Below are 144179 nucleotides of genomic sequence, written 5' to 3'. Positions count from 1 at the left end.
TAGGACAAAAAAATTTAAATGTAAATATGAAGCAATGAAATGAAGGAGAAAAAGATTTATAAGATATATTTAACAATTAGAAATATGCTAATAGCAGGTGAAAAAGATTAATGTCTTTTTGCTGATGACACCTCCTTATATACTATTGTAGAAAAGGAAGCCACAATTGTAGCACAATCACTTACTAGTGATCTAAATCTTATTGATAAATAGTCAAAAATATGGCTTGTTGATTTTAATCCAAACAAAGCTGTAAATGTTGATTTCACCCGAAAATACATATAAAATATCCACCCATTACATTTGGTGAACATGGCCCATCCATTACTCAAAATGCATCTCATAACCACCTAGGATTACACTTTCAAAGTGATGATACCTGGACATCGCATATACAATTAATTCATGAAAAATTACTAAAAAGATTAAATATCCTCAGAATGCTTAAGTATAAATTGAAAAGGAAAATACTTGTTAAGATATATTTTGCATTTATTAGACCTGTCTTAGAATATTCCGACGTTGTCTGGGACAATTGTTCTGTAAAAGATACAAAACTTTTAGAAGATATCCAAGTAGAAGCAGATAGAATCATTACTGAATTAAGATCAAATTCCTCTAGTTCAAAATTGTATGACGAAATAGGATGGGATCTTTTACAAAGAAGGAGGAATATTAATAAATTGCAACTTTTTTTATAAAATTATAAATGGCTATTCACCTAAATATTTAAATGACTTGATTGAACCTTTTCGTCCTACAAACCACCCCTATAATCTAAGAAATAATGATGCAGAATTCAAAATTCCTTCTATTAGAACTACATAATATATGGAAAGTTTCTTTCCATCAACTGTTCAACTGTGGAATAACTTACCTGATTATATCATAAATGCTCCAGGAATATCTTCATTCAAAGGTCTTTTAAATTCTTATTTTGTAAAAAATGTAAAGAAATTTATCATTTTGGAATAAGAAAGTACAATATAATATGTGATAATTTTCTTTAATTTCGTTGCTTTTCCGAATAAATGAGGATATACTGTAGAACATTTCCTGTCTGAGATATCAAGAACTTCTAAACTGGGAGTATCAAGCCCAAAAATGCATCTTATAGGAGATTTGTGTGAGGAAAATTTTTAACGGATATATTTATGTGCAGTAGAAAAGGGTCCTTAATTTTAGCATCATAGATATAGTTATTAGAATACTTTATAACTTGCAATTCTTTCGAAGCAGGAAAGGTAAGCATAGCAATTTTTTTCGAACTATTTTGCATTTGAAGTGAAATGTTACAGAAACTCATAATCCAAATGCGGTTGTTGAAACTAACATCGAGAAATTTAAGTGAAAATTTTGCAAGAAGTCTATCCGTATGGGAAGGCCTACTGCTTTTATTTCATTTCTGGCTGCATTGAATAATTCAATGCAATATACCATACTAGTTCCATGCGGGTTCACAATAATGCCTGAAATGTGATTATTGACGAAAATAACATTCTTGACACAGATGCTGTAGAGGTATACCGAGTTACTTTTATTCAAATAGAAGGGTTTTATATAAACGTCCGGAAAATTTTCATTCGCATTAATTTTATCCATTGTCCGATTTTGTAAGCGTTTTAAAGGTACTTGGACACAGATTTGAAGTTATTATTTTCTCTATAATATTACGACTTATTTATTTTAATAGCATTTCACACAAAAATTAATTAAAAATCTTATTTCGTTTAAAAGATATTGAAATTACAGATTTTTCGGCGGGTTTGATTGACATATCCTTGCACTCTCACAAATTTAATTTTATTCTTAATCCTTAGGAAAAGTGGCAATCTCGTTTTGTATAAATGAAAAATATTAATACTATAATCCAGAAAAATTCAGAGTAAACACGTTCGAAAGCAAAACAAACACACAATATATTGTCAGTCCGTGCAGTTGTGGTAAGCAGACTGTGACGATTGAACGCACCCGGTGAATTCTAAATATAAACAATAACAGAACTCGAGCCCTGTTTACAAAAACTGTGTACATAACACGAGTGTGCTCGATTTGCTAAACTCTGTACGCATCTCTTAGTTCGGAATGACGATACTTGTGAAAGTGTTTTGCTTTCTAACATTTCTACTCTGAATAAAATTATTTTTCTTGATAAAAGTTTTAATATTTCTCATTAAAACACATCAAAATTGCCACTTTTCCTAAGGATTAAGAATAAAGTTAAAATTTGTGAAAGTGCAAGGATGTGTCAATCAAACCCGCCAAAAAATTTGAAGTTTTAATAACTTTTAAATGAAATAAGATTTTTAATTAATTTTTGTGTGAAATGCTATTAAAATATATAATTCGTGATATTATACAGAAAAAATGAGAAAATATTAACTTCAAATCTGTGTCCAAGTACCTTTAAACTTATCATAACCTCATTCATGTCACACAAGCCCCCAAAGTACATTTCTACACCCTTTAGATATGGAAAAGAACAAAATATGTCTTCACTGATGTCGAAAAGTACATGTCCTTCAAAATACATTGCCAAATATTTGATTGGGGATTCTGATAATCCACTAAAGCTATCGTTGTTTATATGAAAATGGGATGTTGAAAATAATTTCACTTCTTTTAATTCTTTCTAACGTTTGAAAGATTCTTTAAATATAAAGGTATTAAAAACATCGATATGTAATATTTCTAAAGATAAAACACTAGATAATTCACCTTCAGAATACATGTTACTTGTATATGCATTTCCATTAAGGGTCAAAATTCTCAATTTCCTTAGGGTATAGACAAAGGAATATCTTCGAACGACCAATTTTGGAGATTACAAGATGAAAATTGAAGAACAATTGTTTTAAAGAGTTTTTTGTCGTACGAAATTCAGCCTATTATTATTGAAATGCAGGGCTGTTATTCTACTTAGATTAAAATGAATCCCTTGAAATGTTTTTTGGAGATAAGGAGTTAAAATTATTATACGAAAGATCAAGCAAAAGCGTATTATTGTTTAATTTGTCTGTGAATTCAATAGGTACATGTATCTTATCTACGTTGAGCTGTGTACAATTCCACAACAAGCACTTTGTGAGATACTACTCTGCATTGTCTATCGCTAGTGCAGTCTACAACTAGAAAAAAAACTGATTTACAAACATTAAATTAATTAATTATATATTTGTACCATTAAATTTTCAGTAATAAATGAAAATTCTCATATAACCTGCATAAATCATTTTTAAAAGTTCTAGCATTGCAATACCTAGTATGTAAAAGAACATGCCCAATAATATCTATCCCAGCTTGTTTTGTTCAAGGATATAATTTATGTTGATTATTTTTTTCTTTACTCGATGAAATTGTAATTTAGACAACATAGACAACATAAAGTAATAAAAAATGTTTGTTTTTCAGTAAATTTCCTGAATTACTTATAATGTTTTTGTACCTTTTGAAATGGAAGCTTAGTTCAGGATGAAGAAGATGGGTCGATAGGGTGGACGAAGTACCTATAGTGCCATTTTTTGAATGATAATCCTAACGTTTGCAATAAGATAAACATTTTTTTCGCTTACAAAAACATGGAGTAAAGACTGAGTAAAGACCAACTTTATCGTTAAAGTATACTTTCATGACAAAACATTCATATCTTTCCGAGAAATATTTTCAAGTCAATTAAGTCAAGGGCCACTTCACATACATAATTTAAATACCCACATTCATCATGAGCAATTGTATAGGACAAGGTTTACTCCAGACAAAACCATTAAATCAGTGTCAAACTAATCAGCATCTCTGATGCCAGTTTCTGGTTCATACAGAATTGGGGTTTACCCGTCATTTATATCACAATATCTGAACAGGACAGCAGTTATTCAGAGCACATAGACCTTGTAATTTTTTCTCTATTTGATGGAGATGACTTTGATGTTGATATAATTCCTACACAGGAGTTATTTTTTTAAAAAGAGAACAGAAACATAGATATGCTGCACCAATATCTGGAGAAGATTTGCAGAAGAAATCCATGGAAAGTGTTTCTAAAAAACTACAGAAAAAAATAGATTGGCTGTTAAACTTTGAAAGGACTGGGCACTGCAGAGAAATACATTGCCTGAAACCTACACAGAAAATCCATCTTTTTTTCCAATACCTGCTGAAATTTCAACAGCAACTATTGAAGAACTTCAGTTCTGGATGTCGTGTTTCATCAATGAAATCAGAAGAAAAGATGGTACTAACTACTCACCAAATACCCTTAAGAATATTGCAGCAGGGATTCAGCCTTATTTAAGAGAGGAATGCAAACGTTCTACTGTTAATTTTCTGATGATCCCACCTTTGATTTGTTAAGGAATAGTTTGGATTCAAGGATGAAAGAATGAACCAACATGGGTATGGAAACAAAAGAGAACCAGGCAGATCCTGTTTTACTACAAAATGAAGAACATCTATAGAATTCTTGGGTTCTGAACCAAAACACCACTCAAGGGCTCTCTAACAGTGTATTTTTCTACAATTGCAAACTTTTTGCTTTGAGAGCAAATGATGAACACCGAAATTTGGATGTCTCTGTGTTTTCAATAAATTATGACAATGAATCTGGTTTGGAATACTTTACGGTCAGACGACACGTTCCTCAAAAAATAGATATTTTTTCCCAAGAATTTGTCCTTGAAGTCTAGGTACTTAAGCAAGTTTCCTCATAAAAAATTAGGGTACCTTACCAGGCATTTGGACAAGATACAACATGGTGATATTTCTTATATAACCCTTTTGGATAATCTTCTGAATGGCCTGTCTGATAATATTTGGTGAACTTATCTTCAAAAACATATTGAAAAATCTTATTTGTTTGTCAGGTCAATCTGTAGATCTGACAGTCTCTCAGACTGCCCGTATGTCACAAAAAACTTTAATTCTTTTTCAATTAAAAGAGAAAGGACTCTCATATTAGATGTATGTTTTACCTGTTACAAGACCGTTCTAAGTGCATTATGATTTTGACCCCGTGACCTTGACCTTGGAGTTAACCTACTTTTCAAAAAAAATTTACCTGACACTAAAGTAGCAAAAAAATTTTTGAATCGGAAGAAATTGGGCTTTCATACTAAATATGTGTATTTCCTGCGATAAGACCTCTCTAAATACAGTATAATTTTGACCCCTTGAACTTGACGTCTGACCTATTTCTCAAATACTTTATCCTTGATAATAACTTTAGATTGAGCAGATTAAGGGCTTTCACCTTTCACGTGTATTTAATCACAAGACCTTTCTTGTTACACTAATATTTTTTTACCCCTTGACCTTTGACCTACTTTTCAAAAATGTTATTTTTTTAATACCTTTTGATATGGAGGAGATAAGACTTTCATATTTGACATGTGTGTTATCTGTGACAATATAGTTCTGAGCGTGCTATGATATTTGAACCTTTGACCTTTACCTTCATGTTTGACCTAATTTGAAAAATAAAACCAAATGTTCGAAAGCAAAACATACACAAAGTATATTGTTAGTCCGTGCAGTTGTGGTGGGCAGACTTTAACTATTGAACACACTCAGTGAATCGTAAACATCAACAATAACAGAGTTCGTGCCCTGTTTTAAAAAACTGCGTACGTTTCACAGGTGTGATCAATTCGCTAAACTTTGTACACACTTAGCGCGGAATAACGATACTTGTGAAGGGGTTTTGCTTTTTAACATTTGTACTCTTAAAATAATTATTTTTCTGTATTAGAGTTTTAATATTTTTCATGATTACACAACAAGATTTCTACTTTCCATAAGTATTAAGAATAAAAATAAAATTTGTGAGATTGCAAGGATTTATCAATCAAACCCATCCAAAAAATTGAAGTTTCGATAACTTTAAAATGAAATAAAATTTTTGATATATTTATGTGTGAAATGTTATTAAAATATATACCCCGGTAAGGTGTGATATTATACAGAAAAAATTAACTCAAATTTGTGTAACTAAACAATTTAAATCAATTTCTTTTCAAAGATAACACAAAACAAAACAAAAACAAAAATAATTTTAAAAAAAAAAGCCATTTATTTACCGACTACACATTAAAATAACAAAGATTAAAGTCAATATAACAATTAAACATTAAGTTGTTGAAGTTCAAAATTTGTGATTTTTTTTTTTTTTTTTGAACGTTAATAACATGCATCATGTATCTGTACACTGAATTTCCTCTTGAAATTCAAACATTGACGACTGTTAAATATAAAGTGATTGTTTTTTTTTATTTTTTGATATACATTGTAAGTTTCAGAAATCTAATAATAAGTATAATAATAATTAATAATAATGAAAGTTCATTTGATAAATATGTCCTCATGTTAGTGTCTCTAAACAATAAATTGCTCATTTTCGTTGAATTTGCTTCAAAGAAGACATATTTTTTGTTTTCTTTTTAATGATATCAGGTGTATTTCTCAACGACTTTCCTAATTTTGCAATCATTTGGGCCGGATGTTTCCATGCATTGGTCAAAGCCACCTTTAGTTTAGCAATCATCTTGATTTTTTCCCAAGTTGACAAATTAGAGACTATAGCATAGCAAATTTTCATCAGAGCTATACTGCTACCTGTACCTAGGGACTTCAGCAGATTAAAAACCAGTTTTCCCTTGTCGTTGAAAGTAGCTGCGTTTGGCCATGCCTCAACAAACTCCTCAACCCGTTGTTGAATGTTATCATTAAGTAGCCCGTTGACCTGGTCGATGACAGAATCCATTTCCTCGTCAGAATATTTAATCTTTAAGCCGACGGAGGCCATTACCAGCATAATGAGCTCCACGAGTATGCTGGCTATTTGGTTCGACACTGCTGTTTGAAGTCCAGCAGATGTAGAAAGATCGATGTCTTGTAAGACTTTCCTTACGAAAGTTATGTATTATAATAAAGGATCCCTATTTAGACCGCATCCCCCGCGTTACGCCGTTGCGTGTTTTCATTGCGGTACTAACCAAAGAAATTGGGTAATTGTAAGGCACTATCAGGACTGCGTCCTGATCATTATCAAGTTATGATGACCTTCAATTGATTTCTCTTTGGCGGGGGCCTCTGATTCGCTTAAAATCATTGTCTACATTTTCATTTCATTGTTAAATTATATCAATGATATGTATAAAGAGGGTAGATTTAAATTTTGAGTTGGTTTTTTGAAAGGATCGATTTTAATGTTATTACGAAAGAAAAGAATTACATCCAGAGGTTTAAACTTTATATTTCACATTGTTTTGGACATGTTGACCTTTGATGAAAACTCAATAGACTTGAGTTTGAATACTTTTCGTTATATCTATACATGTATATTGTAAACCAACTTTCATTCGCGACGACTTTATTTCGCCATTTACCAGGGGTTAATTAGTTCGCGACGATTAATTTTAGCGATCAAACGTTTTTGAATATAATTTTAATAGACCCAGACACTTGAAGGATCAGTTCGCGGCGAGAAAGATTCGCGACGACGAAACTCTCGCAAACTTCGCGAAAATTTCTCGCACGCGAATTAAAGTTGGTTTACAGTATTTGATAAAAATATTGAATTTACAATTTAAACTGTTTCCATGGCAATTATCTTTCATATTTTAAATTTGGATGGAATTCTTTTCTTTCTTAATAATATAAATATGGATCATTTAAACTTAGAAAGAAGATGGGAAACAACGCGTTTAGAGTGCCCATAGCTTCATATATGAAATAAAAGAACTGAGAAAGTCATGAAAAATGGGATCAAAATAATTAATCTTCATGCAAGATTTCACAAACATGATTTCTTTAATAGTTTTAATAGCAACTCAATTTTTTTTTCATCAACATACTAAACATAAAACTGCGAATAGCATATTTTTACGTTTTCATTAATTTCTAAGTAGAAAATAATTGCAATAATTGGAAGCCCTTTGAATTGCCCGAGTTTTACCGGATATTTTTTTACGGTAGAGAATAATGTATGATGCGTACGCAGACATTACACTACGCAGGAGATTACTTTGTTAACTAGTGAGATTTACAATTAATATTTTCAGGTTTAAATTTTCGAAATGCTTCATTGATTTGAATTATAATAAAAGTTCATATCACTTTTTTAATTTCTTCAAGTTGATACAAATGTTTGTATTTTGATCAAAACAATTTCTGCACTCTTTCATATAACGTAGATTTAATTCATGTGTTCTCCCCACAGCTTCCGTTTTGAGACCTAAAAGATAGGGTCACGTGACCCCGTCTAAAAATCATATTCAATTTGTGAAAAGAGTATCAAAATTAAGTTTTCATGATTGAAATTCAAGAAATTTTGAGAAATTTTCAAACCTTTCTGAGAGAAAAAAAAATCTCGGAAAAATGATTCCTAAAGTTTATAAAAAGTTTAAGGTGGAACATGTAGTCGTGTGTATTCGAACTCTAGCAACAAAAATCGCTATAGTATCATTCTTCTTTGAGACTAACACCATGGGCGTCGGAAGCAAATTAAAAGTGGGGGGGGGCTAATCGAATCGAAAGGAGGAGAGCTTAACTTACAAAAAAAGGTAAATCCCGATTTTCAATGCCTATATAATGTATATTTGTGCAAAAAGGGGGGATAACCACCACCCCAACCCCCTAGCCCCCTTCCCGGGTCCGACGCCTATGAACACACTAACAACGACGCTACAAGGCTGATAAAAAGGTAAGGCATTAAAATCATGTTTGGGATATGATCCTTGACTTAAAGGACAGAGTATTTCTCGGAAAGATACGAATGTTATGTAATAAAAGTGATGCGTAAGGTATGGTGGCTCTTTGCTCCATGTTTTTGTGAACCAAAAAATGTATACTTATAAAACTTATTGCCAACTTTTAGGATTATCTTTCAAAAAGTAGAGCAAAGACCCGCTCATATTGAAAAATTTTGTTAAAATGTGAGAAAATGATTTTTTTTTCCCTTTATTAGTACGTGTATGCTTTTTCATATTAAACAAATAATTTCAGTCATTCTGAGGTTTTTTAAATGATGATGATGATGATGATGATGATGATGATTATCATCATCATTATTATATTAATTTAAGCATACTTTAATGTTAGATGAATTAACAAAGAAAATTTGGATATAATTGAGATTTTTAATTTTTTCACGTCCACCTTATTCCCCAATCTTCTTTTTAAAAACCCACAAATCTTAACAGTGTTACTCAGAGGGATGCGGTCTTAATAGGGATCCTGTTCTGTACATAACTGGGGAATATGAATCCGGCAGTTGTTTACTGTCTCATAGGTATATATTTGCATTTCCAAATGAATTTTATGCGCCTGCATCGATAGATCTGGACGTATATTGTTTTGGTCCTGTCTATCTGTCTGTCTGTTTGTCTGCAAACTTGAACCTTTGCCATAACTTTTGATCCATGAAAGATAAAGACTTCATATTTAGTATGCATACTCCACTAATAAAGGTCTTTCAAATGACACCAAGTTCAATGACCTTGTGACCTTGACTGAAACCTATTTGTTATGTACTAGGTATTGGTATTTTTGTTTTGATTAAAAAAAAGCGAAAAAACTTTTTTTTCATAATTGACATTTGAAGCTTTATCATGTACTAAGGTACAGACTTCATAACAGATAAGATAACCTTTATAGTCATTATAGGAATAGTGTTAGTAGTACTAACATGTGAAATCCGGGAGTTGAGGCTAGTTACATTGTTAAATTTAATAAATTGTGAATGCATTTTTTTTTTTACATATTTATAAAATAAGTTAGATATAAGCTTTTAATAAATAATGACATCTTTATCCAACATCTCACTGTAATTCCATGTTACTTTAGAATTAATAAAAATAATTATTTATTCCGAATAAATGTTCTTAAAATTAGACTCATCCGTGCCTTATACTCTTGCGCAAAATGTTATACTATACAGAGCGAATCTAAGAAGTCTTATTTTATCAGATTGTGCTTTTGTTGTGTGCATCAATTCTATAATCTTTCTTTTCACAAAATATATAAAAGAAAAATTCAAATAAACACATAACAATTTTCACACTGACAATTAACCCCGATCAAATAGCATTATTAAGATCCACTCCCCAAAAACCTTCGAGATATCAGATAAGGAGTGCCTCTCGCTTAGTTGGCCAATTTCAGTGTCAGGATAACCTTGTTATTCTTGCTGGGCAGAGTATATAGCTGCAGCTTATCTAGGTCAAAATTTGAATTCAACTGATGGACAAGAAGTGCGCGTCTCCTTGCTGTTCATATTTAATGTGTTTTCAAGCTACATACACAAGGATTAATGCTGGAATATCAACTTCTGCCCAGTAAGAATTATTTCCTTTTCATGAATTTAAGAAAATAAGTTTATTTAGTATCTGTACATTTAATTCTTCTTTTATAAGTATATTTGAAATCTACGTGAAATGCACATCCTTGGTTCGTGTATTATGTGTATTGTTGATATTCATTTGTTTATGAAATATAAGTATACTAATATATTATACAATTTAATAAATTGTAGCTCATCGTACGGTTCAATCAACCAGTGGTGCAGGGAATTGATTGTATATAGTCAGCCTTGATTGCATTAGGTTCTTCGCCCGTGAAAATTATAGTTACAAAGGAATGCAACAATTTGTAAGTACACTATGTCTATGTATGCCTATAACATTTTCTTTAGTAATGATTATTTATAAGCATACTAATACGAATTTTAATATGAAGTTAACTATAATTCTTTCTAATCATGTTAATTATTAAATCCAAGTACCGGAAAATAGTCCTTTGTCTGATTTTTTAAATTATTCATGTATATCTATTTTTTGAAATAACGTGTTACGTACATTGTATCGAACAAATTTCTTTCACATCTTTATTTCTTTTATTTATAGGCTTTTGCTCTAGAGGATGGATTCTCCTGTTCATTTCTTTCATTCGTGGGACTTAACTACAGATGTATATGCGTGATTAAAATCAATGGATCCGCCACTTTGTGGAACTTAGTAGTGTAAGACAGACGCGTACTTTGAAGAACTTTGATGTGATAACTGGACCCCCTTTTCACTAGGAATATAAATTGTGTCAAGCAGTGATTTTTGAGATTCGGTGATTGAATCCAAATTTGTGTTTGTCTTTAAAATACAAACTAAAATGAATTCTCTCACAATCGTAATACTGGATTATAGCTTATGTAAATATTACGCAACTTGAATAGAAAAATATTAGAATTTGAAATGTATTTGTTTATAAAGTAAAACTTAATATGAATTAAACGTGATTTCAACCAAATATCAACGTTTGTACAACCAAAAAATTTCAACCAAATCTCAACCTAATTACAACCAATGTTCACTTTTGTTCAATGTTGATATTTGATGTTGAAACTACGTTGAAGCTTCAAAGTTGCATCAACTTTCATTTGCAACCAAAAATCAACCATAAATCAACCAAAAATTCAACCTATTTTCAACGTTTATTCAACGTTGAAAATTGACGTTGAAACAACGTTATGTTTCAACGTTGCCTCAACTTTCATATTATGCAACCAAAATTCAACGTTGATTCAACGTTGAATTGCCTGCTGGGGTTTATAATGCTGGTAAACCCTGTCCTTTTTCCCCAGATGCAGGTATAACCACATGTTTAGCCAGTGCGGAGGAAAACACCCTCAAGTTAAGTGCTCAAAACAATCGCTCAGTTTACTCACTACAGACACCTGTAAAAACTAGCTCATTGGCAAAACATTTGGAACGCTATAAACATGCCAGATGTTATACATGAATTTATATGAAAATTTGTCAATAGCTGAAAATAAAATCAGTAAAGAGGTAGCGCTACAACGAGTAGCAGGACCATTTCCAAACCCTCATTTTGTTTGTTTACAAGTTTCCCCATTAGGTTTAGTCCCCAAGAAGGACGGTGATATGCGTTTAATTCATCACCTCTCGTATCCAGAAGGAAGTTCTATCAATGATTTTATTGACCCTGTGGCCTGCTCTGTTAACAATGCAAGCATTGATGAGGCGGCAGATATTACAGCTTCTTTACGAACTGGCACAATATTGGCTAAATCTGACATAAAATCCGCCTTCCGCCTTATCCCCATATCACCAGCTGATTTTGACCTCATGGGTTTAAATTTCAAGGTCAATATTATTTCGACAATATGCTACTCTTTGGGTATTCCATAAGTTGTTCATTGTGGGAGAAATTTGCATCATTTTTACATTGTCTTACAAAACAACATTCGGGCAATGCTCATATTATTCACTACTTAGATGATTTCCTTTTCTGTGGCCCCAAGTCTTCCGCGGTTTGCGCAAATACATTGCAACATTTTAGAACCCTTTGCTCAGATTTAGGCATACTGATAGCTGAGGACAAGACTGTAGAAGCAACCAATGACTTAGTTTTCCTAGGCATTAGATTTAACACTTGCAACATGACCATATCAATACCTACAGATAAGACAGTAATATTACAAGAAAACATCAATACAGTGTTGCAGGCCAAAAAGGTCACACTTAAACAAATGCAGACACTATTGGGACTTCTTAACTTTGCTTGCAGAGTGGTAGCACAAGGGCGCGCATTCTGTAGACGCCTCATTAATTCTACCATTGGCATCAAAAAACACCACCACAAAATCAGAATAACACAAAATATCAAACTTGACCTACTCGTATGGAAAACTTTTTTGAAAGACTACAATGGAGTATCAGTTATTAACACCCCTTTGGTTGACAGCCACACCGTTCAATTGTTCACAGACAGTGCTGAGGGAGAGTGGGGTGGATTTGGGATATATTTTGGTGGCAAGTGGGCTGGGGGTCAATGGCCACAACACTGGGGCTCAGAGGGTACTCTTAGAGATATGACATTTTTGGAACTGTTCCCTGCGCTGGTGGCTCTTACGCTTTATAACAAGTACCTACAAAACACTAGACTTCTTTTTCACATTGACAACATGTCAGTGGTACACATTATTAACAACTCTACCAGCAAATCAGATAGAGTCATGAACATTGTCCGCAAACTTACACTACAATACAACATACAAATTAAAGCTTCATATATTCCTACTAAAGCAAACTCAATTGCTGACGCAATATCTCGTTCACAGTGGGCCCGGTTCCGACATTTCGCACCAGAAGCAGATTTCTTCCCCACACCAGTTCCAAACCATGTATGGGATATCTAGAAGAAGAGGCATCAAGGCTTTTAAACGACTCTCGATCTGCCAAAACACAAAAAGCATACAACACAGCACTAGTGCGATTTCAAGGTTGTCGTACACAATATGGGTTAGATCAATCCTGGCCAGTCTCGGTAGATCAGCTTTTACACTACATAGCCTTTTTGTCCCTCCATAAGTATTCATACCGAACAGTTTGTTTGTACTCAAGTGCCATTTCTCATCATCACAAAATCAACGGTCACAACGACAAAACTAAAGTATATGTAGTATCAAAAACACTTGAAGGCCTACGTCGATCAGCCAGAGTAAACAAAGATTTACGCATTCCCATCTCTAAACATTTTCATAAAAATTATTCAGACCCTTCCATTTGTGTGTCGATCTCCTTATGAAGCTTCACTTTTTTGCTGAACCCTTCTGTTTAGCTTATCTGGTTTATTGAGAGTAAGCGAAGTTCTGTGCATTCAACTCTCTGATTTACATTTTGTTTCAACAGATCATCTCACAGGTAAAATCCAAAAGTCCAAAACTGATCACATCGGTCTCTCAACTTTAGTGAAATTAACCAATCAACCTGACTATAAGATCCGCCCTGTGAATCAGATCAGAGAATATATCAAATCTAGGACAAGCAACTGCAACTTGCTGCTTGTGCATGTGAAAAACAAACCCATTGCACGTTTTCTATTTCAATCAGTTTTGCAAAAAGCACTCAATTTCTTGCAAGTCCAGGGTCATTATAGGTCACATAGGTATGGCCACCGAATTGACAAAACAAGGGGTATCATTCAACCAGATCAAAGCACAAGGGAGATGGAATTCAAATGCTTATCAAACCTACATTCGTACAGATTTTCAACGTCTCAGCTGGGAACAACTTTAAAATCATTAATTAACAATTGTAGAATTATATTTCAGAATGTTACAATTTTTGATATGCTTTAACACTTTAATCAGTTAGTCCTTTCTAATTTCAACAAAGCTGTCCTGGTGTGTCCATCTGGATAATTGTATCCTCAATACCATACTGGGCAGGAGTAGCAGCAGAACATAGGCCTGGGGGTACTAATTTGAACTTGCCAGCTTCAATAACTTGGAATGGTGTAAGGGGACTTCAGTGGCATCAGGTTGAACAAACCATAGCAACTATGTCTGTTAAATTTTCTCCCCCTGATTGGTTAATTTTTCATGTCGGATCAAATGATCTGACTTCTGGTGATATTACCTCGAAATCTTTCTCACATATGGCACAATGCACATTATACAGATACAATGCACTGTGGCCTAACACTAAGCTAGTCTGGTCATGTTACTACCAAGGCGTTATTGGCATCATGCACCTCTTGGGGACGGGTCAAAAATCAATAAGAAAAGGGTTAAAATAAACAAGCTAATGAAAAAAAATCATGGTTTAGGAAGTACAGGGATGTGTTATTGAACATGATCATAATATCAAAGCAACAGATATTGACCTCTATCGTACTGATGGCACACACTTATCTAATGTAGGCAACCAAATATTTTTTAATAATCTTCAAGCAGCAATGCAGTTTTTTTGCAGAACAACCAAAGAATATTTCCTGCCACAAGCCAGTGAAACAGAGCCTATTCATTCCCTATGTGCAAACAGTAGTAAACACATCGATGGTTAGAGCATAGACATTTATATTCATAGGTAGATAATATACTTTTTATGTTAAACACAGAACATTGTTATAATTTTGTGGGGGACATTGTTAAAGTCTATGGCGGGATGGGGAGTGCGTTGCGGTAGCTGATCACTAATTCTGCTCCAAAACCTGTTGTCTCCTCCCACATGCTACTAAAGCAGGGGGCATGTGTTATATTTACTATCAAGTTGGTTAAAAAAGTTAGTAACAAAAGGCAGTACTTAAAGGTTAATTGTAATAGAAAGGCTCACAGCTAGTCCATTGCTGGTGCCTCATCAACCTCCCTACCTAGGGAGGGGATGCTACAGGCTGGGGCATGTTCTTTGGGGGCAACTGTAGGGCAGTCTACTGGGTCCTCCCTTTCATGCATTATACCAGGTAGCTCTCAGGAGACGTGCAAGAAGGACAGGCATCACTACCCACCTCAGAACGCGGTGATTCGTTCAGGCTCTGAGCACCTATGTTCACATAGGGCTCCCAGTGGGTCCCCTACATTGGGTAGTTAAATTGGAACACTGGCCGCCTCCCCAGTTTCCCAAAATTTTTATATGCGACCTTTTCCACCATATTTTGATTTATTGTCTGTTTCTTTGTCTGCATATTAAAAGTTATAAATGTGCAAGTTTTCTTGTGTTGTGAATTCTGCTAACAGACAGCTCCAGGGAGTCATAGTGTACTATCTCAATTAATACAGTTTTGTATTTTAAAGTAATTGTTTGGTGGTTTAAAGACAGTGAGACAGTAACTAACTGAGTAATGTATATTTTGAAAAAGATTGATCAGTTTATTAATGTTGTATCATTTTAAGGTGTAGTAAAGATAATGGTAAATCCAAGCACAGGGATGAAAACAAGTTTCAGTCATGGTCAAGGCTTCCTATCTAAGTGCACAGTAGTCAGCTAGTAAGGTCATCTTAAAAAAGTAGCCAAGTCTATAATTAAAGGACCAACGACTAGTGTGAAAAACGCCAGTCAGCATTTAACTCAATTGTAAATTGTATTCGCTGACAAGGGCATTGTATCTACCATAGAACTTACGAAATGATGCCTTTTACCGAGACTGATAATATTCTTGTTTCTTCAACTTGTTTGTAAATAATATACCTCGTTTTAGAAATTGTTCATACATAAAGTATGCTCCTGCATTTCGAATCAACTGAGATAAATAAACTCCGTATGCAGGTGATGAATGTATATTGCTGTATAAGTAAGGGGATTTGACGGTTGAAAAGTTAAAGTCATCATGTGTATCATAAAGCTTGGTTGTTAGATTACCATTAACTCTTTTTTTCAAATAAAATATCCAAATATGTTACAAATGGGCCAGACTCCGTGGTATCTTTTATCTCAAGCTCACCAGGGTATATCGTATCGACATAAGAATGAAAATTACAATTGTTATTAATTGACAATACGTAGTCGATATAACTAAATGTCGAGTTGAAGGCCACAGCAGGTGTTTTTTTTTTCTTTTCACGTATAAGATTTTTTGACAAATTTTGCTTCATATGAATGCAAAATTGGTCTCCTAATAACGGGGCGAAAGTGGAACCCATTCGAATTCTAATGGACCGTGGGAAGATCTGGTTTCCAAAAACAACATATATATTGTCAAACTCAAGTATCTTTTTTATATCAACTTCAGAGTACTTGTGTGTACAATCAGATTGTTTTTTAACAAAATAATTTTGCAACTGACTAATGACAATGTAAGCAAATTTACGACTTCTACGTATATAAATGTCAAATTTGAAAAAAAAAATTTAAAAACAAAAATAAATTAAATCTACTTTTCATCCTCATTTCTTTTTTGATGATTCCATAAAAATTTGTTTTGCAAATGTTAACATATGGTTATGTTTTTTACTTTTATTGAATAAAGTATGTTCCTGCAATAAATGGACTTTTGTGAGAAGCACTTCTACAGTTGACGGTTTACTTTGACATTTAAACCTGAATCCTGTACGGAGGTACAGAATTGACAAAAGATGAGAAAATCTTTCTAGTTGTCATAGGTATGGTGTTAGCGGCACTAACATATGAGGGCCGGGAGTTGATGCTTGGATGGTAGTCTTTTTTTTTCAACTGTTCAAGGACAACTTGTTTGTGTATTGAAATAACCCGTTATTTTCGTTAAATTCAATTTTGAGCTAAGTAATTAAACCGAAAAAGAGCTTCCATATATTGCCCTAGCGTAAAAGTAAGCCGTCAACTCTGCTCCTCGCAAAAGTCCTTTACCAATATAATGATGTTCAATTTTTCATATTTGCTGTTGTAAATGAAAGTAACCATTTAGTTTGGGAAAAAGCCACAAAATGATTTATAAAAATGGTCTGTAGCTATTCGAAATCAGAATTGCGTTACAAGAAATGTCTTTGGTTTTTTTCCTCGTCATATTGCATATTACTATTACGGCCGCGACTGACCTCAGTCGATAATTAATAGTTAGGAAGTAAATGCTCTTTCGCCGAGCTGCTCGACATTGAATTTAAAAATGCGGTTCCTTCGGAAAATACCTTAAAAACTGCGGCCCCGTGTCACGGTAGGCTTTGGCACAATAAAGAACCTACTTAATGGCCCTGGGTGACAAGTAAGGTCTTAATTTAAAGCCCTTCAACGGTATATGGTGATTTATATATGTTGAAAAACTCTTTGTATTCAACCCTGGTTTGTCATATTTACAATCATGACCGTTTCAAGATTTCAAATCTGAATTTCATATCACATACTTTCAAGCAGTGATTTAAAACAAACTTTCCGTCAAGGTATCTCGGTCGGTAGAGCGCTTGCTCCGTGATCGGAAGGTCGTGAGATCGAATCTCGGCCGTGCCTGACCTATTTCGATAAAAAAAATTATGCAACTGTTCCTTCGCCATGCGCTTGGTACCTTGAAGTTTGTTTTAAGTACTTGTTGTTCTCTTATGTTGACTCTTTTATTTTCTTTGTGTGTTGCTCAAATGTTTTGTCTTTTATTTCTTTCTTTTCTTTTTTTGTCTGTTTATCAATGTCTTTGGTTACACTTGTGTGTTTATATGAACTTCTGTCTTTGTGAAACTTTAATGTGATATTTGTGCTCTTATGTGTATATATGTACATTTTATTATAAATATGTTTTTATTTTTTTAGTCGGCAAAAGAGCTTTATAGCTCATGTTTTTTGTTATGTGTATGTAATCCGACTATAAATAGAATTTACTTACTTACTTACTTAAGTGAAAGTTGTGGGTTTTTCGGATGAGACTTTACAAACCGAGACCCCATGTCACAATAGGTGTTGCCACGATAAAGATTCCTCACTGCTCAATGGCCGTAAATGCCGAGTAAAGGTCAAAATTTGAGGACATTCACCGGTATACATGGTGAATTTTGAAGACCTTCACTGGTACATATGGTGACGTTTCTACATGAGTGAAATATTATTGTTTTACAAACAGCGTGACAGTTTGCTTGATAGGGCGTGCTGAAATTTCGTATGCCTGATTATCATTTTACTCATCGATTGGATGTTTGATTTCAATGAAATCAATAATACTTTGCATATGACACACAGAACACAGCAATACCCCTGACAATACTAACCAATCGCATTGAATAAACAACAATAACACGTGAACGGACAAAGCAAGTTTTACTTCCTATAATGATGATATTGATAGAGCAACGTACATATATAGTACAACAGAAACAGAGTAGCCTTACTAATTCCATACTTTAAATTTTCTTATACATATCTAAAAACCCATCCGGTCAAATCACAACAAATATAATACATGTATGCTTTTTTGAAGACAGAAAATGGGCTTTGACTGACCACGTGTTGCTGCTGACTACAAATGCTGTACTGGTAAACAATCATTCAATGTGATTGGTCAGTATTATCAGGCTATTGTTGTATTCCGAGTTTCATATGCAAATTAGTATTGATTTCATTGATCCAATCGATGAGCAAAATGATAACCAGCACACAAAATTTTAGCACGCCCCATCAAGCAAACTGTCACGCTGTTTGTAAAACAATAATATTCTCGAATGAGGCGTTAGATAACATACAATTAATCAATTAATCAAACAAACAAACTTCACTGAGTTATTATTTTAATCCTCAGTATCATTTTCTTTTAGGACCAGTGAGCACGCTAACCACTGCATAACAGCCCTGATGGATATCGGCATTTAAAAATCATGTTTGTGACAATTGTTCAAATGGACATCTAGTATTTCTCAAATAGATGCGAATGTTATGTCATTAAAGTGTATAAAAAATATGGTGGGTCTTCGCTCCATAATTTTGAAAACCAAAAAATATTTATATTTATGCAAACTTTGAGGATTGACTTTCAAAAAAATGGAACGAAGATCCACTCATTTAGAAAAATAGAGTACTATCATAGTGTGAAAAATTATTTAGTGTGTGTATATACTATTTCTCTGAAAAATAATCTTTGTAAGATTTTTGCAAATGGAAGAAATTCCACATAAATTATATACACTGTATAAGTGTTAGATGAAATATCAAAGGAAAATTTGAGATTTTTTTCACCTTCAGGTTTGTAATGCTATAGGCTTTTTGCTCGTCGTATTCATTCATCTCCTTTCAAATAATTTGTTTTACATGTACCGGTATTTGCAGTAAGTTGTTAATAGAAATAAGGGAAACTTTTAAAATGGTAGGTCTGGCTGGTTAAAACAATTTAATTGAAACATTTGCTTATGTTTTTCTTTCTATCATCACCTTTCGATCTCCAGTTCTATCATCACCTTTCGATTTCCAGTTTGTGATTTCAAAACTTTCGTACAAAAATTATTTTGTCTACTTTTTGTTGAAATCAAGCATTCATCTACACATCTGCACATGTATGTTTGTCAAGCATTGAATTATAAATTTTTTAACACACGTGTAATGAACTACCTTATGATTGAGCCAGAATTAATAAATATGATTTATTTGCATTTTTACTATCACAACTTTGAACGAAAATGGTATTAAATCAAATTCTAGTACTGGTTTATCAGTCTAGTAATTTATATACCGGTAGTAGTCATAAATCTTATTTCCAAAATCAGTAAGTCAACATGTTTCGAGCTGTTGCAGTATTTATTTCAAATTTTGATACAATATAAAACGAAATTGATTTAAAATTTTTGTTAGAATAATAAAGCAAGGCAATATTTTCTTTTTAGAATGCATTTCAAGAGTTCTGTATTTCTTTTTTGCATTGTTTATGGCTTCTTCGTTGCTGTTGGTATGGCTAGTTTTACAACAATTGTTTTGAAACAATGTCGACGTTTTCTCAGATTTGTATAATTTTGAATAATCTGACCTGTTTAACTTAAGTACTGCATTTTGCAGGGTTTGATGGGACTATGTGTAGTTATCCGTGGATAGAATTCAATGGACATTGTTATATGTTTGGGATGGACAAAAAAAGTTGGTTTGAAAGCAAAGTACGTATACATGTATCTTTAAGCAATGTATTTGCCTTTAAGAATTACTAGTTTATTGTAATTTTACACGATATTCTTATTAACAACTTGATTTTGTTCCAATTTGATTTTTCTTTTCATTAGAATGTAAATATGTTATATTTTACATTTTCTGTTACATTATTTAATTTTTTTTAGGTTGCATGCAACACAAGAAATGCCTATCTTGCTAAAGTGGAAACACCTAGGGAAAATGACTAGATTATCCAGCAACTCTTTGCTTTAAGTAATTAAAGAATATTAAATTAATTGCAAATCAAGATATTGGGATGTTACGTGAGCACTGTAAGCGTTTAACATTTATCTGTGTATTTGTTGTGTCGCCTTTCGCGGAAAGCAATATTCGCTAATTCAAGTACCACGCTATCTGTTTTGCAAATGTAGATAAAACTAGTTACATACGTAAATGCACTAAATAAGATCTGCGCTTACTTGATCAAAAATCAATTTCCGCAATGTTTTAATTATAATTAAAAAAAAGAAATCATTGTTTACAAGTATTTTTGCATAACAAGGATTTTGTCCAAGTACCATAAGTATAATTAAGTTAATCAGTTCTGTAGAAACTGTTGACTTTTCGTACGTATATTTCGTGTAAAATAATTGCAATAAATGCATGTGTATGTTTGTAAAATTTAAGGGAAAATTTAAGGGGAAAACATTAGACATAAAATGAATCATATTTTAGTATAACTCATATGGTAAGCTTTCCCAAAAAGCAAGATCAAGCCAACTAATTTTTTAAAGAATATTCTCTTTTTAGAACTTGAACAATTATTGTATGGTTGATCAAATATTTTTAGTTCATATTTCTTAAATAAATCAATTGACATTTTTCATAACTTTCTTTGATTTACATAATTTATGTTGCAGATAACCTATGGTATTGGTGGATTGGTGGAAACACTTTGAGAAAAGTTGGTGATTGGAAATGGGAATCAACCAATGAAAAAATTGGATACACCTTCTTTTATCCATCGGAGCCTAATCGTCCCACAATAGAAAGATGTCTGTGTTTCTTTAATCATGATAAAAAGGCATTTTATTGGGGAGATGCTACATGCAGCGGAAAACTGGGATACATTTGTGAAAAAGATAATTGAAACTGTAAACCCTCACTCCTTTATAATGCATACACAATAAAAAATTTGTCTGCAGATGTCTAATTAGGTATCCATGATATGATTTAAGACTTGATTAAGCAATTAAATATAGCTTAACTGGGTCAGAAAAAATATACATATGTGTAAAATATGCTGAACAAACAGAAATATACTAACGGCAGGTGAAGGTTATTAACACCGTTGTTAGGTGTCACTCGCTACCATGCTATGCTTATGACTTTTACACCGAATTGATTTTTATTAGCCTCAGAAAAGTTGAAAGCATATACATGTATATTGTTAAGTGATACTTAATATATAAGTGCGTGATTGCAAGTATTATGTGAAAAATTCCGTTTTTTATTCTGTCAAATTCATATCAATTAACAATGGCAATTTCCATTCCTACGTCGATACGATATGTACTGGTGAGCTTGAGATAAAAGATACCACAGAGTCTGACACATCTGTTATATACTTGGATATATTTTACTTGAAAAAGACGTTAATGGTAATCTAACAACCAAGCTATATCATAAACGTGATGACTTACTTTTCTATTGTCAACTTCCCTTACTTATATGCAGCAATATACCCCCATCACCTGCATACAGAGTATATATCTCTCAGATGATTCCGCAAGAACATGCTCTACGTATGAACAATTTCTAAAACGAGGTCAATTATTTATATAGAGGAAAATAAAACAAACATGATTTTATACACGTTTATTTTGATATTGGCGTTTGTTGGTCGTGGCATATTTAAAGCAGCAGGGGGTCGCCAAGCGTAAAAGGGCGACCCCAAATAACAACAAGCAGCAGCAGCAGCAAGCAACATGAAAGCATAATATTACATGTACATATAATAAGCATAATAATGGCCGTTCCGGGTATACCGCGAACGGTAATTAACCTTACAATTTAATTTTATGTACATGTGTATTTTAAATAAACTTTACAAGTTTACATGTATGTTGTAGTTATCGTTCCGGTTTATCAAACCGCGAACGTTACAAAGGATATTTTAGCAAGCAAAGCACTGTGCATGAAATTTGTTGAAAGCAGTACACATTTTGCACAGCAACTGAGTTTGTTTCAAGTAAGCAAAGCAGACCAATTCATGAATTTGTTGAAAGCAGCACACATTTTCACAGTAAATGAGATTGTTTTAAGCAGCAGCAGCACAATGAATTATAGCATCAGTTGAATGGCTCGACGCAAACGCCACATGGCCGAAACCTTTGGAATCCATAAGTTTCGGTCACCCCATAAAATGGGGAAGCCGCATTCAACAGACCCACGACCAACCGCCCTAATTTTAACCTATTTACATGGGAAACTGTAATAATCCCCTTGAAAATAACTCGAGACCCCCATCCCTCCTAAATTTAATACTTCTGTATAATGAGTACACAGAAAATTTTAATTCAATTGATGTTTTTTAAATGTGTAAAGTTATGAGAACTTAAGCAAAAATTCATATATTAGCTTACATTGGATTATTTTATAGCAAAATAATATATATTAAAGATGAAGAAAAAATTTATGTGGAGACAAAATATTGTCCAATCACAAAAAAAGCAGATCCTGATTATGCAACCCCTCTCATTTCAACAGGAGCATGTACGAATTTATTCTGGCTGGTTTCAAGCAACACTGTACTAGATAAAACCTACTGTACTTACCGTGCAAGATTTCTTTGGGAATAAATCATGTTAATTGTATTATTATAGGTTAGCTTTTAAGAAAATTACCTCTCCAGGCTTATAGTGCTCACATGTAATATGCAACCCCCAACAATGACCCCAAATGAATTATATTAGAAATGGAAAAAACAAACCACTCATTTTGTCTAGAAAAAAACAAAATCTGTAACATTTCAAATTAAAATTAAAAGATTCTATAAGAATTCCAGTTTGTTATACCAAAATTTTTGTGATAGATAATTGTGTCTATTTTTCTTATTATAATCATTGACAAGCAGTCACCTACGCATGTACATCTGTCAAGCATCGAATTACAGATTTACTTAAAACGAGTGTTATAAATTGCATTTATTTTTCGAGCCATTACTAATCAATAGTATTGATTTGCATTTTAACTATCGCAACTGTTTGTTTGTATGTTGTTTAACGTCCATCCGGAGACCTTTTCACGCATGTGGGGACGCCACCACTTGCCGGTGGTGTACTTGTCCTGTGTACTCTTTATATTCAACACCCACGACTGTACTCGTGCCTACTATCAACATCAACGGCTGTTTACATCAGTATAACTCTAGTACTATTTTATCAGTCAAGTACTTCAATTAGAAATCAATAACTCTATTTTCGAAATCATTAGTTGAAATATCCTTTCAAGCTGTTGTAGTATTTATTGTAATTTCTGATACAGTTAAAAGCTATTTAAAAGCTCGATTGGAATAATAAAATCAAGGCTTTTCAATGATGCATTTCAAAACTCCTGTACTTGATTTTTGCATTGTGTTTAGCTTCGTTGCTGTTGGTAGGTGTATGTATATCTTGATATTTGATTATAGCAATTGTTTTAATACTTTTTAAATTTTCTTAGCTTTGTTAAATATTAAAGAATATTAAGGATTTTACCTGATTAATCTGTGTTTTATAAGAAAATAATTATAAATTTGAATGACATAGAGTTTGTCGATTACAATACAATAATGAATATTTTTAACAATGTCAATTAACTTTGCATAATAAACTTGAGAATATTGCTTGCAGAGTGTTGACTAATTTTGTGTTTACTTTCTTAATTCTGGAAATTTTTAGTCAAACTCTATACATACATGTAATTAAATGTCATTGAATCATCAATTTATCTAAACAAAATATTCCTTTAGACGTACAGACAGTATACATGTAATTTATGTGTTTCTCTAATTACAGTTCTTCTTTTTATTCAGAAAAATATTTGACTCAGCATAAAATGTTGATATGATACATAGGAGATTTTCTATAAACGGTCGAAGTATACCTAATTAATAGGATTACAGTCATTTAAATGTTTGTCGAATTATCTTTGTTTCTTTTTTTCCCTAATCCTAACCCTGCCATAACGATGAAGAGATGGTGAGATGACGATGGAGCTGTAGTCCGATAGCGCGATAACGATGATGCGATGGCGCGATGATAAGATGGCGATGGTGCAATAGAACGATAGAGTAAAAGTGAAAATCGCTTCAACGTTATCGTATCATTGCGCCATCGCCATCGCGTCATCGCTATCACGTTATCGCGCCATTGCTTCATTGTAATCGTACTATCGCATCGTCGCTTCATCATCATCGTATTATCGTGTCATTGCATTATCAAACCAAATTTCGATGGCGCGATGATGCGATAGTGAACTGCGTGATCCTATCCGAATGCCACACGAGTGCCATAACGATGAAGCGTTGCAAAGAGAGAGGGCAATATCATGACACAATAAGGTATTGACATTGATGAGATGGACAATGAAGCGAGTATGACTATAGCTTCATGGTCTTTGTGCTATCAGATCATTGCTATCGCTCCGCATTTTCACGCCGCTATCGATCCTTTAATCGATCCTCTTCAGTGCAAATTGAAATATGCATAGTACTTCCCGAATTCATTTCTAGCCAAAACAAAAAAATACCATCTAATGTAAAAAGCTATCATATTCAGCATATGTCAGGTTTTACAAAACATAGTAACATACACGTTGCGCACGGTGTTGGTGTCAATTTCGGTTAGGTCAAAATGACGTTATTTTACGTGACGTTAGAAAAGAATTAATTTGACGTTACTTTTTTTACTTACATTTACTTACATTTACGATAAAGGAAAAATTAAAACTCGTCAATTATACAATGCAGTTCATTGAAAACACGTTTTTTTTCTCCCTTCATATTTACACACCAGGTTGACATTCGGAACTTGTATACAAATGAAGGGCCGAGTCCCCTTACAAGGGGAGATAACAAGAAAAGACAAAAATAGGATGGGGTCATTAAAAATCTTCCTTTCAGGAACCACTGGACCAGAAAAGTTCAAACTTATGTGGACGCATCCTGGACTAGTGTAGATTTTAAATTGTTCAAATCATGACCCCCGGGGTTAGGCGGGGCCATAATAGGCAATCAAAGTTCTACATACATGTAAAAATAGGGCCTATATAGAAAAAAGAGTTTTCCACCTTTCCTATTACACAGAACCATTCTATCGTTAAACCGGTCCTTAGGACATTTATCATTTTAAAGATAGAAAATTTTATCTCGCATGTCACTATAAAATTTCCAAGCAAGTTTCAAATCAATAATTTATATCATGACAATATATATATATATATATATATATATATATATATATATATATATATATATATATATATATATATATATATATATATATATATATATATATATATATATATATATATATATATATATATATATATATATATATATATATATATATATATATCGGTTGTAACATTAATTTTGTGAAGCACGAACACGTTAAAAACCATATGACCACCATAAAAACCACACGAATCCGTCAAAAATCTATGAAGCGGAACGGAATGCAATTTTAGTCTGAAACTTATCAAGATACACTCACATATCAAAATTCAGCTCAATGTTGCAAGCGTTTAGAAAAAAAGTATGGAAACCAAGTGGGGCATAATAACAGGCATAAGAAGGGACATATATATGTATAGTCCCCATCGGTTTCACCGGTAAAGGACTAATAACAGGTTTTTAGGTCACCTTAGTAAACTCAGGTGACCTATTGCTATCCGCTTTCGTCCGTCGTCTTGCGTCGTCCTTCATGCGTCGTGCGTCGTCCGTCGTGTGTTAACATTTGAATATTTTCAGCTTCTTCTCTGCAACCACTCAAGCAATTTCAACCAAATTTGGCATAAAGCATCTATGGATGAAGGGAAACAAAAATTGTGATTTTCATGCCCCCTGCCCCCCTGGGGCCTGACGGGTGGGGCCAAAATCTTTAAAATTAATGCAATCTTTAAAAATCTTCTTCTTTACTCCTGGACATCAAGCAGTCAAACTGTTTGCATGATTGTATTTAGCATTGAGTCCTCTACCAAAATTTGAAATTCATGGCCCTGTGGTCAGGGGTTCTAGTGCTAGGGTGGGGCTATATAGATTATGTAGTGAAAATGTATTATTTCTTTGAAAATCTTCTTCTCTGCTCCTGGGCATAAGATAAACAAACCAAGTACATAGTTTTGTTGAATAAGGCAGCCTTTTTCAAAATTGTGAATTTCATGGCCCTGGGGTCATGGGTTTTTAGGTGCTAGGGTGGAACTATATAGATTATATAGTAAAAATGCATTATTTCTTTGAAAACTTCTTCTCTGCTAATGGGTATTTAATAAACAAACCAAATACATAGTTATGTTGAATAATGCTGTCTCTTCCAAATTTGTGAATTTCATGGCCCCTGCCCCCCTGGGGCCTGAGGGGTGGGGCCAAAATCACTAGACTTAAATGCAATCTTTAAAAATCTACTTCTTTACTCTTGAACATCAAGCAGTCAAACTGTTTGCATGATTGTAATCAGCATTGAGTCCTCTAACAAATTTGTGAAATTCATGGCCCTGGGGTCAGGGGTTCTTAGGTGCTAGGGCGGGGCTACATAGATTATATAGTGAAAATGCATTATTTCTTTGGAAATCTTCTTCTCTGCTCCTGGGTATTGAATAAACAAGCCAAATACATAATTATGTTGAATAATGCTACCTCTTCCAAATTTGTGAATTTCATGGCCCCTGCCCCCCTGGGGCCTGAGGGGTGGGGCCAAAACCACTAAAATTAATGCAATCTTTAAAACGCTTCTTCTTTACTCCTGAACATCAAGCAGTTAAACTGTTTGCATAATTGTAATCAGCATTGAGTCCTCTACCAAAATTGTAAAATTCATGGCCCTGGGGTTAGGAGTTCTAATAGGTGCTAGGGCGGGGCTATATAGTGAAAAAGCATTATTTCTTTGAAAATCTTCTTCTCTGCTCTGGGTATTTAATTCAGTATGAAAGTTGTTACGTGATACTCAGGTGACCTATAAGGCCCTTGGGCCTCTTGTTAAAATACCGTGCTTGTTTCGAGTTAGAAATAAGTGTAATTTAAACCGTTATAAACGTTAAAGGTCTGCAATTTTCAGGTTTTGCTGAATCTATGTGTAATTATCCGTGGATAAAATTCAGTGGACATTGCTATATGTTTGGGGTTGACAAAAAAACTTGGTTTGAAAGCAAAGTATGTATACGTGTACCTTAAAACAATGCATTTCATTTAAAGTATTATTTCAACGAGATATTTTTATAAACATATTGAGATTTTTTTCAATTATTAGAATGTTATTGTTAGATATTTTACCTTGGCTAATACATTATATTTTTCAGGTTGCATGCAACACGAAAAACGCTTATCTTGCTACAGTGGAAACACCCAAGGAAAATGACTGGATTATTCAACAGCTCTTTGCTTTAAGTAATTAAAGAATATTAAAATTATTGCGTAATAAGATATTGGCAATTTACGCGCATATTTATACGAGAAAATGCGATACTTATCATATATTATAGTAATTACAACTCAACACTTATAACCTATCGATTCCTCTCTGTGATTTTGGCATGGATTTCTTTTGTTTTTGTATTTTATTAAAAGATCCATTTTTATAAGTGTAAAACAAGGACATTGGTCCTAGTCCCTTTAGTGTAATTCACTTACATGTAATTTAAAAGAAGTGAATGGTTTTGTAGAAAATAGTGCTTTAAATTTGAATTTTTGATGAAAGTCTATTTAATATAACAAACTTGCAATTTCTATAAATTTTATGGGGATAAAATAGACAGCAATTGAATACTTCGCCAGAATATTTCATGTGGAAAGCTAGAATAAAATAAAAACTATTTCAGACCAAATATAAAAATATATCTATATTCTTTTGTAACCTTAAACGAATTATATTATGATTATTGTATATGTAAACCGACATTTTGAGCTTCCTTCTTAGATAAATCAAGTGACACTGAATTGTTATAAGTGTTTTGATATATAATTTATGTTGCAGGCAAAGAATCGTATTTTTGGATTGGCGGGAACACTTTAAGAAAAGTCGGTGATTGGATATGGGAATCCACCAATGAAAAAATCGGTTACACCTTCTTTCATCCAACAGAACCCAATGACCCAACAAAAGAAAGGTGTCTGTTTTATTTTTTACATGATAAAAAGGCGTATTATTGGGGAGATGGTGCATGCCGCGGAAAACTAGGATACATTTGCGAAAAAATAAAATGAAACTGTAAAAATGTGCTCTAGTGTTATCCATATAAAGTAAAGGTTGTGTTGCAGATTCCTGGTAAAGGTTAAGTGTTTTGAATAAAAACTCTAATAACAACTAAGCAATCAAGAGAAGACTATATCTTTATTAAGTGATAATATACTAATGGTAGATGAAATAGTGGTGTTACCAGCACTTCTATTTGCAACAATCCAATACTGAACTGATTTTTTTGTCAGCTTAGAATAGCTTTACGGAATATACACAGGAGTTTAAGCACCATCTTAAAAAATTCGATTGATTGATTTTTTATACTGTGTAACGCCCTCTCCAAATATTTCACTGATATAATTTAAAAAATGCCAGTGAAATTCAATTATACTATGCTTGGAACTTCTTTGGTCAAATAAACAATGTGAAAATATATTGGGGAATTTATTTATGAATTAGCAACAAGATTATTTATTGAACTTTTGACAAATCAAACATTAAATAAAAAATACGCTCATCCCGAAATAAACAATCAAAATCTATTTGTATTTTCAAAAACAGCTTAAAAATTTACTTCTTTGAAGACTTTAATGCTTTATTTAAATTATTACTTGCCATGTATCCATTTATATTAGTATATATTGATTATCATATGTAAATACCTTTTACAGCATTACATTGCTACGCCCTTGAATACGTTCATGTAATAATAAGGGTTTAAGATTTGAAAAATCAGTTTCAATTTCAGACTTAACAAAGTTCAACTTGATACACAACAAATGGAATTTCGAGTGTTGCAGGAAGAATTAAAACAAATAGCAAGATTCTACTTTATTTTCAACAGAAAAATGATTTAAGATTCAAGAGTGCTAATTTATAAGCGAAATCCACTGAAGGTTACCAGTGGGGCATCACTGTGTGTAGCGTAAGCACCTCCATTATGTCTCCTAACCCAAACTCTGTCTCCAACACTTAAATGTAATATAGCAAGATTTGTCCCTGTTTGATACGAGTGTGAACCGGAAGTGGAATAGGACATCGTTCTCACTTTACTGACACCGTTTAACACAATATCTAAATATAGATCAACGTTCGAATCTGAAATCACAGCAACATAGAAGACAAAAGTCCCTGTCACGGGGGAGGTAAACACGCCGGAGTAAGTGCTGTAGCCGCCCCCGTTAGAGTAAATCAATCTGTTGAAAACTAAGGTAGATCCTGACCACACATTGCTAGTGGTTGCACCTGCTGTAAAACCGACATGGTTTCGAATTTCTGAAATGAAAATAATGAAATGATAAGAATTGCAACTGAAAGTAATGAACTTTGTTAGCCGAAATTAAATTTTTAACGAAAATATTTTTTCTGACATGAATACCTTTTGAAATCATTCACTCTTCAATACTTTGTTAAGGAATGTCAAGAGAGCTAATACTTATTTCCTTTTACTGTATAAATAGATATCACCTACCTCGGATATTTGATTCCAAATTGCTGATAGAATTTACAATGTTGTGTGTTACTAAGTTTCCGTTACGAATGTCTGATATTAGATTGTTGATTCTCGTGTTGGTATTTTTGTCTTGATCTTGAAAGAAACACGAACAAAAAAGGTTATAAAATTATATCAGAAATACTGTAGAAAATATACTACTCACTTTGTATAGGGGAAAAAAAACCTGCAACATTTTAAAGTAAAACTATAAAATTGAAACTGTATATGAAAAACGCCATAAACTATGAAAAAAAAAACGGAAACAAACAAGACCTAAAACTTTTAGAGAAACCATCAGAAAAGAATTATAAAATATTATATCAAATAAACATTCAAAATAGATATTTCAATCAAACAAACCTGCAACTTTCTGTATTTTCAAGTTATTTTCATTTTTAAACATCTCAAATGATGAATTGATTTTCTCTAAAACGCTGTTGTCCTCCATGACGGATAGATTAACCCTAAGAAGATCGTCCTGTAGCACTGATACAAGGATGTCCAGTTGCGAAGTCTCATTTCGATCCTTTTCACTGTTAACAACTAAGGTCCAAACTAACAACACAGTACCATTTACATCATGTTCCAATTTGTTCAACCTGCTGTTCTGGGTAGCCATTTTCTCAGTAGTAATAGCGGAATAAATACAGGTATTTTCAAGACTGATCAGTCTTTGAGAAAGTTCCTGGTTATGCCGCGCAAGGTCAGTCATCTTTTTGTCGTTGTTGGATTGGTTCTTTTTTAGATTTGTCACTTCATCAGTAAGCAAACGGACATTGTTTTCCAAGGCTGACATCTGTTTTGTGAGAAGTTGGTGTATAATTGCCGATTCTATAGAATTGACATCGGTAACAGCTTTGGTCGTATGGTCATGTGCCAAGAGGCAACCGCAAAATTTTATCTTTGAAAGACATATAAAACTTACTAACAGGAACCAAGAAAATGAGATATATGTACACTTCATCTTCTGTTGTAAACTCTGTTTGGAGAAGGTACGCCAACTCTTAAATATTGCATGAATCTACATTTTAAGGTTAAATGATCCTTTGATAAGAGAAATAACTCTTACTAATGGTTTAGTTACTATAATTTCTTATAGAATTGTCAAGTAACGAGGTCTTTATTTTGAACACAGGGATGAAGATCCTTAAAATCAGGTCAAGTAACTTAACCTTGCAAATCTATTTCTTTTAAAGTAAGACGCATTACTATTTAGCAATTAACTTCAATATAAAATATTTACGTTGAGGCACAACTTAATGTGCAGTGCAGTCTAACAAATGTTCTTATCAATTATCAGTAAAAAGATTTGCTCTACAGAAGTATTTAGATCTTTTCAACAACACACTCCTGCTATTTTAATCGTGTTCCATAAAAATACGCCCTTGCTTGTTTCGAATTGTGATTATATATTACTCCATTCTAAAACTGTTTGTTTGCAATTTCAGATCAGCATTTTCCTTCGTCAAGACACTTTCAAATATTTCCTAATCGATATGACATATTTCTACCCATTATTATTCAAAGTATTTCTTCTACAGAATATGTCGAAATACGATATGATTATGTCAACATGAAACATAAATATGTCATTATACAACAATGCAAGATATCTATGGTGAGATTCAAGAAAAATGTGATCAAATGTATAAATCAGAAACTATTCGTAATTTAGTCATCAAACGTTGCCAACATGCGACTTTTGACACATAGATGCAACTTATTTATGTCGGTATGCAACTTATTAACATGTATATCAATATGCAAATTATTTATGTCGCCATGCAACTTTTGAAATAGCCATCTGAATTTTAAACTTACCTCGCATGTCAACTAAAGAAAATTGCATGTCAACATAGAGAAGTTGCATGTCAACATAATTATCTCGCATGTCAACATAAATTATTTGCACGTTAATATAAATACGAACTTTTTTAAAATAAGTGAATTGCATACTAATATAAAATAAATTCCTCTAGCATAGCGATAATTCATAGTGTTTGAAAATTCTTAGATTTCTCATTAATCGCATTTTCTCGCATGTTATCATAGTGGTGATTATATATATTGCAAGTTGAAATGATTAGCTCTTATGTTGACATAATCCATAGAAAAATAATTTGCATATATAGGGTGCAGAAATATCCCACCATAATGACAAAAGAATATAGTTTTTTTTCAATGTGCATATTTATGATGATATTGAAACACTGATCCCCCGTATGGCAACAAAGCAAAGATTAAACTCATCTTAAATGCAAATTCAATATATTGGTACCAAAAGTAGGGTAATTTCACTGGACATACCATCGTGAAATATGAAAGTAGGCCAATGATAAAGTTATTCCATAAATACAAAAATCTTCATTTCACATTCGTTTATAGGGGCATAAAAATACACATTTTATATGAACACATGATCTGAAAAATACCATGGAAAATTCGTATTTTTTTTTATTTTACCATGTGTGAAAATTTCACATTTCTTTCTAAATATTTTTATTAGATATTCAACGACAATCTCTGTATAGATATCTAACATAATAGAATCTCAATGGTTTGATTTTTACTGTGCAGTATATAATTAGCTGCAGAACTGTAGCTCTCTGCTGGAGAAAATTCGGACAGATAAAGCAGAGAGCTACAGATCCAAGCGTTGTAAAAACCTTCGATTTACGCCCACGATTTTTTTGTCGGTGCTTTAGGTATTTATTTTGTGTAGTTTAAGCTTTCTCTGAATTTTAGAATGGTATTTGATATTAATACATGTATTTAACTCTGATTTTTGATACTTTCTTTACCTTTTAACCGTCCGAAACAGTCCTGTAAATAGTTCTGTAATGTCGGTTTAAAAGAGTTCCCTTTCGACGTCCGTAACCACAGACAGCCATTTCTTAGCGTTTAGAGGTAAGTAAATTATCAGGAATTGAAGTTGAATGTATGATTAATTATCAAATATCATTTAAAATTAATTTCAAAGCTAGAAAAAGTATAAAATACAAGAAAAAATACCCGAAGAAAACGACAAAAAAATCGTTGGCGTAAATCGAAAGTTTCTACAACGCTTGGATCTGTAGCTCTCTGCTTTATCTGTCCGAATTTTCTCAAGCATAGAGCTACAGTTCTATGCAGCTTGTATATAATGTGACATAGATTTTCGTGTTAAATTTTAAATTGAGGGGTTAATAACTTAAAATCAATCAATCTTTGAATGCAAATACAGAACCGTCAAAACACATTGTATTGGAAACACTTAAATTATCCTGTGAAAAAGTTTCCTGGTCACATGTTTTTATAAAAGAATTTAAATGGTAAATCTAGCTTTTGTTTTTCATTTTATAAACATAAAGATTCTAAAATGATAATTTGACAAAATAATAGCTTCCTGGTCACAACTGAAAAAGCATGGCGACAGGTGGGGACGAAACATGGTAAGGATGTATCAATAAGATAACTAAACCAACCTACTCTTAAATTTATATTGAATGGTAACTAAATCATGTCGAGCTTTATCTTCGGTAAATTAGAATATTTGGATATGTCGTCTACCTCAGATAATTTTTCCTCGAGTATAAAATAACTAGATCTTGATCTTCGTAAATACAAAATTACATATTTGAGGAAATAATAAAGGATCGATGAGGATGTATATATCGGTGTTTCTTCACAATGAGTCATTAAGTTCTTCATGCACGTCATAAAAGATCTTTCTCTTCGGGCCTACATGTACATATTTATCACAGGCACCCGACGTTACTTTGTTTTCTTTTAATGAAAAATTATACCCCTACCTAAAAGGGATACTTTTTTCTTAAAAGAAAAATAAGTAACGTCAGGTGCGTGTGATACTTATCATCAACGCATGATAATACTGCATGCATTTTGAGATCATATATTGTTATCCAAGCATTATAAACCTTCTAGTTGTAAACCTCGCGACGGAGTGAGAGGGTAATCTAGTAACGCAACTCTGGTTGAGTGAGTTAGTGCTGTAGAGAACTGAAGTGGCGTAATTTGCATCAGGAACGACATGCTCTTTGCGAGGGCAGGGGTGCTCCGCCTGGTTTTTTGTAAAACAAATCGTTGTACATTTTATGTTGGTCTCTGTTGATTGGTGGTGATTTAATTTACAAAGTTATTCCTCAATAGCATTTGAACCCACCTGCGGTATTTCTGTCCAGCTCTAAAATTTTGTATTGTTTTATGTGATTTTGAGATTGATCACTGGTCATTACTTCGCGATTCATTTATTTTACTCGAAAAATATTTCCTCATGGAGTTCTAAGGAGAATAAATCACACCAATATTAATGGAGTAAAATTTACATTTCAAAATATGTTTTCCTTAAGAGTCTACGCAATTTATTAAGTTCACGGTTCTCGTGAACTACCTAGGAATGAATAGAATACTTTCACTGTGACGCAATACAGTAAAAAAAAAATACTGCACCTTTTTTATTACAAGAAATGGGGGAAAATAATTTAAAATCTCTTGATAGATTAGACAGGAAAATATTTACTATTTATATCAAAAGTGATTATTGAAAGAGAAAAATTCTTTTGATAATCCATGAGGTATATTAACTACGACGCTCCATGTATGCATATTCAGAAATTCTTCTCATACTTATTGTATTTAAACATTAATGACGCTTTCACAGATTGAGGAAGAAGATATACCAAGTGAAATTATAACTAAGATTGAACTTGAACGTTTTAATAAATATCCTAATTAAGATAAATAATTCAACTAAAAGAGATTTTTGCTGACCCGATTTTCCTCTAGTTTTTTCACATTTGTAGGAAAATTAATTTATTTTGATAAAAGTAATACATGTATAATTAATTTTTTTTTTTGTTTTCACAAATGGTGAGGTAGTCATTTCAAGATACAAAATGATGCAAAAACAGAAAATTTTGACAATTTAGTATGAGAAGTAAAACAATTTCTTATGATATGATCATATTTCTTCTTATTTTGGAAGCTTTCAAAACCTACTAAGATTGTAGTTTGTCTAAAAAGAATTTATACGTCTAAAAACTTACGTCAAAAGTTATTTATTTGAGCCATTTCAGATTTTTTTATCTTTCATTGCTTAAACATTTTAAACAAGCGTTGTAAAGTAATATTTCCTTCCGAAATGAACCATTTCTAATGGGTATTTTTTTTTCCTTGAAGGTGTCCCATAATTGTGCATATAAATATAAAGGATTTTTTTATCAATATGGAATTAGAACCAGGAAATTTGGGCTTATTAAGGAAATCAGTTTACTATGCTAAATGAAAATAGATTAAATATTTTTGGGAAATTGCTCTCAATGTGAAAGAAAAGTCGTCAACATTTAATCCTTGTTTAAAAATCTATGTTTGTAAAACTTAGGATCATTCATGTGTCTTGCCTTCGAATATCTTGTACTTGTGTCCGATATTTAATAAAAAGATTCACATTTTTATTAAATGAAACTATGGAGATAACAACGGAAGCCCATTTAGGACCTATCAAAAATATTTTTGAATTCGTTATAACGATTTTTAGAATTCGTTATAACGAATTCAATTAGTTATAACAGATTTATTGAATTCGTTATAACGAATTTAATTTGTTATAATAGATTCATTGAATTCGTTATAACGAATTTAATTCGTTAAAACAGATTCATTAAATTTGTTAAAATGAATTTAATTTGTTATAACAGATTCACTAATTTGTTATAACGAATTTAATTTGTTAAAAATTAAAATTAAAAAATAAATATAATAAAAATGAAAATAATTAATTTAAAAAAAGGAAAATCTGATGGCGATCGGAAAGGCAAAAGACCATTTTCCCATCCATTTCGTTAATGAAAAGCATTTTTAAATTCTAAATTATTTTTACGCTCAGAATTACAAAGAATTCAGTTGTTAAAATAAAATAAACGATTTTTTTCTGCAAAAAGTCATACTGCAAAGCGATTTGCTACTATATTGATTCCTTTGTTGTACTATCGGTGAATACAATTGTGAGGTGGACTCCATGGCCAAAATACGTGGTCACGAGTATAGTTATGTAAAAAAAATGATTTGTTCATTTCATAAGAGATGCTGCTCGTTTTCCTTACCTTTGAAGCGCTCGTGTTCTGAAATTGACTCAAACTACATTTTATTAATTTAACAACAAATCAAAAACAACACCCGTGCCATCTTCCCTTTCATAGTTTCTGATCTTTGTATTTTGTTCATAAGAACATTTTTCTTTAAACTTGCACTCCATTGACATGATCATAGATTGACCTGAACCACGCGTTAGAAGTAAATTGTAACCATGTACATGTGTATTTGGCGTAAAGGTTGCTATTCATTTAACGGTTGGACAGTTGCTCGTGATAAGATCCTCTGTACGCATTAATAAAATAACCATGTTAGGCAAACAAGTATTTGTCTGTGTAGTGAAAATTACAAATTTTTTTAACCAGCGTGGTAAGTTCTAATTTTCTCCGTAAATCGTGACAAGATATATTGTTATTTACCCCTCCCCCTTTTAAGTCACCCTTTTCTGTTGAAAACATGAAAGTCTTTCAGAAAGGTATGGAACAACATTTTTCAAAGGACAAGTTTTCAAAAGAAACAGACTACATTTGTATAGCAATTTCCTGTTTATTGCCAATTTTATTTATAAAACCGGTCCTACCCTAAAACCTTTGAATAGGTCAACCTAAACCACATGATTTGAAATTAAATCACAATAACAATAGTAGGGGTGATAAGAGATGGAATCAGGTGCCATGGATGAGTGAGCATCCTCTGCCGACCGATCACACACCCTTGTCATGATCATTCAATTCATTGTAGAAATAATGGAATGACGATTAGTATGAAAAACGTTAGTCAGCATTCGACTCAATGATAAATACACATGTAGTGGTTGCTGAAAATGCCATTGTATTGACCATAGAACTTACCAAATGATGACTTTAAACGAGACTGCTGATATTCTTGTTTCATCAAATTTGTTTGTCAATAATTTACCTCGTTTAAGAAATTGTTCATACGTAGGGCATGCTCTTGTGTATATGTGTAAAGTCCGTATGCAAGAGATGAAGGAAAATTGCTGCATAATTATGGGAAGTTGACGATTGAAAAGTTAACGTCATCCTAATGATTCTTTGTCTGTCATAGGTATTTAAGGTCGTCAAATTAAAGAATTGTTTGAAAGGTTCTCTATGAGTCTTGATAATGAAATAAATGTGAAAATTGTTATCTTAAAATGAATTAAAAATCATTTTATTTTTAATTAACCAAACCCCATATCACGAAAAACTGCATCATATGATGTTGGACATTTTCATTCTTAAACGCCAGACCTTTTTCAACAGCTGTGAGCAGGATGTTGAGAAGTACACAAGATGTCCATGTTGTTTGACGGTTTATGACCACCCTTGTTATCTTCAGTGTGGACACACAATGAACAAAAAGTGCATTTGTCGAAAAGCGACCATTGTGAGATGTTTTATATGCAATGAATCCTTTCACTGTGAATCAAGTACCGTTGGCAAAAATCGATAATCCAAAATGCTCTTTGGGTCAACATACGGGTGAAAATGCAATACGTTACTGTGATAGATGTGAAATGAGAATGTGCAATATTTGTAATCAATTTCATGGTATGAATCCTACGACGAAAAAGCACCATGTCTATGAAGTCGGCGAAATGATAGCAAAAAACTGTCAAGGCGACATCAATATAAAAAAAAAAGACTTGCATTGTGAAATCCATGAAAATGAAATCATTCAAAACTGGTGTTTGGATTGTAAACTTCTCGCTTGTGAAGAAACTTGTTCCGAGCACCATTTACAGCCAATATCAACACAGGCAAAAGACGCAGAAGCTAAAATCAAAACATTGAAAAGGAAGTCAGACGAAGGATTATCAGAAGTGAGGTTGCGTTTTGCAGAGGTGAAAGCTGTAATAAGTCAACTAAAGGCAGATGGACACTGTGACGATATGGATGTTTCAAAATTGGATTGGGCTAAGCAGAAATGTAAAACAGTGATTAAACTGTATGAAGTCTTACTAAGGGAGGTGACTTTACTATTAAACAAAGGAAACGAGCTTCATAAGTGTTACACCTCATCATTTTTATCACTCCAACAGCAGTCTATCCAGGATTCGACAGAAAGCATTGCAAGTGGAAGTCAAAGTGGTAGTGCAAGGTCATCTGCATCGACTGAAAGCGATGTAAATTTGCGCACCCAGGCATACATGAACATAAATCCAAGACAATCAATGATGTTAAATATTTTACCTGAAAGATCAACATATATGAATGTTAAAAGGCGGAGTAATGGATTGTATGCAAATGATGTAAGACGAAGAGATTCCAGTGTGAAATCTTAAGAAAAAATAGTTTAGTACTACTTGTAGTATTCTCTTTACTGTTTAGCATGACTAGAATTGTAACAAAAAATAAATATGAAAACTAATATGTAATAATACATTGAAAATAGTCAAGTGGAGAAAAAAAATTAAAAAATCAATCAGTTTGTCGTTTCTACCTTTCAGCTAAAATATGCTGACATCAGTCAGCTAAATTCAATCATCACAGAAACATTGTCTCAGAGAAGAAGCGCGGGAATCAGCCAGGAAATTCTGGAAAGAGTTGATTATTTCGACACGGAAACCAGAATTACAGGTCAAAATATACATGTGAAAATATGCAAAGTACTAGTACAATTTATCTGAGTAATATCTTAGGCGATTAACTTGAACAAAGTTTTTTATGGATCATATTCCAAAATATTACCACTCTTCTACACTTTAAAACCATTCCTCAAGATATCTTAAGACCAAGTTTCTTCATTACTGAGTATCATGGACAACTGCTTCGTCAATTGAAGTGAAACACGATAACTTTCATCTCTTTTGATTGCTAAAATAGAACATTCTTATAAAAAAAACGATTCTACACAAACTTAGATATGTCTACCATAACTACGGAAATATAGTCTTTCGAGACCAGGTCTTTCAACAACCTGTTTTTATCTTCTTAAGAAGGAGGCAACTTGATGTAGCCTATAACTTGATATCTAGATGTTGACGACTTCTCTTCAATTCACTATAGTTTAAACAACTTGTACTAGCCAACGATGCGTTGTATTTCATAACTACTACAGAATTTGCAAAATATTGAATTGAAATTCTTTACAACCATCAGGTTCATCCATCAAAACTTTGTTCAAATAAATTGCGAATGATTACTCGGATAAAATATACTAGTACTTTCAAGTTTCCAATCCAGGAAAAGAAACTTCAGAAGAGAGCAGTTCAAAAGGATTTATTCCATGTGCTTGAGGACAAAATATGGCTCACATCTAGAACTTAGTGGTAGTCCATTCAAGGATGTTTGTTCAAGATAGTATTGCGGATATTATAATGGACAAACTTCCACTTTACTTAGCGCAAAACTTCACCAAGTATCTGGAATTGAGTACATCTATTTAAATATTTCATTTTTAGTTTCCCTTACATCTGTTTTTTCAGGAATGGTGCTTGTGAACGACACCATTATAGTTGCCAGTCGTTCTGGAGGATTCTGTATGGGTTACGACATCCACGGAAAAATTAGATGGACCATCACAGAACACTTATGTGGACCCTTCGATATTGCTGCATATAAGACGGATGACCAAAAGCAATTTCTATTTATCACAGATCCTTGGAGGCGACATAGTAATCTTAGTTACATGTATAGAATGACTCAACTGCTTTGTGTGGGTAAAATTATCTTTGTAATGATACTAGTATTTCATAATTATTTGTTAATACTTTGTCATTATATCCCGATATTTCAACATTAGAAGAAAATTGTAAAAAGCCTCTGCATGAACGAATTCTAAGTTCTTTCCTCTGTATCACCATAATTTACTTTTTCTCTACTATGTTATATTTAGAGTACGAGTTTCCAATTGTATCGGAGATACAAGGCGGGGCTTGAATCGAGAGCGACTGCATTATGTAAAATATGACAAAACTATAACTGGTTAAATATTCAATTAAATGTGAATGACATGTTTAACATGATTATAGAATTTAAATCATTTTATTATCGAATAGAAATGAAAAAAGTTATCGAATAGGAATCACATATTTTTGAATAGAATAACAACTTATAGGTGATGAATTCTCGAACAGAAACAACTTTTTTGCACAAGAATAACAACTAATATAATAGAAATAATATTTTATCGAACAGGAATGAGATGATTTAGAAAAAAAAACAATTTTTTGAATAAGAATGACAAAAAAGTATAATAATGCAACGTTTTACACGCCATACCATAAACAGGTGATAGCGGAATATTACTTTACAAATACGGAAATTTCACTTTGGAAAAGATGATCAAGAAATCATTTCTTTTCTTATTCAGTATAGTTTCAGTTGGCGTTCATCTTCCATATAGTCCGTAAATATGATTTCTTTCGTTTGAGGAACGAATTAGACGAAAATCAAATTCAACTGTACTTGGTGTGATAATGAATTACTTTTTTCGGAATTACAAGGTTTTCATTTGAATACCTGGTGAATATCACATGTTTTTTTAGAACCGGTCTCGTTAGCATTGTTATATAAGAGGTGAATAGTGGTTTAAATGCCAGTTTAGGACGACACGTAGAGTACGATAAGTTTAAATTTTATCATGATTTATTCAATCCAACATAAACTTGTATATACAAATTGATTTTCACATTTTGCATATCTTATGTACATTGTACAAATAAAGCTGCTGCTTGTCGTTGCTATGTCCAAATGGTGTGTTGTTGTTTATTGTACTCTCATTTGAAAGTAATGAATGGATTTAGAGTAGAGATCTTCCAAACATGAAACAGTTGTGGAACATTTAGTGGTGACTTTCATTTAAAGTTCACTGGGATATACTGAGTCGACATATGAACTAAAGTAACTCTTGTTACTTGATCATACGTCATCGGTGTATTCAGCAAGTTGGACCTAAAGTGGGGCTTCTATCAATTAGAGCTAGCCGAAGAATCTAGCGACATCACCACTTTCATCACTCATGTTGGACTATTTCGTTATAAAAGACTAAGTTTTGGCGTCATTTCCGCACCAGAAATTTATCAGCACACCGTCCAGCAAAAAATACTATAATGTTGAAGTGTAGTCAAAGAAATATGCAGGCATTCTTAGTGTAGATTCAAGCATTCAAGTTTGTTCAAATCATAGTCCCCTCTCTTTTATTAGTAGATTGGGACCATTAATGGGTTTAAACTTGTAATACTGGACTGATTTCTGCTTTTTTCTTAGCCATAGTGCTCAGGAAGCGATGTGGCTCATTAGACTCTTGGTTTTTTTTTCTCGTCATATTGCACATTTATTATCACGGCCGCGACTGACCCAAGTCGATAAAAATAGAAAGGTAGTAAATGTTCGTTCGTCAAGCGCTCAACATTGAAGTGAAAGTTGCAGATCCTTCGAATGAGACTTTAAAAACCGAGGCCCCGTGTCACGGTATGTTAGCAAAATAAAGAACCCTTACTACTTAACTCCTTAGTTTTATAAGTACTTCACTGGTATATGGTGATTTTATATACCTGGTATCGTTGAATTTTTTTTTAATTCAACATCTTGAAGTGAAAGATGCAGGTCCTCGGATGAGACCTAAAGAAAAATAAGAGACTCCGTGTCACAGTAGGCGTTACCATGATAACAATCGTTCACTGTTCAATGGCCGTAAAGATAAAGGTCAAAAGTTGAAGACCTTCACCGGTATATGGTGACATCTCTACATGAGTGAAATATTCTCGAACGAGACGTTAAACAACCTACAATCAATCACTGAAACAAACTTCACTGAGTTTTACTATTATTTTAAGTCATTTTTTTTACAAAAACTAAAATACTTTGTCATCTTGGTGTTATTTTATATAAACACATACATGTATGTTCCTAAAGCTTTCATGGATTGAATTGCCTAAAAGTAGAATGAATTTATCTTATCACCGATTCTTATAGTGTTTTGAAGCTGTTTCCGGTGAAGTTAAACACACACATATTTTAACGCTTGAGAGATAAAAATTTCTAATAAACTGTATATTTGTAATAATTTGTTATTAGAAATAATTAGGTAAACCTGAATGCTAGATCTGGCTAGTTAAACAATTTAATTGAAATTTTGTTTATGATCGTTTTTATTCTATCATCACCTTTCAAATTCCAATTTGAAATTTCAAAATTATTGTAGAAAAATTGTTTTGTCTATTTCTTTCAAGTAATTACATATGCATGTACATCTGTCAAGCATTGAATTACAGATTTACTTAATTAAAGAGACACCGTGACGCACAAATGGGAAAATTTACAAATGTAGAAGTGTTTTGCATGACCTGTGTTAATTACTAAAACTATTAGGTTTCAGAAAATAACAGGTTTCAGAACCTAAAAATTCTATTTTTATGAAGAAAAATAAAAGTAAAAATAATTTCAGTATGCCCCATAACGAAAATATTGCTCAATACTTCTTCCTCCCTATTGTACGCGTGCGCAGAAAAATTGAATAAGTTTCCATAGTTACCATGGTCTCAAGTACCCAGGAATGAATGTAAGTAGACCAAAAATTTTGATGCAATCTTTTTAAAACGTTGTTAGAACATTTTTCTCACATTTGCATGCTCCAGTTGAATGTTGTTTACAAGTTTGAGCTAAAAATAAAAGTGGCGTGGCCTTGACATACACGAAAACAACGAAACGGTAGATACAACCTTTGTTTTTTTTTCGGCACTTATATTGTGCATTTTTTCTTGCAGTTTAATTCTCATATCTTAGCTATATACTCAAAATTTTCATAAGTCTTTCTGTGTATGCTACAGATATCGTTAAAAACACATGATTTTGACTCATTGTGTTACTGTAACACGAGAGTAATAAAACATCTTTGTTTTCAAGTAAGTACTAACCAATCAAATCAGTCAAGTACTTCATTTAGTATTCATAAATTTTACTTTCAAAATCAGTAATCCAATATGTTTCAAGCTGTTGCGGCATTGATTTCAATTTCTGACACACTATAAAGCAATTTAAAACTCCTGTGGGAATAGTAAAGCAAGGCATAGCATTCTCTTCAAGATGCATTTGAAAAGTCCTGTATTTATTTTTTGCGTTGTGTATGGCTTCTTCGTTGCTATTGGTATGCCAGTGTTTATTGTGATATTTTTATAGCAAGTGTTATAATCATAACTTAACAATGAAGTGTTTTAATTTAGATTTGTATAATTTCAAATAATCCTACCTGTTGAACTTAAGGATTGCCTTTTGCAGGTTTTGCTGAGACTATGTGTAGCTATCCGTGGATAGAATTCAATGGACATTGTTATATGTTTGGAATGGACAATAAAAGTTGGTTTGAAAGCAAAGTACGTATACATGTATTTTTAGGCAATGCATTTGCCTTTAAAATTTACTAGCAGTTTTACGCGATATTCTTATAACCAACTTTATTTTGTTCTAAATTGATTTTTCTTTTCATTAAAATGTTAATGTATTATATTTTATTTCGTTTAGCTGTTACATTATTTGATTTTTTCAGGTTGCATGCAACACAAAAAATGCTTATCTTGCTAAAGTGGAAACACCCAAGGAAAATGACTGGATTATCCAACAACTCTTTGCTTTAAGTAATTAAAGAATATTAAAATTGAACAAATTGTACTTTGATCATCGTATGTTTGATCAAATATATTTAATTCTTATTTCTTAAATAAATCAATTGACAAAATTGTTTTTATAACTTTCCTTGATTTACATACTTTATGCTGCAGATAGCCTATGGTATTGGTGGATTGGTGGAAATACTTTGAGAAAAGTCGGTGATTGGAAATGGGAATCCACCAATGAAAAAATTGGATACACCTTCTTTTATCCATCGGAGCCCAATCGTCCGACAATAGAAAGATGCCTGTGTTACTTTAATCATGATAAAAAGGCGTTTTATTGGGGAGATGCTACATGCAGCACAAAACGGGGTTACATTTGCGAAAAAGATCATTGAAATTGTAAAACTTCACTTCTGTGTATCGCATACAAAATAAAGAATTTGTTTGCAGATGTCTAATTACGTATCTATGTTAAGAATCAAGACTTTTAAAACTAACGGACAGAAATAAACAAACGGTAGGTAAAGGTGATTAAGACCGTTGTTAATCGCTACCATGCAATGCTTTTACACCGAATTGATTTTATACCCTCAGAAAAATTGCAATGGAATTTATAGTTAATTGATACTTGTAAGTGCGTGCTTGCATGCATTTTCGAAAACGCCCATATTTTAGTTCTGTTCAATTAAATGTATAATAATTTTTATCCTTTGGAGATAAATTTTCGGGTTATAACGAAGAAAGAGTTTAATTGTGATCTTTAACGCGTTAACGAAGCCCGACCGTTTAATCAATACTAGCATACGGCATAAAAACGAGATTCAACTTTATTTTTTGAAAGGAAAACAAACTGACTTCGAGTTTACAACTACTAATTTATAAGCGAAATCCACTAAAAGTTACCAGTGGAGCATCACTGTGTGTAGCATAAGCACCTCCACCATTTTTTCTAACCCACACTCTGTCTCCAACACTTAAATGTAATATAGCAAGATTTGTCCCTGTTTGATACGAGTGTGATTCGGAAGTGGAATAGGACATATGCATGGTTCTCACTTTACTGACACCGTTTAACACAATATCTGAATATAGATCAATGTTCGAATCAGAAATCACAGCAACATAGAAGACAAAAGTTCCTGTGACGTGGGAGGTAAAAACACCGGAGTGAGTGCTGTAGCCGCCCCCGTTAGAGTAGATCAATTTGTTGAACACTAGCGTGGATCCTGACCACAAATTGCTAGACGTTGAACCTACTGTAAAACCGACATGATTTCGAATTTCTGAAAAACAAAATGATGACTGAATGATGAATATTTTTGAAATTGAAAGTAATAAAATTTTTTGACTAAAACTATCCATTGCCTCTTTTTAACGAAATTAAATAATATGTATTTGGAAGACACGAATTCCTTTTAAAAATCTTTGATTATTGCTACACACCAGTAATATGTTTAAAAATCAAGAAAAATAAGTTTCTTTGAAGATTTGATTAACGTTTCAATTTACTTGTATTTCTGACATTTGCTCATATTATTTGATATATGTTATTATGACAATTGTATTTACTGCATTAACTTTACTATAAACCAGGAGAGGAACTTGTAAGCTGTAAAAATTTGTTCTGATCCTTTTGTGTTACCAATAAAATACATGTATGTTCAAATCAATCAAGACAAATTAAAACACAATTTTTCTTCTACGATGAATTGAAAATAAAAACACATACCTCGGACATTCGATTCCAAATTGCTGATGGAATTTACAATGCTGTGAGTTACTAGGTTTCCGTTACGAATGTCTGATATTATATTGTTGATTCTCGTATTGGTATTTTTGTCTTGATCTTGAAAAACAAACAGAAGTCTGCTCTAAAATTCTGTTAGAAACAGAAAGTACACAAACAACTCATTCTTTTTAGAACCTGTTACATTTTAAGTAAAAACTAAGATTATAATTGTACATGCAAAACACCATAAACAATGACACAAAACGTACAAGCCACAAGAATTTTAAAAGAATCAGCAGAAAAGAATGATAAAGAAGAAATCAGAAGAAAATTCAAAATGAATACTGAGTATATCAATCGAACAAACCTGAAAATTTCTGTATTTTCAAGTTATTTTCATTTTTGAACATCTCAAATGACGAATTGATTTTCTCTATAATTTTGTTGGTATCTATGACGGATAGATTAACCCTCTGAAGATTGTCCTGTAGCATCGAAACAAGCTTTTCCAGTTGCGAAGTTTCATTTCGATCTTTGTCACTGTTAACAACTAAGGTCCGGAACAAAAACACAGTGCCATTTACATCATTTTCCAATTTGCTTAGCTTGCTTTCCTGGGTAGCTATTTTTTCGGTAGTTATAGCAGAACAATTACAGGTATTTTCAAGACTGGTCAGTCTATGAGAACGTTCCTGGTTATCAACTGATATATATACACTCCGTATGCAGGTGATGAAGGTATATTGCTGCATAAGTAAGGAAAGTAGACGATAGAAAAGTTAAAGTCGTAATGCTTATCATATAGCTTGGTTGTTAGGTTACCATTAACGTCTTTTTCAAGTAAATTATCCAAGTATGAAACAGATGTGTCAGACTTTGTGGTATCTTTTATCTCAAGCTCACCAGGATATATCGTATCGACATAGAAATGGAAATTACCATCGTTAATTGACAATACGTCGTCGATATATCTAAATGTTTGAGATGAAGGCCACAGCAAGTGTTTTTTTTTCCTTTCACGCATAAGATTATGCTCAAATTCTGGTTCATACGAATACAATAATAAGTCTGCTAATAACTGAGCGCAATTGGTTCCCATGGGAATTCCAATAGATAGAAGAAATGCTTTATATATATATTGGGTAGCATTATTCAACCATTTGACATAGAAAAGGCAATATTTCTACATATATTTAAAAGTGGCCTGTCTAAGAAAAAAGGTGAATTGAAATTACAGACCAGCAGTATCAGGATGGAGCAATAGAAGATCAAAAGTTGACACAAGAAAGGGCGTATCTTTATTACGCAAGATTAAATAGAATGAGTGTGTTGTTGAAAAGCTCTAAATACTTACGTAGTGCAAATCCTTTTACTGATATTTGATAAGAACGTTTTATAGACTGCACTGCAGACTAAGTTGTGCCTCAACGTAGATATTTTATATTGAAGATAATTGCTAAATGGTAATGTAGGTTACTGTAAACGAGCACTCTAAGATTACATGTGCAAGGTTAAGTAACTTGAAATGAATTTTTAAGGTTCATCATCCTCTGTCTAAAATAAGGACCTCGTTACTAGGCAATGCTTTAAGAAATAGTAGTAAAGTAACCAAATGAGAGTTACCTCTCTTATCGAAAGATCATTAAGAGCCAGTCCGCGAGAAAACCATGCAAAATTCAAAAAATCGTCCAAATGGAAGGTTGCAACTTGGGAATTTTTAGTGGCTTAAAATTTTCTACATAAAGGTAGAAGTAAGAATATCCACAAAAAAATGTCAAACCCTGCATCTATTTTTAGTAACAGCTCATTTGCATATTTGTCGAAAATCACACAAAATTTAATGGAAAATGTATACAAATTGATCAAGTCAAAAAGTTACCTTTTGTCATCAGTTTATTTTCAAATTTGGTTTATTTGTCAAAGTCATTGTCCAATTAACACAATTAATGAGGAAAAACTTAAATCAAATGAATATTTTATTTTTTACACATCTATTTATAGATCCTAAGTAAATGAGTATGATTTTTTAGCCATTTTTAGACGCTCGTTTCTCTCAAGACCAAGGTTGAAATAAAATAAAATTAATTGTTACTTTAAGAATGATCTAAGGTCTACTCTGTATTAAAATATTGAGCTTGGGAAATAATATCTACATGCTGTAAATTAACTTTGAAATACCATATTTTGCTACAATTTCACATATTTTAAATAACAGTCTTTTACCATATTTTTGGCTTATTTCTATGATATTTTAAGAAAAAGAGAAGATTCTTAATCTAATATATTTTTAAGAAGAGGAATAACTGATTTGGACACTTCATATAACTTTCTTTTGCTTATTTTACCCTCTAGTTACCAATTTGCTGGAGTTAAATTGTTATCTCCCCTTGCTGGAACTCTTTTGTATTATTGGGTAAAAAGTGACAGGTATGTCAATATGGAAAGAAAAAAGTCATGTATGATCATTTTTTCTTCACCTAGGGAGTTGTTGTGGAGTATTATTGCACTATGAAAGAGGGAAAACTTATTTTAAGATACTTGAATGTAAAAAATAACAATTTAGCTTGAATAAACAAATACATGTAACAGGCCCATAGGAAGCAATTTCAGTGTGGGGGAGGGGGGACAACCTACATTATCAACTATAAAAAAAATACCAAGAATTCCATAGAAACTATTAGAAAGTAATAAAAAAAATAAAAGTTCATCAGATGTTTTTTTTTTTATTTTGGGCATATACATGTAGTAGGTATATTTTCTACAGGGTTCTGTCCTCGGGGAATCTACATGTATTTCATGGTAATTAACAGATACAAAATTTTTCCTAACAAGTACAATTGAATAGGAAATTAAATCAAATAATAACATATTTTTAATCAAAATATACATTTGATATTTTGTTTAAGGCACCTGGCCCCGTTCAAGTTCAAGATCATTTTATTCACTCAAACCATTTCAGGTACATGAGGACAATGAAGAATATTTACAACATAATATACATTCAGGTCAGAGGACAAGTATATGATATACATAATCAGAATATGAAAAGGAAGAGAAAAACACATATGAAACATGTAATAATGAAATAAGCGAGGGATCAAAAAATCATGGAGGAATGACTAACTAAAATCATATATTTTCAATATAAGCGCACATAGTTTTCTTAGTGTCTTAGCAACTTGTTTTGTCATCATTTGAGAAAATATAAGAATACAAACAGGTATTTGATTGCATACTCTCAGCAAATTCAAAAATAATTTGTAATTTCAATCTACATGTAAATTGTTTAGGTTTCATAAATTTAGTGTGTTTTTGAGTTAACCAAACACCGAAATTCCTAGGAATATTTTTAATTTTACATTACATATTTTAAACTACTGTGTTACGTAACATTCATATATTGATAAAGTCAGACCTCACATTAAAAATCATCAGCTCAAAAGGAGATGCCACCATCTAGGCTAAGACTAGGACTTTGTGTCCAGGTACGGACTTCGTGTCCGGGAACGGCATTGGTTGCTGTAGCTGAAGAGGCCCAAATACTCAGAGAGAACTCATGCTAAGCTTAGGATCGAAGCTTCCCTGAGCGGGTGAAGTGTAGCGGACAGTACATAGGGAACTTATACTGTCTCGCCAGTGAGCTAGCTTTTCTGGTGATGCGGTAGAGTCTCCCTCTATTTCAGGCAAGTTAAGCAACGGCGAGCCTGTTTAACCCTCGGATGGGTGGGCTTCACGTTACAACTTGATTTATATTTCTTCAAATTGGGGGGAGGGGGGCTATCAAATTTTGCCAAAATTATTTTCAAAACATTATTAATAAAATTGTTTAAGGCTGTGTAAATTAATATTTGATACTTTTTCTGAATAACCATAGTGGTGTTAATACATGTACCATTGCAGACAGAGATAAATTGTTTTTTTTTAATGTTATATGTATCCACTGAAAACAGTTGGGGGAGGGGGCGTGTCAGTCAATCAAGGTCAGGATATTAAATATACGAGTGTATCTAGTACCCAATCGTTTAAACCCATCCACCTCTCCACAATTAACATACTAATATTGAAATGGATAAAATAATGAAAATTGATAAGGGTTCTAATTGCTAAAACGAGGAAAGGAAAAGGGAACGGAAAACGTATTTTATTATTTTATTTTAGATTAAATCATCTTAAATAAACAAATTTATAAACAATATATATTTTAGAGATTCAATCCCCCATTATTTAAATAAATTTGATTTATTCATGTTCATAAAATCTCTTATTCACAAAAATTGCAGTCATAGCAGTGACGTAGAAACGATTTTGAAAGGGTCGGGGGGGGGGGGGGTAAAATTAAACTTACCTGAAAAGAATTTGCCAAGCGAAAAAAGAAGACAATTGTTTGCCTCGGGAGGTGGGATAAGAGTAAACTCCAGCATCTTTCATTTTCTTAACCTCCTTTATGGAGCTTTTTGTATAATATCCCCTGTCAGTATTTTTATAAGATTGTACCAATTTAAAATTGACAGAAAGCAAACAACTAGCTGCAGAACTTTAGCTCTCCAAAAAAACATATATTGATAGACCGGAGAGCTACAGTGCCACCCATTGAAAAAACTATATTTATTGCGCACCAAAAAAAAAAAATGCGCTGTTTCTCTATTTATTTCTCCTTGTTCTTAAAACTGTCATCTCAAAATTTTACCAACTGTGTGTTCCTAACATATTCTTTCACCGTTTCCACAACAAAACATTCCTTATAATTGTTTCTAATAGCCCTCCTGGACCTGGAATTGAGAAGATATTTCGGTCTAACGCGCTTCGTACAGAAGATGTAAACCACAGGTGCTTGAGGACAGCCCCCCCCCCCTCGATATTCCCCATTTTCAAAAGTGAGTTATCTCCCCTCAAAATCGGAACTCTTCTACACTAGCATAACTTCCGCGGACTACCATTACAATAATCAACCAAAATAGTGATCAACTTACACGCTGCATTTAACAATTTTTAAAAGAAAGAAACTGTTTTCAATTTTTTTTTAGATAATAAGCGATTTTATAAAGGGTCTTTTACCCACCCCTTCCTAGAGAGCTATACGAATTAGCCAGGCACGTAGCATCGTCTTTAAAAGGGGGGGGGGGAGCCAAAGAAATATTTTTTTCTTACCTGGAAAAGTTGACAAGCAAAGAAAAACCTTGCCCAAAGTCGAAAAAATACTACATTCCCCTTATATAACTTTACCGTAGTATAAACTGTGTGTGTGTGTGTGGCGGGGGGGGGGTGGCAACCTGTCTTTCAATGAACATTTTCAACAGAAAAAGTAATGTTGGGAAAAAAGTTGGGGTGGGACTAGGCCCCTCCACCCCCCCCCCCCACCCACCCACCCCCGTTGCTACATGCCTGTTAGCTGGTAAACAACTTCATCAGAAATTTGCAAATTTATGTTACGTTATTGTAATTTTTTTCTTAAAATCTTACATGTATAATATAGAGTCTACGGGACACATCTTATTTATGTCTTTAAAAAGCGTTGTGGTGAAACCGGGAAGATGAATTTCGCTGGAAGTCAGTTGAGTTTGTTACACACTTGAACTCAGAACTGACCATAAGAATGTTTCAAATCAACTTTCATGCGAATTTGATTGACACTGAGGTGACGCAGGAGGGTTTCGTGAGTGGAAATTAAAAATTATTAGAATTATTAATTGTGAATTCAATATGATTACGGTACATATATATTTTCACAGATGTACATGTATGTCAGTTACACAGAGTTTCATGAGTCTCTCTCTCTCTCTCTCCCTCCCCCCCTCTCTCTCTCTCTCTGATATTGTTTTTTACACACTTTGCAAAAAAGAATGACATAAAAATGAATACATGTACTAAATTGCTATTTTAATTAGTCTTTCTTCGTAACATGAGCACATGAGATTAAATTATTCATTTAGAATTCCATTCAAAGTTTTAAAACTATACAGTGAATCAATTATTTTACAAATAAAAAAATTCTGGAAACACGGTTAATTCAAATGAAATAGGCCTTTAATTGTCACCAAATGTGTTCTTGTAAAAGTAAAAGTTCTATGTTATGACATACAATCGAGCAAAAACGCAGTTTCTTGGTATCGGTCGCGGAAGACGAACTACTGCTGTATACGCAGCAATTTCAAAGGTAAAACTGTAGAAAGATATGTCATCAGTCTCCAAAAAATTCTTAGAGATGCAGAGAAGAAAATATGGCTGCAGTAGGTGAGATTAATTCGTAAAAACTTTATAACTAAAAATTCTTATATTTGTTCTGCACATTTTGTAAATAATGATGATCCGTCTGCAGAACATCCACTACCGAAAATTAACATTTTGTTTTTTGCTTTCTTTTTTTAAAATAGGCCTATTCGAATATGTATCAGCATTTTATCAGTAATTTGTTTCTTTTTTTAGTAAGGGGGGGGGGGGGGGGGCTCACACAGCGCCTTATTATACTACTATACAGATTAATACAAATCCAGAAAGAGACTATGAGTGGACAATTTAAAAAAAAATACGAATCAGGTAAGATTTCTTTTTATTCACAAACACAATAACATTTTTCCATATAACAGAGGCATTATTCCATGAACATGTTTACATCAAGAACGTCCGCGGAAGTGACTTTATTTTTAGCGCATGCGTATTAAATACAGTAAAAGAGTTCCTTTCAGGGGAAATAACTCACCTTTTGAAAATGGGGAATAGACCCCTAGGCTTTTTCCAATTTTTTCTCATAAAATATCTTTCATATTTGTGATAAGATCTATACCAGTAAATCGAAAAATTACCTAAAACAAACGTTCTATTAAATCTACCTAACATTCTCTATATAAAAATCATATAGAGAGGGTAGATATTTTTATAAAATGTAACTTTAAACAAATTTTCTAAATTGATAGGATAGATTATATCACATTGTATTGTATTGGGGGGGGGGGGGGGTGCGAGGGGGGGGGTGGGTCCTGTCCTCCAGCACCTGTGATGTAAACCATGCCGTTAATTGATAAAGAGTAAGGACTTTATTGAAATCTAGCTGTTTTTGCAATTGAGGTAAGAATTTGGAAGAATTAATCTAGAACCAAGCGCATTTTTTATGCGCAATAAAAATACAGGTGGCACTGTAGCCCTCCGATATATCAATATATATTTTTTCGGAGAGCTACAGTTCTGCAGCTAGCAAACAACTTACTGAAGGCTCAAATTTTATACGTTCAAGTCTCAAAATTTATATGAATGATACTGAGTCCGTTTGAATTTAAATACTTGTAATTTCCCTTTTATTGATTATAAAGAAACAAACTTACAAAATGTAAGGAACATATATATTCATATGATTGTTGAAAAATTGCAAGTAAGCCAATACAATTTATTATGTTTTTTTTCCATTCTAAACAATTGGCAAAATGCTAATCCTGATATTAGGGGTAATTTCTGACAATATAGTTTTATTTAATTTTTAATTTTAATATTTTTCACTCTTAATTTTATTTCAAAGAAAATTTTTTACATGTTTCAATATCTAACAACAATTATTTATAATTTAAAGTACTATATTTGACTTTGTAACCCACTTGAGTTTGAGCATTTATTTCGAAAATTGGCAATTTGTAAATCCCCATATCTCAATTATTTATTATTTCCCAAGCTCAATATTTGGCAAAGATAATGTTTAGAATTAAATTTGTACAATAAAATAAAAAATAATAATTTCAAAGATTGGTCTTGGAAGATTTTGGGCATTAAATTTGTAATACTTTTGGCAATTCTTGAAAATTGGCATCATGCCAATTTTCAAGAGTTGTCTGCCCTTTAATATATTGCATATTTGATTATGATAAATGTCAATTTTGAAAGAACATAGTCTTATGTTATTCAAAATACCTTAATGGAAATGCAAGTTTAATTTTGAGTAAAATAAATCAAATGTGAATTTTACCATTTTTCTTGAATTTTTTAAGTGCATTTGCACTTAAATGTGCAAAAAGGAGGTGGCGCTGCCTACGGCTGCCATGTTGAATGATTGGAATTTTTTTGGTCATTTTAAATAACATATTATAAAGTCTAACTACCCACCAAATTTCATTAAGATATGACAACCTTCGATTTGGACAGTTCTGCATGGTTTTCTCGCGGACTGGCTCTTAAAATGCAGATTCATGCGATATTTAAGAGTTTCATAGGGTCTCAAAACAGAGTTAACAACGGAAGATAAGGAGTACATATATCTCATTTGCTTGGTTCCTGGTATTAAGTTTTATATGTCTTTCAAAGATAAAATTTTGCGGATGCCTCTTGGATCATGACCATACGACCAAAGCCATTACAGATGTCAATACTATAGAATCGGCGATTATACACCAACTCCTCACAAAACAGATGTCAGCCTTGGAAAATGATGTCCGTTTACTAACTGAAGAAGTGAAAATCTAAAAAAGAACCAATCTAACAACGATAAAAAGATGACTGACCTTGCGCGGATGTGTTACACTCCGTCGTGTCGTTTATCTCAAGCTATCCTGGATATATCGTATCGACGTAGGAATGGAATTTACCATTGTTAATTGACAATACGTCATCGATATATCTGAAAGTCAAGTTGAAGGCCACAGCAAGCGTTTTCTTCTTTTCGCACATAAGATTTTGCATAAATTCTGCTTCATATGAATACAAAAATAGGTCTGCTAATAACGGAGCGCAATTGGTACCCATGGGAATTCCAATAGATTGTTGGAAGACCTGGTATTCGAAATCACTTAGATATTGTCAATCAGAAACTCATGCATCTTCTTGATGTCAACTCCAGAGTACTTGTGTGTGCAATCAGAATCTGTTTTACCAAAATAATTTTGCAAATGACCAATGACCAGTAAATTTACGAGTTCCTTTTTTATTGAAGAAGCAGCTGTCAATGATATCAAAAAGCCTGGATTTTAATTTGTCGTGGGGAATTGTTGTGTATAAAGTTGAAAAGTCGTACGTTTTTAAGCTGTTGATTTTTGTACAATCTTGTGATTTCAAACTGTCCAAAAGTTTTTTAGAATTTTTTAGTATCCACACTTCTTGAATATATGATTGATAATGGTAACTTTTTATTCATAATGTCCAGGGGAAAGGTAATGACCTTGATCTGACCTTTCCTCTAATATAAAACGGTCAAATTTAATCTTACTGATCACATCAATTATTGATAGTGTCTTAATTCTTGATTCTGTGAAAAATTGAGTAATTTTCAAATATAAGAAATAAGATGTATGAACATTTATGGTCCAAAAAAACATAGAAAGCTCGTATAATTCTATTTTAACCATGTGTAAAAATTTTCTCACTTCTTTCTGAATAAATATTTTGATATTCAGTCACAAATCTGTGTAGCATTGTTGTAGTATCTCATATGAGTAAACCATAATGGTTTAATGTTTACTACACAATATTTAATGTGACCTAAATTTTAAATGGAGGATTTATGTATGATAATATTAATTTTTGAATACAAATCCAGAACAGTCAAAATACATTGTGTTGGAAACACTTAATTATCTTTTGACGAAATAAAAAGTTTCCTGGTCACATGCTATAATAAAACAATTTAAATGGTAGAATTAGCCTTTCTTCTTCATTTTTGTAACATATAGATTCTTCAATGATAATTGGACGAAAAATAGCTTCCTGGTCACAAATGAAAAAAAGTATGGCGACAGGTGGGGGAGACACAGGGTAAGATTTTATCAATTAGATAGCTAAACCAACTTAGTCTAATATCTATATTGAATGGTAATTAGATCATATTCATCCTAATCTTTGGTAATTTTAGAATATCTAAATTTGCCATTTAATGTAAATAATTTTTTTCTGGGATATAAAATAACCAGCTCTTGACCTATGTAAATTCGAAAAGCAACGTTGATATCGTTTTAATAAATTCTACACCTAATCTGAGGAAGTAAAAGCATAATAATGAAGGATCGATGATGATGTATATATCGGTTTTTCTTCACAATGAGCCATTATAGTTTTATGTCATAAAAGTTTTATTCTCTTTGGACCCACAAGTAAATCTATAACCAAAGCATGATAATACTGCATGCATTTTGAGTTAATAAAAGTTGTAAACTACTTTATTATCACCTTGCAACGGAATTTTTTAACGCAATTTTCGGTGAGGGTGTTAGTGCTGTACGAAACAGGTATGCTCTTTGCGAGGGAATTATACGCCTTGCGAGGACCTCGAAGATGGAATTTTTAAAACATAAATTATTGTACATTTTACATGTATGTTTAACTCTCTAGATTGGTGATTATCGAAATTATATACTTTCGAATAAGTTTCTCATAAGCATTTGACCCTACCTCTTGTGTTTTAAGTCTGCTCTAAAATTTTGGATTTTTAAGATTTGAGATTAATTCCTGAGAATATCTTGGCAATTCATTCATTTAACATGAAAAATGTTACTCCATGTAGTCCTAAGGGAAAAAAATTATAACTTTACTTATGTAATGATAATACATTTTCAAAAAGAAATCCTTAAGATTCTTTGAAAATTGGAAAAAAAAAAGTTCTCATTTTATATGTTGTAGTGAGTAAATTTTTTTCATTTGTGACATAATTTAGTAAAAAAAATAGTTTTTTTTCAAAAATGAGAACATTATGTGGAAAGTTATCAGAAAAAAATAATGTAGATAAGATGAATTTTATTTTGGGAATTTATGAGGTGCATGCACTATGACGCTTCAACCATGCATATTCAGGGAATCTTCATACTTATTACTCGTATATTAAACGATTATTGACGGTTTCATAGATTGAAGAAGACGATATCACTAAGTGATATTTATGCCCTCGTAATCGAAGATTCGGGGGTAAATAGTTTTTGTCGTGTCCGTCTGTCTGTCTGTCTAGCTGTCTGTTTGTCCGCAAATACTTTAACTTTGTCCATTACTTTTGATTTAATGGGCTATGATTTTCTTTGGGTACTACCACTTTGACTTTTTGACCTTGACCTTGGAGTTTGACCCTCTTCTACACAAAAATTCCAAACTTTTACTTTGGCCATAACTTTTGAACGGTAGATACTAAGATTTTGATACTTCATATATGAATTCTGTGTGGCAAGACCTTTCATTAGATACCAAGAATTTGACATTTTGACCTTGACCTTGGAGATTTCCGTACTTATATGAAAAAAATCTCTACCTTGGTCATAACTTTTGAATGGTAAAGGCTAGGACTTTCATACTTCACGTATGTAATCCTTGGAAGAAGACCTATCATTTGATATCAAGAACTTTGACCTTGACCTTGGAGTGTGACTTACTTTTTAAAAAAATTTAGAGATATTTTCACCAGCTTTTTCGCCAAAAATACCTGCTAGACTTCAAACCCAGTTTACCATTTCTATTTAAAGATGTTTAGTTAAAAGAAGGGAAAATTATCGTTTTTAATCATGTGAGTTAAAATATATACGAAATATATTAAAATACACTTAGAATATTTCATTTAGTCAGAAACCAGAGAAGATTCTCTTCTAAACATTTTTTTTTATTTCATCTACTGAAAAGCATTCTTCCAAAACAAATTTTTCAATTAGGAATGAATTTATATTTATTTAAGTTTTTTGTACAAACTTATGATCTTACAGGATGATGGAAATACCTTAAAAAATTTCCGGGTTCCGCATTGGGTTTAATAGTCGACAGATGACAAGAGTTGTAAAGTAATATTTCCTTCCGAAATGAACCATTTCTAATGGATTTATTTTTTCTTGAAGATGTCACATATTTGTGAATAAAAATAAAAAGGTTTTTTCGATCAATATGGAAATACAACCCGGAAAATTTAAGCTAAGTTAAGGAAACCCGTAAGCAGTTTACTATGTAAATTGAGAATAGATTAACTCATTTAGAAAATTGCTTTCCACGCCAAAGAATAGTCGTCAACATGCATTAAATCCTTATTTCAAAATCCATGTTTGTAAAACTTAAGATCAATCATTTGTCTCGGCCTCAAATATCTTGTACTTATGTCCCGTCTTTCATAAATAGAGGTATATTTGTATTAATTGATTCTTTGTCTGCATTGTTACGAGGGTTCTTCAAAACGTGCGTGGACTTCTGTCATATGTTTTTTTTTATTTGACGTCATATGTTATCCAAAATTGGTATAAATATTTAAATAATAAATCCAAATGATTTGTATTAATATTTTTTAAAAAATATAACGATTTATTCAAAACTTATCCAGAGTTAAAAAATGCAAAAATCGGATCGCGGAGCAGATCAAAATTTATTAAGTTACAAACAATACACTAAGTAATGTCTGTAGTTATATTCTATGTTAAATGGAGCAAAAACGAAAAACAACCTAGAAATTCAAATTAAGAAATGTTACATCGATTCATAATCCAGATTGTGTTTTAATATTTTGCTTTGTTGAAAGGAAATCAACTTGAGAAGATAGGTAGTCCTCATTGAAAACGACTTAAACGATTACGTTTTAGAAAGCAAAGCAACAGATAATGATGCAATTTTGTGTTTTAAACAGGAAAAATCCTGAATAAACTCTAAAAATGGTGATGGAATCAAAAAATTGTCACAAGTGAGTTGTACATATGTGTACAAATAGTACAGGTAGTATTTTAGTGACAGACACTCTGTATATCGTACCTCAATGGTCATAATTTGAATAATTTAGAATCTACACTACCCCAGGATGATTCCACATAAGTTTCAGCTTTTCTGGCCAAGAAGTTCTTGAGAAGCAGATTTTTAAAGTTTTTTTCCTATATATTTCTATCAAAAACCTTGATTCCCTTTAAGTTTTTGATTCCCTTTTGTGGCCCCGCCTAACTCCTGGGTGTCATGAGTTGAACAATTTAAAATTTACATTACCCCAAGATGTTTCCACCTTAGTTTCAGCTTTTCTGGCTCAGTGGTTCTTGAGATGAAGATTTTAAAAGATTTTTCCTTTATATTCCTATGTAAAATTTTGATTCCCCACTGTGGCTCAACAACAATTTAGAATCTACACCACCCCAGAATGCTTCCACATAAGTTTCAGCTTTTCTGGCCAATTAGTTCTTGAGGAGAAGATTTTTAAAGTTTTTTTCCTATATATTTCTATAAAAATCTGATTCCCCATTTTGGCCCCGCCCAACCCTCGGGGGTCATGATTTGAACAATTTAAAATTTACACTACCCCGGGATGCTTCCACATACGTTTCAGCTTTTTTGGCCCAGTGGTTTTTGAGAAGATTTTTTAATGATCCCACCCTATTTTTGTCTTTTCTTGATTTTTTCCCCTTGTGAGAGTATCTAGTCCTTCATTTTAATAATTTAAATTTCCCTTTACCCAAGGATGCTATGTATCAAGCTTGGTTAAAATTGGCTGAGTGGTTCTTGAAAAGAAGTCAAAAATGTGAAAAGTTTACAGACGGACGGACGACGGACAAAATGTGATCAGAAAAGCTCACTTGAGCCTTCGGCTCAGGTGACCTAAGAAGTTTGAACGTCAAGAAAAGACATAGGCGCTTAAAGACCCAATTTTTTTACCGTACGGTTACCTGAGGAGGGGAGTGGTCCAAGTTACAGTGGTGTTATTTACCTGGAGACCGCAAATACCCAAGATGTCAAAAATCTATATACACGTAGCATTACACAGGAAGTCTGTGTCTGGTGATCAGGGTCAACATTCCGTGTTTCGTGTCTAAATTTGAGTGAAATTACTTGAATTAATTGAAATATTTCAATATAATAAAATTTATTGATTTATACTTTCAGCGATAACTAATGAAGAAAAAAAAGTTATAAAGAAATATCGTTTTTATATTTAAAAAAAATGTAAAATTAAAGAAATGAACACAGAGTAAAACTACAAAGTAAATATCTTTTTTAATTAAACTTGTGTACATATCTAAATTAAAAAATAATAAAATATTCCATTCATAGGCCTATCCGTCATGTGAACATATACATTTGCATGTACCGCGATATAGGAATATATTCACCATTTCCGGGTGTTCGTGTGTTTAAATTTTTTTATTGTTTGCAAGATTTCTTTTATACTTTTAAGAATTGATCTTTGGTTTTATATATTCACTTTTTAAATATTGGGTATTGACAGACGTAAGGAAATTCGAACTAAAAGTTACAACTGACATTTCATTTACAACGGAACACGGTGTAGATTGTATTTCTATATACATAGATAAAACAAGGGATAAAGGAATTATCCATCCATGCCGTTTGTGCTAAACATCTTTTCTTATTTATCATACTCCAATTTTAATCGGCAAATGGCGTTTCTGTGCACGGACCGGTCTAAATACTCTAAATTCTACAGCAGATATCTTGGACGACATATCGCCTAAAATACAATATAGCCGTTGAGATTGAAAGCAAATATTTATGAAGTCATGTTTTAATTATTTACTCTCAATTGTTTTTGCAATAAAATTTTACCAAGATTCTTTTTTTAACCCCCGTGTATACAAGGCGGCTACATGAAAGTGTTTGACCCGTGACCAGGCAATCGTTTTCAAAACACGCAAACTCAGACTATCAGGTAGCACGGGTAGCTGGCCTGTCAATCAAATCAGAAGCTATTGTTTTTTTAATGATTGACAGGCGGTAAATTATTGATCTTAAATCAGGTAGATTTTGGGGGCGTTAACATAAAATTGGGTGTTTAAGAGTTGCTTATCCTATGAAAATAGAGTTAAGTACTAAAAGACATTAAAACGTTAACAAAGGAAAAAAGAATTGTGGTCCCCGGCTTTCGGTGTCTTTGTGGGTGAGATGTTATTTTTTATGACATATTGTGTCTAATATGAACATCCTATCATATGTCATTTATTTAGAAATTATCATTGAAGTTGATTGTTTTGAAGGATGAAAACCCTAATCCTGACCGTTAAAAAAGTTATGGCCAAGGTTAAAGTTTTTTAAAAGTAGGTCAACTCCAAGGTCAAGATCAAAGGGTCAAAGTTGTTGGTATCCAATGAAAGGTCTGCTCACAAGGATTACATATGTGAAGTATGAAATCCCTAGCCCTTACCGTTCAAAAGTTATGGTCAAGGTTAAAGTTTTTACATAGGTACGTAAATATTTAAGGTCAAGGTCAAAAGTTCAAAGTAGTTGATATCCAATGAAAGGTCTTGCCACAAAAAATACATATGTGAGACATAAAAGTCCTAGTATCTACCGTTCAAAAGTTGTGACCAAAGTTAAAGTTTTTAAAAAGTAGTTTAAACTCCAAGGTCAAAGGGTAAAAGTTCTTGGTATCCAATGAAAGGTCTTTTCACAAGAATTACATATTCGAAGTACAAAAGCCTTAGACCTCACCGTTCAAAAGTTATGGTCAAGGTTAAACATTTTTCATAAGTACGTAAATCTCCATGGTCAAGGTCAAAAGGTCAAGTCTGTTGGTATCCAATGAAAGGTCTTGCCATAAAGAATACATATGGGAAATATGAAAGTCCTAATACCTGCCATTCAAAAGTTATGGCCAAAGTAAAAGTTTGGAATTTTTATGTAAAAGTGGGTCAAACCCCAAGGTCAAGGTCAAAAGGTCAAATTTGGTGGTACCCAAAGAAAGGTCTTGTCACAAGAAATACACATGTGAAATATGAAAGTCATAGTTCCACTAAATCAAAAGTTATGGGCAAGGTTAAAGTTTTTGTGACTGACGGACAGACTGACTGACAGACGAATGAGATTTAATGTCCCCTCGCTTTCGCGAAAGCGGGGTACAATTAATGATGTATATTATATAGATAAAAAAAAAGATGATGCCTCTTAAAACGTTAAAAAAACATTGATGTATTGGTGTAAGTGGTTTTAATTTTATGGCGCTAGTCCACGAACTTTTCGAACAACCCTCGTACTGTGTGAAATGTATAGGGATAGTATTTTTAGACATTCTTGACGCTATGTTTTGACGTCATATTGCCGTTAAGAGTGCTCCACGGGTACAAAACATGTTGATTTTAAAATGAAGCTTATTAATTTCTGTTAAATTGAATGGAATGAAACTTCACAAATCAACTATTTTCACATCCCTTACCAAAATACTCACCTTCTAGCAACATATTCTGGCATTATTGCCGCAATATTGAAGCAACATTCTGGTAATACATTGCAGCAATATTGCGGTAATATCGTTTTTCGTATGTAAATTAGACTTGCGGCAATATTGCCAGAAAAGTGTTGCAGCAATATTGTAGCAACATTCTGGCAGTATATTGCAGAAATATTGCGGCAATATCGTTTTTCGTATGTGAATATATTTGCGGCAATATTGCCAGAAAGGTGTTGCGGCAGTGTTGCTACAAAGCAATTGCACTACATGTATTATCTCAGGTTGTGCTGCAGCAATATTGGGGCAACACTGCAGTACTACCTATATAAATTGGTAATTAATAGAAATAATGATCTATCAATCTAATAATTAACAAATTGTGATTAAGAACATAAAAATCAATGGCATAATAAGCCACAGGGTCAGTAAGAAATAGCTTCTTCGTGCTACTCTTTGAAAAGATAGAAAAATTTTGTTGATCATCATAGAAAAGAAACAAGATGTGTTTTTGAAACACTATGCCCCCCCGAGGCAACAAAGTTTGAAAAAATCTATTTTTAGCATATAGGTAACAGTCAAGATCACAAGGTCATTGATCTTGGTGTCATTTGAAAAAAACTTAATTAGTGGAATATGCATACTAAATAAGAGGTCTCCATCTCTTATGGTTCAAAAGTTATGGTGATCGATGTTAAAAAAGGCTATTTTTAGCATATAAACCACAGTAAAGGTCACAAGGTAACTGACCTTGGTGTCATTTGAAAGAGCATAATTAGTGGAGAATGCATACCAAATATGAGGTCTCTATCTTGCATGGTTCAAAAGTTATGTTGAAGGTTCAAAAAAATCTATTTTAAGAATATGGGTCACAGCCAAGGTTACAAGGTCAAAGGCCTTGGTGTCATTTGAAACACCTTAATTAGTGGAGTACGCATACTAAATATATGGTCTCTATCTTTCATGGTTTTAAGATTATGGTGAATATTCTAAAAAGCTATTTTTAGCATATAGGTCACAGTCAAAGTCACCAGGTCATTGACCTTGGTGTCATTTGAAAGGACTTAATTAGTGGAGTATGCATGCATACCAAATATGAAGTCTCTATCTTTCATTGGTTCCAAAGTTATGGCGAAGTTTAAAGTTTACAAACAAATAGACAAACAGACAGAACAAAAACAATATGCGCACCCAATCTATCATCTGGGCACATAAAAAATGTGTATAGAAACAATATTAATATGCCACTGTAAAATTGTCCAACAACTCTGCATTACTTTTCAAATAACTTTTATAAGCTGCCCTTCACATATACCCAAATGCCAATCAGTATAATGTATAATATAGCTTGTTTGTAATTTCCAACATATATATATATAAAAATAGAATCATAATTTTCTTGCAGGTATTTAAATTATACAATCAGTTAATCATATATGTTCATACATTTAATTGATTACATGCATTCTTTTCCTGCTAAACTGGTAGGATACATAGACATACAAGTCTAGTATACATGCTTCACATGCACTAGTTGAAATACATATAATTTTTCCTATTTTATCTCCATAGAATCATCCACCACAAAAAAGAATATGGTTTTGACTTACCAAGTCTGATATATATACCATGAAAACAGAGTAGAAATATTCCTTTAATTCTTTCAAAAGGCCATGCCAAGGAAACTGCTGAAATTTTTTTCTGGCCATTCCACACTATTCAGTCTTACTACTCATCATGTCTTATCCTATTGTACACAATTAACAACTCCAATTAACTTGATACATCAATGATGAAGCAAAACATGTTTGCCTCCATTTTATTTAAAAAGAGGAAGTAAATGACTGAGTATGCTCAGAAATGCCTAATGGGTAACCCTAGATCTTGCCAGAATTTTTTTTCCTGGCAGTATTGCCAGAATTTCACTGGAAGTTGATGCAGCTAGCAGTGATATTTCATTTTTTCTGGCAGTATTGCCAGAATGTCACCGGTTCATGTTGCAGCTAGAGGTGATATTTCCTTAACCCAATAAGCTTGTTTCTGGTGACAAAAATGTGTTGCTGCAATACTTGCCGCAATGTTGCAGCAAAATTGCTGCAATCATTTGAATTTGGTAAGGGATATTATATTGTGCTTATTTTAATTTTTTAGCGAGTAAATTCGAAGATTGACATCGTCCACGAACTTTTCGAACAACTCTCGTATTTAAAGCCGTCATGTTAAAGAAATGTTAGAAAGGTTCTCCTGGAGTCAAAATATTCGTAGCATTTTTCTTAATAAATGAAATAAATGTGAAAAATGAAATTATCATCTTAAAATGAATTGAGAAATCAGAGAACTTTTTAAAATTAATCACAACCCTTATCATGAAAAATGCACCTTTTAATGTTGTTGATGCACGTGCACGAGTACTGTATTTAAAAAACATGACGATTTCATTCCTAAGTCTGGCTTTTTTAAACAGCTGTGAGCAGGATGTTGAGAAGTACACAAGATGTCCATGTTGTTTGAAGGTTTATGACGACCCTTGTTATCTCCAGTGTGGGCACACAATGAACAAAAAGTGCATCCGTCGAAAACCACCTATTGTAAGATGCTTTATATGCAATGAATCCTTTCAGTGTGAATCAAGTACCGTTGGCAGAAATCGATTTGCAAAAGATCTTGCTTTAAAGATAACACAAAGGAAAATTACAAAACTTTTGCTGGATAATCCAAAATGCTCTTTGAGTCAACATACGGGTGAAAATGCAATACGTTACTGTGATAGATGTGAAATGAGAATGTGCAATATTTGTAATCAATTTCATGGTATGAATCCTACAACGAAAAAGCACCATGTCTATGAAGTCGGCGATATGATAGCAAAAAACTGTCAAGGCGACATCAATGTTAAAAAAGACTTGCATTGTGAACTCCATGAAAATGAAATCATTCAAAACTGGTGTTTGGATTGCAATCTTCCCGCTTGTGAAGAAACTTGTTCCGAGCACCATTTACAGCCAATATCAACACAGGCAAAAGACGCAGAAGCTAAAATCAAAACATTGAAAAGGAAGTCAGACGAAGGTTTGTCAGAAGTGAGGTTGCGTTTTGAAGAGGTGAAAACTGTAATAAGTGAACTAAAGGCAGATGGACACTATGACGATATGGATGTTTCAAAGATGGATTGGGCTAAGCAGAAATGTAAAACAGTAATTAAATTGTATGAAGTCTTACTAAGGGAGGTGACTTTACTATTAAACAAAGGAAATGAGCTTCATAAGTGTTACACCTCATCATTTTTATCACTCCAACAGCAGTCTATCCAGGATTCGACAGAAAGCATTGCAAGTGGAAGTCAAAGTGGTAGTGCAAGGTCATCTGCATCGACCGAAAGCGATGTTAGTTTGCGCACCCAGGGATACATGAACATAAATCCAAGACAATCAATGATGTTAAATATTTTACCTGAAAGATCAACATACATGAATGTTAAAAGGCGGAGTAATGGATTGTATGCAAATGAGGTTGACGAAGAGATTCCAGTGTGAAATTTTAAGAAAAAATAGTTTAGTACTACTTGTAGTATTCCTTTTACTGTTTAGCATGACTAGTATTGTAACAAAAAATAAATATGAAAACTAATATTTAATAATACATTGAAAATAGTCAAGTGGAGAAAAAAATTCAAAAAACCAATCAGTTTTGTCGTTTTTACCTTTCAGCTAAAATATGCTGACATCAGTCAGCTAAATTCAATCATCACAGAAACATTGTCTCAGAGAAGAAGCGCGGGAATCAGCGAGGAAATTCTGGAAAGAGTTGATTATTTCGACACGGAAACCAGAATTACAGGTCAAAATATACATGTGAAAATATACAAAGTACTAGTATAATTTATTCGATTAATATCATGGGCGATTTACTTGAACAATTTTTTTTTATGGATAATATTCCAAAACAGTACCACTCTTCTACACTTTAAAACTATTTCTCATGATATCTTAAGACCAAGTTTCTTTATTATCATGGACAACTGCTTCGTCAATTGAAGTGAAACTCGATAACTTTCATCTCTTTTGATTGCTAAAATAGAACATTCTTATAAAAAAAAATGATTCTACACAAAAATACTTAGATATGTCTACCATAACTACGGGTATGTAGTCTTTCGAGACCAGGTCTTTCAACAACCTGTTTTTATCTTATTAAGAAGGAGGCAACTTGATGTAGCCTATAACTTGATATCTAGATGTTGACGACTTCTCTTCAATTCACTATAGTTTAAACAACTTGTACTAACCAACGATACGTTTTATATTATAACTACTACAGAATTTGCAAAATATTGAATTGAAATTCTTTACAATCATCATGTTCATCCATCAAAACTTTGTTCAAATGAATCGCGAATGATTACTCGGATAAAATATACTAGTACTTTCAAGTTTCCAATCCAGGAAAAGAAACTTCAGAATAGAGCAGTTCAAAAGGCTTCATTCCATGTGCTTGAGGACAAAATATGGCTCACATCTAGAACTTAGTGGTAGTCCATTCAAGGATGTTTGTTCAAGATAGTATTGTGGATATTATAATGGACAAACTTCCACTTCACTTAGCGCAAAACTTCACCAAGTATCTGGAATTGAGTACATCTACTTAAATATTTCATTTTTAGTATCCCTTACATCTGTTTTTTTTTCAGGAATGGTGCTTGTGAACGACACCATTATAGTTGCCAGTCGTTCTGGAGGATTCTGTATGGGTTACGACATCCACGGAAAAATTAGATGGACCATCACAGAACACTTATGTGGACCCTTCGATATTGCTGCATACAAGACGGATGACCAAAAGCAATTACTATTTATCACTGATCCTGGGAGGAGACATGGTAATTTTAGTCACATACGTATATAACATCTCAACTGCTTTGTATGGGTAAAATTCTTGTTGTGTCAGTATTTCATTAATTATTTGCTGATACTTTTCCTTATATCTCAATATTTCAACATTAGAAGAAATTTGAAAAAAAAGCCTACAAAAACTTATTATTTTTTATTTTTATGTATTTTAATATAAAGTGCTTAATTACTTTCTTCTGCATCACCATGATTTATTTTTTCTTCATTTTTTTTTTTAAGTAAAATAAAAATTATATTGATATTGGGTTTTAACTTATTTTGTCCATTTAGTGATTTAACATATTTATAGCGCTCTATTTCTGCCAACAAACCCTGCATGAGTAAAAGTCATTTTAAGTAGTGTTAAAATATCAAACATTTTGATTCAATAATATAAATTGTAATATTGATACCAAAATAATACCATTGTAGTACCACATGAAGGAACCATTCACGTATTTAAACTGAGGGAAAATGATCGATACAGTTTTGATAGAAAATTCACGAAACATTGTGATCAACCCCGTGGAATTTGCATTGCTTCTTCAAGGGCGTTTGTCTGTGAACCGGATAGAAATGAAGTTATTGAGTATGCCATCAACAAAAACGGAACCGGAAAAGTCATTGTTCGATATGGCAATGGTGATGTATTTTTAAAAGAACCAATGTACATTACCATGGAAGCAGGTGACAAAATTAGGCTGTTGATTTCTGATAATGAACTTGGATTAAAGAGAGTTGTAATACACGAGCGCGAGAGCAATTCATGTGGATGGAAAAGTCCGAAGGGTGAATATTTCACTCCGTCGAAACCTTGCGTTTGTAAGAACAATGTTGTTGTAGGAAATTCAACTGGTCGAAAACTACATTTTGTAAATTTTCAGAATAGAAATTTGAGCCATAGAGAGTATGAAATAGAGGATATGTTTCACAGTCCTGTTGCACTTGCTTTTGACAGTGATCATGGATACCTGATGATGGCGTGTAAAGATGGCGTGGTTGTCATTTATCGCACCGTGGATCATGTTCAGATGGAGGATAAAGTATCTGAAGTGAAGGATGGGGATCCTATATATGCAGATCCAAGGTTCTTATAATAGACAGACAAATGTGGCAACTGTCACTGAAACTTTATTGGGGTTGCTGACCATTGTTAGCATTATCTAACATCAACATAAAATTCTCATCTACATGTAATTGTGTCTCTTGATCTACTGCCCAAATTATTCAACAATAAAATTCCTTGACATATGGTGTGTTTTTTTTTTATTGTGAATTACTTATTTTAGCGGAGGATATAATTTTTGTGTTTTCTTGGTTTTGTTTGTTAGCTTGTGTGCATGTTTATTTAACGTTGATTTCGATAATTTTTCACTCATACTGACACGCCATCATTTGCCGGTGGGGTCGCCCGCGTGGCGTAAAGGTTACATCGTCTGCTTTAGCGTCTCGGATCGAGTAAGAAGCTGATCCTAACGTCGCGATCGCGAGTTGGATGCCATTGACTGACGTGGAGACGTTCTTCGGGTGAGACCGTATAAATATAAACCGAGTCGCAGTACTGAGGTGTCGGCACGAGATACACCCTTCACTGCCCAATGGCCCTCAATGCCAAGTATAGGTATGAATTTTCAGTCCGCAATTAGCAAGTAATTTGTTTCCATATATGAGTAAAAAAATATGGACAGGGGCGTTAAACAACAAACAAAACTTACCAGCGGATACTATGAATGAATATTTCCATTTCTATGTGTTTTTTCTGTGATATTTAGATGAGTTGATTACTGCAGACCTGCCTACCCTTTTCATTGCAAGGGTGTAATTTCGGTACATTTTTGGTGAAATTTCAGAGGTAAAAGCGTAATCAATCATGTTTTCCTATTTTTTGTTTTACTATAATACTTTATTTTCTTTCAAAACAGCCGAAATTGTACAATACTAAACAAAACTGGCATGAACTTTTTATAATTTTTCGAATCATCTATTAGCAAAAAAAGTGTAGTAAAATACAAGTATCCTATATCAAACTCAATTCAACCGTACATCTTTGATGAAGCATTTGGTCAATTTCTATCAAACCAACTTAATTGGAGACTTGCGTTTGAATGTTAAAACAAATCGTACATTTTAACATTGTTCTATTAATCTTTTTTAACACTCCTTTTTCTCTATCTTCTAAGAAATGTTAAAATAAACTTAATTGAGCATAGAAATGGTTGTATGTTTTGCAATATTGTCTAATAGTTAACGTAAGTAGTGCCTTGTCGTCTTCTTCTAAATCTTCACCATACCAGTGTACATGTAGCTACTAGGTATACTACGTACATTATCGAACTGATCTTTGAATTACTTTCATAAGAACTTCTTATTTCATTTCTGCATGTCGTACTTTAACGTTCGTAATGAAATTTTAACCAAAAATATCCAAAGCGTAAAATCAATATAAGTGGCGTAATAGCGTAATTTTGTGGTAAAAAGCGGAAGAATTACGCCAAAAGCGGAAGGGCAGGTAGGTCTGTTACTGGATGTTTCAACCGAAATTTAAATTTCACCAAGAGAAAGGTCAGCAGCTAAGCAGGCCTAATATGCATGCAAATCTCGTGCAGCTGTCTTTGTGTCTGATGTCAGTCAGTGGGGACTATTGAAATTGACATGAGACCCTAATCGTATTATTTAAAGCCATTAGACAACTTTTTCCAAAATCTAAATTTACATTTTAATTACAATGAAATGGAAATATACGGAATCACTGTCTATGCCAAGGATATCAACGATCGTTGGAAACGTGCGATGATTTATGCACGGGTCTGAAATTGAGACCATCGAAATTTTTGCCTGTACTGTCATTTTGGGCGGCAAGTCGTAGTTACCGTATAAGTTTTTATTGGTTTTCTCCGGATTCCCTATAGAGAGGTTAAAAGGTTCACGAGAAAGCCATGTGTTAAAAATGTGGAAAATGTTCTTTTTCTTTGAAGCATTAAAAATATAACTACTTTCTTAGTACCAAGGAATATAAAATACGTTATAATTTCTTGGACTTTTATTAGACATTTTAACAAATTTATTTGCATGTGTAATTTGGTTAGGATGTTGTTCTACATATTTTTGACGCCATCTTCTATAAACTGTTCATTTGTTTTACCGAGGTAAACCAGATTAAAACTTAAGGTAGGATTCTTCTCACATTTCTTGTATTTAAAAAGTAATGAATTTTTCACAAATTCAAAAACATTTTCACTAAGTGATGGTGTGTCAAATTTGACATAGTTATACATGCAGTAGATCAAGGTCATATATACTTTGTTCCTGGTATAAAAAAAATACATTTTATTGTGCATTTTGTATTTCAAAAGATTGAATGTTTTCCTTTTTGCATAAAAAGATACTACCATATAGGGCCTACAAGATGATATTACCAAATTGACAAAGATAATTTAAATAAGATGAATTTTTACTAATACATTTCCTTTTTTCTTAAATTTTTAGGACATATTAGTTATTTCTATATGCTTCCTATATTTAACTTTTTCTCATTTTCACATATGGTAAAGTTGTCACATAAGGTACAAAATGACACAAAAACAAAATGTTTTGATCGTTTACTAAGACAGAAATAACACTTTTTATGGATTTTTGGCTAACATCTGGACTTAGATTTAAAGCATTTAAAAGCCAACATAGTCCTGGTATGTGTGAGAAATCTTATTTGTTTAATATTTTTTTTAGTCCACACATTTGAAAATTTCAATTGCTATTACTAAATTCAATGTTCTATAGTAATTTTGAAAGGCAGAAAAACGCCACCATTCCGCTAAAAATATAGTTCCTGCTAGTTTTTAAACGCAGTTTACCATTTCTATTTAAAGTTGTACAATTGTGGGGGATAAACCAAAAAAAATCTCTTACACTTAAATATATATATTAGCAAATATAATTTGAATACTTTCAACTAGTCAGAAACCAGAGAAGAATCCTACCTTAAACCAAAAACCTGAACTAGTTTATGTGCAAAAAATTCACCCTTATACGGTAAGTCACATGTACCATAGCACTCTCAGATTTCCTAATATAGCAGGGAGATTATGTACAAGTTCTAAAAACATTTTCTAATATGGTTTGTCACCTGACATAGTTATACATGTAGTAGCACGAGCTATACGTTGTTCATGTATAATACATTTTATTGTGCATTTTGCGCAATTCTCGTGACCTTTTAACCTCTCTATAGGGTATCTGTAGAAAACCAATAAAAACTTATACAGTGACTACTACATATCTTTTATCTGATTTTCTTTTTCCATTTCCAATCTTTGAGAACTTCATCGATCTATAGTTATGCCTCTATTTGAAAATCACATAATATTCACTTTATATAGTAGTATCAATCATACATGTATGTATATATCTACTCACAGTTGTTTCACGTACACTGAAAATTTCATTCACTTAATTAAGACTTTTACTTTTAAATACAATATGACAAGAATCCCTTCTAAGTATTTATTTACTAATGTGCGATTAGCATTTCTGAAAATATGTTTGCACAAACCAGGCACGTACACTGTACTGAGCATCAGGCCTGGAGGGCCTGGGTAACTTTTTTCCCAGACATTACTATTACTAAGAACAGCTTGCCGCTTTTCCGGAAAGCCATATGCTGTTCTCGGTTTTATCTTCCCCTTTTATGATAGGAATGTTTACTTCCGTTTAATGTTTGGAGGGAAAATTGATTGCATAAAATGAAGATTGTCACCTTGTTAATGATATTGGTTAACATATCTATGGAAATCTAATCATATTTGAATTGTAAAACTACCCGTTATGTCTAGACGGTAAGTATTTATCCATTTCTGATTTTCATTGAAAACATACTCGGTTGTTTGAATATATCCTGGCGTATTGTATTTTCGACCTATTTAGATGTAATTTATTAATTTATTGCAAACTTTACAGAAGTCTGAAAATTATTCACCAACATTATATGTTTCTATGGATTTTACAACCCAAATTGCAGTTTTGTGTTTATTTTATTTATATGCCATAAATAATATGAACTTTTAAAAAACTTTTGTTTTCGACCTAAATATAGTATCAATGACCAAACAGTATTGGCTTTAAATATCTGTTGGATATTCCAAACAATAAAAATACGATTATCTGTCTTTCAAAAAAACATTGAACAAGTTGGATATTTCAGTTGCAAATAAATTTATTCGTTGGTTGAACCCATATGTCAGGAGCTGTGCATTTCCAAAAGAAATCAATGAAATTACGTTGCATTTTTCAGTAAAAATTGGAGATGCTTTCTAAGGGAGAAAAAAAATGGTTTGATCCACCCATTCATTTCAATATTCATGCGTCTCTTTGACAGATATCATAATGTTCTTCGGGAAAATGTATCAAAAAATCTTTGTAATTAACCGGTTATATATCAACAGATAAAATTGCATTAATAAAAAGACTTTTTCTGACATTCAACTAAAACCACATTTTGAACATTATTTTGGGTATTTTCACACAGTTGTGCTTGAAAGGTATTTTTCCAAGAGTAGCAACCGAAAAAATTTTGGTATCTGCACGGGAAACAGATTGAGAAAAAAAGGTCGAAAATACAATACGGTCGAAAATAGGATACGAGACGATACTTGGATCTGGTACGGTGGTGTCGTGTGCTGCTTCAGTGCTTGCAAGTCACCAACATAATTAAGCTATGGATTTTAAATAAACTTTAAAAAACTTTTTTCAATAAAATTAATTAAGCATTGTCGACATTACTCTTATTAAATGCTTTGCTCTTTTTTACTAGAGGCAAAAAGAGGGTTGATTACTCTCACTTTGGAATGCTGGATGAAGATGATGGTAAGAATTTAAAAACTCATATCATAATGTTATGTATCTCCAATTCTACAAGTATGTTCCTATCGATAAATTAAAATTCTTCCATTAAACTGTAAACACATTTCAACATTATTCACATCAACTTTAATCTCAGCAAGATGTCATAGGGACTAAAAATTTTGGTCCTGTGTCCCTCGACACAAGCACAAGCAGTCGAAGTCGGGGCAAGAAAACCCAAATCAGTTTGTATGACACTGGCTGAGATGTCGAGGGATACCAAACCTAAATTTTTAGTCCTTATGACATCTCGCTGAGGTTAGTTTCAACATAAGATAATCAGAGATTCAACTTTCATTATTTTAGATGATTTTGCTGAATTTACTCCTCCTGCATCCAAAAAGATCAAGACATCCTCTTCAAAACCTGAGGGAAAACCCAAAGACAAAACTTCAAGTAAAAATGAGAAAAACAAGAACAGTAGAACAGAGAGAAAATCCTTAAATCGGTTTGTACATTTACAAATTATTATTCGGCGTTTATGCAAATTATCACGCAACCTAATCAATTGATCACATCATGGAATCCAAAAAATAAGACAGTTATTCCTTAAATACATTTTCTGTTGTTGAATGACAGCATGTATGTAAAGTTATAATTAAAAAATAAGACTGAAATAGTAAATGATCTTGCTAATGACTGAAATATCATAAATATGTTCAATTTAAAAGCTTTTATCAGGTTTTTACCTAAGAAAAAGTTGAACAATTTTTGAACAAAATACACTACAAAATTAGCCATGAATACATAGAAACTCAATTGAGATTATCTGCAATACATGTAATTTTTTGCAAATTCAAAAAGGAAAGGTAATACAAATTTCAATAATAATGCCATCTGTTTAATTCAGAAAATCTGTTGAAAATATTAAGTGTTATTTTCTTCTTTTATATCACATGTATCAGTCCTAGAGTAGACGATGAACTTTTTGAAAATGAACTTCAAATGGCATTGGAAATGTCCATGAGTGAATCACAGGAAGTGAAAGAAGAGAGCCCTCTGGTGGACAGTAATAAAGAAAATAAAGTGGAGGCCAAGGTGGAATCCTTAGAGCATGCAAAGAAAGGAGAAGATTCCCCTAATGTTGTCAGTGTAGATGATGAAGTGAAGGAAGATAACAAACCACATAAACCAGGTCAGATGCCTATGCAACTCCTAATTTTTTCCTAATAAGTTTCACATGAAATTCCCATAAATTTCCTGTAATAAAATCAAGTTAATTTCATTTAAACCTTCTTTTCATGCAAAATTCAGCTGATCATATTCTTGTAAAATTTATACATGTATGCCATCTTAATTGTTCTATGAAATATGAATGCAATTTACTACTTGTATATCAATTCCTCAAAAAAAAAGGTACAAGTATCATAAAAATGGAATAATCACTCTACTATTTGCATTATTTTTGAAATTTTGACCATGAACATTGAACATTTATGAAATGAAGCTTCATATTAGCTCACAGAAAATCCAACATGTCAGATCAAGTTGTGTTCGACAGTGCCAAGGAATTGTGTCTATGATAAAATTTTCTTCATTTTGCAATTTCAGATTATGTGATTCAACTTTTAATTTTATTGTCCTTTTTTCTGCAATATTTTTAGCCAATACCAGTGATGATGAAATAGAGGTAATAGCCACAGATATTACAGAAAGCATTAAACCTAGGAGAACACCAGCCCCTAAAAAATCGAAACAGCAGGAAGGTAGGAAAGGCTGTGCATGACATGCATGTAGTAAATAACTGATATCTTATATAGATTTTAAAGTTTTTTTTATCTGCATGTATTTGATTTTGATTTGGGAGGATTCATAACAGGGATAAATTTTTTTAAGCTCAGGGATTAAATAATGTGAATGAGAAAGAATTTGCAAATCTTTGAGCTATATATTCAATGTGTACGTGTAAATTTACATATATACCTGAGTTTTGTTGAAATAATTACAGTAAAAATTGTTTATCCCAGCCACTGGTCACTGGTTCCAAACTAATTGATCAGATTAGACAATATTTTAAACAATTGAAATTACTGAAAGGAATTTTACATTTATATCATAGATTTTGAAATATGCTACTCCTGAATTAGACAAGTTTCACTGTTTAATTTTACTTTAATAAGGGAAAAATATTGTTTAATGATCTGTATGAAACATTTCTTGCAGAGAGTGATTTTGAAGATGATATGGATGATGTTTCTAGTGATGATGACGACGATGATGATGAAGATTACAGTGGAGCGGACAGTGATTTTGATGACTGTAAAAAGAAATCCAAGTCTAAAGCAAAGACAAAACAACCAAAAAAGTCAGCAGCACCAGCAAAAGTGAAAGCAGCACCCGTCTCTAAAGTGAAAGTAGCAACAGGAAAGACTTCTAAGCCGAGTGGTAAAAACGTGCAACTTTTTATATTTGTTTATTTTTGCATTATAAATATATGAGCAAAAAAGAAAAAAAAAACTATCTGACACAGTTCTCTAGATGTTAGGTGTGAGAAATGGACAAACAGATGCCAGAAAATGAAACTTTACATTTAAAATCTTTGCATTTTCTTTCTTTTCTAAAGAGTAAAATAAAGTGTATTCAATCAATTTATATTGAACCTCAATAAAATATTTAGTTGAAATACTTTCTAATTTTTAGTGCCAAAATCATCGGTGAAAACCCCCACCCTGAAAACGTCTAGTACAGCTAAACCTTCATCTTCAGTGACCAGACCTAGCCCTGTCAACAGACCTCCCCTGACCAGTCCCTCACCCAGATGGAACCCTCCAGGTTTAGCAGTCTTATAACTTTAGTCATTTTAATTTTTTTTCTTTTGATTGTAGAAAATAACATGTTTTATACAAGCAATTTAAGCAAACACATACACATATTCACAATCCCTCACATTGAAATTGTGCACACATGAAATTTTAAATCTTATAAAAACCCTTTACAATCAAAAATTTTCATCCATATTGGTTTTTATCTATAATATACGAAAGACTGTTGACATAAGCTCTGAAGGAGATTGTAACAAAGTTACTAAGTTAATACGTTACATTTTTTAGCTCACCTGAGCCGAAGGCTCAAGTGAGCTTTTCTGATCAAAATTTGTCCGTCGTCTGGCGTCGTCGGTGTCGGCGTCGTAAACTTTTCACATTTTCATCTTCTTCTCAAGAACCACTGGGCCAATTTCAACCAAACTTGCCACAAAGTATCCTTAGGTAAAGGGGATTCAAGTTTGTTCAAATGAAGGGCCACACCCTCTTCCAAGGGGAGATAATGATGAATTAGTGAAAAATTAATGGCATTTAAAAAAAATCTTCTTCTCAAGAACCACTGGGTCAAGAAAGATAAAACTCGTATGAAAGCATTCTCAGGTAGTGTAGATTCAAGTTTGTTCAAATCATGACCCCCTGAGGTAGGGTGGGGCCACAATTGCCGACCAAAGTTTTACATAGGAGTATATAGGGAAGATCTTTAAAATTCTTCTTCTCAAGAACCACTGGGCCAGGAAAGATGAAACTCATGTGGAAGCATCCTCAGATAGTGTAGATTCAAGTTTATTCAAATCATGACCCCCAGGGGTAGGGTGGGGCCACATTAGCTGACCAAAATTTTACATAGGAGTATAAAGGGAAAATATTTAATAATCTTCTCAAGAATCACTGGGCCAGGAAAGATGAAACTCATGTGGAAGTATCCTCAGGTGGTGTAGATTCGAGTTTGTTCAAATCATGACCCCGGGGGGTAGGGTGGGGTCACAATGGCCGACCAAATTTTTACATAGGAGTATATGGGGAAAATCTTTAAAAATCTTCTTCTGAAGTACCACTGGGCCAGGAAAGATGAAACTCTGATGTGGAAGCATCCTCAAGTTGTGTAGATTCAAGTTTGTTCAAATCATGACCCCCGGGGATAGGGTGGGGCCACAATGGCTGACCAAAATTTAACATAGGAGTATATAGGGAAAATCTTTAAAAATCTTCTTCTCAAGAACCACTGGGCCAGGAAAGATAAAACTTATGTGGAAGCATCCTTAGATAAAGTAGATTCAAGTTTGTTCAAATCATGACCCCCGGGGGTAGGATGGGGCCACAATGGCTGATCAAAGTTTTACATAGGACTTAAAAGGGAAATCTTTGAAGATCGTCTTCGCAAGTACTTCAAAGCCATGATCATTGATATTTTGATGGAATCGTTCTCAAGTAGTGTTGATTCTAGTTTGTTCAAATTATGACCCCCAGGGGTAGGGTGGGGTCACAATGGGGGATCCAAGATTTACATTAAATATATATTTTAAAAAATCTTCTTCTCTAGAATAGCAAAGCCATGATTAGTGATACTAGTATTTATATGGAAGCATTTACGGGTAGTGTAGAATTAAGTTTGTTCAAATCCTGATTTAAATTTATTCAAATCATGGCCCTTTTAGGTAGGGAGGGAAACAATGGGGAATCAATTTCAAATTTTTATGAAGTTATATATATAGGAAGAAAATGTTTTTGAAATATCTTTTTATCAAGAACAGCAAAGTCATATGCTATATTAATATGAAAGCATTCCCAAGTAGTATTAAATTCAACACCCCCCCCACTTTTCTGATTTGTGCTTTTTCCTAGCCGATTTGCTCAGGTGAGCGATGTGGCCCCTGGGCCTCTTGTTGTAAACATCTTTTATGTCTATGTATGTTTACATGCATTAGGATGAAGTTATTCATCAGTTTAAATAATCCTTCTACATTCTTTTCTTAGGTCCTGCAGGAAACAAGAAAAGTGACACATCCTCTATATGTTCTCCAACCTCAGGCTTAAGACTCGGGCTATCACGGAATATGAAACTCAAACCACTGCACCCCAATCTCCAAGTTCAACACTGATAAAGTCAATTAGTGTTTTTACAGAATTTAGTACTTGTGAATAATAGAAATGTGCATGGAAGATCAACGCATACTGGTCCAATAGATTCTACACACAATGCAAATGGGAAATTTTGCTTGTGCATAATTTTTTTTAGATCATGGTGTATGAGGATACTTTAAGAATAAGTTTGTTAATCACAATTCTATGAATACATGCAAAGCTTTAATTATTTAAAGTATTTGTTTATCTCCACAATATTAAATATCTGATCAAATTACTCCAATATTTTATTGGTGGCCCCTTAAAAACAGAATTTTTTTTCTACACAATTTTAATGCAAAATTACAGTTGTAAATGAATATTTACTTGAAAAATTGATCTCTCTAATACATATGTAAAACGATTTCCTAGACATGGTACATTTGAGCTGTCATGGAGAAACAGAATTAATTTACACTTCTTTAATTTTAATATTCATTTAAATAAATATGTATAAAGGAGAAATAGTATTTTTTAAAATACTATTAGCAATTTTTCCCATGGTTACCATTAACACTGTTCTGTCCTTTACCACTAATATAGGATGGATAGAAGATATGACACCTTGTCTTTGACTTGTAACTGAGGATAACATTTTATTGGCAAAGTTGATGTGGTTGTTTTAATTTTATTTGAGATTTTAAATATGACAGTTTTGTTATATTTTTTCCATCCTTGATGCAGATATTTTCATTAAACCCATTTCTTACTTGAGGTTATGAAATATATAAAGAATATATTTGGTATAATTCAAACCTCTGTAATTTTTTAGCATAGCATTTGAAAATAAAACAAGATAAAAGCAATCGTCTTTGGATTGTGATAAAAAAAAACTTTAAAAGAAAGAATTTTTAAATGTTCAAATTATTTATTTTCTGAATAAATAGAATTCTACAAAAGTCAGTTTTGTATATGACTTATTTTTCCATCCTTTTGGAACAACAGCAGTATTTCATTTAAAATTTCATATCTGGATCTAACATGGAGTTCATTCATCATATTTTGTAGGGGTTCACCGCCATTCATAAATTCTCTGATTTGGTTTGTACTGAAATGAATTCTATGATCAGTCACTCTATCCTGTGGGAAATTGTAAGTCCGAATTTTCTCTGATCTGGATGACGTTCCTACTTGAATTTTGCGAGACCTTTGACTTTCCATTAATTGTTTGTCAAATTCTGCTTGGTAAAGTCTGCAAAGAAGAGAAACAAAGATTTTTATAATGAATAGTTTTAAAGTGCTCTCATAAATTGTAGAGAAGTGCGATACAATGTAAATGTAAGTAAACAGGCTCATCAACAAAATTAATTAATAGATCCATGTATTTTTACCTTTCTTGTAATATTTTCATACAGTTGACTTTATTCTGATGCTGTGACCTTTCAGACTGACTCTCCGCTTTTATTCCTGAGGAGAAAAAAATTATAGTAAATCCAGTAAAAAATAAAATCATGAATAGAACCAGAACAGATTTTAACATACATGTATACAATGTATATAGCTATTTGTAGAAATGCATCAACAATTGAAAATTCTGTCACGTTCTGTGGCAAAAATTAAAAAGTTGGTTTGTGGGTCAGTTTGACTGTGTTGTCTGTCTGGAGTAGGATTTACCTGTTGGTGTGTGGGTCAGTCTGAAGTAAGATGTTCCTGTTGATGTGTGTGTGTCAGTCTCACTGCACTGTCTGTCTGGAGTAGGATTTACCTGTTGGTGTGTGGGTCAGTCTGTCTGGTGTAGGATTTACCTGTTGGAGTGTGGGTCAGTCTGTCTGGTGTACTGTCTGGTGTAGGATTTACCTGTTGGTGTGTGGGTCAGTCTGTCTGGAGTAGGATTTACCTGTTGGAGTGTGGGTCAGTCTGTCTGGAGTAGGATTTACCTGTTGGAGTGTGGGTCAGTCTGTCTGGTGTAGGATTTACCTGTTGGAGTGTGGGTCAGTCTGTCTGGAGTAGGATTTACCTGTTGGAGTGTGGATCAGTCTGTCTGGTGTAGGATTTACCTGTTGGAGTGTGGGTTAGTCTGTCTGGGGTAGGATTTACCTGTTGTTGTATGGGTCAGTCTGTCTGGAGTAGGTTTTACCTTTTGGTGTGCGAGTCAGTCTGTCTGGGGTAGGATTTACCTGTTAGAGTGTGTGTCAGTCTGTCTGGAGTAGGTTTTACCTGTTAGAGTGTGTGTCAGTCTGTCTGGGGTAGGATTTACCTCTGGGTGTGTGGGTCAGTCTGTCTGGAGTAGGATTTACCTGTTGGAGTGTGGGTTAGTCTGTCTGGTGTAGGATTTACCTGTTGTTGTATGGGTCAGTCTGTCTGGAGTAGGTTTTACCTTTTGGTGTGCGAGTCAGTCTGTCTGGGGTAGGATTTACCTGTTAGAGTGTGTGTCAGTCTGTCTGGAGTAGGTTTTACCTGTTAGTGTGTGTGTCAGTCTGTCTGGAGTAGGTTTTACCTGTTTTGTGTGGGTCAGTCTGTCTGGAGTAGGTTTTACCTCTTTTGTGTGGATCAGTCTGTCTGGAGTAGGATTTACCTTTTAGTGTGTGGTCAGTCTGTCTGGTGTAGGATTTACCTGTTGGTGTGTGGGTCAGTCTGTCTGGTGTATGATTTACTTGTTGTAGTGTGGGTCAGTCTGTCTGGTGTAGGATTTATCTTTTGGTGTGTGGGTCACTCTTTCTGGTGTAGGATTTACCTGTTGGAGTGTGGGTCAGTCTGTCTGGTGTAGGATTTACCTGTTGGAGTGTGGGTTAGTCTGTCTGGGGTAGGATTTACCTGTTGGAGTGTGGGTCAGTCTGTCTGGTGTAGGATTTACCTGTTGGAGTGTGGGTCAGTCTGTCTGGAGAAGGATTTACCTGTTGGTTTGTGGGTCAGTATGACTGCACTGTCTGGAGTAGGATTTACCTGTTGGAGTGTGTGTCAGTCTGTCTGGTGTAGGATTTACCTGTTGGAGTGTGGGTCAGTCTGTCTGGAGAAGGATTTACCTGTTGGAGTGTGGGTTTGTCTATCTGGGGTAGGATTTACCTGTTGGAGTGTGGGTCAGTCTGTCTGGAGAAGGATTTACCTGTTGGAGTGTGGGTCAGTCTGTCTGGAGAAGGATTTACCTGTTGGTTTGTGGGTCAGTATGACTGCACTGTCTGGAGTAGGATTTACCTGTTGGAGTGTGGGTCAGTCTGTCTGGAGTGTGACCTACCTGTTGGAGTGTGGGTCAGTCTGTCTGGAGTAGGATTTACCTGTTGGAGTGTGGGTTAGTCTGTCTGGGGTAGGATTTACCTGTTGGAGTGTGGGTTAGTCTGTCTGAGGTAGGATTTACCTGTTGGAGTGTGGGTTAGTCTGTCTGGGGTAGGATTTACCTGTTAGTGTATGGGTCAGTCTTTCTGGTGTAGGATTTACCTGTTGGAGTGTGGGTTAGTCTGTCTGGGGTAGGTTTTACCTGTTGATGTGTGGTCAGTCTGTCTGGGGTAGGATTTACCTGTTGGTGTGAGAGTCAGTCTGTCTAGGGTAGGATTTACCTGTTGGTTTGTGGTTCAGTCTGTCTTGGGTAGGATTTACCTGTTGGAGTGTGGGTCAGTCTGTCTGGAGAAGGATTTATCTGTTGGTTTGTGGGTCAGTATGACTGCACTGTCTGGAGTAGGATTTACCTGTTGGTATTTGGGTCAGTCTGTCTGGAGTGTGACCTACCTGTTGGTGTGTGGGTCAGTCTGTCTGGAGTGTGACCTACCTGTTGGTGTGTGGGTCAGTCTGTCTGGAGTGTGACCTACCTGTTGGTATGTGGGTCAGTCTGACTGCGCTGTCTGTTTTGTTGACATGCTGCCCTCCAGCACCACCAGCTCTGTAGGTCTCCATTTTAATATCCTGGGGATCAATGACAATGTCCACCTGTCAAAAGACATTAAGTTTTAGTTAATGTTACAGTATTGTTATTCTTTATTCAAAATTTATATTTTTACTATGTATATGTATTATACTTATTGGATGAGGATGTGTAGAACTATGCTGTATGATTGCAAGAAATGTTCCCAATATATGTAGCTCTCAAAACCCAACATCTAGGTTATTCACATGTTTAAATTATACACTCATCTGGAAATATAAGTTGGTACGAAAAAATGTCATCTATGCATGATTAGTTAAAGCTATAGATCTTGAGCTTTCCTGTCTCAAATAAATTGGATTGACTATTAGACAGCTATGGTGTCACCCATTGATAACAGTATTTCTCTGTTCAATTAAGCTGCTATCTCAAAATATAACTAAGGGTGTGTAACTTATTCTTACTACTTCCACGACAAATCATTCCACCAAACTGTTGTTAATTCAATGCCAGTTTGGTTGGCCAGACAATTTAGTCCAGTGCATATTGTGCATCATTTGTTCATGCAGTTTCATATTGTAAAGGTAGTAAAAAAATATGTTAATTAATAATACACAGTATGTTAACAGTAATATTTTGAAATATATGGAGAAGAGTGAGTGTAAATTGTTTGGTATATGTTTGCATATATAGATATGGAAAATGGTTTGAAGTTTCAAAATAAAGCATTTGAAAAAAGAAATATAAGGAGGAATGAATCAAGAAACAGTGCCTCCCCCCCCCCAATAAATAGAACCTTTTTTCCATGGATGGCTTTGTAGCTCTCAGGTCATTCATCTCAACTTTTTCAAACAGTGAGCTACAGATATGTAGCTAGGGTAGTCAGCTAGGTAAGTCTCAAATAAAGTTTGAGAACAGGTTTGTAAATGGTATGACCAAAATGATTTTGCATTTCTATACCTCCTCTGGTTTAGGCATAATGGAGACATTTATAGTGCTGGTGTGAATTCTTCCACTGGACTCTGTCTTAGGAACTCTCTGTACTCGATGGACACCCCCCTCATATTTCATGGCTTCATAGATGTTTTCTCCTGATAAATGAATGGTTGCTCTTCGAAGGCAATCTAATAATCAAAACAACAAAAAACATGAAACTTTTCTGTCTAATTTTTTTTCAATTTAGTGCTAAATAAGAAAAATTTAAATTTCAAGATTTGAAATCTTGATTCAATTTAAATATCCAGAATTAATTCCAATTACATGTATACAAAACAATTTTCCAAAGTTTATAAAATGAGCTTTCAAATCTTGAGATTTAGAAAAATAATGCACATTTCATGTTATTCAAACCTTTTTCCTCTGAATTAAAATCTGCTGCATTAAAATCCCAGCCATTGTTGTATGCCAAATTCCTGTACATGAAATAAACTTCATGAGCAAACAGCATAGATTCCTTGCCGCCTACTGCACAGTGTATCTCCATGATGATCTCATTGTATAGGGGACTTGGAGGAAGAAGAAGTTCTATTATCTGCAACAAAAAATCAGAGAGGGCTACATTCTTTTACCCATATGTAGTAATAAACTTGCATCCATTAGTAAAACTTAAAACAAAATACACTGATGATGGGGGTATAGCATATTTCTCTGCATTTCATATTGTGGAGATGACAAGATTAGGAAAAGAATTCAGAAACCTGTTCCATTAAATCTGATGCCCTGTTTTGACATTCTGTTTCCTCTTGCTCAGCTAAATTTCGCATCTCAGTCTCGTCTGTACTCAACCCTACATAAGTGAACAATGAAATTAATGAAATATGGTATTAAGAGATTTCATAATCAAACTCATGTGAATTTTAGAATTAAATACATGCTCTGTGGAAATACAAAATTCCAATCAGATGTGGACTAGTAATTTCCCCAATTCTTTATTATACCCCCCGCTTGAAAAGCGGGAGGGTATATACCGGGTAGTAATCGTTAATTCCGTCTGTCCGTCTGTTATGCTTTGGGGTACCCATCTCTTTTCCGCAAGTCCTCTTATACCACTGAATGAAATTTGATGAAACTTTCACAGAATCTTTATTACATATTGCAATTGTGCACCTCCTATTTTACTTTTTGATCCAACACATATTTTGGGTTTCCCATGGCAAAACATGGACACTGCCATTTATACACATATGGGAGGCGGGGGGTATCATTTAGTGAGCCCATTGCTCACAGTACCTCTAGGGAATTAACGATTACTATATACCCTCCCGCTTTTCAAGCGAGAGGTATAAAGAGGTACTGTGAGCAATGGGCTCACTAAATGATACCCCCCGCCTCCCACATGTGTATAAATGGCAGTGTCCATGTTTTGCTATGGGAAACCCAAAATATGCGTTGGATCAAAAAGTAAAATAGGAGGTGCACAATGGCAATATGTAATAAAGATTCTGTGAAAGTTTCATCAAATTTCATTCAGTGGTATAAGAGGAGTTGCAGATAAGAGATGGGTACCCCAAAGCGTAACCGACGGATGGACAGAAAGACGGACGGACGGACGGAATTAACGATTACTATATACCCTCCCGCTTTTCAAGCGGGGGGTATAAAAATGTAAAATTTGTATATGGTAAATATAACTTCTCAACATTGCTCAATGAGGCATTGAAAGTTTTTCATTTAAAACTGCAGTGTAGGATATAGTTGTGTGTGATCATTGCTCACACTAAGTTACAGTTTATGTTTTGATAAATGCATTATGCATCACTGGGAAATAAAAAGTATCTCACCCAATGTTAAAGATCTGAGCTCTTCGATTTCTTTATGAATTTTCCTGTATTCAGTATAAAGTGACAATAAAGCATTTGTCCTGTCATTGGAATTTTGTCTTTCATCAGAAAAGTCATTCTCAACATTCTTCACAGATGCTTCAAGTGCCTCTAAGTATTTTACTAACAAATCCTGTTCATATAATGTTTTACTGTCACTACTATAAAACCTCTCACTCCAAGCAATATGTCCACATTCATATCTATTTGGAGTATGTCTTACAACAGTCAAACAGCAACGATTCATATTCCTCCCACTCCCAGCAATGAAACTTGAATAAAATCTGCACGCACGTGTTTCTCTGATACATTTTAAAGATTTAACACTGTTTTGCCACATACATTTTACAGCAGTTTTCTGAATCATATTGATTCGTAAATTGTTATCACAGCAATACTTGGAACACAAGCTACAAAGGTTATTGAAATCGTTTGCACCAAAACACCATGGACGCAGACATATTGGTTAGCCCAAAATTCTTATATTTTTCGCAAAACGAAAATAAATATAATATTCATTATTTCTTTAAATGACTTTAAGATGTTAACCAATTTTTCATATAAACTCAATCTTTATGTTTATTTATTTTTTTCATCAACATCCTGATTAATAAAGGCAGTAAATGCTAGATGATACTTTCGCTTTGGCAGAACACTCATTTAATCGCATATTTAGAAGATTGCCGGAGAGAACGGCAAATTCGATCTGAAAATTAAAATAAAATGTCTAAGACAGGGGAAACAGTGGTCCCTGCTGATGAAAATGACATTCTATTGATTAGACCTTTGTAAGTAACATTTGTAAATTAAGATCGAATCTGAAACTTTTTTTCAATGTACAATTTCTTTGTCAATTCGAATTTCCTCAATTTTCTTAATTTTTGGCCTGCGAGAATAAATAAACTTGCAGCATCCCCATCCCCAACGCTTTTTTGTCTTTGTTTTTATTTATTGGTCCCCATGTCTTAACCGATAGGTCTGTCATTTTAAGGTTTCAACTATTTATTGAGTTCTAAGAATGTAGGCACTTTGGTTGATTTTCTTTTTACTTGATCAGGGGATCAGGACAAGAGGTTGGAAGGTCTTGCCACTTGCTTGAATTTAAAGGCAAAAAGATCATGGTAAGATTACAATTCAAACATCAGATAAATGGTCATTTTGATTGAAATGCTCTGCTTCTTCTTTTATCTATCTGCCAATAAATTACTTCTGTAATAGCTTCTTGTTTTTCAGTAAGTTAATGGAAGTATAAAGAAAACTTAAAAGAAATTTTTTTTTACAATTGAAAAAAAGAACTTTGATTGCTAACATTTGACTTTCATACATGTAGCTTGACTGTGGAATACACCCAGGATTGAATGGCTTTGCTTCTTTGCCCTTCTTGGATCTGGTAGAAGTTGAAGAAGTTGATCTACTTCTTATCAGTCAGTAAGTAATAGGGATTTCTGAATTTTGTATTTTTGTCTGAATGAGTAAAAAATCAAAGAATTCTTAAATAAATGTATCTTTTTTGTTTATTATAGTTTATGTGATAGAAAATTAACTTATTTCATTCAATACACATGCTTAAATCAAAATTTTTTCATCATTTTAAATTAATAAATACTTTCTGTTGACCTGGTAGCATGGAATCGCAAAAAAAAAATTGTGAATACTTTACACTGTCGGTATATGCTTCATACAGATGAATTTACTCAAATTTGTTTAGCTTCCATCTCGACCATTGCGGTGCCTTACCTTACTTTTTGGAGAAAACACAGTTCAAAGGTCGATGTTTCATGACGCATGCCTCCAAAGCCATCTACAGGTGGTTGTTGTCAGATTATGTGAAAGTCAGGTAGGTGGTATTCATCATAAATGGATAAATTTAGACTTATTTTGCAGATTAATGGGAGACAACTATTTCAGTTGTCTATTTCCATGTTATTTTGTTCCAGTAATATTGCCACAGAAGACATGCTGTATACAGAGAGTGACATAGAGAACAGCATGGATAAAATAGAAACAATCAATTTCCACCAGGTACTGGCTTTTACAGTTAGCTAACTAAATTTAATACCTTGTTATGATCATATGATTGAAATATAACTGTGGCTTTCATTTGCATATGGTATTTAATTTTTAATTTTGAAATTTATGCAGGAAGTAGATGTGAATGGAATCAAATTCTGGTGTTACACAGCCGGCCATGTTTTAGGGGCAGCCATGTTTATGATAGAGATTGCTGGGGTCAGGGTAAGGGTTTAACATTATCCATTAATTCTGGTGCCAGAAATATTGAAGAATTGTAACCCATGTGTTATGAACTTCTCATTTTGTTATCAAAAAGATTAGTGAATGCAACTAAAGAAGATTTATTTTACACATCTAGCACCATGCATATATCTCGATGAACTCACTATTCTGTGCTCAGTAATTCTCTGGTTTTCTTTGTCAGGTTTTATACACGGGTGACTTCTCCAGACAAGAGGACAGACATTTAATGGCTGCTGAGATCCCCAAAATTCATCCTGATGTTGTTATTGTTGTATGTTATGTTTCTGTTCAGATTTCTTAATTAGTATTTATAAGCAAGATAATTTATTTTATGAATTATTGTTGTACATGTTTATTATCTTTATCAATGCATATAGAATTTTGAATGAAATTTTTGCAAGCATATAATTTAAAATAAAGCTCACATGAAAAAGTGATTTAGGATATATTTTTATCAAGACTGAATTTTTTTGGTTTGTAGAAAAAAGTTTTGTTTTTTTTGGTAAATAATTTATTTTTTAAAAAGTTTTTAATGGTATCTAAATAACTTAGAAAGCATAGAATTAAGTGAAGAAGCATGGTATTTTCATTTATTAGGTATTCAAGTTACACATTTAGATCCAATTCTCTGGTGCATTTCAGGAGTCCACATACGGCACCCACATTCATGAGAAGAGAGAGGACCGAGAAGCCAGATTCACTGGACTGGTCCACGATATCGTTAGTAGGGGTGGCAGGTGTCTGATACCTGTGTTCGCACTTGGAAGAGCCCAAGAGTTACTGCTCATATTAGGTTGGTGATGGAAATACAATAAGGATATTTTGCAAGCTTTAAATAATATTTATTAAAAAAATAAAGAACATTTTGTAAATAAATATTTTTAGTTTGTAAAATCACATAAAAGATCAGATACAGAAGTGTTTCAGTGCTGCATAATCATTTCATTTTACATAAAATTTTGAATCATACTTAGTATTGTGAGTTTAAAGACAAATATGCAAAGTTCTAAAATGAAAGATTCTATTTTCAAGATGAATATTGGAGCAACCACCCTGAGTTACATGACATTCCTATCTACTATGCTTCATCTCTGGCAAAGAAATGTATGAGTGTGTACCAAACTTACATCAATGCCATGAACGAGAAGATCAGAAGACAAATTAACATCAGCAACCCTTTTGTGTTCAAACATATATCAAACTTAAAGGTAATTGTCCAGTGGAAAAACTAATGGTTTATATTTAAAAATCATGATGAATATATAATTTCATCAACAGCTGTTTATTTTTCAATCAATAGTGCAACAAGAAAAATTTAAAAAGAATGTTATAAATAGATTTGAAGCACAGTTTTAATTTGATATATTTAGCATAAACCTTGAAAAATCCTGTACCTAGATGATTCATAGAAGTTTCTCATAACCAAGATTTCTTAATAATCAAGATATTTATTGGTAAGATTACTGTATTACATGTCTCAAATTGAATTTGATTTTTGATTGTAGAGTATGGAGCATTTTGAAGACATTGGTCCCTCTGTGGTTTTGGCCAGTCCTGGAATGATGCAGAGTGGTTTATCCAGAGAACTGTTTGAGAGCTGGTGTACGGATAAAAGAAATGGCTGTATCATAGCAGGTTATTGTGTGGAAGGAACCCTAGCCAAGGTTAGTACTGCAGTAATAACTGGTATACAGACAAAAGAAATGAGTGTATCAGTATGAAGAGCATTTTATTGAATGTAGAGCAGTGATAGGATGGTCAGGGTTTAAACTTAACTGAAATTTCCAGCCCACTAAATTTGTTAGCCCACGGTCTCTGTGATTTTTTTAAAAAGCATAGATACTGTAGATACAAATGAAATACATATATAAATTTATCTGTTTATAATTGGAGTTCTTACTTTATAAAAATCAGATGTCACATAAATATTTAATCAAAGGAAATATTGTATTCAATAAACATTTTTACTATCTTTTTTTTTTTTTACTTGGTAACTCATGTATATAAATACATAGCCCTGGTACATGTCTTCAACTTATAAATTGACAATGACACAATAAGATTTTCTAGATTAAATATTTTAACAACAACATATCTGAAATAGGTGAAAACACTTACTATTCATATGACTGAGTAGTTGGGAGTTATTAAAATTGTATATCTCTCATATCAACCATTAACAGAGGGTTGGAGGAAATAAGGAAAAAAGACGATAGGGAATTTCACAAATCGTGTAGTACTTTAAATGGAAAAGATGAAGGATGTTTACGAACAATAGGACCATACTGCAGTCATTTATTTCATTTTTCTGTAGTTTTATATCAAAACCCTGCATAAGATGTCTGTTTTTCAGTAAGGGGACTGGGAATGAATTCGGTCCCCTGTTGAATTTTTATTCGCCACGTGGGCGAGCAACTTACAAATTTTATGAGCCCACACCAATTTTTACTCGCAATTTGCGAGTGGGCGAGCGTTAAGTTTAAACCCTGATGGTAAAGCTATAGTACAAGTTCAACAGGGTCACATTTTTCGATGCAGTTTTTTATTTTGTTAAATACTTAATCCTCATTCAATCTTGTAATTATATTTGAAATTCTAACAGTTAATTTATCCTTACAATCAAATAAGTGGTCATTGTAATTATTGAAACTTTCCTTTGTAGCACATTTTGTCGGAGCCTGATGAGATTGTGACTATGTCTGGTCAGAAGCTCCCCCTGAAGTGTTCTGTAGATTACATATCATTTTCTGCTCACACTGACTACAAACAGACCAGTGAATTCCTCCGAGCCCTTAAACCGGCTCATGTGGTAGGTAGTTCATTCACAGACCAATGTAAACCAACTGTAATTTGAACAACTTTATTCACAATTTTTATCCATTCAAATTAAAACATGATTGTTTATAAATTTTCATGTCTGAAGGGACAAATTACCAAAATAAAATGTACACAGTAAAATAAATGGTTTGTGGTGAAAAATACTTGCAAGAGAAAGAAGGTTATAAAGCACACAGATATTTTGAATAAAAGTAGGTTGAACGGTATCATTACTCCCTGTCAGATTGATGGATTCAAAATTACCACATTTAAAGCCTACTGGGTACATAACTACATATTTATGAAGATATCATTTTGCCAATTGTTTGAATAAGTTGGTAAATTTCTACATTTGATGCCTATCTTGACAGGTACTTGTACATGGAGAACAGAATGAAATGTCTCGTCTGAAGGCAGCATTGATTCGGGAGTACGAAGACGACACAGAATATCAAATGAACGTCCACAACCCCAGGAACACAGTGGCTGTAGAACTGCACTTCAGGGGAGAAAAAATGGCAAAGGTACATGAAATGCAAGGTTCTTCATAAGCCAAAAAGTATCACATATCCATTTCCATGTATGCTGCATGTCGACTAATGCACATGATTTTTCTCCTAAAACTACATGTAAGTTTTAGTTACAGGTGACTCTCGATCTCTCGAAGTTCAAGGGACCGCAAGAAAAGTTCGAGAGATCGAGGGGTTCGAGAGATAGAAAGTAAATAAAATCCGGAATTTTTGGTTCTGATCATCGATGTTCTATTATTATAGATACCGGAAGTGTATGTAAATAAAGTTACTGCACGTTTTCAATCGTATTTTACAGGTAATATACTTGATATCAACAACAATGATCGTATTTCGAATAAATACAACAAATTCCTGAAGTTTCAATATTTATTTGCTCTTATTTCATGATAACATGAAACCCGGATAGTGTCGGTTTGCTATTCCGCGGCTTAATCGGGTCCTTCACCCAGTGTTCACCAGATTTTTCTTAATCGGTATTCAGTCCTTGAGAAAGGAATATCTTGTGCAATATTTACCATACTGGGATTACGTAGACTCTAACAAGAGTTCTTAGTCTATGGAAATTTATAGAAACGAACGTCTATAAATTTATTTTATATTAATTATCGTCTCAGTTTCAAGTCAAAATAAGTTGTGAAATCGTTTATAATTTACCAATAATAACCAATTATTTAATTATATCAACACACGGAGGACCCACGTACAGGTGTAGGGTCATCTATGTAAACACCCAATTAACACCTCCATGCCAGCCCCAGGTGTTCAATGTTTTTTCCAGGTAAGTCCAGGCTCAATTATACGCTTGATCGGTGTGTAACCACGTGCAATCAAAACTTCGAGAGATAGAGAGTAAAATTCAATGAAATATGTGTAACGGGACCCAGGTTTTGGTTCGAGAGATAGAGAACTTCGAGAGATAGAAGTTCGAGAGATCGGGAGTAAATTTGCTTAGTTATATAGAGGAAAAAATCGGGACCGGAGGTTTACTTCGAGAGATCGAGAACTTCGAGAGATCGGAGTTCGAGCCATCGAGAGTCACCTGTAGTTATTGAAGTGTTGAAAGTTGAAAGTTTGAAGGGAGTGAATGTACTGTAAATCACACTTTTTTCGCAAGAATTTTATTTTCGGGTAATTGTGTGAGCATGACTACTTGCAAAATTACATTCTTGCATGTATTTGTATATTAAGGATTACATACAACAAAACCATAACTCATGAAAAATTTTGTCTCGCTTATAAATTCCAAATAGGTATCTCGTGAAAATAAGATGTAGCAAAAATATAGTGATCTACAGTATCTTTTTCCGAGAATGATTTATGCTCACAGATTGACTGCTACACGTGATTTTTCTCCTAGTTATATCGCAGTGTTAAAAGTGTGTCAGGATGGATTAGAAATATTAAATTTTGTTTATATATATATATAGAACTTATTTTTGAGCACTTTGTCAACAGGTTGTTGGAAGTCTTGCCTCAGAAAAGCCAAAGCAAGAACAGAGAATCTCAGGAATATTGGTCAAACGAAACTTCAATTATCACATCATGGCCCCCACAGATCTCTCAAGTAAGGCTGCAGAAGGTTTAGCATTAAAATCAAGGTGGGGGGGGGGGGGGGGCTGATCAGTTTACTCACAGACTTGTAATAGAAGTTCTGTCTTGCATTATGACCTGAATAAGAACCATGGTATAAATACTTAAGGTATTAAAATAAAAAAAAAAAGTCACAAAAAAGTACATTTCAAAATGTTAACCCATATATTGTATGATGTTTTTGAGTCACAAGTATTCATTATGAGTACATGTACTAGCAATATCTGTGTATTTGCAAGTCAGAAAATTGCATTGTTCTTAAGATAAGAAATCAAACTTAAATGTCATGTTTTATTCAAATTCTGAAAAATGTGCAAAACAATATACATATATACACTAATGCCTACACCACATCCTTCAAGTGATTCCTCACGCCATCTACATGTTATTTCTCCAACAGATTACACTGACCTAGCCATGAGTACTGTGACCCAGAGACTGAGTATCGCCTACACGGGGACCGTGGCACTACTCAAGTACTACCTCAACCAGCTGTCCTCGGACATAGAGCACATGGAGAAGGCCGACAAACCGACACTGAGGATATTTAAATCCGTCTTCCTCGTCATTGAACCAAAGATGGTCATTATCGAGGTAAATTAAAAATGGAAACTAGGCTCTGGCATGATATGAAGATAAGTTATTGTGTGGTGAAAGATGTTTTAAAAATGACATAGAGAAAAGAATGGGATATAGACTTAACAAAGTCATATGAATTTGTGGAAACCTCAAAGTTGAAGACAAATATAAATGTTGATACCGACATTGCATATATAAATCTTGCTTCTAACAAAGAAATTCATTTTGTCTCTAATGCTGTAATATTAATGCTGTTTGTTTGTTACAGTGGGTAGCCAATCCTGTGACAGATATGTACGTTGATGCTGTGGTGATTTCTCTCTAATGCTGTAATATTAATGTTTTTACAATGTTGATTACAGTGGGTAGCCAATCCTGTGACAGATATGTACGCTGATGCTGTGGTGACTGTTGTATTGAGGGCAGAGAGTGACCCCATGCCACAAAAAAGTAAGGAGATTTTTTGTGCAGGCTTTCAGTATACATGTATAGGCTGAATTTATGATCTTTGTGCATTTTTCCTTGTCCTTGGCACTTAGCTATAAGCATATTTTACCTCGGCAGAATAGTAAACAGTTCAACAGAGACCATGACCTACATAAAATGCATTCGAAATATTCTTCTACCTTATTTAATATAAATTGATCACAGAGAAAATTCCTGTATTTGAAATTTCTCTTGCAAAAAAAAATACTTAAGCTCACCAGCAAAACTTACATTTTCTTGAAGATATATAGATATAAAACCAAAGAATGCTCTTTTGTTGCTAGGTGTACCACCCCCGCTGGTTGTAGACAAGTCCCACGTACAGGAGTGTCTGTTAGAGATGTTAACGGACATGTTTGGAGGGGAGGGGATCAGCAAGATGATCAGAAACAACATGGTGACCGTCACTGTGGATGAGAAGATTGCCACCGTCAATGTGGACTCACTGGTAAGCTGCTGTTATACTCTGGCAGTGTCTGCAGAAAATTTGCTTCTGGCATCATAGTTCTGATTTCAGACAGAAGATTTGGGGGGGGGGGGGGGGTTGACAGGTTTTTACTAGAAGTAAACATTCTTTACCTGCCCCTAGAAATAGATCTGTTTTACTAGTACCAAATGGCAGTCAAGGAAATGCTGCAATTGGTGTATCTTAAATCCTGAATTAGTAAGAACCTAAATTACATCATGTTTTATAAAATTTTATATATATTTCTGAGTGGTTAACACATTCATCATTGTATATGCTTTTCAAAGATTTATATCACTATATTTAAGTCAAAATAAAAAATTACTTCCAACGGAACCTCATCCGTTTTACATACATAGAACTCATAAAATAATTTTTTTGGTATCCTTAATTATTTCTTTGTTCTGATACTTATTACCTGTACAAATTCTTATTTAAGGAGGTGAGGTGTGACGATGAAGAACTGCGACAAGTATTACAGACAGCTGTTAAAAATCTGTACCAGGCCATAGCCCCGGTCAAACAAACCGGCTGAAAGTGACCAAATCTCGTACAGTGCTGGACTCAAACTGACCAGAGAGCAGGCTCTCTAACAAATCTCGGACAACTCGGCGAAGTTTCTGTTTCAGTGACCTTGCTTCTTGTGTGTTTTATTGAAAATTGAAAGAACAAATGCAAGAATGTTTACTTTGAGGTACATGTATATATTATGTATATGTGACATATGAAGTGATTTCTCATGAATGGCTGCAATAAAAATTGCAGAATTTTTATTTTCCTACATTTTTATTTCCTCGAATGAAGATGATGCATATAATAAAGAATTTACATCTGAAAAATCTTTAATTATTTTAATTACTCTAAACCCTCTTTGATTTTAGAGGGAATTAACAATTTTGGTCAGTTTAAATGTTGAATGGGAAGAGTCTTTTGCATTGTATGAAGGACGGCAAAGTCTAGTATAATAAAATACATTTCATTTTTTTAACTTCTGCAAATCACTTTAAAGCCTTTTAAAAATGGGACAATTATTGTAATGGGACAATCTTATGGAAACCACCAATTAAACTGTCGCAAGTGAAATATAACCAATTTAAATATGAAACTCTTTTCATAATTTACAAGCGTGGAATTAGATCATAGAACCTAGAATTAGATCACCCAACCTGTCAAGCAGACCAATATATCTTAACTAACTACCCTCCCTGTGCGCTCTCTCAGGTTAAATGTCTCGGGTAGCAAATTTTACAAATTATTTCTACTTTTTGAACTCTGATTGCTAAGCACTTTTTGATTTAAAAATGACAAAACTACACACTCCTGGAAGCTTAGATCATAAATTGATCTGCTAGTGATGTTTATTGCTCCATTGTAAACTGTACAGGAAATTTATTGCATAACAAATGAAGTACTTCAATCGATAAACGGTTAAAATTTTTACAGTACCGTGGATTATACAGGGGTTTATATATCAATCATTAGATCGAGCCTTTAATCTGTACCCATTATATAGAACTGAGATTGAAGAAACATTTTTAAGGAAGCTCTGAACACTGCTTACTAAAGAGTTCTAATGGCAGGGTAGTTTTATATTGTTAGAATGATTTGCCCTTTGAAGTGAAATAGAAAAAAATTGATTATTTACTGTTAATTACACAATTTGTATTAGCCTTAAATATACTTAACATTACATTAGACCAAGAATAAGAAATTATATTCATTATTTTAATTGCATGATATTCAAATGTAAGTAAAAAACAGTGTTTCTGTTCACCCATGGTTCATTGTCACTGAACATTTTTCCTATAGAATTAAGGCAGATACCATTGAAAATGAATTACATTTTCTAAATAGTCTCAATACGCACACCTTTAAAGGCCCTTGATATAATACATATAGTCAAAAAAACACTCTTTGTTAGTTTTTAGAGCTTCCTTAAAATAGATATCAAGGAATCTAGTCTATTATTTTTATTCAAGGTCTATTGATATAAATGTTAATTTCATTTCAAGCTTTATTGGTCATAGACCAGGAGCTTATGCAATAGTAAGATGTCTGTCTGTCAATCTGTAAATAATTTTCAAAAACGCTAAACCTCTTACAGTTTTAGTTGATTTAAATATAACGTGGAACACAAGTAGACAACAGTAGGATACATAATTTTATTTTTCATCTTTTGATTTAGATGAACAGTATAGCCATTTATGAATACATGTACTAAAAATTATGGAAGCGTATTAGTGCCTTATAATATTTTTTTAAAGTTGGAATTACTAACTTTAAAGTTGGGATTACCAAGATTAAAGTTAGAATTACCAACTTAAAAAAAACGTAACGTGGCACTAATACGCTTCCGTAAAAAATAGAGATTTCTGGGAAATACATTCAAAATAAATTCAAATTTGAATTAATACAATTGAAAAAGGAAGGGTTTTAATAATAAATCTATCAACAGTTTAGTACCAAATTATTCAAATAGATCATGTTTAATCAATGACAGATGATACGTTCCTAAATAATATATAATTTTGTCCAAGTTTTTGTCATTGAAGTAAAGCTACTTTTACAAGTTAATTCACAAAAAATTGAGGTACCTTATCAGGCATTTGTGCAAGATACGAAAGGATGGTGTTGCCTACATAAACTTTTTGAAAATAACACCCCACCCCAGCCCCCATGCTATGCGTCTGTTTATGAAATACATGTAGAATGATTTTGAAGCCGTGGGATAGGGAAATATGTATTATTTGACCAGGTTTTGTTGAAAATTGTAAAATATCAATGCATATGTGGAAATATTTGTGTGTCTTTTTCAACTGTATAATATATTTTAGGCTTCTACATTATTTTTTTCCATTTTTCTCTGAAACGTACTGACCGAGCTAGGACTAAAAAAAGTGGTGATTTGCAACTTCAATGAATTAAAGTTAAAATCTGTGATGAGAACAGTTTTGCATAAGAAGAAAAATATTTTATTGCAGCTTGCATGTATACAAGTATTATCACGATACACAGTGAGCTTACTATATAGAACAAACGACACAAGAGATGGGTTGCATGTTTTTGTACGGTGGACAAGGCAACGATCCACACGCAGCTCGCACCGGATAGAATAGCTTTCCATTGTAATTCTGTTGTCGCGATCCTTCCGTCAAGTACTCTGGATTCACATCGACACACAAATATTCTGTTCCTGTATGCATATGACTACTTTGGTCGGAACCGGAAGTCAGTACTCCTGTGTACTGAACGGACCAGCCAGAAGGACATGACGTTTTGGCGGGAATCATAGTTACAGAGGTGGCGCGCAAAGCCATGCACAGAGCGCAAGGAACATCGTCGTCGATGGCAACGCTTTTCTAGTTGAATTGATATTCTGCGCCTAAAATGGTACCGAATAAATCTCCTCCAGCATTTTCGTACGAATTTGGGAAGTCAGCCGGGGTAGGGTCAGGATTGTGTGGCATGCATAACGTATTCACTCCGCTTCCATGATGATAATGTTGTCTTCCTGCTGTTATACCTATGAATGGTAATCACAGAAATAATTGAAAAAGGATTTACTGAATAAGAATGGATGCAAGCTCGGTATACTGTGAGCTCACTTAAAGACACATCCCCCCGCAGCTTTCCAAGCTGTGAGTAAATAGCTAACTAAATGATGAACCACCCACCCCGCCTCCCATATGGTTACTCGTATAATGGCAAAGTTCATGTTTTGCTCTATATGGGAGACCCAAAATATGTTTCAGGTCAAGCAATAAAGTAGAAGACACACAATGGCATTATGCAGTAAAGAACCTGTGAAAGAATCATCCATTATTATTCAGTGGTGTAGGAGGAGTTGCGTATAAGAGATGGTACCCTTCAATATTATAGAAAGAATGACTGTGTCCATGTTTTGCCATGAGGAAACCCACCCGCCTCCCATATGGTTATAATGGCAAAGTCCATGTTTTGCTCTATATGGGAGACCAAAAATGAGTGCAAGATCTATCAGTAAAATAGAATGTACACAATGACATTATGTAATCTATGAAGGTAACGTCAATTCTTATTCAGTGGTGTAGGAGGAATAGCATATATGAGATGGTACCCTTCAATATTATAGAAAGAATGGTTGTGTCCATGTCTTGCCATTGGAAACCCGAAATATGTATCCGATCAAAATGTAAAATAGGAGGTGCACAATTTAATGACAATATATAAGAAAGATTCTGTGAAAGTTTCTTTAAATTTCAATCAGTGGTAAAAAAGGATTTGGAGATAAGAGATGGGTAACCCCAAGCGTAACAGACGGACGGACTTCCCGATCACCATACATGTATATCCCTCTCACCAGTGTGGGTATCCAATCAAAGTGTAAAATGTTTACAAAATTTACTGCACATTTAATGGCAATACAAAACAAAAAATATTCTGTTTGCAAAGTTTCTTTAAATTTCACTATCAATTGTAAATTAATAATAGCCCATTGTTTCCAAAAAATTGAGAGTTGGTTAGATAACAATTGCAAGCAAATTCAAAGAATTGTGGCCCATTGGTAACCCCATAGGTACATGTAACAGACGGGCCGATCTCTTCTCAATCAAAAGTTAAAAGGAAGTGAGCCTGATGACCCCGTATGGCAAAATAGGGAAGATTCAACTTTTCAACTAAATGCAAATTAAAAATATAATGGTAGTTTCTTGACCCCTTTCACCTGCCTTTCAAGTGGGGGTTTATACAACAACAAAATGCATAAAAGCAACGTTTACAAAATTTTCTGACACATTAGAATAGTACATGGTGTTTACAAAACTGTGATTACCAGTATTTGCAATAGACGTTTGGACTTTTGTCAAGGCATTAAAAGTGCATATTTCTGGGCACCATGCATCTTTGAAGCAATGTGAATAATGGCAAATTGTTTTCAAGAAATAGAGAGTTGCGTTAGATATACGAATATACATTTAAACTAAGAGGTACTATGAGCGCTGAACTCACTAAATGATACCAACCGCCTCCCATATGATTATAATGGCAAAGTCCAAGTTTTGCTGTGGGAGACCCGAAATAATTGTCGCATCAAACAGTAAAATAGAAGGTGCAATAACATTGTGTGTAATAAAGAATCTATGAAATTAAGTATCATTAATTTTATTTAGTAACATAGAAGGCGTTGTGGATAAGGGGTACCCTTCAACATTATAGAAAGAGTGGCTGTGTCTATGTTTTGCTATGGAAAACCCAAAATATATGTCGGACCAAAAAGTAAAGTAGGAGGTGCACTATGTAACAAAAATTCTGTAAAAAGAACATTACATTTCATTCAGTGGTATAAGGGGAGTTGCGGATAAGAGGTGAGTATCCGTAAGCGTAAGAGAAAGACGAACAGCTAGACGGACGGACATCCCAATCACTATATACCCTTCCACTTTTCCAGAGGTATAATAAATATTCAGTATATACATGTACATATAGTAACTTTTATAGTACGCCAAAATTTATACATGTATATTACACAAAAATGTCAATATCCAAGCATCATATTGGCTACATATCTATAATCTTACCGCTGTATACAATGTGAGTACCATTCGCAGCTGGACATGCCTTCTTTCCCCATATGATGTATGACGCTCCTGAAAAATGGCACGAATTCTTCTTGTAGTCATGCATCTTATAAATGTCAAATGTATATTTATTATATAGATAAAGTGAAGTATGTAATAAAGTAAAAAAAAAAATGAGACAAAGAAAAAGCAAAAATATTGATAGTCTTTATATATCTTATCAATACTGTAAGCTAAACATTATTTGCAACATCTTTTATTTGTGTTCCTTTTATTCTGAAACCATCCGCGAATACAAATTTTCGAGAAAAGGGCAGCATTTAATATCCATACAAAGGTAAATACTATTATTTCCTATCTAGCTTGTAACACGAGCTTTGATTGGTTACAAAGTCGGGTGTAAATATCCGTGCACCCGACTTGAGCCGGGTGTAAATAAAACGTGACGTCACAGTGCATACATTCTCTATGATAAAAACCAAATAACGTGATTGTAGTACGTAGTTATCTAATCGATAGATTGAGACACACTTTGATGTTTACAAAGCATTTTTATGGATACAAAGGAAATAAATTCGTTATCCAGGTCCAATCAAGGGTGTACGGGGATTTACCCCGGGTTGTATTCCATACATCCATCGGCCTACGGCCTCAGGGTGTATACCCTTGATTGAACCTGGATAACTAATAGTACATGTATATACCGGTTTGCAACGAGAAATATTTGCGAGCGATAGGAGGTCGCGAAACTCACGTAAATTTCTCGCTCGCAGAAAAAGTTGGTTTACAATTCTCAATTGTAAACAGAATAGATTTTTAAAAAAATGCATTTAATGCAAATATTTTTTTTACTTGTTTCTATATTAAAGATTTTGACCCACTGGAATATTACTTTCAAGCTCAATTTTTTTTATGTAAACATAATGCAGAGTTTTAATGCATTTATTTTTCATCAGCACAAAATTCTTTATAGAACATGGAGATAACGATTGTATTCTTACTCAAAAGTCCATGTAAAATTAAAAGCAGAGCAAACACGGGACTCTAAAACATCAGAGGTGGGATCAGGTGCCATGGAGGAGTAAGCATCCCTCGTCGACCGGTCACACCCTCCCTATGCTCCTTGACATGATCGGGAAATAACTGTTAATTCAGTGTGTAACTAATAGCCTAACAATTAGTATGAAAATACGCTAGTCCATCGTCAGCATCTGATATAATGATAGATTGTTTTGTTGAAAAGGTCATTGTATCGACCATAGAACGTATGAAATGATGACTTTTTCAGTTAAGTGTGAAGTTTTGCATTACTTCACAACCTATGATGACAGCTGCGCTCAAGGTAAATAGTACACGCCTCCTAACTGCAAGCTTTACGACTGGAAGTTTCTTCCAATCCCTGATTGGTTGTTCGTGCAACAGACTATTTCCTTGTCAATGTTGATAATATGAGTTGACCAGTCACACAGCTGGGCGTGAATTGTTTATGCTGGATGCATCTGTCGAAAAAGATCGTGACGTAATGCACAATTCACAATTAACTTACATAACTACTATCTAATTAACATTTAAAAGACATTTCCATTCTGTTTTTACCTTCTCTGGTTGTAGAGAGTGACTGTTTGATTGTCTGGATTTCGCCCTGGAGCTGTGAACAGAGTGAGTGTACTTCGTGTTTTAGAGCCACTAATTCTGAATTAATCACATCAGGGTAATTCAACAAAATGCGTTTTTCTTCTCTAGACCCTTTTTCTCCAAAGGCTGAGGAAAATTTGCTCGCGAATACAACCAAATAAAATGCTGATAAGATTTGCATTGTATTGTTACAATGATAAAGGTACTATGACCTAAGTGAAAATCGTATTTTGCTTATAATACTCTGTGTAGCTCTTATCTAACACACACGCTTTAAACAAAATCTTTTTATAATTGGACTATATTCCATCTTCCCGGATATCTACTTATTCCCATGAATATTTTTAATGTATTAGAGACGTTCACCAAGTAATGATGTTTTAATAAATGGCCCTTATAGCTGTGTTAATTGCAAGTGCAAGTAATTAACAATTTTGATTTAATATTCGATTTATCCAGGTTGTATAACATTTACTTTCTGAACCCATGGGGAATGAAAAACTATGAATTCATTATAAGCGTCTTCGCTGTATTTGTGTTGTACTGTACGACAAAAGATCCAATTAAGGTCAGACGATACGTTCCCCAAATAACTGTTTTGTATATCTTAACTATGTATGAAAAATATACAAAATTTTAATTATTTTCTGATTTCTAAACCGGTTTTTAATTGTTTTTACAGATTTTTAAACACTAAAAATTTACTTTTGGCAAACTTTTTTTTCCCTTGAAGGATTATACCTGTATAAGAAATGCCATACTCTGGTATCATGCACAAATGCGTGGTAAGGTACCTCAATTTTTTGTGAGTAAACATGTTAAAGTAGTCATTTTTCAATGGCAAAATATTAGAACAAATTATATATTATTGAGGAACGTCACGTCTATCCCTAAATCCGACTTTCTCTGAGTCAGCTTGACATGAAAGTTGGTCAAATACTGCATCCATTCAATAGTGCATGCATCAGAAAAAAATGATCTTAGCAATGATCCAAGCTACGACTTCTCATCTCCAGGGTGTCAACTGTTTGATAGTCTGTGTTCTCCTCGCTTAAATCTTTTCTTTCTTAATCAGTCATATTTATGGACTTTAGTCTAATGGTTAAGTTCTCAGTCTCAGAATAAAAAATTTGGTTGACTAATCCAAAGTTTCTTTTTGCGAAACTATGAAATGACAAGTTTTCTCCTTATATTCCATATACTTCTCTCTTTATCTCCATATAAACCATTTTCGATCTAACCTGAAAAATGTCTTCTTTTCCTGCTCCATGTATCATGAAATACTGAAAATGCACACAAGGTATACCAGATTTTGCACACACATTGAACTTTCTCACAGTATATGTATGTATATATATATATATATATATATATATATATATATATATATATATATATATATGTACCATTCACAGAGAGACATGTTTTCTTTCCCTATGTTACACATGGTTCTCCTGCAAAATGGCATTAACAATTATAACCATGAACTTTGTCTGCATTTTATAACTTGCAAGTTAAATATATACGTAAATAGTGAATTTATTTTAGGAAATGATATTAGATAAATTCCGGCCTACGAGGGCTGTTCAATAAATAATGTTCTCAGTGCTCGGAAAGAAGCAAAAGACGATTTTCAATTATTTAGACTTCATGAATTTACTTATTAATCTCTTTTAATTGAAATACATATCCGTAACATTTTTAATCCAATTTCTGATTGCTTTTAGAACTCATTTTTGGGTATGACCCTTAGTATACTGGAAAATGGCAGATCCAAGGATTTCCTGGACTTGTTTCTTCCTTTTGAAAGGTATTTTTTCAAGTTTAAAAATAGAAACAAGACAAAAGGTCAAAGATCTGGCGAATATTGGTAATGTGAAAAAACATTAACTTTCCGTTTATCCCGAAAACCCCTTTACTCTTCGGGCCGTGCGGGTTCGGACGCTGTCATAAAGAAATTTAATGTAGTGGATTCCTGTTTCTATGTCCTTCCTCTAATAAACCTATCGATTTTTTTGCAAAAACATTGCTTTCTAGATTTCTCCAGAAATTAAACTGTCTCCCCGAATACGAATTTGAACAACAATACCACTAATATTTAAGAAAATTGCATATAAATCTGTCTTTGTGCTCTTGCATATCTTTGCTCTTGTCAGCTCTTCGCTGTTTTTATCAAGAACATCTTATGATAAATTTTATTTTGAGGGTTTTAAGCAATAGATTCATATTCCATTATCTGTTTGAATATCAAACAAACGTGGATAACTACAATTACTGATATTTTAAAATAATTGTTCAGACATTCGTAAATGCTGTCGTTTTCACTCATTTCTTAAAATATAGGGTGAGCTTTGAGTAACAGGCTTTTTTTACCGTCAAACGTCTTTTAAAAACAGTGTAAACTACTCCATATATGATGTCTATCAAATTTACTATGGGCCCTAAAGTCAATCCTACATCATCAAATATTATTTGTTGAAATTTGGCAAACAGTACATAATTTGTTATAAATTTTGTTGGCAAGGGCGGTACCCATTTTTGATGCCCATTATATGCTTTTTTTATCATTCAAATCCACCTGCTCATTTGTCTATAAAACAGGCATTGGTTGCTGTCAGTGTCACATATTTCAGTGAATATTTCTTTGGGATTTTTAACAAGTTTTACAGCAGCTTTAATAATGCTTTTATTTTCACTCTAGTTTACTGATTCTTTACCACTCATTTATAATGCAGTGTCTCGAATAGCCCTTGTTTCCCAGCTTCTCACGATGAAACTCTGTGATGAAAAGTGGTCACATAAACTGTTATAAATTCATTAAAGATTCAATAATGAGAGAAAGTCAAGTTGTCATACAGTTCAGGACATTATCTATTGAACAGTCCTCGTATTCTACCTTCCCTGTACATACCACGTGACTGTTTGAGTGAGTCGATTTCGGCAGATTAATCCAGTAGCTGAGATCGTAAAGACTGAACTCCATTCGTCAAAGTCTGGAGTTGAGAAAGTATCGCAGCTGGATAGTCCAATAACAGACGGGTCTCTTTCCTCGACGGATTATCATTATTTGCCGACGACGAAAATATCATAATACATACGATCAAGAATTTGAACAATGCAGTCTGCATTGTTTTACAGCAAGATGATTAATATAAGTGATAAAATTCGTATTTTCTGATATTTGTAGTTGACCTGGTCAGCTTATCTTATATTGGTGACAATTGACCGAAATGTGGAAGATCTACGCGTTGAATAATTATCAAAAGTGACTTCATAAGAAAAAAAAGCACACCAAATTAATGGACAGGTAAAGAATGAATCAATAAAAATGATGAATTTGCCTGTTTAATTGTTTACAAAGAATATTTAATGAAAAATATGATTTGCCTTATTATAAACGTTTAAGGAATGTGCATGTCAACATCCACATTTTAATCGTGATTTTTTTATGCGTCCAGATCGATAGATCGGGATGTATATTTTTTTCTGTCTATCTGTTTGTCTGTCTGTCTATTGTCAACTTTAACCTTCGCCATTACTTTTGAACCGTGAGAGATTGAGACTTCATGGTTAGTATGCATACTCCATAAATTAAGCTCGTATAAAATGACACCAAGGTAATTGACCTGACTTTGATCTTGATGTTTGACCTATTTTTTAAAAATTAAATATTACTTTGAACTGGACATAACTTTTAAATGACAAAAGATAGGACTTTCATATTATAGACGTGTATTACCTGTAACAAGACCTTTCTAAACAAACTGTAACGTGTCAGACCTGTGCGGTCAGTAGGTCCGTGCTCGGATTACCGAGTTTTACTGGGGATATTATTGAATGCAATATATACAGATAATACGACACTTGTCAAGTGTCTCTAAATCAAGTTAGCGAAGTGCTTTGTACAATAATTATATATCTTCAATTAATACCGGCACCTGCCTGGTGCCTTATGACAATTGCCTCACTATACAACTGGCTATACAAGTCAACAGACACCTGCCTGGCGTCTCTTAACAATAGGCCTTATCGGATGACACCTGCCTGGTGTCTTATCGCTTACCAAGTTGCCTATATAACTATAATCTAACCAAGTGGCTACAATATACTTACACAGTATCATGAGTATGAATGAACTTGTAAGAACTTCTCTGTCCTAATGACAAACCTATAGCTAACGTCGCACAGCTATTTATTTACTAGTCACTGACTACGGCAACTTTGCACAAATCGATCTACATACACCAAATGCTGAAGACGCAAGCAGGTTGGCTGTACTGTCCCCTTGTACCTCAACTTAATCAATGATCATAAGTTTTCAGATATTATACTAACAAAATACAACAAACTGCCTTTCTTTTGGCAACACAATTATTATTTTCTTACAGAACATCATTTATCAATATTACTTGTATATTCTTTTGTCAATTGACCGATTAATTACAATATTTACCTTGATTATCTATTATAATATAAACAAGTAACGAGAGGTAACTCCTCCAACCATTTCAAAACAATGATTTTTGACATCGTGACCTTTACCTTGAAGTTTGACCTACTTTTCAAAAATTTAATCTTGGTCAAATTTTTTGAATGGGAAGAAATAGAACTTTCATATTACACATTTGCATTAGCTGTAACAGGGCGTTTCTAAATACACAGCCTTGACCTTCTAGTTTGACCTACTTTTAAAAATTTAAACATTATTTTAAATTATCCATAACTTTTGAATGAGATGAGATAGGCTTTTCATATCAAAATGTGTATTACCTGTGACAAGACCTTCCTTAATACACTATGATTTTTGACCTCGTGGCCCTGACCTTGAAGTTTGACCTATTTTTCAAAAACTTTAACCTTGGTCATGAATTCTGAATTAGAAGAGATGGGACTTTCATATTCAACCTGTGCATTGCCTGTGACAAGACCTTTCTAAACACATAATGATTTTTTATCTTGACAAAATTGTTAATTTTCTTTATAATTTTTGATTGAGAATATATGGGAATATACGGGAACAGGTATGCAGATGATGGAGGTTTTTTTTTTTTTTTTTTTGTTTTTTTGTTTTTTGTTTTTAGCTGAAGGTATATTGCTGCATAAGTAAGAGAAGTTGATGATACAAATTTAGAAAAGTTCAATTCATCACGCATATAATAGAGCTTGGTTGTTAGATTTTCAAGTAAAATATCCAAATATGAAACAGATGCGTCAGAATCTATGGTATCTTTTATCTCAAACTCACCAGGATATATCGTATCGATATAAGAATGGAAATTACCATTGTTGGTGGACAATATGTCGTCGATATATCTAAATGTCGAGTTGAAGGACACAGCAAGTTTTTACTTCTCTTCACGCATACGATTTTGCACAAATTTTGTTTCATATGAATACAAAATAGGTCTGCTAATATCGGGCTCAATTGGAACCTATGGGAATTCGAAAAGATTGTTGGAAGACCTGGTTTCCAACAACAACGTAGATACCGTTTACAAGAAAATTTTCGCCCACGTTTTATTTTGCCCCTCTTTGGGCGAATTTAAAACGGAACGAATTCAAAGAATAGAATATAATTTCTTAAACAAAACTATAACTAATAACCCTGTATACAGTATTGTCTATCAGAAACTCAAGCATATTTTTGATGTCAACTTCAGAGTACAATCAGAATGTTTTTTAACAAAAAAGTTTTGCAAATGACTAATGACAAGGTAAGTAAATTTACGAGTTCCATTTTTATTGAAAAAGCAGCTGTCAATGATATCAATGATATAAAAAAGCCTGGACTTTAATTTATCCTAGGTAATGGTTTTGTATAAAGTTGAAAAGTCGTAAGTTTTTAAGCTGTTGATTTTGGTAAAATCTTTTGATTTCAAATTGTCCAAAAGTTCCGTAGAATTTTTAAGTATCCACATCTGATTTACACCACTTCCAAACACTTCCAGACCACAGTGTAACTATGAAATTTCGATACACAGAGACGTAAGCGTAGTCATGGGTCTTACAATAGACCTTTAATACACGATGTCTTTTTTGATTCATTACTACCTGATGTAAATCAACAGTTAGGTCTACATCATACTCGCGCCAAACTTTACTCTTTCCCTTTGAAACTTTTAAATAGTCTTACTGAAAAGGTCCAGGAAAACCAATTTTTTTATACATCGACACCGGAATATAGCCTCGGATTAAAGATCCAAGGCTTTTGAAATCATCACATTTTACTGAAGAAAATGCAGCTAAAACAATCCGTCTTTTCCTTAAACTTCAATATGTCCTGTATTTCCTACAAATATACGCCGACTATTACAAAAAAAAAACTTTACATGGCCTGGATACCAAGTATCTGAAACATAATCCTCGTGTTCATGTTTTTCTTCGCCCTATAACTATAGTCCTACTGGACACAGTATAACAGATGACGTAAATACTTTTAATAATTAGGACCTTAGATCACTTATTTTAAAAGTTCCTAAATAAAGGAAAACCAGATCTTTCAACTGGAGTCGGAATTTCATAAATATATATTCCTTGATAACATCGTGTATTAAAAGATTTTGGACAATATGAAAACCATCTATCCTTCTGTATTGTGAGGTGAAAAAAGAACTAGATAGATTGCATGATCAGTAGGTACTGGTTCCTGCTGACAAAGCAGGTAACAACATTGTCTTGGTTTGTAAGGCTCATTATATAAATCGCATTTTAGAAGAACTTGATTTAATTCTACAATAGGAAATCCAATTTATACTTACAGTTCCCTCTCCAAGGAGGAAATTCTGCAAAATCATATGTCAGTTTTGAATATTTTTAATATCACAAAGAATCAAAATTATTTTTAACTACCATATACTGTATATATTGGATTCCGAAACTTCTTAAGAATCCTAAACAAAGAAACATAGCAGGTTCCAGTAAATGTTCAACCAAAGATAATATTCAGAATAATAAAAGTTATGGGTTTTTTTCTTTATTCATTTTGAACAAACAACACAAGACACAAGTTGGTGGCTTGAGTACGGTGGACAGGGCAAAGATCCACATACTGCCCGAACAGGGTAGAACAGTTTTCCATTGTAATCTTTCATTCGGGATCCCTCGGTCATATACTCCGGATTTCCGTCCAAGCAAAGGAAGTCAGATCCATGGTGATCATCGTCTTCGGTAGTCAGAACTCCACTGTATTGAGTCGTCCAACCTGTTGGACACGCTGTTTTGGCGGGAATCATCATTGTTGACGCATGCGTCAACAAACATACAGCACAAGGGACGTCGTCATCAACAGCAATGTTTCTGTATGTAAACTGGTACTCCGCTCCATAAATTGTGCCCCAGGCATCAAATCCGCTGTTCTGATATGCCTTAGGATAATCCGAGGGTGTGGGGTCTGGGTTATGTGGCAAACATAGTGTATTCGTTCCACTTCCAGATATCGTGTAATCTCTCCCTCCCGAAATTCCTTCAAAAAGAAAAGTTATACTTTTGATATTATTAAGATAGGTTATGTTTTTTTTTAATATCTTCATTCTAGGAAATTTTTGAAAGATAATAAAACAATTATAATACTTATTATTACCAAACATGGAAAGACGGACTATAATTTTTTCTATTAACATTATATGTATATAAACTGGCTCTTGAAAAGGATTTTTACAGAACTACATACCACTGTACACCGTAGATGTTCCGTTTATTGAAGGACATGTTTTCTTTCCCCAAATGATGTACGTTGTACCTTATGAAAATATCAGTCCCTTTTATTATAATATCATTACTTTTATTCTGAAAATATTTTAGCCAATCAGACAACCAGGGAAAATCCAGATTCAATCATGGACAAAATCAGCATAGAACTGTAATATGAAAATATACTGTTTTACTATATTCTAGCTTTCCTATGTAATTTTGCAGTTTTTATCACCCTATACGTATTCACACATCGGGGACACAGGTCATGATTGATAAGACTAGGTATTTGGCATGACTTTACAACATCATGAATATAAACTTAATCAGATGTCAAACGGATTTTAGAAATCTTGGGACAGATTTATTATATCAGATTATAATAAACTAGCGAATACAATAGAGAAAAAAGAGGAAGGTGGAGAAACAGTAAGCACGTTCCTACCGTGGTTGCTCTGTGTTATCATATCCCTCAGCAACGTCATTTCGGATTGTTGGGTTGACTGTAGATTGTCAATATTTGATTGGTAGGTTGACTGTAAGTTGTCGAATTTTGATTGGTATGTTGACTGTAGGTTGTCGAATTTTGATTGGTAGGTAGATTGTAGATTGGACAATTGTGATGTCAGTGTTTGGACTTCCCTCTTTAGAGCTTCCATTTGAGAATTTATAAGATTAGGATCGTTCAAAAGAATTCGCTTTTCCTTTTCATTTCTTTCCGGGACATTTTCAGAACGCAACACAGCTAACTGTAATACACATATAAAGCAAGCGACACTGCAGACATTCCGTGTGTTCATTTTCATTCGACTCATAAAGGTTATGTGCATAACCCAATTGATAAGATCGGGGTCATTTTTATGATAGTGCTGTATTTCTGCATAAAATGTACGTGTATTATATTTTACATAATATTGAGTTTTATATATGGCAAGAAATTTGCTCATGAATACGTTACTCGTGCAAAAATAAATGGGCTTCTGTGTATAATTTTTAAGTACATTTATTTAAGATATAAAGTCCGCGTTTTCGTGAATGTTGCAGGATAACCTCCGAGGTCGAGAAATGTTGTTTGAAATATAAAAGCCTCGGCTTTTATCTTTCAAACAACATTTCTCGACCTCGGAGGTTATCCTGCAACATTCAAGACAACAAGGACTTTATTTCTATTCTACAAAGATCATGAAGATCGCTAAAATACGCCTGATCGTTTCCTCCATAGAGAAACGAAACAGGTCACCATGTCTCGATTACGCTGTTCCATTTAATACCAGAGGGAAATTTTGTTTGCTTACCTGTGCATGGAATGCAAACAATTTGAGCTTTCGTTGCATTAGAAATAGTCTTTTTAAATTTCAAATTTGTTCGTTATATGTATTGATTAATTTTAATGAATATACAATAACAAAACCATGTTCCTGTTTAACTGCTTTATTGGTGTTTAAATGTATAAGGAGGTCCGTGGAATAGCCCCGCCTGGCTATAAAAACAGACATTCATCAGCAACTTGATGCAATTTACAGTTTTCAGACTGCAAAACACGACACATCGATGTGGTCTAAACAAGTATTTCATTTTAGAGTCAAATATTTATTTCAACTGTACAGGTTTGATTCGTGTTTCTGATCTGATAATTTTTTGATGACCTTCGTGATTTATTGGAGAATAATGTCCGCGGCTTTTTTTGAAGTCTTCAATAATCGTGGTAGAATTGGTGTTCTTTTGTACACTACCGTATCTTATGCATGCATCTTGTAATACACGTGTAGATAATGTATCATTGCGACTGCTGAGAATGGCATCATACTGACACTTGGAATTTCCAGATGTAATCAGGTGCCTAAGATGAATAACCATTCCCTGTTGACCATAGTACCCATCGAGAGTCCTTAATTTGCATAGTCAAATTCTATCATGAAAACAAAGGCATAACAACTGTTATGAAATAAAAGCCAAAATACGAACCATTTGATAGGTTATATTAATTTGCTTCCAAAAATCAATAAAGTAACCTTCGATCATGCCGACTTTATACGATGTTTATGAAACCCCTGTAATATCAACTTTTCAGTGAGTAGTATGTCTTACATTGATCGTACTCCGAGCAAGCTCTTGAGTAGCAAATCGGTTGAAAGTATATATAAACCCTACAGGCAATAAAACTAAGGCTGTACAAAACTACAGGAATGGTAGGGTTTTGATTGGTTTTTTTTTTGGGGGGGGGATGCAAATTTCTATTTTTGTAATTATAGTCACATCTTTGATCGAAATCAAACACCGAAAGAAGAATATTGTATGTCAATGTAGTCTACGTATTTAAAAAATCGGACATAAATTGTAGGTGGAGTAGCATTCTAAAAATTGTTTGCAGACAAACAGAAAGACAGACAGACGGACGACGACACTTTACTATCGTTTCCTTACTCGCGTGGTTCCTACCAGTAGAACCAAAATATGCATACAAAAGGCTTCTAATTAATACTTTATTAAGCAAATATTATTTTACAGTGTATCAGGTTTTTTCAAAAACAGGAAGGCGTATTTAAACACCCAATTTTATGTTAACGCCCCCAAAATCTACATGATTCAAGATCAATAATATACAGCCTGTCAATAATTAAAAAACATTAGCTTCTGATTTGATTAAAAGGTCAGCTACCTGTGCTTCCTGATAATCTGAGTTTGCATGTTTTGAAAACGATTACCTGGTCACGCGTCAAACGCTTTCATGTACCCGCATAGTATACACGCGGATTAGAAAACTCCAATATATCTGAATTTTATTTTTAAAAAAATAATTGAAAGTAGATTATTAAAACATTGACATAATAGAATATTTCTTTTCTATCTTCACTGCTGTTTATTACTTGTAAGTGTTATATCGTCCACGTTTATCTGTAGAAAAAAGACCGCGTCCACAGAAACCGGCTCTATTTGCCTTAATTAGAAGTCCGACAAATTAAATTATTTTTTAAGAAATGGGATATAACAAAAATATTCAGCACTAATAAACTGCGTAGCATAGATTTTTAAAAGATGTTTTATTTTGTACTATGGCTACAATCCTCACGATGAGAAATTGATGTCAGAATTAATGCTCGAATTTCCTCTAGCGTCTGTATATATACGTAATGAAAATGTGAAGATAATTAATATTGTTCGATTCTGAAAAGAAATCTTTCTAACAATAAAATTTTGTAAGCACACGAAGAATCAAAAATATGGAATATTTTCGACAACATTGTTGGCCATTAAAAAAAAAACATGCGCGACGAATAGGTGGATCAATAATTTTTTATTTCAATAGTCAGACTTTTTTAATCAAGTGATTTCTTTTATTGAAGATTAAAAAAAATAAATATTATTGATTTGTAGTTTTTACTCGTGAATTTTTCTTTTATGTAAGGAAAACATTTTCTAAAAGGATATACATGTATCTTGTTTTGTTTTTTTTCCTCCAAAACATTACCATGATTACGATGAATGCATTTAGTTTACAAATAAATTCCATATTAAAATAATTATTTTACGTAGTTTCACTCAAAACCAGACACAAAACACGTAATGTTGACCCTGATTTACCAAACACAGACTTCCTGTGTAATGCTACGTATACACAGATTTTTGACATCTTGGGTATTGGGGTCTCCAGGTAAATAACACCACTGTTACTTTGACTACTCCCTCTCCTCAGGTAACCATACGGTAACAAAATTGGGTCTTTAAGTTAGGACCCCCCCTCCCCCGATTCTACGTCTCTGTTGAGGGCGTAGATTGATTTTGGGATCTTAAGATGGGGATATCTGTATTTTTTGACCAGTTTTGTTGAAAATCGTAAAATATATATGCAAATGGAAATTTCTGGGGTTTTTTTACTGTGCATTATATCTTAGGCCTCTTAAAAATCAGGGTGAGGGAAAATACAATGAATACTATATAAAACAAATAAGATATGAATTGAACACCCGGTATGTTTTTACGACCTATAAACTCTAAAATTATGTAATCGGTGCTCAAATCCGATAACTTTGCCAAAACGTTTCCTTCAAATTTTTTTTTTCATTTGTCTACCTGAAACTGATTTAGCTAGGATAAAAATGGTCATTTGCAAGTTCTATTTAAGTTAAAGTCTGTGGTTAGAACAATATGACATACGAAAGAAAATATTTTATTGTATGTACATGTATTGTGTAAAAATTTTAAATGATTTGACAAGCTACTTTATAGAACAAACTACACAAGAAATGGGTTGCTTGTTTTTGTACGATGGACAAGATAATGATCCACACACAGCTCGCACGGGATAGAATAGCCTTCCATCGTAATCCTGTTGTCGTGATCCCTCCGTCAAGTATTCTGGATTGACATCGACGCATACATATTCTGTTCCTGTATGGCCACTATAATCGGAACTGGGAGTCAGTACTCCTGTATATTATACGGACCAACCAGCTGGACAGGACGTTTTGGCGGGAATCATAGTTACAGAGGTGGCGCGTGAAGCCATGCACAGAGCGTAAGGAACATCGTCGTTGATGGCAACGCTTTTATACTTGAATTCGTATTCTGCGCCAAAAATGGTACCGAATAATTCACCAGCTACATTTTGGTACGACGTTGGGAAGTCAGAAGGAGTAGGCTCAGGATTGTGTGGCAAACATAACGTATTTGTTCCGCTTCCGTGATATGTAAACTGTCTTCCTGCTGATGTTCCTAAAAATGAAAAATAATGAAAATTTTAATCCTCTGAACAAGTACTGATTGAAACCAGTTGTTTTTTAAAGCAAACTACAAGTTTATAGAGAATTGCAAATTGAATTGTGTAATGTGTGTCCCCCTCTTTCGCGAAAGCGAGAGGACATTATATCTTATTCGTCTGACCGTCTGTCACAAAAACCTTATAACTTTTGAATGAGAAAAGATAGGACTTTCATATTTCATACGTACATTCCCTGTGACGAGACCCTTCCAAATTTACTATGGTTTTTGACCCCGTGACTTTGAAGTTTGAACTTAAATCGATCATAACTTTTGAAAGAGAAAAGATGGGGTTTCCATAATTCAAATGCATATTACCCGTCAATACCTATCTAAATATACATTTGACCCCGAGACCTAGACCTTGAGGTTTGACCTATTACAAAATGTTATCTTCCTTCTAACTTTTGATTGTGAAGGAAAAGAAATTTAATTTTTGACATGTGCAATACCTGTCAGAAGATGTTTCCAAGCATGCTTTGATTTTTGACTACTTGACCTGGACTTTTTTTTTATCTTATTTAAAAAATTTTCACTTTGGTGAGTACTTTTGAATGACACATGATAAGATGTTCATAACTGACACATGATGCAATGAATAATGGGATCCAATTCACTACGACACCGAAAGCGGGGGACCACACTTCTTTGAATTTACTTGTTCTTATTTGTATTCTACATTTTTTTTCATATTTTATTTATAATTTTCAATTTGTATTGTTTAATTTTCCATTGCTTTTGTTTATTAATATAAAGAAAATAAATTGTAAATTAGAAACTAGTAAACTAGAATAAATATAGATAGAAATTATACAATACAAATGAAGAAAAAAATATACAAAATATGAAATATTGCTGATCAAAATATTATTTTCTTAAAATTTGTAGTTTTCTTGCATTCTTAAGTTAAACAGATTGGGTAATAAAGGATTCTGTCATATTGCAATTTTATTTCAGATAATGTGTTTTACCACTGTAGACAGTGTGAGTACCATTCACAGAGGGGCACGTTTTCTTTCCTCATATAACGTATGATTCTCCTAAAATATGGCATTTAAAATTAACTCACAATTTTGAGCTTTTGAGATCTTTGAAGAAAACTTTCTCTATTACAGGAACGAACTGCATATTTGTTCAACATCCGTCTTATATATACAGAAAGCTATAATAATGTTACATGAAAAGTTCCGCCATAATTTACTTCAGAAATTTTTTAAGAGTTTCCAAAATAAATTCATTTACGAATTAAACGATTTCTTGTCTGAATCTTATGAGGCGCTGTTATGGCATACATTGCCATAAGTGATATCACCTATTCGAATAGGTGTTATCAACTTGTCATCAATTCCAACCAAAGAGGTAATATCACTTTATGGAAGTAAATACTAAAAAGGCTCACTAATATAAACATTATGTACTAGTATTTAGAATATATTTATAGATAATTTTTTTTTATTGAAAAGTACAAATGTTTTATAGCAAAATTAACACATTGCAAGATTTCTTGATTGCATAGCTGTCATCTAATTTTTTTCGTTGTCCATGAACTTTGTCTGCATTTTTTAACTTGCAAGTGAAATATATAATTAGTGAACCATTCTAAGAAATAAATTTAAGATAATTTCCGGTCTGATTTGCCTTCCCTGTATGTACCACGTGACTGTTTGAGTGAATCGATTTCGGCAGATTGATCCAGTAGCTATGATCGTAAAGACTGAACTTCATGCGTCAAAGCTTGGAGTTGAGAAAGTACTATTGTTTGCAGCTGACTGTAAAATTTCAACGTTATCACGATCTAGTTGACAGCTGCACTCAAGGTAAATTGTACACGCCTCCAAACCGCAAGCTTTACGACTGGAACTTTCTTTTTATCCCTGATTGGTTGCTCGTGCAACAGACTATATCCGTATCAATGTTGACAATTTGAGTTGACCAATCACGTGAATTGTTCACGCAATCGCAACTTCTCGGGCCTTTCCGGTGTAACGACGAAAAGTGACCCCCGTAGAATATTGACCAGGGGGTCATTTTTCTACGTAGAAAAATGACCCCAGGTTAATATTCTACGACAAGTAGGGTCATTTTTCGACTGTAGAAAAACATTCCAGACCATTAATTCTACGACTCCACACACGTTGAAAAATGCCCCCATAGAAATTTGACCCCCTGCTTTTTTATACTATAAACCCTTATATTTGTGTCTCCTGATATTTTTCATACTTTCAAATGTAAGTAGGGGGATTTTTTTTTTTACTTAAATCCTTTCCAACATCTATTTGATTGCATATTTTAATAGTAACAATAACATCACAAGCAATGTATCTGCTATGGATTTATTTTTGGCTTGCAGAATTCCAATAAAAAACTTCAAGATTACTGTGCAATAATATATTCAAGAAGTGTTGTGAATCAGATGGGATACTCAAATTCCAAAGAACTTTTGGACAATTTCAAATCACAAGATTTTATCAAAATCAACATTTATCAAAATACTTTTCAACTTTATACACAACCATTCCCCACGATAAATTAAAGTCCAGGCTTTTTGATATTATTGACAGCTGCTTTTTCAATAAAAATGGAACTCGTAAATTTACTTACCTCGTCATTGGTCATTTGCAAAATTATTTTGTTAAAACACATTCTGATTGCACACACAAGTACTCTGAAGTTGACATCAAAAAGATGCTTGAGTTTCTGATTGACAATATCTTCATGGTTTTCGGAGATCAGGTCTTCCAACAATCTATTGGAATTCCCATGGGTACCAATTGTGCTCCGTTATTAGCAGACCTATTTTTGTATTCATATGAAACAAAATTTGTGCGAAATCTTATGCGTGAAAAGAATAAAACATTGTTGTAACATTCAACTCAACATTTAGATATATCGACGAGGTATTGTAAATTAACAACTGCAATTTCCATTCTTACGTCGATACGATATATCCTGGTGAGCTTGAGATAAAAGATACTACAGAGTCTGACACATCTGTTTCATACTTGGATATTTTACTGGATAAAGATGTTAATGTAATTTAACAACAAATCTCTATGATAAACATAATGACTTTAACTTTTCTATCGTCAACTTCCCTTACCTATGCAGCAATATACCTTCATCACCTGCATACGGAGTAATATATATCTCAGTTGATTCGATACGCAAGAGCATGTTCTACGTATGAACAATTTCGAAAACGAGGTAAATTATTGACAAGCAAGTTGATGAAACAAGAATATCAGCAGTCTCGTTTGAAGTAGTCATTTCGTAAGTTCTATGGTCGATACAATGACCTTGTCAGCAAGTACAATTTATCATTGAGTCAAATGCTGACGGACGTTTTTCATACTATTGTTAGTCCATTATTAAAACACTGAACTGACGACGGATTTCTCCGTTATTTCGCGATCATGACAAGGAGCACACGACGGGTGTGACCGGTCAGCAGGGGATGCTCACTCATCCATGGCACCTGATCCCGCCTCTTATGTTAAGAAGGCCCGTGTTTGCTCTGCTCCTATTTTGTATTGTTTTATGGACTTCGATATTGAATACTGTTTGTGATCTCCATATACTTCTTCTTTGAGGAGCATAAATTCATGATTAGATTTTTGGGTGTTTTTTTATCATTCAAAGGTTTTGTTTCGAAAATGGCATGATATGTTTCTGATAACCATAAACTTTGAAAAATTTTACAAATCCAAAAACATAGGCTAGAACTTCGAAGCAAGAAAAGCAACGTAATTTAACTATATAAATTCAATTCCCTTAGCTCTTACCTTTAAACTTACATATACATCTGATGCATTCTGCTTTAAAATACATACTTTTTAACTACCTTATATAAGAAACTATAATGTACTATACTTTTTCTTGTAAATATGGGAAATACCATACGCATCGAGAACGTTCTTAAAATGATATTTAAAAAACCTTCAAAACTTGCAAAAATTTGCATCTGAGTGAATAATAGTTGAACCTTAAGAGATATCTATAAATTCAAAAAGAAAAAAACTTTTCTTTTTAACACTTTTTAGCCCACAGAACCTGACAAATGGTTGCTATAACATCCCCTTTCTTCTGAGATTTTAGACACTAACTTTGCATATACAAATGAACACTTAGTCTATCGTGCCATTACTTCGATATCTAAAGTCCTAGCACATACCGTCCAAAAGTTAATGCCAAAGTAAAAGTCTGGAATTTTTGTGTAAAATTGTGTCAAACTCCAAGGTCAAGGTCAAAATTGGTTGTACACAAAAAAGGTCTTGTCACAAAAATACACCTGAAATATGAAAGCCATAGTCCCAGTCTAAAGTTATGGGCAATGTTCAAGTTTTTGCGGACAAACAGACAAACAGACAGACGGACGGACAGGTAAAAAACTTCGTTTACGGGGGGCATAAGTATAAAATGTAAAGTAACAACTTTCAAATTCATAATCCAACATTTGTTTTTTTTTCTATTGGTAAAAAAACTCCTAAAATCATCACATGTAAGTACATGTAGAACGGGGAAAACGATACTACATGTTCCAATTTTTGAAAAGACGAGCACTTCTTTTTTTAGTTAATCATGTTTTATGCTGCAACCCCCATTTTGTTAAGGTTTTGTTGACACTCGCAAACGACAAGACATTTTACAGGTTTTGAGCTAACCACTTTTTCTTTCCTTTGTGTCATAGGTCAGCGGCAATTTAATTTCGTACTAGTACATATTTTTACAAGTTAAATCATCCCTTTTTTATGAGATGTTTGAAGCTTCATTCATAGAAAACCAAATATTTTATAAGATCTAATTTTCTAAGCTAGCGCCCTTTTTCGCACCCGTTTCAAAAGTATGGATCAAAAACGTTAAACTTTTGAAAAATAAAACTTTATTTTGAGTTTTGAAAATTATTTATTCAGGGTAAAATCAAAGAGATTTATAATTAATTATGGAAATTTTTTTGACATTAGCGAGAAAATGACCTTTTTAAAAATTGACAACTATGTAAACTTACTGTACAGAATGCAATTTAAATGATTCTTTGAATGCGCGTATCTTTGCTCTAATAACCTAAGAACATTTTAATAGATATTGTATTTCTTTAACAGGTCGTGTTTAATGGGGATAAAACGGTTTGTATCATTAATGTAAGGTATTATATAGCTTTGATTTCGTTATTTAACCTTAAAACCTTTCAGAAATTAACACTTCAAAGCATAAGACTGCTTGATATTACCCGTATACATTCGCCTAACAAGAATATTCCTACCAAAACGAATGTTTTTGCATCAAAAAATGACAAGGGGTCATTATTCTACGGGGTCATTTTTCTACAATGCACACGGAGAAAAACGACCCCAAGGCCACAATTTCTACAGAAAAGTGGGTCATTTTTCTACGTAGAATATTGACCGGGGGGTCAAATTTCTACGTAGAAAAATGATCCCCGGTCAATATTCTACGGGGATCACTTTTCGTCGTTACACCGGCTAGCGGAAAAACGACCTGGAATGTATATGGTAGACGCCATGACATCCCTCCCTTTCCATGATCTTTGAAATAAATGCATGGAGACTTTTAATCTGTAGAATATGGAGTTTAACTTTTTTCAATGTAATGATATTACTTGGAATATACTATTGAAGGGACTTCAAACTCCATCTATCCTATGTTTGAATAAACAGGAAATGTATAAAATTTTAACATCCGGTGATGTTAATACATTCGAGGTTGTTTTTCCGACCTCTGACGGAAAAACCCGAGATGATGCGATTGTTGTTTACGCTGGATGCATCTGACGAAAAAGATCGTGACGAAACGTGAAACTTTACAGTTAGCTGTAAACAATAGTATCACTACTGGATCGTCCAATAACAGACGGGTCTCTTTCCTCGACGGATTATCATTATTTGCTGACGACGAAAATATCGTTATACATACGATTAAGAATTTGAACAATGCGGTCTGCATTGTTTTACAGCAAGATAATTAATATGTGATAAAATTCGTATCTTCTGATATTTATAGTTGACCTGGAGAGCTTATCTTATATTGGTGACAGAAATTACATAAATTTAACATGTGTAAGGTCTATGTATTGTATATGTATTAAGTATCCATTAGACACATTAACACATCAAACAAAGTGTATTGAAAAGTACAAATTTTTCCATTTGTTTGTTTGCATAGAGTATTTAATTTAAAAAATGATGTTTTAGGAATGTATTTGTTTTTATTCATGTTTTTTCTTTAAGTCAAGGATAATCAACTGTGATTTGTTTGTTGTAAACATAAATATAATTTCTAGTCTCATTGTTTGGCAGTGGGATGGAATCATCAGTCCGATTTCAATTACCTCTCTTTCACATGTTTCATTATGTTAAATCAGATCAATCATTTGGTAATTAAGTCTTCCATCAAAAAAATATTACAATTATGTACTACAGATAATATTCAGGATACTGTAAATGTATTACATTTGGCTGTGCATTCTTTTCAGTGTCTTTCGCGGGAAGAAACTTCCGCTAATTCAAGTACACCATTAAATGACTTCCACTAACGTATATGCATGAATAAGAACATTAAGAAATGCGCCAAATTTAATCTACGATAACTAAAAAACAATTTCCACCAAATATCGTACACGCCAAATAAAATACATTTACAATAATATAATTCTGTTTTTTCCCTTTATTTTGAACAAACAACACAGGAAACAAGTTGTTGGCTTGTGTACGGGGGACAGGGCAAAGATCCACATGCTGCCCGAACAGGGTAGAAGAGTTTTCCATTGTAATCTTTCATTCGGGATCCTTCAGTCATATACTCCGGATTTCCGTCCAAGCAAAGAAAGTCTGATCCATGGTGACTGTCTTGTTCGGCAGTCAAAACTCCACTGTATTGAATGGTCCAACCTGTTGGACACGTTGTTTTGGCGGGAATCATAATTGTTGACGCATGCATCAACAAACATACAGCACAAGGAACGTCATCATCAACAGCGATGTTTCTGTATGTAAACTGGTACTCTGCTCCATGAATTGTACCCCAGGCAACATAGTTTCCCTGATATGCCTTAGGATAATCCGACGGGGTGGGATCTGGATTATGTGGCAAACACAGTGTATTTGTTCCACTGCCAGATGTTGTGAAAAGTCTTCCTCCCGAAATTCCTTCAAAAAGAAAACATGTTACTTTTAGGTGTTTAAATATACGTATATGTGAAGTTTTCTCAGCACTGTCACAACCCAAACGTTTGTTTCAATAACTGCATTCCAGAAACTTTTTGAAAGATATTCAAAACAACAATAATAAATAAATATTGTATGTAGTTGAGTGTAACATTGAAAATTTTCACCCCAAGAAAACCATTGTCAACCGAGGCGGTTGCAATATTTATCATATTATACTGAATGTTTTATACAAATACATATTACAGTGAACCGTTCGCGCAAAAATTCTGTTCAGTCGCTATTTTTTGGAATATCCTCCGTCGTCAAGTAATGTTGACTGTTGCTACGCTGGAGGGCGTGGCTTCATTATTCAGCAGGTAATAGCGTTTTTTTAACAAATGTTTCTCAACCAATCAGATTCAACGTATTTACATGAAAGTATAATATTAAATATTATTATCACCAAACATGGAAAGACAAACAATAATTAGCCCTAAAATTTTTATGTTCACGAAATGACTTTTGAAAAGGGCTTTTTACGAAACTACATACCACTGTATACTGTAGATGTTCCGTTTATTGAAGGACATGATTTTTTACCCCAAATGATGTACGTTGTACCTGAAGAAAATATCAATCCATTTCAACAATACATATCCTGAAAATAATTGTTGCCAATCAGACAACCAGGGAAATGCCAGATTCAATTATGAACAAAATCAGCATCGAACTCTGATATATATTGTATGAAAATATATGAAAATAAATTGTTTTACTATATCCTAGTTTTCCAAGGTAATTTTGGAGCATTTTGTCAGATTATTAGTATTCACACATAGGGGAGAACGGGCATGATTAGTAAAACTAGGTATTTGGTATGACTTTGCAACATCCTGAATATTTCCTAAATCCGATATCAAAACGGTTTTAGTAACCCATTTGTTATATTATACAATTATTGCTGTTTTGGGGGTCAATATGGTAATTTATAACCTTAGGAGTATGATATTCACCGAGCCCGAAGGGCCTTATATTCACCTTAAATGTCACATGCAGGTAAAAATAAAGTAGTATTTTTTCTACATTGTTGGATCTCATCCAATTAGAAAGATAGGAATTATTCAGTCATATAATAAAAATAAATATTCCATCGGCAAATAATAAACCAGCGATTCGGCAATTATTAAAATACTATAGAGAAGGGGGAGGAGAAATTAAGCACGTTCCTACCTTGGTTGCTCTGTGTTATCATATTCCTCAGCAGCATAATTTCAGATTGGTGGGTTGACTGTAGTTTGGACAGTTGTAATGTCAGTGTTTGGACTTCCCTCTTTAGATCTTCCATTTGAGAATTTATCAGATTGGGATCATTCAGAAGAATTCGCTTTTCCTTTCTTTCCGGGGCATATTCAGAACGCGACAAAGCTAACTGTAATATACATATTAAGCAGACCACACTACAGACATTCCGTATCTTCATTTTCATTTGACTCATAAAGGTCACGTGCATAACCCAATTGATAAGATCGCGGTCATTTCTATGACAGTTCTGTATTTTTGTATAAAACGTACGTGTATAAGAGTTTACACAATACCGAGTTTTTATGGCGAGAAATTTGCTCATGAGTACATTATTCATGTACAAATATGCTTCTGTGTATAAAAGTAGATTTATTAGGTGTTCCTTTTTTGTGTGCTATCTTATACGTGCCGTTTTTAAGTGAAAAAAGATGTATGTATGTATTTTTTAATCACAACTTCAATGAAAATGGCCTTATACGGGACCTCTGGATTTTCCAGAGAAGGAATCAGGTGCCTAAGAGGAATGACCATTTCCATGTTGACCGTCACTTCCGACGAGAGCCCTCTGCATTGTTCAGGTAGACGTTTTTTTTTCTGTCGTCAAATTCATTATTAAAAAGGCCTAACAATTGGTATGAAACAAAAGCCAAAACACGAACCATTTGATAGGTAATATTTGCTTCCGAAGGTCAATAAAGCAACCTTCGATCATGCTGACTTTATACGAGGTTTATGAAATCCTTGTATCGTCAATTTATCAGAGAGTAGTATGTCTTTCATTGATCGTACTCCGAGCAAGCTCCTGAGTAGCAAATCGGTTGAATGATATAAACAATATATAGGAAATAGGAATTCAAACTAAGAGTGTAGGAGGACTAGCGTTTTGAAAGTATTCACAAGAAATGTTTAGTTACCATATGTCAACACCGTTTATTGAAATAAAAAAAAAGATAAAGACAATATCGTATCGTAGTGTATTCTATTTGTGTGCAAGGTTATATGCTAACCGTGGGAGAAATTGCTTTTTGATGGTATTTCATGGTCATTTCTATTTACGGTGTAACCGTTCATCAAATAAATAAAACATTGAATCACAGCATTACCGGTATGTATAATTTATGTCAGTATGTATGTCAGTGTAGTCTACTTGTGTGCCTATTTATATTTTAAACATCGTATTTGGTACTTCGTGCCTTTACCTCTTGTAGGAGGAGTATCATTCTAAAAATTGTTTACAGACAAACAGAAAGACAGACAGACGGACGACGACACTTTACTAAGTCTTTCGTTTCCTAGCTCCTGTGGATTTTGCCAGTAGAGCAAAAACATGCATACAAAAGGCATTTGATGATTACTTTATTAAGCAAAAAAAAATTTTTTTTCAAAAGAAACAGGAAGCCTTAATAAAGGTTAGGAACATCATCCCCCTCCCTCGATACGTGTCTTTTGAGGGCATGAAATGATTTTGGGATCTAAGGTTAGGGATATGTTTATTTCTTGACCAGATTTTGTTGAAAATTGTAAAATATATAGGCCTATGCATATGGAAATTTCTTTGTCTTTTGTTTTACTGTGCATTGTATTTTAGACTTCTTAAAAATCAGGATGACGGGAAAGTACAATGAATACGATAAAACAAATCACGTATGCATTGATTATCGGGTATGTTTTTACGACCTGTAAAAGCTTAATTTATATATTCGGTGTTCAAACTTATTAACTTTGCCATATAGTTTCTTTCAACAATTTCTTATCTATTTTTTTCCCTAAAACTGACTTAGCTAGGATAAAAAAAAAGGTCATTTGCAAGTTCTATTAAAGTCTATGGTTAGAACAATATTACACAAAAAATATTTTATTGAATGTATTGTATAAGTATTTAAATGAATATTTTATTGAATGTATTGTATAAGTATTTCAATGATTTTGCAAGATACTATATAGAACAGACCACACAAGAGATGGATTGCTTGTTTTTGTAAGGTGGACAAGGCAATGATCCACACACAGCTCGCACGGGATAGAATAGTCTTCCATTATTATCTTGTTGTCGTGATCCCTCCGTCAAGTACTCTGGATTGACATCGACACACAAATATTCTGTTCCTGTATGACCACTGTAATCAGAACCGGAAGTCAGTACCCCTGTATACTGAACGGACCAACCAGAAGGACACGAAGTTTTGGCGGGAATCATAGTCACAGAGGTGGCGCGTGAAGCCATGCACAGAGCACAAGGAACATCGTCGTCAATGGCAACGCTTTTATAGTTGAATTCGTATTCTGCGCCAAAAATGGTACCGGATATTTCACCAGCTACATTTTGGTAGGACGTTGGGAAGTCAGAAGGAGTAGGGTCAGGATTGTGTGGCAGACATAACGTATTTGTTCCGCTTCCGTGATATGTGAACTGCCTTCCTGCTGATATTCCTAAAAATGATAAATAATGTAAATCTTATATGAAATTCTCTGAACAAGGACATTTTGAAGCAATTTTTTAAGCTTACCACAAGTTTATATGTCAAACGTTGCAATTATCAATCTTTTCAAATTGAATTGTATAATTTTCTTTTGTCCCGTGCTTTCGCAAAATCAAATTGATATTAAATCTAATAATATGTTATATATATAATATGTCCGTCTGTCACAAATCTTTAACCTTGGTCATAACTTTTGAATTAAGGAGATAGGGGTTTCCTATTCTATATGCACATTACATGTGACAAGACCTTTCCAAATACACTTTGGTTTTTTGATCCAGTGACTTTGCCCTTGAAGTTTGAGCAACTTTGCAAAAATTTTGACATAAATTTAAATCGGGTCATAACTTTTGAAAGAGAAAAGAGAAAATACAAGACTTTCATATTAGACATGCATTATACCTGTGACAACACCTTTCTAAATATACTATGATTTTTCACCCCGAGACTTTGACCTTGAAGTTTGAGATACTTTTAAAAAGTGTTATCTTGCCTTCTAACTTTTGATTGAGAAGAAAAAGGGCTTCCATATTTGACATGTATATTACTTGTCACAAGATATTTTCAAACATGCTATGATTTTCGACCCCTTGATCCTGACTTTCATATTTTGTCATAATTAAAAAAAAAATCACTTTGGTGATTACTTTTGAATGACATATGATAGGGCGTTCATATTTGACACAATATACCATAGGTAATGACATATCTTCCACTAACACACCGAAAGCGAGAGACCATACGTCTTTGAATTTGATTGTTCTTATTTGCCTTCTATAATTTTTCATATGTTATTTATAATTTTTCATTGCTATTGTTTATTGATATAAGACAAATTGAAAATTATAGAATAGGAAAAGAAAAAAATATATTATATAGATAAAAATTATTCAATACAAATGAAAAAAAAAATTTACTAAATATATTTTATGCAATATTGGTGAATATTTTTTTTTCTTAAAGTTGATAGTGTCTTGCATTCCCTAATTAAACAGATTGTTATTTTATTTCAAACAATATATCTTACCACTGTAGACAGTATGAGTACCATTCACAGAGGGGCACGTTTTCTTTCCCCATATAACGTAGGATTCTCCTGAAATATTGCATTTAGAATTAACTCACAATTTTGTGCCTTTGAGATTTTTGATGAAGAAAATTTTGTTATATGAACGCACTGCATGCTCAGCATCGGTCTGATGCAGAAAGGTATAACGTTACCTGAAAAATTCCTACATAATTTTCTTAAGAAAATTAAATTAAGTTTCCAAAATAAATTCGTTTCTGAATTGAACGATTTCTTGACTTAATATTTAAGCTTATGAGCGCCGTTTCGGCATTTATTGCTGTTTCATCATATTATACTTTCATGTTAATTAGTTGAATCTGATTGGTCGACAATCATTTGTTGAAAAACACTATTACCCGCTGAATAATGAAGCCACGCCCTCCAGCGTAGCAACAGTCAACATTGCTTGACGACGAGTGATATTCAAAAAAATAGCGACTGCGCAGAATTTATGCGCGCACGGTTCACTGTTATAAGTATTTATACAAAACATTCAGTATAATATAAAATATATTGCATGTAGTTGAGTGTAATATTGAAAATTTTTACCCCTCGAAAACCATTGCGCCTCAGTTGACAATAGCTTTCTTGGGGTGAAAATTTTCAATGTTACACTCAACTACATGCAATATTTATATAATATCACCTATTCGTATAAGTGATATCAACAATTCAAACAGGTAATATTACTTAATGGTAGCAAAAACCAAAATGGTCCCTCATAGAATCTACCTATATGAACAGAAGGTAATGCAATAAAATATGTATAATTTTTTTCTCTTATTCAAAAGAACAAATGTTTTTAGAACAAAAGTAACACATTGCAAGATTTCTTGATTGCTTAGCTCTATTCTAATTTTTGTTTCGTTATCTATGAACTTTGTCTGCATGTCTGCAACTTGCAAGTTAAATATATAATTGGTTAACCATTCTAAGAAATAATTTAAGATCATTTCCGGTCTTGTTTACCTTCCCTGTACGTACCACGTGACTGTTTGAGTGAGTCGATTTCGGCAGATTGATCCAGTAACTGTGATCGTAAAGATTGAACTTCATGCGTCAAAGCCTGGAGTTGAGAAAGTATAGCAGCTGGATCGTCCAATAACAGGCGTGTCTCTTTCCTCGACGGATTATCATTATTTGCCGACGAAGAAAATGTTGTAAGACATAGGATCAAGAACTTTATAAACGATTCGGTGTGCATTGTTTTACAAGATTATTACTATACTGGATAAAATTCGTATCTTCTTGTATTTGTCGTTAACCTGGTCAGCTTATCTTATATAGGTGACAGGATTTATACAAATTTCTCCAAGTGTAAGGTCAACGTATTGTGTATAAATTTATCAAGTATTCATAAGACACAATACCACATCAAACAAAGTGCATTAAAAAGTACACATTTTCCCGTTTGATTGTTTGCATAGAGGAAAAAAATGTTTTGTCTCAATAAAACGTTTTAGGAATGTGAATGTCATCAACTATATTTTATTCATTTTGATTGGTATGTTGGCTGTTTGTTGTCGAATTTCGATCGGTAGGTAGACTATTGTGGTGTCAGTGTTTGGACTTCCCTCTTTCGAGCTTGCATTTGAGAATTTATCAGATTAGGATCTTTTAGAAGAAATTGCTTTTCATTTTCATTTCTTTCCGGGACATAATCAGAATGCTACACAACAAACTGTAATACACAAATTACACTGCAGACATTCCGTGTCTTCATTGTCATTCTATTCATAATAGTCGTGTACATAACTCACTTGATAAGATCAGGGTCGTTTTTTTCATTTCTATTTTAGTTTTGTATTTCTGCATATAAATGTACGTGTTTAATATTTTACATAATGTTGAGTTTTTATGGCAAGAAATTTGCTCATGAGTACATTATTCATGCAAAAATGTGCTTCTGTGTATAAAAGTAGATTTGTTAGGCGTTCTTCTGTGTTCTATCTTATACATGCATTTTTGCAAGTAAATACACATGTAGTATTTTTCATTACGTCTACGACAAAGGCCTCATTTACTGCAGACATTCCGTGTCTTCATTGTCATTCTAATAGTCGTGTATTTAACTCACATGATAAGATCAGGGTCGTTTCTTTCATTTCTATTTTAGTTTTGTATTTCCATAAAACGTACGAGATGTAATCAGGTGCCCAGTGAAGAGGAATTACCATTCCCTGTTGACCATCACACCAGCCGAGAGTCCTTTGCATTGGTCAGGTAGACGGAACTCTCCGTGGTCAAATTCAGTATAAAAACAAAGACCTAACAATTACGTATTGGTATGAAACAAGTCAGGCAAAATACTAATGCGACCCATTGATAGGTAAAATTGCTAAAAGTGACCGACTTTAAACGAGGTTGTTTGGAACCCCTGTAACTTCAACTTATTCGTGAGTAGTATGTCTTGCTTTAAAAATTGACAGCACTTGGAGGAAGCTCATGAGTAGCAAATCGGTTGGGAGATAAAACACCATAAGCAATCAACCTAACTGTAGGAGTAACATTTTGAAAGTATTTTTAATTTTTAGTTACCATATGTCAAAACCGTTCATCGAAATCAAAAACCGATAAAGGCAATTTGGTATCTTAGTGTAATTTACCTATTTGCAAAATTTTTAAAAATCAGACCTAAATTGTAGGAGAAGTAGGGTTTTTTTTTTAAGGTATTAGTGCTGTCTCCTTGTGTGCCTATTTATAATAAAATCGTACATACAATCATAGACATAAAATAGATTCAAATTTAGGTGTATGATAAAATGTAAGAGGATTGTAGCATTTAAAAAAGTGTTTAAAGACAAACAAGAAGTGTTAAAGACAAACAGAAGGACATCGACACTTACCTATCATTTTCTTGTGGTTTCTGCCAGTAGAGCTAAACATGCATACAAATTACATTAAGCAAAACGTAAAATTTATTAAACCTTGTTAAAGTGAACAGACAACACAAGAAATGAGCTGTTGATTCTTGTAAGGTGGACAGGGTAAGGACCCACACACTGCATGTACCGGATAGAACAGTTTCCCGTTATAATCTTGCATTCGAGCCCCCTCTGTCATGTATTCTGGGTTGTCATTAAGGCATAAGTAGTCTGTTCCATAATGACTACTATAATCTGACCCGGAAGTTAGTACCCCGGTATACTGAACAGTCCAACCAACTGGGCAAGACGTTTTGGCAGGTACCATCAAAGTTGACGCTGCATTTGAAACCATACACACCGCACATGGGACATCGTCGTCTACAGCAATGTTTCTGTAATCAAATTCGTACTCGGCACCATGGAGTGAACCAGAACCCGATGGGTCGTTGTTTTGAAAGCGTTTAGGATAGTCCATAGGGGCGGGGTCAGGATTGTGTGGTAGGCATAGAGTGTTACTTCCACTCCCATGATTCGTATATTGTCGTCCACTTGAAATACCTATATATTCAAATTTGAATAATGATATGAAAGAAATAAAAATCTATCAAAATGAGTATTTCCAATAATTTTGCTTTGTTTCAATGGTAAATGAACTCACCACTATATATAGTGCGCGTGCCGTTTAATGCTGGACACGCTTTCTTCCCCCATACGATGTAAATCTGGCCTGTAAGAAATGATATGATCTCTAAAGTTTTGATAAAGATTTTAAAATGCTTTGCAAACATTAACTGGGGATGGAATTTATTCCATGCACTTTACAAGGAATATAATTATTTGTTTGTGTTACGTTTCTTCAAATATTTTCACTCGTATTGAGAGTCCACCAGTTGCCGATGGAGGGCTGCCAATTAAGACCTGTTCTCGACACTTAGGGCCTTTGAGAAGTGAGGAATCTTTTTAATTTGAACCGAATCTTATACTACGACAAAGGACCTCGATTTACACGGTCTCTTCATATGGACCGGTATCCTTGTCCCGAAATTTGAAATTACCGCGTAAGGATTTACTTCTTACTCTGCGATTTCAGGACGAAAGCTCTAAGCACTGCGCCACACGGGCGACCTATATAAATCATATACTGGAAACTGCATTTTCTTTTTTTTTAATTCTTTATGCTGTGTGACATCAACTTATTGTTTGTGGTCGGATATGCATTTTATCTCATAAGTTGTGTACTTTCTATCCCCTAGGCCTCGGCGAGTCAGGCTTTTTTTACGCACTATTTGTTTTAACTTTTTAAATCCTACCTTCAGTTGTGGATCTTGACTGTTTGAGTGAGTTGATTTCGGCCGTTTGGTCCTGGAGCTGTGATCGAAGAGACTGGACTTCATTCGTCAAGGTATGAAGCTGAGAAAGTATCACAGCTGGATCATCCAGTAAAATACGCTTTTCTTCTACAGATTGTAACTTAGCATCGACAGACAAAAAATATACAATAAAATACAAGACAATGGAAAGAATTATTCCGGCCTCCATAATCTTGCACGTAGGTCAAAATGAAATGCCTAAAACCGTGACGATACGTCTTATCAATGACTGTCTGATAATCTAGATCAATTAAAATTCATTAACGTTTGAAAATAAGAAATATTCTCTTTTTTGATAAATTATCAATGATAAAAGTTTTGGATAAATTATGACTAATTGACATCTTATTACATAATACAATTATTGGTGTACACGTATATACATTTAATATATATTATGCTCGTACTAATTGCTTTTACACGTACTAACAATTATCCTAATGTTTATGCAACGTAGAAAACGAATTCACTGAAATGTGAAAACTTTTTTTCGTGTCCAAAATTAAATTACTTCTAGATTTTATTGTATGCATCATACTTATATTTATTATAAAAACAAGGTTGAGTGAGTCACACCTTAATACCGAAGTGTCCCTTTTAAAAGAAAACAATCTGTATTTTGAAAGTGTTTCGAGATGTTTTGAAGTTTCTATGAAATAGATATAAATGAGGAATTTAATAACCATCTAAATTTGAGATAAAATGGCAATGGGTTATTTCAGTTTTACAAGTCCTAAGTATCGATATCTTTATCATTTAGGGTAAATTTTCAGACACTTACATCAGAGACAAAAAGACACTGTATAAGTTTCTGCCTCCATTTCTCACATCTGTCATTATATACGTGGACGGTAAACAATGAGACCCTTTTCGCTATAACTCTATTTTTAAAGATAGAAAGCTACAATATGCTTGTTTAAACTCCCGAGTCCTGTTTCTTCAAATGTAAAATTCACAGAGAAGAAAGTTTACCTCTTCGGTATGATCAGTATAGATCTGAAGCATATTGTATAGTATAAGAAAGTATGTGCGCTAAACATTGTGTTCGATGGGGAAAAAAACTACAAAAATAATGCATGTAATGTATAAAGTAAATAATGAGATCAAAAACATATAAATTTGAATTAAAGAAATAGTATCGTTTACGAAATATAGTTATCCATTCTAACATAAATGGGGATAACACACGACTCAAATGTGGGTGCTCTCTAATTTATTTGTAAGTTCCTAGATGGATATAATGTAATACCTTTTATGCCATGCTTACCCCTTTATCCCGTAGATATGATAATGACTCATTGAATATTTTTTGATATCCCATAGTTGTGACGTCACAATGGTTTTGCGTTATATTGATGAAGTAAATTGAAGTGAAGTTCTAAATAAAAACAGAAAAAAAACATTGGTAATGATGTATAAAACATGAAATAAAAAGAAATCTCCCATGATTTGTAGTTGGATATGATTTTTATCTAACTCATCGTGATTTTAACACACAACTTGTTGGACAAAAATCATATCCAACTACAAATCATGGGAGAACCTAAATTTATATATAGCATTAAAGGTGCATTAGGTATCAGAGAGAAGTTGTATGTTGAGGCCCAGGGGCCACAGCGCTATGATTTTTATCTATTTGACTCATTGTGATTTATAACACACAACTTGTTTGAAGTACTTGAAAAGAAGATTTTAAAAGGTTTCCCTATATATCCTTATGTAAAACTCCAACTGCACTACCTGAGGATGATTCCACATGAGTTTCATCTTTCCTGGCTCAGTGGTTCTTGAGAAGAAGATTTTTAAAGATTTTTCCTATATATTCCTATGTAAAACTTTATATATAGCATTAAAGGTGCATTAGGTATCCTGGCCCAGAGAGAAGATTTTTAAAGATTTTTCCTATATATTCCTATGTAAAACTTGGGTCGGCCATATGATTTGAACAAACTTGAATCTACACTACCTGAGGATGATTCCACATGAGTTTCATCTTTCCTGGTCACAGAAGAAGATTTTTTAAAAATGCCATTAATTTTTAACAAATTTGATTATCTTTGGAAAAGGGTGTGGCCCTTTCAAACTGATCCCCTTCAATAAGTTTATAAATTGGCCCAAAATAAAATGTGAAAAGTTTACAACAGACGGACAGACAGACAGACAGACAGACAGACGGACAGACGGACGCCGGACAAAATGTGATCTCACTTGAGCCATCTCTGGCCATCTTTAAAAATATGTTTGTTTGCCCTCTCCCGATCAATTAGCTAAAATTTGCCCGACTCAAAACTTCTTTTAATCTGTAAGGAACGCTTTTTAAATTCTTTTTTCCCAGAATATTCTTCAAAAAATTCTTCCAACATACCCATCGACCAAATTTTTGTTTACATTGAGTCGGGAGAAGGCAAAGGATCATTCTATTAAAGCTGGCATTAGGGTAATGACCTAATAATTTGTTTGAAAAACGTCAGACACCACAATAAGGTAAGAGTTTTTTAAAAAATAAATCAGAAGAAAAATTATTAAAGCTATTTTTCTTTAGTTTTGAGAAATTCTTTACATGCAAATATTTTTATTTAAAAAAAACTGCTTTGTTCAACGGACGAATGACCAAAAGGATATCGTTAAGGGAATAAAAACAAGTCGGGAATGCACAACATCACATTTAAAGTAGAATTTATTTCATACCATTAAAGTGAACAGACAACACAAGATACAAGCTGTTGATTCTTGTAAGGAGGACCGGGTAAGGATCCACAGACTGCATGTACGGGATAGAAGAGTTTCCCGTCATAATTGTGCATGCAAACTCCTTCTGTCATATATTCTGGGTTGTCGTCAAGGCATAAATAGTCTGTTCCATAGTGATCAGTATAATCTGACTCGGAGGTTAGTACCCCAGTATATTGCACAGTCCAGCCAGCTGGGCAAGAAGTTTTAGCAGGCACCATTAAAGTTGACGCTGCATTAGAAACCATAGACACGGCACACGGGACGTCATCATTTATGGCAATGTTTCTGTAGGTAAATTGGTACTCGGCACCATGGAGTGACCCAGTAAAAGATGATATGTCATTTTGAAAGTGTTCAGGAAAGTCCAAAGGGGTAGGGTCAGGATTGTGTGGTAGATATAAAGTGTTACTTCCACTGCCACGATTCGTATATTGTCGTCCACTTGAAATGCCTATCGATTCAAGTTGTAAATGATTTCAACCAAATCGAAACTGTGCTTTCCAAAATCTTGAAATGATAAAACTAAAAAACTACTTAAGGCAATGCTAAAAGTGAACACAGTGTATACAGTGCGTGTGCCGTTTAACGCTGGTCATGTTTTCTTCCCCCAGACAATATATGTCTGACCTAGAAGCAATTAATGATATGATTTCATGATTATTGATAAAGACAAACTAGTATATGGTATTTTTAAAAATGCTTAGAAAACCGTCTAGAGAATTCAGTCTTAACATTAAGAACATAATATCATGAAAGCATGTGATGGTCTAAACGAATTGAACGGAATTAAATTATTCAATGTTGAGTCTTATTTATCGGGTCACTTGAGGTCTTTCGATAACAACCGATATTGTATATCACATACATATGATATCTTTTTGTTTATTTCTGACCTACCTCCTCCAGCTTTTGATCGTGTCTGTTTGAGTGAATTGATTTCAGCCGCCTGGTCTAGGAGCTGCGACTGAAGAAATTGAACCTAATTTTCCAGGGCCTGAAGCTGAGACTGCATCAGGGCTGGATCACCCACTAAGATCATTTTTCTTCTTTCAACTGTAGTTTAGCATCGGTTCACATGTAAAATGTTATGAAATATAATACAACTGAGGAAAACCTTGGTACGATCTTCATTGTATTGTATGCAGGTCAGAATGAAATATACAACATGGGCCATATCACTCACCTGAGCACTGTGGCTAGCATAAAAGGAGAAATTAGTTTATTATTGAAAAGTGTAAATCCAAAAGTAGTCCCAACCATTCCTTAAAGGTGAATGGGTATGATTTGTACAAACTTGAATCTACACTACCCGAGAATGCTTCCATATAAATACATGTATGACCAATCATGGCTTTCTTATTCTTGAGAAGATTCTTAAAGAATTTTCCTATATATTTCAATGTAAAACTTTGGTCAGCCATTGTGGCCCCGCCCTACCCCCCCCCCCCCCCGGGGGGGGGGGGGGTCATGATTTGAACAAACTTGAATCTACACTACCTTAGAATGCTTCCATATAAATATGACCAATCATGGCTTTGTTATTTTTGAGAAGATGATTTTTGAAGAATTTTCCTATATATTGCTATATAAAACTTTGGTCGGCCATTGTGGCCCGTCCTACCCCTGGGGGTCATGATTTGAACAAATTTGAATCTACACTTTCTAAGGATGAACAGACACAATTTGAGGATGATTCCACATGAGTTTCATCTTTCATGGCCCAGTGGTTCTTGAGAAGAAGATTTTTTAAAAATGCCATTAATTTTTCACTAATTCATAATCATCTCCCATTTGAAGAAGGCTTGGCTCTTCATTTGAACAAACAATTCCCTTCACCCAAGGATACTTTGTGGCAAGTTCGGTTGAAATTGGCCCAGTGGTTCTTGAGAAGAAGGTGAAAAGTTAACGACAACGACAGACGACGGACAAATTTTGATCAGAAATCCTCACTTGACCCTTTGGCTCAGGTGAGCTAACAATAGTGACTTGCCTGTTCTGTTTGTCTTATCGGCGACTATACGCCAACATTCTCAAAGTTTGTCAATATTACAGTTGCATGTATGAATTGTTAATCAGAAAAAAATATGCCACAGAGCGCGCTGACACAATTTTTTATTAAGTTCTTTTCAAGTATCTTCAAGCTTTATAAAACGCAGCACGAGTTAGATAAAAATCATATCCAACTACATACAATTCATGTGAGATTTTTTTAATGATGTGAATTATGATTTGAATGAAATCGAAATCAAGAAAATGAGTACCCGTTCCCAATAATATAAGCGATAAAAAAATAATCAGAAGAAAAATTATTACCGTTTTTTTTTCTAGTCTAGGGAGGTTTTTTTACATACTAATATTAAAAAAGAACAGCTTTTTTCAACAGACTAATAAACAAAAGGAAATCGTTAAGGAAAAAAACAAGTCGGCAATGCACATTAAATTTAAAGTAGAATAGAATTAGGGAATAACTATCTTCTAATTTGGTATTTGCGACCATAAATGCTGATTTAACGGTCGCAAACTGAGTTTTACCGGCGACGCCTAAGCGGAGCCGGTAAAACGGATGTTTGCGATCGTTAAATTCGCATTAACCGTCGCAAATACCAATTTAGAAGATTAGTTATTCCCATTCAAATGAATCCATGCATTTTATTTGTTGTTTACGTCTTATTTTGTCACATGAAATACGTCACGGAGCATTGTGTTTTCTGCGTCGCTCTATTATGACGTCACGATAAAAGAGCTTAATGCTCGTTTTTGCAAGCGCTCTCGAGCGCTAGCAAAAGTCCCTGAATACGCATGCTCGGCTTCATGGTGGTGCATTCTGGGAAAACTATGAAAACTACTATAGATAGACCGTACAATAACAATTTCGTTGTATCATTAAATAACTATGTTTATTTATTGTGTAGCGTACAGTTTAAGGATAGCAATACTTCAATTTTCCCTTTTTTCTGACGGAAAAGCCCGAGTCATTCTTTGATTGTTCCAAACAAAGACAAAGGAGTTTTTTTTTATTTTACGTCTAAGCACAACCAAATATAGCCTCTATTTTCTGATTGGTCAATTCAGCCAATCTTACAATTTCCAGAAACAAGAATTTACACTAAAAATAACGAATAAATCCATTATTTATAAAAAAAAAAAAAAAAAAAAATTCTGATGTGCATGGAATTTTAAAACCTAACAGTTCTTGACAAAGATGACCCAAAGGACCAAGCTACTTCACAACTTCGTCGGAACTCTCTGGATTTTTTTTAAACAACATACACTTTGATTTATTTCTATATTCCTTTTAACTCCCTGTATTTTCTTTGCTACATTGCCACAAAATTTCACCCTAAAACCAGCTCATACAATGCCTCAATCGGCATCTTCACTATATTTTATAGACCCCCCTCTCTCCAGTAAAGGTCATAAATTTTCCGTTGAGCCAAAACTCAAATAGGTCAACACCCACCCACCCCCTCGTTTCTTTACCTATGTGTGTATAAAGTACACTTCACAAAACAATTACAACTTTATCACACTCCAGCCTCGATAAAAATTAAAGAATTCAGCAAAATAAATCACTTAATCACGGACCTTCCTTTCTCTGTTTAAAAATTGCTACGGCGCTAGCTCATCTATCCTTTTAAAAATATTAACTTGTACTGCTTCGAACATCAGTGCACTGGCCAATCAAAAAGTGTTTTACAAAACAGTCCGTTATTTATGACGGGATTTCTTAATTTTTAATTGAAATGACAGATTAAATTATGATTTTTCATCTTGTTTACCTACAAATTATGCTCTGAAATACCGTATTTGACCAAGTTAAACTTATAAGGCATCATTAAAGGAATTTATTTCTCAGATTTGAGGAATCTGTAGACACCTTTTATTTACTAGATCTTGACCTTAAATTGAACAGACAACACAAGACACAAGCTGTTGATTCTTGTAAGGTGGACAGGGTAAGGATCCACACACTGCATGTACGGGATAGAACAATTTCCCATTATAACTGTGCATGCGAGCTCCCTCTGTCGCGTATTCTGGGTTGTCGTCAAGGCATAAGTAGTCTGTTCCATAGTGATTAGTATAATCTGAACCGGAGGTTAGTACCCCGGTATACTGCACAGTCCAGCCAGCTGGGCAAGAAGTTTTAGCAGGCACCATTAAAGTTGACGCTGCATTGGAAACCATGCACACGGCACATGGGACATCATCTTCTATGGCAATGTTTCTGTAGGTAAATTGGTACTCGGCACCATGAAGTGACCCAGTAAAAGATGATATGTCACTTTGAAAGTGTTCAGGAAAGTCCACAGGCGTAGGATCAGGATTGTGTGGTAGGCATAGAGTGTTACTTCCACTGCCATGATTTGTATATTGTCGTCCACTTGAAATTCCTATTGAATAGTGATTTAAATATGAAAAATGTAAATCAAATCAAAGTTTGTGAACCTGAAGAGATTCAAGCAATCTTGAAAGCTTTATCTGCAAAGCTGACTATTTGCAGCGGTAAAATAAACTCACCACTGTAAACTGTGCGTGTGCCGTTTAACGCTGGACATGCTTTCTTCCCCCATATGATGTATGTCTCGCCTTTGGAATTAATAAAACTGATCATTTTAAAACTGTAAATCTCTTATATGTAATTTAAAATACATTATTATATCTGACTATCAATTAACTCTTGTTTAGAAATGTTGTATCAAAACTTTTGGCATCAACATAATTGATTTGCATTTGAGAAAATATAACCTTCCATTGTTGCCATACGGCATTTCCAAACGCTCCGCAATACAACAATAATTAACATCTTTTCATGAGATAAATACTAGCAATGCAGGAAAGTTATTCGATATTTTATACGATGTGATCTTTAAATAAGAAAATGACAAAAGGTTTTTAAAGTATAAATTCAACTTGACTGGTGTTGTTTTCATTTTCAAACCCTACCTTCTCCGCTTTTAGATCGTGACTGATCCAATAACTGTGACCGAAGAGACTGGACTTCGTGTTTCAGGGCCTGGAGCTCAGAATGTATCAGCGTTGGATCGTCCAATAAAAGGCGTTTATCTTCCCTTGACGGTAACTTAGTATCGACAGACAAACAAAACAAGTATAAGACAACCAAACGAAAATTTGATACGACCTTCATTGTATTACGAGTAAGTCAGTACTGGATACGTTAAACGGTGGTGCTTAGTTTTATTGATAAGTCTTATCAATGACTGAACGAATATGATTTTTAGTCTAAATTCAAAATACATCAAATGACAAAATGTTCGCATAATTAGCTATTTTACAAGTATTTTAAATCATTGGTTTCAATGATAAATAGTTTGCATAGTTATTGACAAGTTTTAAAAAGTTTATTATATAAGTTTATGTGTACTTCAGCTTATAAGTTGTTACTAATAATCTCAGGTTTGTATACTGTTATTGACATTATGTGAATGTTTCTACCCTTATTCTCTTGTATTAAAAATTAAATATATCACAATGTAAGTGTAAATTTTACTTCAGGAAGAATTCAAACTTTTAAAATCTTGTTCTGCTTTCTAGACAGAAGGAACTGGGATAAAACTTCATGACTCACTTGTATTTTCTTCCTCGTATTTCTACGTGTATCTTATTGAAAAATAAGGGAAAATATGGTATTATGCGATTTTCAGTAGCGATCAGGTAAAGGATTTTAACAGAATAAATTACCATGTTTAAATAAAACTCACAGAGTGTGCCTTGATTTTATCCTTAAATCCATGAGAGTGGGAGTAATGTCCGGAGAAAGAAGTTAATGTTAATTCGCACCACGGAGCTTCATAGTGTGGTAGAACTTCTATAAATAGAACTACGGTAATGTTGTCAGTTTAATATGACATTTGTATTTCTCATCTGTGTTTTATAAAATAATACAAATCAAAATTCGTTTCCATTTAATTTTAACAATTAGATGAGTAGGACAAACGGAATAAAGACTTTAAGACAGTTAAGATGGGATAATGACTCAAAGTCAGCATTGTCAGGACAAAGACCTAAAACAGTACAGAGAGGTAAAGAGCCAAAGACCGGACAGATAGAATCCTACAACAAGGATATGGACTCAAAGATAGTGAAAAAATATGATAAAGATTAAAACACAACATAAACATAAAATGTCCCGAAATACAGCCGAGATATAAAATAAAGGCTCCAAAAAGGTGTTCAGTACATACAACATAAAGACTAAAGGAAAGGCACAAATAGGGAAATGTTTTGAAGACGTCATAGTGAGAATAAGGGCTCAAAAGATAGCAGACAAAAAGACTTGAAATACAGCAGTCAGAACAAAAGATGAAAATATACAGTATAGGCAAGATAAAAAAATCAATCACAGCAAAAAAGCCAAAAGAAATGCACACACATGATACAGACTCAAAGTCAGCACAAAAAGGATACAAGAACTCCAAAACAGAAGATATAGAATTAAGACGCAAAAACCGTGCAGTAAGGATATAGACTCCAAGATAGTTTTAAAAGATGGATGAGGATTCATACATAGCAAAGACAGAAGAAATATAGGATAAAGGCTCAAAGAGTCACAGCATGGATAAAACCCAAAAGAAAGTCACATACTGGATAAAGACTATAAAAGACACTACAAACAGGATAATGACTCAAAGATAGTAAAGACAGAATAAAATCTCAAAGAATGGTGCAAACAGCAATAAAAAATAAAAATAAGGCACAGACAATTTTTCATTTTGGAAAATGTATCATATTATGTATAAAAGGGGATAGGTGCATCAATCAAATTTTATAGGGTAAAGAAAAATAATACTGCATTATTTAACAAAAAAAAAAAAAAGGCACAGTAAGGAAATCCAATATTAAAGAAAACAGTGTTATTCATGAAAAAAGAATTCCTTAAGTTTCTAGATCTTAATACAGTGTTTTAATATCAGTACAAGGTTCAGATGTAATTGCTCTCGGTTGTTGGCAAGCACCTCGAAGGGCATGGAATTCCGTGCTAAGCCTGCCTAAAGGGTTTCTTAATTTTCCTTAGAAACCAACATTTGAATTTGATAGATAATTGATATATTATGTAAAGAGGTGTATACCATTAAAATTTAACGATATTCTAAGTACCATAAAGACCCGTAGTTGACGTAGGCATAAATTAATAGCAAGAAACAATAAATTGTACAAACAAAAACACGTGATTTCTTTTGGATTACTCTTTTAAGTATCCAAGATTATATTATTACCGGAGACCCGGGGTCGCAGAAACATTGGTTTACAGCGGGGGGACCTGCTTAGCTGATTGTATATAATGCATGTTAAATGGAAATTAGGTAGTAACTGTTAATGTGACTGATCGAAATTTAAAAATTTATTACCTCATTGAGAAAGAAATTTAAAAATTATGATATCTTGTGTGAAAAACATAAAACATCATTGTCTTGTAGTTTAAATAGAAAAGAACAATTCAATAGGAAGTTTACTGAAAAAATGAGATATTGTTTCTCCATAAACGGACTGTAAGGGTAAAAAAAATTTAAAATCAATAATAGAAAAGGTTATCTTAAAGATATGATATGTTTAAGTTTTCCAATAAACATGTATTAACTGTTAAATGTTTTATTTTTCTGCATTGTTTGTACAAATTCTTTCTAAATGTTATGAACATTGTATACCTGATGGTTTTCTGGTGCATAACCCCCTTTGATTGTCTAAAAAGTTTAATTAAAAAACCGTGATACAGAATGTAATATCTAAAGATAAATCTATTAACTATTAAACCTTTATTAAATCAGGAAATACTAAATCATTAGTTCAAAAATTTTAAATCATGAGCAACTGAATCATACGGTAATTCAACAATTATAATTGAATAAGTAACATATATATCATTCATCAGTGAAGTTAAAAACATGAAGAACTGACTCATTATTCAACAATTAATTAAATAAATAAATAACACATTATTCATCAGTAAAGTTAAAATCATCAACAACGGAATCATTTTCCAACAATTTATTGAATAAGTAACTAGCATGTTAATGATCAGTGAGGTTCAGAATGAATAACTTATTCATCAAAGATATAATTACCAAATGAATCATTTATTTATAAAGTCAATATAAGCTAAAAGATTTTTCACCTTGAAGATAATCAAAATGAACCACTCCTTAAATCATAAAAATAAATGAAACACTGAATCTTTTTAATTTAAGGGGCTGGGTGGTTGTGGCCATTTTTAGACTATTTTGATCTTCTTTAGAAGAAGAGCTCCATATAAAGATATAATAAAATGATCAAATTTTAAAACTAAAATTTATGAAATTTTTCTTTGCCAAATGATAATTGACAGCTTAAGATATCATATCTAAAAAAAAAATGTAATATCTGGTGGTTATTAGAAAAAATTATTTGTTGACCCCCTAGCCTCTTTAAATAAGGAAACACGCAGAATTATCGAATAGTAAACTGAGCGGTCATCTACATTTAAGTTTTGGATACTATGGAACCATCATAATATGATTGTTCATGGTGGACTAATATTTAAGGATTTTGAGGGTCATCTTTCTCCACGAATTTTCATCCCACAAACATTTTTTTGTCTATATATTTACTTAATTAATTTTCAGAGTATGCAAGTTACCAACGAAATCACGTCCCCACGAACCAACAAAATTTTGCTTACTTACGAATATTTACCCCCCACGAATTAAAATGATTTAATTGTCTTGAATGAATTTGATGTAACTGTAAAAGACAGAATATTGGATCTTAAGGACAGATGATACAAACAATTTTTTTCTTTGAAATAGATTAAATATCAAGTCACAAGTTTAGAAAAGTGGATGGTTCTTAGATTTTGTTCTCCTAAGAACTGGAATATGAAAAAAACTTGGAAAATATTAGTAATATTTCAATGAAAAAACAAATATAGACAAATCACATTCAGTAAAGGTTTACAGGTGAAAACAAATTTCAGAATATGTTATCTTGGTGCTAAAAGTGTAATATAAACTGAAGAAAAATATACCAAGCCAGGTGAATTTTATTAGGAAAAGCTAAATTGTAAAAATCAGCCTATGTGATATTGCTAATTTTTTGTCATTTTGTTCCTCCTCTTAAAATTCACCTGGATTGGTATATTTTTCTAAAGTTTATACTACACTTTTAGCGCCAAGGTAACATATTCTGAAATTTGTTTTCACCTGTAAACCTTTACTGAATGTGATTTGTCTATATGTGTTTTTTCATTGAAATATTACTAATATTTTCTCAGTCTATTGCATTTTCTAATTCTTAGGAGAAAATATTCAAAGAATTATCCACTTTTCTAAACTTGTGACATGATATTTAATTTCTTTCAAAGAAAAAATTTGTTTGTATCATCTGTCCTTAAATAACAATACATATCGGTATCACTGCATAGTAAAACTGTCTGATGTCTAATGTCACACAAAGATACCTTGAGTCTTCAATGGACCTGACAAGATAATCCAGAACGAGATTTCAGACGTGATGATAACGAGACTTCTACACGGTAAGTCACGATAAAGAGGGAGGGGTTAATGTAACTTCTACCGTTCTATCAGCAAAGGCGCTCTTGAAATTATCACAGATTATATATACAAGAACACAATCAGTTCGCATTCTAATTCCTAATTGGGTTTCTATTGCTGATAAATTTGTAGCATACTTTAATGTTTGTGGATTTTGATTTTCAATTTTGTTGATACTTCTCTGATAATCAATTGCTTCATCGGTAATGAAAATGTCAAAATTGTGACTTAGGCTGGATAGCATTGTCATCATGAAATAATTGGCAATTTTATTTACAGTGTATTCCCAGTTCCTGGGACAATTCGGTATCAAATTTTAAATACTGTGATAGGGACAATGTTCTTGAGGATGCTTAATTTAAAAATATGAAGTTTGATCTGGGTTTTATTTTTTATGAGAATGAAATTCTTGATTTTTTCCATGCTTTGGTAAAAAAGGAACATAGGTTTTACTTTAAGCTGACTTCATCCTCTGACGACATAAAAACAGTATCAATACAATGGCGAAGACTTATTAAGATGGCAGTTGCTCAAACTAGCAATTTTTTTAAATAAAAGCATGCAGAAAAACGAAAAAGGGTTTATGAATTTCAATATTTTTTTTTTTACAATTTTTTTCTTCATTTTTCTCCATATAAATGAGAGATTCTCTACAGGGACATAGAACAACAACAAACAATTTTTTTTTATAAATGGCTTATTATACATGTACGTCCTTCTTATAGTTTTCCACTAATATTGGGACGACCAAGAACAGGGGCGGATCCAGGATTTGAAGTTAGGGGGGCGCTAAAGGGACCGCCTTGAACCCCCAACAAAGCCCTGGTTTATTCTAGAGATTTTGTAGGGTAAAAATGAGGTCTACCGAGTATACATATTAACATTTTGTAGACGAAACTGTGATTTATGTAAACTTTGACAATTTTAGGGGGCGCGCGCCGGGTGCGCCCCCCCCCCCCATAAATCCGCCACTGAAGAACATTGGACAGTGATGGATCTTTAGCAACTATTACGAAAAGGAAATTTTTTTTCGATCTCATTCGAAGGACCAGTTTCTTATTCCTGTAGTAGAATTCTAACCAGCAACTCAAGAATCTAAACCATGTCAATATGTCTTGCAGGTGTTTAGTACTTTGCTCTTCAAAACATAGAAAGCAAAATGAATTTTGACTATCAATTATTTCATTGAAGTTTTACTAAGTATCTTATATCAGTACACTCTTTCAAATTGCTTGGTATTTTACGCGTTTATTTCAATTAATTTTCAAGAAAGCTACCCCCTTGATTTTTTTTAAAGCAGTAACAAAAGTCAAACATGAGTCAACTTTACTACTTTACAATAAATTTTAATTTAAGTTTGTCTCCTACTAAAAGAGATGTATCCACAACAGAAAAGAGACACAACTCCAAAGACTTTTTCTTTTGAATTATCTACGAGGGCTGTTCAAAAAATAATGTCCTCGGTGCTCGGAAAGAAGCAAAAGAAGCTTTTCAATGATTTAGTCTAAATGATTTTACTTAATATTCTCTTTTTATTAAAATTCATGTCCATAATTTTTTTTCTATCCAATTTCTGATTGTTTTAGAACTCATTTTTGGGTATGACCCTTAGTATACTGATAAATGGCAGATCTTATGATTTCCTGGACTTGTTTCTTCCTTCTGAAAGGTGTTTTTTCAAGTTTGAAAAATGAAACAAGTCAAAAGGCGAAAGATCTAGCGAATATTGTTAATGTGAAAAAAATTGACTTTCTGTTTATCCCAAAAACTCCTTTACTATTCAGGGTGTGCGAATTTGGACGCTGTCATGAAGAAACTTAATGTAGTGGATTCCAGATTCTGGTTCCTTCCTCTCATTAACCTTTCGATTTTTTTGCAAAAAAATTGCTTTCTAGACTCTTCCAGAAATTAAACTGCCTTCCCGAATACGAATTTGAACAACAACATCACTAATATTTAGGAAAATTGCAAATAAATCTGTCTTTGCATGTGTTCTTGCTATTCTTTGCTCTTCCCAGACCTTTGCTGTTTTTGTCAAGTGCATCTTATTCTTTACCATTCATTTTTAATGCAGTGTCTCGAATAGCCATTGCTTTCCACTTCTCACAATGAAACTATGTGATGAAAAGTAGTCACATAAATTGTAATAAATTCATTAAAGATTCAATAATGCGGAAAAGTCAAGCTTAATGTCATATTATATCTGAATTGTTTGGCATACAGTTCAGGACATTATTTATTGAACAACCCTCGTAATTCCTAGTTAGAATGCAAGGATTACCAATGCTTCGGATTAGTACCTTACATTGCAAAAGAAAAGTCTTGAAGAAGAAAATTAAAAAAAACAGTGAGATATCAGTATCTCGAATTTGAGGGGACTCGGGAAAAAAACTATAGATATTCGGGGGTTTGAAATATCCAAATTGTCTTAAAATTTCGAATAAATAACTTCCTGTTTTGTTGATATACAGAATATATCTCTTCATACATAAACCATGTTACTACGAGACCTTCCGTTGTCTATAAATGTAAGGAGAAAAAGGTTTTTTTTAATTTCACATCACCCAGATAGTCTATTGATGTCGGTTCGTGTCCTTGCTAAGGTTGACTCAGGTGTGCAAAGATCATTATTTTCAAGCGCCATAAAAGGTGTGGACAGTGGAGGGCCATAAAGGTATATTTGTATAAAAATACAGAAGTCTGGATCCCCCATAATACACCTGCAACCATCAAACTTATAGTCTTGTAAAGGCCGCCGTGTGATTATTGAGAAAAGAAGGACAATTGTCGCTTTGGTCTTTTCGACGTTATCTAGATTTTTATTGACTTATTGGCTGACAAGGAGACGGATTTTAATTGGTCTTGATTTGTTTCTGACTTCCCTATCAAAGTTTTACTTTACATCAAGGCAAGGGTAAGATGGAGAAAATGGAGATCTTGTTCAATACTAGAACACTGCATGTAATCTGAAAAATCTCAAAATCTCTTGAAATGATCTTCTTTACTCTCTGATTGATCATAGATTTTTTGTGTTCATTGGCACATTGTCAAATATTGTAATGTTTAAGAAAAACATCCAATTTAGTTTTAAAAAGGTAATAATGATCGTGCATAAAAATTAAAATTTCATAAATTGTGTGATAAAACCCAAATTTGAATACAGATGACAATTTTCAATACAAGTATGATTTTAAATAATTTTATTCAAAGCAGCGTAAAGATTGGACGAAAATCTTTTTCAAGGTCAAAGGTGATGTTTAATTCTTGGTTACCTGTGAATTTTAAAATTGAGCATAATATATTGAGACAAAAG

The 144179-nt window shown here is 33.4% G+C and overlaps 12 protein-coding genes and 1 long non-coding RNA gene across 13 annotated transcripts in view; 7 read left to right on the top strand and 6 right to left on the bottom strand.

Annotated features, from left to right (window-relative positions):
* LOC134281437 (perlucin-like protein) overlaps positions 1-21472 on the top strand; it is a 23619-nt gene extending 2147 nt beyond the window's left edge. Inside the window, exon 4 of the mRNA XM_062763902.1 lies at positions 21227-21472. Coding sequence (XP_062619886.1) covers positions 21227-21456 — 230 coding nt within the window. The 3' untranslated portion in view covers positions 21457-21472. The remainder of the gene's footprint in view (positions 1-21226) is intronic.
* A 2420-nt stretch (positions 21473-23892) lies between these two features.
* LOC134281438 (perlucin-like protein) lies at positions 23893-28771 on the top strand. The gene is made up of 4 exons (XM_062763904.1): positions 23893-23963; positions 27623-27717; positions 27864-27951; positions 28538-28771. Exons 1-4 carry the CDS (start codon positions 23903-23905, stop codon positions 28765-28767), a joined length of 474 nt encoding a protein of 157 aa, XP_062619888.1. The 5' UTR covers positions 23893-23902; the 3' UTR covers positions 28768-28771.
* LOC134281419 (uncharacterized) lies at positions 26231-27485 on the top strand. Its single transcript, XR_009995088.1, has 2 exons — positions 26231-27082; positions 27412-27485. It is a non-coding gene; the product is annotated as an uncharacterized LOC134281419 (long non-coding RNA).
* An 844-nt stretch (positions 28772-29615) lies between the features above and the next one.
* LOC134281417 (heavy metal-binding protein HIP-like) lies at positions 29616-31182 on the bottom strand. The gene is made up of 3 exons (XM_062763883.1): positions 30597-31182; positions 30213-30329; positions 29616-30016 (listed from the first exon to the last, which is right to left on the bottom strand). The coding sequence occupies exons 1-3, from the start codon at positions 31030-31032 to the stop codon at positions 29616-29618; spliced, it is 954 nt and encodes a 317-aa protein (XP_062619867.1). The 5' UTR covers positions 31033-31182.
* Positions 31183-43325: 12143 nt separating this feature from the next.
* LOC134281436 (perlucin-like protein) lies at positions 43326-44361 on the top strand. The gene is made up of 4 exons (XM_062763901.1): positions 43326-43418; positions 43550-43644; positions 43818-43905; positions 44050-44361. The coding sequence occupies exons 1-4, from the start codon at positions 43358-43360 to the stop codon at positions 44277-44279; spliced, it is 474 nt and encodes a 157-aa protein (XP_062619885.1). The 5' UTR covers positions 43326-43357; the 3' UTR covers positions 44280-44361.
* A 19759-nt stretch (positions 44362-64120) lies between these two features.
* Positions 64121-67818, top strand: LOC134281421 (uncharacterized). Its single transcript, XM_062763885.1, has 4 exons — positions 64121-65203; positions 65402-65531; positions 66382-66570; positions 67013-67818. The coding sequence occupies exons 1-4, from the start codon at positions 64121-64123 to the stop codon at positions 67675-67677; spliced, it is 2067 nt and encodes a 688-aa protein (XP_062619869.1). The 3' UTR covers positions 67678-67818.
* A 3444-nt stretch (positions 67819-71262) lies between these two features.
* LOC134281433 (RAD51-associated protein 1-like) lies at positions 71263-78261 on the top strand. Its single transcript, XM_062763896.1, has 8 exons — positions 71263-71412; positions 72387-72439; positions 72782-72923; positions 73381-73610; positions 74080-74181; positions 74639-74860; positions 75116-75247; positions 77212-78261. Exons 1-8 carry the CDS (start codon positions 71402-71404, stop codon positions 77334-77336), a joined length of 1017 nt encoding a protein of 338 aa, XP_062619880.1. The 5' UTR covers positions 71263-71401; the 3' UTR covers positions 77337-78261.
* Positions 78213-84426, bottom strand: LOC134281432 (peptide chain release factor 1-like). Its single transcript, XM_062763895.1, has 7 exons — positions 83932-84426; positions 82849-82937; positions 82502-82682; positions 82112-82275; positions 81099-81216; positions 78690-78765; positions 78213-78550 (listed from the first exon to the last, which is right to left on the bottom strand). The coding sequence occupies exons 1-7, from the start codon at positions 84335-84337 to the stop codon at positions 78259-78261; spliced, it is 1326 nt and encodes a 441-aa protein (XP_062619879.1). The 5' UTR covers positions 84338-84426; the 3' UTR covers positions 78213-78258.
* Positions 84427-84667: 241 nt separating this feature from the next.
* Positions 84668-93536, top strand: LOC134281434 (cleavage and polyadenylation specificity factor subunit 3-like). Its single transcript, XM_062763898.1, has 17 exons — positions 84668-84758; positions 85028-85091; positions 85301-85398; positions 85679-85807; positions 85908-85992; positions 86113-86205; positions 86408-86497; positions 86869-87019; positions 87259-87434; positions 87732-87890; positions 88889-89035; positions 89415-89567; positions 91032-91140; positions 91567-91760; positions 92108-92195; positions 92516-92679; positions 93137-93536. The coding sequence occupies exons 1-17, from the start codon at positions 84694-84696 to the stop codon at positions 93230-93232; spliced, it is 2061 nt and encodes a 686-aa protein (XP_062619882.1). The 5' UTR covers positions 84668-84693; the 3' UTR covers positions 93233-93536.
* A 13328-nt stretch (positions 93537-106864) lies between these two features.
* On the bottom strand, positions 106865-108389 carry LOC134281428 (short-chain collagen C4-like). The gene is made up of 3 exons (XM_062763892.1): positions 108022-108389; positions 107557-107625; positions 106865-107349 (listed from the first exon to the last, which is right to left on the bottom strand). The coding sequence occupies exons 1-3, from the start codon at positions 108380-108382 to the stop codon at positions 106865-106867; spliced, it is 915 nt and encodes a 304-aa protein (XP_062619876.1). The 5' UTR covers positions 108383-108389.
* Positions 108390-119015: 10626 nt separating this feature from the next.
* Positions 119016-120977, bottom strand: LOC134281431 (short-chain collagen C4-like). The gene is made up of 3 exons (XM_062763894.1): positions 120728-120977; positions 120050-120118; positions 119016-119497 (listed from the first exon to the last, which is right to left on the bottom strand). Exons 1-3 carry the CDS (start codon positions 120975-120977, stop codon positions 119016-119018), a joined length of 801 nt encoding a protein of 266 aa, XP_062619878.1.
* Positions 120978-122735: 1758 nt separating this feature from the next.
* LOC134281439 (short-chain collagen C4-like) lies at positions 122736-128773 on the bottom strand. Its single transcript, XM_062763906.1, has 3 exons — positions 128526-128773; positions 127874-127942; positions 122736-123229 (listed from the first exon to the last, which is right to left on the bottom strand). The coding sequence occupies exons 1-3, from the start codon at positions 128752-128754 to the stop codon at positions 122736-122738; spliced, it is 792 nt and encodes a 263-aa protein (XP_062619890.1). The 5' UTR covers positions 128755-128773.
* A 6376-nt stretch (positions 128774-135149) lies between these two features.
* LOC134281429 (short-chain collagen C4-like) lies at positions 135150-136496 on the bottom strand. Its single transcript, XM_062763893.1, has 3 exons — positions 136266-136496; positions 135840-135908; positions 135150-135712 (listed from the first exon to the last, which is right to left on the bottom strand). Exons 1-3 carry the CDS (start codon positions 136465-136467, stop codon positions 135219-135221), a joined length of 765 nt encoding a protein of 254 aa, XP_062619877.1. The 5' UTR covers positions 136468-136496; the 3' UTR covers positions 135150-135218.
* Between the last annotated feature and the right edge of the window lie 7683 nt (positions 136497-144179).

Source organism: Saccostrea cucullata, unplaced genomic scaffold (assembly GCF_032062105.1).
Source record: "Saccostrea cucullata isolate Sc308-1 unplaced genomic scaffold, CSIRO_AGI_Scuc_v1 ctg588, whole genome shotgun sequence".
Classification (NCBI taxonomy): Eukaryota; Metazoa; Mollusca; class Bivalvia; order Ostreida; family Ostreidae; genus Saccostrea; species Saccostrea cuccullata.
This window is presented reverse-complemented; position numbering and strand designations above follow the sequence as displayed.

Bases quoted from the DNA above. Each gene is read 5' to 3' on its own strand.
- LOC134281438 (XM_062763904.1), top strand. From the start codon at position 23,903: ATGATGCATTTCAAAACTCCTGTACTTGATTTTTGCATTGTGTTTAGC. The intron at 23,964-27,622 runs GTAGGTGTATGT...TGCAATTTTCAG, and splicing joins GTTTAGCTTCGTTGCTGTTG to GTTTTGCTGAATCTATGTGT. The intron at 27,952-28,537 runs GTAATTAAAGAA...TTTATGTTGCAG, and splicing joins TCAACAGCTCTTTGCTTTAA to GCAAAGAATCGTATTTTTGG.
- LOC134281429 (XM_062763893.1), bottom strand. From the start codon at position 136,467: ATGAAGGTCGTATCAAATTTTCGTTTGGTTGTCTTATACTTGTTTTGT. The intron at 135,909-136,265 runs GTAGGGTTTGAA...TTAATTCCAAAG, and splicing joins ACGATCTAAAAGCGGAGAAG to GCGAGACATACATCATATGG. The intron at 135,713-135,839 runs GTGAGTTTATTT...ACTATTCAATAG, and splicing joins CACACGCACAGTTTACAGTG to GAATTTCAAGTGGACGACAA.
- LOC134281433 (XM_062763896.1), top strand. The intron at 73,611-74,079 runs GTCAGATGCCTA...CAATATTTTTAG, and splicing joins TAACAAACCACATAAACCAG to CCAATACCAGTGATGATGAA. The intron at 75,248-77,211 runs GTTTAGCAGTCT...TTCTTTTCTTAG, and splicing joins ACCCAGATGGAACCCTCCAG to GTCCTGCAGGAAACAAGAAA.
- LOC134281417 (XM_062763883.1), bottom strand. From the start codon at position 31,032: ATGTCAGCCTTGGAAAACAATGTCCGTTTGCTTACTGATGAAGTGACA. The intron at 30,330-30,596 runs GTTTGTTTGATT...GTTTCTTTCAAG, and splicing joins GAAAATACAGAAAGTTGCAG to ATCAAGACAAAAATACCAAC. The intron at 30,017-30,212 runs GTAGGTGATATC...TTTTCATTTCAG, and splicing joins TTTGGAATCAAATATCCGAG to AAATTCGAAACCATGTCGGT.
- LOC134281428 (XM_062763892.1), bottom strand. From the start codon at position 108,382: ATGAAAATGAACACACGGAATGTCTGCAGTGTCGCTTGCTTTATATGT. The intron at 107,626-108,021 runs GTAGGAACGTGC...TATTTTCATAAG, and splicing joins GATAACACAGAGCAACCACG to GTACAACGTACATCATTTGG. The intron at 107,350-107,556 runs GTATGTAGTTCT...TTCTTTTTGAAG, and splicing joins AACATCTACGGTGTACAGTG to GAATTTCGGGAGGGAGAGAT.
- LOC134281432 (XM_062763895.1), bottom strand. From the start codon at position 84,337: ATGATTCAGAAAACTGCTGTAAAATGTATGTGGCAAAACAGTGTTAAA. The intron at 81,217-82,111 runs GTATAGAAATGC...GTCTTTTGACAG, and splicing joins TTATGCCTAAACCAGAGGAG to GTGGACATTGTCATTGATCC. The intron at 78,551-78,689 runs GTAAAAATACAT...TCTTCTTTGCAG, and splicing joins ATGAAAATATTACAAGAAAG to ACTTTACCAAGCAGAATTTG.
- LOC134281431 (XM_062763894.1), bottom strand. From the start codon at position 120,977: ATGAAGATACGGAATGTCTGTAGTGTGGTCTGCTTAATATGTATATTA. The intron at 120,119-120,727 runs GTAGGAACGTGC...TATTTTCTTCAG, and splicing joins GATAACACAGAGCAACCAAG to GTACAACGTACATCATTTGG. The intron at 119,498-120,049 runs GTATGTAGTTTC...TTCTTTTTGAAG, and splicing joins AACATCTACAGTATACAGTG to GAATTTCGGGAGGAAGACTT.
- LOC134281436 (XM_062763901.1), top strand. From the start codon at position 43,358: ATGCATTTGAAAAGTCCTGTATTTATTTTTTGCGTTGTGTATGGCTTC. The intron at 43,645-43,817 runs GTACGTATACAT...TGATTTTTTCAG, and splicing joins AAAGTTGGTTTGAAAGCAAA to GTTGCATGCAACACAAAAAA. The intron at 43,906-44,049 runs GTAATTAAAGAA...TTTATGCTGCAG, and splicing joins CCAACAACTCTTTGCTTTAA to ATAGCCTATGGTATTGGTGG.
- LOC134281439 (XM_062763906.1), bottom strand. From the start codon at position 128,754: ATGGAGGCCGGAATAATTCTTTCCATTGTCTTGTATTTTATTGTATAT. The intron at 127,943-128,525 runs GTAGGATTTAAA...CATTTCTTACAG, and splicing joins GTCAAGATCCACAACTGAAG to GCCAGATTTACATCGTATGG. The intron at 123,230-127,873 runs GTGAGTTCATTT...TATCATTTTTAG, and splicing joins CACGCGCACTATATATAGTG to GAATATCAGCAGGAAGGCAG.
- LOC134281421 (XM_062763885.1), top strand. From the start codon at position 64,121: ATGACGATTTCATTCCTAAGTCTGGCTTTTTTAAACAGCTGTGAGCAG. The intron at 65,204-65,401 runs GTTGACGAAGAG...TTTACCTTTCAG, and splicing joins ATGGATTGTATGCAAATGAG to CTAAAATATGCTGACATCAG. The intron at 65,532-66,381 runs GTCAAAATATAC...TTTTTTTTTCAG, and splicing joins CACGGAAACCAGAATTACAG to GAATGGTGCTTGTGAACGAC.
- LOC134281434 (XM_062763898.1), top strand. From the start codon at position 84,694: ATGTCTAAGACAGGGGAAACAGTGGTCCCTGCTGATGAAAATGACATT. The intron at 85,399-85,678 runs GTAAGTAATAGG...AAATTTGTTTAG, and splicing joins GATCTACTTCTTATCAGTCA to CTTCCATCTCGACCATTGCG. The intron at 91,761-92,107 runs GTAAATTAAAAA...TGTTGATTACAG, and splicing joins CAAAGATGGTCATTATCGAG to TGGGTAGCCAATCCTGTGAC.